At 35.0% G+C, this 133,177-nt stretch overlaps 16 protein-coding genes, 1 long non-coding RNA gene, 2 other non-coding genes and 4 pseudogenes across 24 annotated transcripts; 9 read left to right on the plus strand and 14 right to left on the minus strand.

Annotated features, from left to right (window-relative positions):
- Positions 1–11,544: 11,544 nt before the first annotated feature.
- LOC130511632 (uncharacterized) lies at positions 11,545–12,642 on the minus strand. Its single transcript, XR_008945124.1, has 3 exons — positions 12,187–12,642; positions 12,057–12,119; positions 11,545–11,972 (listed from the first exon to the last, which is right to left on the minus strand). It is a non-coding gene; the product is annotated as an uncharacterized LOC130511632 (long non-coding RNA).
- A 308-nt stretch (positions 12,643–12,950) lies between these two features.
- Positions 12,951–14,875, plus strand: LOC108851931 (protein COLD-REGULATED 15B, chloroplastic). 2 transcript variants are annotated; one of them, XM_018625406.2, is made up of 3 exons: positions 12,974–13,117; positions 13,229–13,459; positions 14,202–14,875. In XM_018625406.2, exons 2-3 carry the CDS (start codon positions 13,251–13,253, stop codon positions 14,596–14,598), a joined length of 606 nt encoding a protein of 201 aa, XP_018480908.1. In that variant the 5' UTR covers positions 12,974–13,117; positions 13,229–13,250; the 3' UTR covers positions 14,599–14,875. The 2 variants fall into 2 exon arrangements, with proteins under 2 accessions (XP_018480909.2, XP_018480908.1); XM_018625407.2 differs by having other exon boundaries at positions 12,951–13,459.
- A 5,417-nt stretch (positions 14,876–20,292) lies between these two features.
- LOC108848447 (ACT domain-containing protein ACR5) lies at positions 20,293–22,795 on the plus strand. The gene is made up of 7 exons (XM_018621813.2): positions 20,293–20,441; positions 20,564–20,643; positions 20,874–20,946; positions 21,038–21,083; positions 21,181–21,363; positions 21,464–22,180; positions 22,272–22,795. Exons 2-7 carry the CDS (start codon positions 20,640–20,642, stop codon positions 22,602–22,604), a joined length of 1,356 nt encoding a protein of 451 aa, XP_018477315.2. The 5' UTR covers positions 20,293–20,441; positions 20,564–20,639; the 3' UTR covers positions 22,605–22,795.
- Positions 22,796–34,691: 11,896 nt separating this feature from the next.
- LOC130512131 (small nucleolar RNA R71) lies at positions 34,692–34,798 on the plus strand. The gene has a single exon (XR_008945692.1). It is a non-coding gene; the product is annotated as a small nucleolar RNA R71 (small nucleolar RNA).
- An 8,980-nt stretch (positions 34,799–43,778) lies between these two features.
- Positions 43,779–46,723, minus strand: LOC130494705 (protein PIGMENT DEFECTIVE 338, chloroplastic-like; annotated as a pseudogene).
- A 4,366-nt stretch (positions 46,724–51,089) lies between these two features.
- LOC108853673 (universal stress protein PHOS32-like) lies at positions 51,090–52,274 on the minus strand. Its single transcript, XM_018627090.1, has 3 exons — positions 51,977–52,274; positions 51,461–51,549; positions 51,090–51,377 (listed from the first exon to the last, which is right to left on the minus strand). Exons 1-3 carry the CDS (start codon positions 52,272–52,274, stop codon positions 51,090–51,092), a joined length of 675 nt encoding a protein of 224 aa, XP_018482592.1.
- A 384-nt stretch (positions 52,275–52,658) lies between these two features.
- Positions 52,659–55,182, minus strand: LOC108852403 (agamous-like MADS-box protein AGL3). Its single transcript, XM_018625903.2, has 8 exons — positions 54,654–55,182; positions 53,810–53,891; positions 53,670–53,731; positions 53,486–53,585; positions 53,344–53,385; positions 53,234–53,275; positions 52,992–53,158; positions 52,659–52,896 (listed from the first exon to the last, which is right to left on the minus strand). Exons 1-8 carry the CDS (start codon positions 54,836–54,838, stop codon positions 52,809–52,811), a joined length of 768 nt encoding a protein of 255 aa, XP_018481405.2. The 5' UTR covers positions 54,839–55,182; the 3' UTR covers positions 52,659–52,808.
- A 7,619-nt stretch (positions 55,183–62,801) lies between these two features.
- Positions 62,802–63,950, plus strand: LOC108848282 (ubiquinone biosynthesis protein COQ4 homolog, mitochondrial). The gene is made up of 2 exons (XM_018621603.2): positions 62,802–63,093; positions 63,281–63,950. The coding sequence occupies exons 1-2, from the start codon at positions 62,908–62,910 to the stop codon at positions 63,773–63,775; spliced, it is 681 nt and encodes a 226-aa protein (XP_018477105.1). The 5' UTR covers positions 62,802–62,907; the 3' UTR covers positions 63,776–63,950.
- Positions 63,899–64,902, minus strand: LOC108848283 (protein SPIRAL1). Its single transcript, XM_018621604.2, has 3 exons — positions 64,756–64,902; positions 64,242–64,533; positions 63,899–64,153 (listed from the first exon to the last, which is right to left on the minus strand). The coding sequence occupies exons 2-3, from the start codon at positions 64,500–64,502 to the stop codon at positions 64,076–64,078; spliced, it is 339 nt and encodes a 112-aa protein (XP_018477106.1). The 5' UTR covers positions 64,503–64,533; positions 64,756–64,902; the 3' UTR covers positions 63,899–64,075.
- Positions 64,903–66,479: 1,577 nt separating this feature from the next.
- LOC108849272 (uncharacterized) lies at positions 66,480–69,752 on the minus strand. The gene is made up of 14 exons (XM_018622821.2): positions 69,592–69,752; positions 69,070–69,349; positions 68,840–68,979; positions 68,640–68,775; positions 68,321–68,563; positions 68,174–68,247; positions 67,996–68,092; positions 67,815–67,920; positions 67,641–67,734; positions 67,356–67,546; positions 67,186–67,285; positions 66,962–67,078; positions 66,802–66,858; positions 66,480–66,703 (listed from the first exon to the last, which is right to left on the minus strand). Exons 1-14 carry the CDS (start codon positions 69,673–69,675, stop codon positions 66,602–66,604), a joined length of 1,821 nt encoding a protein of 606 aa, XP_018478323.2. The 5' UTR covers positions 69,676–69,752; the 3' UTR covers positions 66,480–66,601.
- Positions 69,753–69,792: 40 nt separating this feature from the next.
- TRNAT-CGU (transfer RNA threonine (anticodon CGU)) lies at positions 69,793–69,864 on the plus strand. Its single transcript has one exon. It is a non-coding gene; the product is annotated as a tRNA-Thr (tRNA).
- Positions 69,865–69,997: 133 nt separating this feature from the next.
- LOC108849005 (nuclear transport factor 2) lies at positions 69,998–72,548 on the plus strand. Of its 2 annotated transcripts, none has more exons than XM_018622493.2 (8): positions 69,998–70,149; positions 70,644–70,828; positions 70,916–71,207; positions 71,296–71,444; positions 71,518–71,805; positions 71,895–71,960; positions 72,048–72,108; positions 72,194–72,548. In XM_018622493.2, the coding sequence occupies exons 2-8, from the start codon at positions 70,646–70,648 to the stop codon at positions 72,400–72,402; spliced, it is 1,248 nt and encodes a 415-aa protein (XP_018477995.1). In that variant the 5' UTR covers positions 69,998–70,149; positions 70,644–70,645; the 3' UTR covers positions 72,403–72,548. The 2 variants fall into 2 exon arrangements, with proteins under 2 accessions (XP_018477995.1, XP_018477997.1); XM_018622495.2 differs by having other exon boundaries at positions 71,299–71,444.
- A 289-nt stretch (positions 72,549–72,837) lies between these two features.
- LOC108849104 (magnesium transporter MRS2-5) lies at positions 72,838–75,175 on the plus strand. The gene is made up of 7 exons (XM_018622608.2): positions 72,838–72,979; positions 73,381–73,853; positions 73,957–74,027; positions 74,101–74,229; positions 74,305–74,649; positions 74,726–74,773; positions 74,861–75,175. Exons 2-7 carry the CDS (start codon positions 73,412–73,414, stop codon positions 75,089–75,091), a joined length of 1,266 nt encoding a protein of 421 aa, XP_018478110.1. The 5' UTR covers positions 72,838–72,979; positions 73,381–73,411; the 3' UTR covers positions 75,092–75,175.
- Positions 75,176–75,259: 84 nt separating this feature from the next.
- On the minus strand, positions 75,260–76,003 carry LOC108850364 (putative F-box/kelch-repeat protein At4g39756). Its single transcript, XM_018623912.1, has 2 exons — positions 75,914–76,003; positions 75,260–75,673 (listed from the first exon to the last, which is right to left on the minus strand). Exons 1-2 carry the CDS (start codon positions 76,001–76,003, stop codon positions 75,260–75,262), a joined length of 504 nt encoding a protein of 167 aa, XP_018479414.1.
- A 759-nt stretch (positions 76,004–76,762) lies between these two features.
- Positions 76,763–79,656, plus strand: LOC108848839 (eukaryotic translation initiation factor 3 subunit B-like). Of its 4 annotated transcripts, XM_057007858.1 has the most exons (9): positions 76,763–76,942; positions 77,080–77,148; positions 77,342–77,483; positions 77,571–77,612; positions 77,696–77,767; positions 77,853–78,104; positions 78,227–78,301; positions 78,385–78,482; positions 78,584–79,656. In XM_057007858.1, exon 9 carries the CDS (start codon positions 79,030–79,032, stop codon positions 79,654–79,656), a length of 627 nt encoding a protein of 208 aa, XP_056863838.1. In that variant the 5' UTR covers positions 76,763–76,942; positions 77,080–77,148; positions 77,342–77,483; positions 77,571–77,612; positions 77,696–77,767; positions 77,853–78,104; positions 78,227–78,301; positions 78,385–78,482; positions 78,584–79,029. The 4 variants fall into 3 exon arrangements, with proteins under 4 accessions (XP_056863838.1, XP_018477792.2, XP_056863839.1 ...); XM_057007859.1 differs by lacking the exon at positions 77,080–77,148 and having other exon boundaries at positions 78,584–79,011; XM_018622290.2 differs by lacking the exon at positions 77,080–77,148.
- A 3,217-nt stretch (positions 79,657–82,873) lies between these two features.
- Positions 82,874–84,144, minus strand: LOC108850365 (putative F-box/kelch-repeat protein At4g39756; annotated as a pseudogene).
- A 153-nt stretch (positions 84,145–84,297) lies between these two features.
- On the minus strand, positions 84,298–85,899 carry LOC108848840 (ureide permease 1-like; annotated as a pseudogene).
- Positions 85,900–87,255: 1,356 nt separating this feature from the next.
- On the minus strand, positions 87,256–88,596 carry LOC108850367 (putative F-box protein At2g04810). The gene has a single exon (XM_057007232.1). It carries the CDS (start codon positions 88,472–88,474, stop codon positions 87,278–87,280), a length of 1,197 nt encoding a protein of 398 aa, XP_056863212.1. The 5' UTR covers positions 88,475–88,596; the 3' UTR covers positions 87,256–87,277.
- A 1,285-nt stretch (positions 88,597–89,881) lies between these two features.
- LOC108850368 (probable carboxylesterase 7) lies at positions 89,882–91,047 on the minus strand. The gene has a single exon (XM_057006866.1). The coding sequence runs from the start codon at positions 90,962–90,964 to the stop codon at positions 89,999–90,001; it is 966 nt and encodes a 321-aa protein (XP_056862846.1). The 5' UTR covers positions 90,965–91,047; the 3' UTR covers positions 89,882–89,998.
- A 2,902-nt stretch (positions 91,048–93,949) lies between these two features.
- On the plus strand, positions 93,950–94,954 carry LOC108849881 (uncharacterized protein At2g29880-like; annotated as a pseudogene).
- Positions 94,955–101,595: 6,641 nt separating this feature from the next.
- On the minus strand, positions 101,596–103,115 carry LOC108851927 (PLASMODESMATA CALLOSE-BINDING PROTEIN 3). Its single transcript, XM_018625403.2, has 4 exons — positions 102,855–103,115; positions 102,400–102,642; positions 102,257–102,293; positions 101,596–101,989 (listed from the first exon to the last, which is right to left on the minus strand). Exons 1-4 carry the CDS (start codon positions 102,904–102,906, stop codon positions 101,833–101,835), a joined length of 489 nt encoding a protein of 162 aa, XP_018480905.1. The 5' UTR covers positions 102,907–103,115; the 3' UTR covers positions 101,596–101,832.
- Positions 103,116–108,130: 5,015 nt separating this feature from the next.
- On the minus strand, positions 108,131–111,549 carry LOC108849274 (myb family transcription factor EFM). Its single transcript, XM_018622824.2, has 4 exons — positions 111,062–111,549; positions 110,078–110,626; positions 108,981–109,057; positions 108,131–108,850 (listed from the first exon to the last, which is right to left on the minus strand). The coding sequence occupies exons 1-4, from the start codon at positions 111,258–111,260 to the stop codon at positions 108,398–108,400; spliced, it is 1,278 nt and encodes a 425-aa protein (XP_018478326.1). The 5' UTR covers positions 111,261–111,549; the 3' UTR covers positions 108,131–108,397.
- A 12,877-nt stretch (positions 111,550–124,426) lies between these two features.
- On the minus strand, positions 124,427–128,100 carry LOC108834611 (probable methyltransferase PMT5). The gene is made up of 10 exons (XM_057009380.1): positions 127,943–128,100; positions 127,065–127,731; positions 126,846–126,981; positions 126,544–126,784; positions 126,218–126,443; positions 125,723–125,881; positions 125,338–125,640; positions 125,123–125,255; positions 124,817–125,045; positions 124,427–124,739 (listed from the first exon to the last, which is right to left on the minus strand). Exons 2-9 carry the CDS (start codon positions 127,589–127,591, stop codon positions 124,896–124,898), a joined length of 1,875 nt encoding a protein of 624 aa, XP_056865360.1. The 5' UTR covers positions 127,592–127,731; positions 127,943–128,100; the 3' UTR covers positions 124,427–124,739; positions 124,817–124,895.
- Positions 128,101–133,177: the final 5,077 nt, after the last annotated feature.

Consider the following 133,177-nt stretch of genomic DNA (forward strand, 5'->3'; position numbering starts at 1 on the left):
TAGCAATAAGAACACTTGCGGCGCTAGGTAATCATTATGAAACATCATGTGTAGGCACACCCTCCAAAGCTGTCGTGTTGAGTGAAAGCAGTGTCAGGTACTACAAATTGCTCGAGATTTTCAGTTCCAAACAAATATTTCAATTCATTTTTGGAGCAAGAGTGGAACCAAGTATATTGATCCAGACAGTTTCTAAAAGCTCAAAAACCAATGAATCAAGATTAAAGTTAAACCAATCAGATCCATGATCTGCTCGTATGAAATGATCACTGCCAAAATAACCAATTCTGGGGATTGCCTAAACAACTCAGGTCAAATATGGGTTCGCCAAATTGTCTTGTAAAGAATAAGTTTTAAATCAGCGAGAGGCTAATTAAACAACCAGCAATAAGAAGCAAAAATGAATTGAAATATTTGTTGGAAACTGAAATTCTCGAGCAATTTGTAGTATGTGACACTGCTTTCGCTCCACACGACAGTTTTGGTGGGGTGTGCCCACACATGATGTTTCATAATGATTACCTAGCGCCAAAAATACACATCAAGTCTGTTTCAATAGAGAGATTATCAAGTAATTAGGAACCCGTACTTCCAATTTGAGTCTGAATGGAATTTAAGTAATCAATACTATTTATTCATAGATTATGGGTTTTACTCTCAATCTCCACCACCGCAATGTGGAGTATCTGGTTCACTTACACAATTTGGATCACTTGTACCACAAGATTTTTGGTGAAAATTCACTTCAACTCTATGTGTATTAATCATGGAGCTTGTTTCTTAAAACAATGAGGGTTAAGTGGATCACAAGGTCCTACGTGATGATTCACTTCAACTCTGTGTGTCTCCATAGAGCCTTGTTTCTTTAAGCAATGTGGGTTCAGTGCATCACAAGGTCTTTTGTGATGATTGACTTCAAGTCTATTTGTATTCATGGAGCCTTGTTTCTTTAAGCATTGTGGGTTCGGTGGATCACAAGGTCCTTTGTGATGATTCACTTCAATGCTATTTATATCCACGGAACCTTGTTCTTTAAGCAGTGTGGGTCCGGTGGATCACAAGGTTTTTTGTGTTGTCATGTTAACCCATGACACATTAAATTGTGTTGATTTGACAATATAAGCGATGATTTTTAATAAAAATATCTCTTTGTTTTAAAGTATATACATATTTTTATTTTATTTATTTTGTTTTTTTTTTTGAGGGGGAGGGGGGGGGGGGGGGAGATTTAAATGTTATATTTTATACCAAATTATTTATTTTTGACAGAAGTTACATAAGTATATACATATTCATAACCTCGTTTTTTTCAAAAATACATATTTACAACCTTAACTATAGATTTTCAAAGATTATACACGGATGAAAGAGTTGAAACCCATCAGTTTCTGTAATGTAGGATATAAGATTATATCAAAAGTGCTTTGTGAAAGGTTGAAAATATGTCTTCCAAGACTTATTTCGGAAATACAATCGGCCTTTGTACCAGAAATTTAGATAATATTCTGATTGCTCAAGAGATGTTTCATGGGTTAAGGATAAATAAGTCTTGTCAAAATAAGTATATGGCGATAAAAATGGATATGATTAAAGCATATGATAGGGTGGAATGGGATTTTATCCAAGCATTACTCAATAAACTAGGATTTGATCCACATTGGACGAAATTAATGATGGAATGTATTTCATCTGTTCAGTATCGGGTTTTACTAAATGGTCAACCAAAGGGACTTATAACCCCACAAAGGGGTCTTAGACAGGGGGATCCACTATCTCCATATCTTTTTATCTTGTGTACTGAGGCTCTGATTGCAAATATTAAGAAAACGGAACAAGGAAAACAATTGACGGGAATGAAAGTAGCGAGAGCTTGCCCATCAATATCTCACCTACTGTTTGCAGATGATAGTATGTTCTTTTGTAAAGCACAGAAGGAGGAATGTGAGACTATTCTCAGGATCTTAAAGGAGTACGAGGTGGTATCGGGCCAACTGATAAATTTTCAAAAATCGTCTATTCAATTTGGGCATAAGATTGAAGAATCTAGGAGGCAAGAGATGAGAGATATATTGGGGATTCAGAATATAGGATGAATGGGGTCATATCTGGGATTACCAGAAAATATAAGTGGATCTAAGGTACAAGTATTTGGGTTTGTCCAAGATCGGTTAGATACAAGAATTAATGGGTGGACATTTCGATAATTTAGTAAAGGAGGGAAGGAAGTGGTCATTAAGTCGGTGGTTACGGCTTTTCCTAATCATGTAATGTCCTGTTATAGACTACCACAGACTATTACAAAGAAGCTTACGGGCACGGTCACAAAGTTTTGGTGGAGTACTAAAGGCATGCACTGACAATCATGGGATAAAGTGTGTCTTCCTAAGGAAGAAGGTGGATTGGGTTTTAAAGATATTATGAACTTTAACACGGCGATGCTCGGAAAGCAACTTTGGCGTCTAATAAATAAACCGAACACTCTATTTTTCGAGTGTTTAAGGTTCGGTATTTCAGGAACGCTTCACCCCTGGAACCAATCCGTTCTTACTCCCCATCATATGGCTGGAGGAGTATTGTATCAGCTAGATCTCTGGTTAGCAAAGCACTAATTAAAAGGGTGGGAACAGGTTCATCTATCTCAGTATGGAATGACCCTTGGCTCCCAACCACTCGCCCGAGACCAGCAAACAAAAATCAACACAATTTGTTTCTGGAACTTACCGTGGACTCTTTTATTTCCCCAGGTTCTAGGACGTGGAATTCACAAGCCATTCAGGCTTTGGTGGATCCAGTGGATGCGAAGATTATAGAAAGTATACCTCTCAGTAGATTTTGTATGGAAGACAAGGATGGCTGGCATTTTACTAACAATGAAAAATATACGGTCAAATCAGGATATGAGGTGGAAAGAGTTTACTCAGATAAAGAAAAACAACCAGCTTGCTATGGTCCGACAGTAGATGTTTTGAAAGCTTTTTGTTGGAAAGTGAAGTGTCCACCAAAGATGAAGCAATTTCTCTGGCAGATTGTATCAGGGTGTATTGCGGTAAAAAAAAATTTAAAAACACGAGGGATGCAAGGGGAAATTAGTTGTGATCGTTGTGGGAACGTTGAAGAATCTTTGAATCATGTATTCTTTGAATGTCCTCCAGTGCGGTAAGTATGGGCATTATCAAAGAAACCAACAAATCCATATGTTTTTCCTTCGGGATCATTGTTCACTAATATGGATCACTTATTTTGGAGAGTTTTACCTCAGATGAACGATCATCAGTTTGTATGGATATTATGGTATATTTGGAAAGTAAGGAACTGCAAGGTCTTTAGCAATCTGGATATTGATGTAAGGGATACACTAAAGTTGGCTGAAACGGAATCTACTATGTGGGCGGCGGCACATGATTTGAATATAAAGCACTCTACACCACCGCAAGTACATACACTTCCCACAATTCTAGGGAGATGGTGTTTCATAGATGGTTCGTGGAAGGATAAGGATTCTTTCTCGGGACAAGGATGGTTCAGTACTCTGGAAGGTTTCGAGGGCCTAATGGGGGCGCGAAATGTTCGGACAAGTATGTCCCCTCTTCACTCAGAGGTGGAGGCATTGATTTGGGCAATGGAATGTATGAGAAATTTACGACAATTTCAGGTTACGTTTTGCAACGGATTGTTCTCAGTTGGTGAAGATGGTTTCGGAACCAGAAGAGTGGCCAGCATTTGCAAGTTACCTGGAAGATATCAAGAGTCTACAAGGCAGTTTCCATAGTTCACAGCTCATTCATGTACCACGGACGGCAAATTCAAGGACAGATCGTTTAGCACGCAGTGCCAAATAACAATCGTCTTTTGTCATTCACATAGATGCAGAGCTACCAGTTTGGTGTGCAGAGTCTATATGAATCGATGGAAAAAAAACTATAGATTTTCAAACAACACAATACATCCTATTTATATTGTGTTAGTATTTTTTTTTAGTAGGAAATTTCAAAATTTGTAAGTGGAATAGGCCTATATTTTCACACATTATATCGAAAACCATATTGTGATTTAAATATTATTGATTCATTTAGATTTTGTTTTGTTTCAAATTAGTGCAATCAAATTCAATCTTATAAAACTAAAATCATGATGCACAAGCCACTACCTAACAAGTATAAGGGTACAAAAACAGTTTAATGAAGACTTGACAAGTATTAGTGTATTACTACTACTTGATGCATATATAAACACAAACGGATCTATATACATACTCAGTTTAATTTATATATGAAAATTTTGGATACTGTTAAATATATAACCATATTGTGATTTAAATATTATCGATTCATTTAGATTTTGTTTTGTTTCAAATTAGTGCAATCAAATTCAATCTTATAAAACTAAAATCATGATGCACAAGCCACTACCTAACAAGTATAAGGGTACAAAAACAGTTTAATGAAGACTTGACAAGTATTAGTGTATTACTACTACTTGATGCATATATAAACAAAAACGGATCTATATACATACTCAGTTTAGTTTATATATGAAAATTTTGGATACTGTTAAATATATATATATATATAGATATATATTTGTTAGTTGATATATGGTATTTTTAACACATTGTACATAAGTTTTATGATTTTTTTAGAGTCTTAATCGATTCTTTCTAATCCTTTCTAAATCACTAGATGTTTTTTTGATCCATGCGCAAAAATAATAATTTTAAATATAATATGTTTTATTTCAGAAGAAAAAAGTGATTTATATTTCAATCTTATTTTTTATATTTTAATTTCAATAGTCTCTTCTACTTTTGTTTTTCTGAAAATGATTTGTTTTATTAGTTTCAGGTTAAAAATTTTCAAACATGATTTGTTTGTGTGATGTTGCCGAAGGTGTCGATATTGAAATTGAAATTATACTCTGTGATATTTATAATCCCTTATAATTTTCATATTATAGAAAATAGGTAATATTTCTATAAGTTTTGATGTTGAATACTAATCCTGGAACCACTTTCTTCCGCTTTTGGTTCATGATTGTCATTTTAAATCTATGTGCAAACACTTTTGCTCCTCTGATTAAATGTGTACATGTGTGTGCTTAGGTTTGCAGAAAATGGGAAGGAACTGCTCTAAAAGCCAATAAGGATGTAAGAGTTGTCCTCAGCCGCATTGGTGTTGTTCTTGGTAAAGATGATGGGGCTTTAGGTGTGTGCTCTGTATCTCTCTCTCTAATGAAACTTGTTCGTGATTGTGTGTGCTGATGATGTTTCATTCGTATTAGCCAGATGATCCCTTTTTCCAAATGTTTGCTGGAGGTCCTCTCGCTTCAGGACAACAATGGTAAAGTCCAACAAAATTTCTTGCCGCCACTCTGCGAATCTAACGACCATTTTTTGGCATAGTTTACTATGTTGTTACCTTGGTAGGATGGTTTAGTGAGGACCTCGTAGATTATATTCACCAAGTCATCCCCGTGAATCCAGGAGAACCTACATAGTATTGGCTAATGTATTTTTTTAGAAATTAGACTTTGTAGAGTATTACAATAATATCGTTACTTTTGGTTTGGTAGTATTGGCTTTTATTTAGTTATCTTTGGTAGTGACGTACTTACTACAAAATTAAATAAAGATTTTATTTTTATAATGCTTTATAAAATAAAATATATCCATGCATAGGAATAATATATGTTGACTTGCGTTTAGATTTTGAAGATTGACGAGGTTGGTGGTAAAAGGGAAAATGGTAACAAACAAAGTGTAATTGTGAAATTTCTCCTTAATTGATTCTATTTACTTTTAGTATACCCTAAATTAAAATCCTAAGATTTTTTACACTACACCATGATCTCTATTTTTTAAAACAGTTAATCTTTTCTAATAAATGGTTTGACTCAATGTTCTATAAATTCAAGTTCAATGGCTTCAGTGATTCTCTCTCTTTCTGAAAATCAATTCAAAATTCAAAAGAAAAAAAATAGTCGATTCTATATCTTGCTAAACATTTGCACAGCAATAGTATCTGAGAGATAAAAAGAAAAACGTAAACTTTCTATGGAACTTCATGCAAAGTGGAAAATCATGGTTAGTGAGATGAAAAACATTCTGACTCTCTATGACTCAAATCGTAGCTTGGTTTATGTTTTATTTGAACTTTTCCCCTTTAACATTTTCATAGTTTTCTCTTCTTTTTTTTTGTTCTTTTAGGTATTGGTAAAATTTACCTACTTCTGTGCCAGTAAAAGGTAAACGGTAAACCTAATGAATTATATCAATTCTGTTTTTAAATGGACTAAACTAATTTTCAGTTTTCTGAAACATAACTATTTGTTGTGGACCTTGTGGTGGTAATAGTTAAGGAAGGAAAGTAATTAAGAAGCTCACCTTGATATTTAAAAGCACCAGGTGAAAAATGAAAACATGGTGATAACAAGAAGGTAAACAATGGGGATAAAGTGTTAGATGAAACGAGAAGGACTCATCACTCATGCCTACTTCTAGATTTAGACATCGTAACCTTAGGTTAGTCTTTCTTGTTTTTGTATTATGATTTTATTTTCTGGATTAAAATATGTTTTTGTAAAGTTTCCCAGAAATAAAAGTTTGGTATATATATATATACAGGCCCGGCTTAAAAAGTACGAGAGCCTTGTGCTAAACTAATTTTTTTACCTATGTTAACGAAAGATCTTAAAAATTAGACCCTTAGTTTAGACTAATTTCAAAAATAAAGACCCTAAAATAGTAAAAAAATATTGATAAAAATATGAGGACCCAGTGCTCTTGCACCTCCAACACTATTCCAAAGCCGGCACTATATATATATATCTAAACTATTAAAGCTAGAGTACATATTTGAAATACCCCAGAATTTTCCTAAATATTTACCATTAATTGCCACTCCCTTAAGCACAGCCGTTTCTTTTAATTACCAAATCAATAAATTACTAAACATTAACAATACTAAATCATCTATATTAAACGCTTGCCACTTCTCTTATGGGCTTAGATTATTTTTTCCGTGTGGACTTCAGTTATTGTTTAATGGACTTCTAATAAAATTGCCAAAATATCTAATCTATTAAAACTGAAGTACAAATAAGATTTAACCCTGAGTTTTCCTCAATAATTACAACCTTATGCCACTGATCAAACCAAAATAATTTAATCTAATTTTGCTAACCAATTACTTCGCTAGACCATCCTAATTAAATTAACACAATTAACATTTATGAGATTTCCAAAACAATTTATTTCATTTAATTTACGGTTTTGTAGTAAATTCTCTGAATATACCATATATACTGACAATAAAATATTTTGGTAACTTTATATCACGTTAGCCTCTCAAGATCACATCGAGAATCACACATATACTAGCTTTAATATTGTTTTCCTAAAATCATGTGATATATATCCTTCACATATCTTAACTACAATCTAATATTTAATTTGGTTATAAAAAATAAAGGTTTACGGGATGAAAAACCCTACTATCTTATCATGTTTCTATAAATAATTATTTAGCTTGATTTCTGCACTTCTAAACAGACTCAAAATGTCTTCAAATATGAGTGTCTCATTATTCAAAATAATTATGCAATATGACATATTTAATATAGTTACCAAAAATTGCATTAAATTAAACTAACTTTAAACATAATATAATGAAAAAATACACAAATATAAAAATTAAATTTTCAAAAAATTAAAAATAAAAAGTATACCCGTCCTTTAAAGGGCGGGTCAGAATCTAGTTAATATTATAAGTGCATGTAGTTTTGGTTACTTTATTCATTATTTTCTCATGCTACTAATTATATAATGTATTTGTTTATAAAAATTGTAATTTGATCATAATTAAAATATACTTTCGATTTTAACATTTATATTATATTTAATAAAACACATACAATTATACTTAATAGTCTAATATTTTAGAATTTAATGATTTTCTTACCAAGTAGAATGACTAAAAGTATAAAAAAAGAATACAACTTCATAGTTTATAAATGGAGGTTAAACAACCTGAACAAGATACACAAATGCCAAAACTCAATAACCAATTAATCAGTAATATGAATAAGTTTATAGATAAAAAATAAATAATCACGACGAATAAACACCCGCCCGGACGGACGGGTCAAAAGCTAGTATATATAATTAAAGTTGAAGTACACAATCATAGTATTTGGAAATTTGAATAGTAGACCTAATAAAAAACTGTTTGGAAACAATGATAGCATTATTACATTAATTGTATTTTTATATTTTATTTAGTTTAACAATTTTATTAATTATATTACCTTAACAATAATTCATCATAATTATATTGTCATAGTAATGATAGTGTAATTTTTATTTGTTAACTAATCGAATAAAATTTTGCTAATTATAAAATCAAAAATGTAAATAACTAGGTTTTATATACGGTTAAACATCTGTTTCATTAAAACATTTTTTTTTATTTTAGTTTCAATCGGTTGGAAAATTATGTAGTTAAAAACATAATTCAAAAACGTGTTTTTGTCAATAAAACAATAACTTATATTAAAATAATAAAATATGTTACTTTTACTGTCACTTAATTGTCCACTCCATATAATTATTTTTACTAAATAAGAAAACTCTTTTTATTTCACTTAATTTAGTCAAACACATAGAAATAATCCGTTTATTAGATTATAAAATCAGTTAGGCATGAACATTGGCTATTTGTTTAGGTACACATTGTTTCTTTCGGGTATCATTTTTCTGTGAAATTAGGTCTGCTTCAATATTATAAATTTATGTATGGGTTTTGAGTTGGATTATTTCAGGCCTGGATGAGTTCGGTTTTGATGTATAAAAACCTAAAATATCTAAATAACTAATGTGTCTAAAACGGGTTAGGATAGTGTACCAAAATAAGCATATTATCCAATTTAATCGAAGTCTTTTGAATATAATTAGTTATAACACAACACATCTAAAATATATAATATTAATTATGAAAAATTAATATCGATGTATAAAAATAAAGTTAATACCCACATGTGTGTGCGGATCAATCTCTATTATACTATTAAAGCATAATACTTCTTATGAATATGTCCTTAACTTTTTCCAATTAATTATAAAAATTGCAACTACTTTTTTGCCCGGTATTTTTGTAATCAATCAAAAGTCATTATTTTGCAATTACATTAAAGATCATTTAATATAATTCAATTCTTAACTTTTTGAAAAAAAAAATTTCTAAATTTTTGCACCATATCTTTTCAAAAGATCTTTCACGTTATTAATTATTTGAAATCATTTATTAAATGAAACCTCAAAATAAATTCAAGTTGAAATAACAAATGATTAAATCAACAAAATCATAACACGAGTCTGAATTATCTCAACTTTTTAAAAAATAGTTTCATTTAAAATAAAAACTAAATTTTTGCACTATATCTTTCCAAAATATTTTTCATGTTATTAATTATTTGAAAGCATCTATTAAATGAAACCTTAAAATAAAATCAAGTTGAAATAACAAATGATTAAATCAACAAATCATAATAAATTTGAAACGCATAATATGGGTCTGAATTATCTCAACTTGTTAAAAATAGTTTCATTAAAATAAAAACTAAATAACATAAACTAAATTTAATAAAGTTATAAAAAATTTGAAACGCATAAATAAATTTTATTTAAATTTTTAAAAAAATCAGTATAAAATAAATTTAACTTCGGGTAAATAAATAAAATCATATTACGGGTTAGAATTATTTAGAGCTTTCAAAATTTTAGTCATATTTAAAATAACAAAAATATGTCATATAACTAAATTTAAGATAAATTTCATAAAAATTTAAAATATATAATTTATCTAAAATCATAATTTTTATTACGTAAAATAATTTTTCCAAAAAAAAATATCTACCAAATCTAATTCCATACTTAAATTAAAGTTAAAGGATTTGGAAAATCCTATTCAATTATAACTATTTCAATTATTCACAAAATTAAAGTTAATATTTTAATTTTACTTGTGCTAGATATATGCTTTCCCTCAAATTTCATATTTAATGATTTTGTATTAAACGACTTTTGGGTTCATATTGGACAGTTATAAGATGGAGAAATCAATTTAAAAAGTATTATAATAACTCTAAAATATTTTTTAATAAATTTCTTTAATCAATTTTTGTGATTGAATGTTATATAACTAAAAATATTTTTTTTAAAGAATAAGGCCGGTACATAGCACAGGAGGTAATACTAGTTTAGGAATAAATTTGAAAAAAAAATATATGGCAATATAGTTATTAGCTCAATTAGTGGCTCAGCGGTTTGGTTTTGTTCTGATTTTGTTTATTTAAAAAATGAAAATATTATTCAGTGGTAAAGATTGATAAAATTGTTAAAAATTCAGAGATATTTCAAAATTGTACATTTGTTTTAATAGTTTAGATTTGAGCGCGTAACAAGTCTAACTAAACGTTGTAGTTAAACAAATTTGAAAGTTGGCACTTGACTTATTTGCAAATTTTCAATTTAAGATAATTGGTATTCGGTTTGCTTGTTTTCGAATAAATCACCAATTGGTACCTGGCTTGCTTGTTTTCGAATAAGTCAAGATAATTGATAATTGGTACTTGGCTTGATTTTCGACGGGCATGGATCACAAACCGACTTATTTTGCAAGTTTTCAATTTAAGATAACTGGACAAATACAAAATGACTACGTGTATAAGCGAGTATCAAGTATCAGTGCTAATAGCGCTATTTACTTGTAGAGCAAACTTCTCATTCAACACAACAATATTACTATTAATAGCCACCACAAAGTGTTTTGCTTAACCATACACTAGATTTTGACCCGCGCTTTTGAAGCGCGAGATATTTTACGATGAAAAATTTCACTAATAATTTAACAAATATTTTGATAATTTTTAAAGAGTGTGTATTTAAAATATTTTTGCATTTAAATCAGTATTTTTAAATTCAACCCGATTGTGATTATACCGGTTAATCCGAAGATCTGACAATTCAATTTATGTTTCTAAAATATTCATATTAAAAATTACTAAAACCCGAAACTAACCGATTGAACTGATGGATAACCGATATATAATCTAATTGGATTTAAATTGTAATAGTTTCATAATTTGTAATCTTATAATCGAAATTTTAAAATTTACTATTTTGAAAGTTATGAAATTATGACGTTTCTACAAAAAAATTAAAGAGAAAATGATAGATATAAAATAATTAAGATTAATTATTGTATTATTTGGAAACATTGATAGTAGTATAAAGAAATAAGTATATTGTTTGGAAACGTTGATAGTAGTATAAAGAAATAAGTATATTGTTTGGGAACATGGATAGTAGTATAAAGAAAGGAACATTAGTGATTTAATGTATGTTTAACTATAAAGTATAAAGGTGTATTTAATTTAAAAACTTACAAAATAAATGTTAGGTCCAACAGAATGTTTCTGTTTTAATAAGATAGATTAGCGAACAAAGGTTATTATTACAAACTAGCAAGGTTAGGCCTCAGAATAGCTCCACGATTCTAAGTCACCACCACCACTGTTGAGAACAGCCGTCGTTTAGGTTAGAAGAAGAATAGAGAAGAAAACGTATTGAGGCAAATACCCGTTTAGGGTTTCTTATTAATGATGTGATAATAATTTACAAACCCTTAGACCCATATTTATACAGCCTTAAAAACCCGATTTTCTTTTCCTAATAGAAATAGTAACTTTCCCAAACCAAAAAAGCATACCGTACCGCGGGGGTCTGCGGCCCCCGCACCCCCCAGATGTCAACCTTGATAACGAGTGTCGCCTCCGGACTACGTCCGACCCAATAGTGCTGGGCATTTTACTGGTACAACAGAGATTTAAGACACACAGATGCAACAACCACCATATAGACAAAAAGGTTGGAGTCAAATTACTGCTTGTCTCATTAGCGGTTTACCTTCTTAGGGTACCTGCACTCAAAACAACAGAGAATGGTTGTATAAAATTCATATATTTGATCATCCATGTAAGAGTAGCGAAGCTTGTGAACAAACCTCTTGATATGATCAAGTACCAAAAGCCTTGGCCCTGGTGGAATGTTCACTTCTTGAAGCTCCCTAGATTCAGAATACATCAGAAAGAGGATAATTAGTTTTAATTAGGGTTTATGAAGCTGAATAAAACCTGAGCTTGGCTCTGTGAGTTTATGGCCAGCTGTCCGCCGATAACCATTCCTGCTATACCGGCGAGAACAGCTCCGAAGACACCGCCATATGCGGTCACGAAAACGAGATCTATCAGCTTGTACAGTGTCGGAGTCTTTTCCTTCGGCGACGAACGCACCATCACCTGTTTCTTTTTTCTTTTTCTCTTTGCTTCTGCTTATGTTTCACTTCAGTTGGGCTATACGACTTGTTGGGCCTGGCAGTCTAGGCCCACTTATCAATCTTTCAATTAGATGTCATATGTGACACATGTTAAAGTCAAATACTACATATCTAGTTTTTTTCCTGAATTAACACTATCAATCTTCTTACTATATAATATAATTGAAGATTGTTTATATAGCATTAGCAAATCCAAACTAACATTACAGAATTACCCACAGCTTAAAAAGATATATACAATCTCTACGTTTAGATTTTTGTCTACATATATATATAGTCCGTTTAAAGATTGTCTAACCATACATAAACATGCAACCGGCATGTACGCACTTATGTCCCCCTTCTACCACAAACACGTATACCCAATTCTAATTTCTAAACACCATTCTCTATTTTCTTCTGTTACTTTACAATATGTTTTTTAAATCATATTTAACATTCGCACCAAAAAAAAAATGTTTTTTAAATCATATATATTCTAGGTAGTTAAGATATGAGGAGTAACATGCGACCAGCATGACATGTATTTCTACCCTCTATCCTAAACATTCGACCTTTCTAAACACCCTATGCTTTATCCAAGTATATATTGAACGGGTGAGTCTAGGATATACTGTTTATTCATGCAAGCATCTCATAGTCTGTTTATGTTGCTACTTCTCCTGCGTATCTGAGTACACTTGGCAAACCAGGAACGAAACAAATTGGATGTCATTACATTCTAACTGGTTAGAAACTATTCCACGCCAGCCTCTGTGGTTCTTTATAAAGATTCTCACTCTCTCCCTCTACTTATATAAAATCCTCACTTTCGATTATTCGTTTCCTCACATCTTAAGAGAGAAGGCAAGAGGTGGCCTCATGGCAACTTTGATCTCCGGAGCTATGCTTAGTGGATTGGGTTCTACTGTCTCGATCAAAAGGAGAAGCAGCGTCGGCCGTATAGATATGAGAGTTGGCTGGAAGAATGTGATCATTTCACCTCAGCGCAAGAAGTCGTGGGTCATGGCCGCCGTGAAAGATGATGATGGCAACTCAAAGCTAGATCCAAAATGGCTCGATGATGCCTCGTAAGTCTATGTATTTTAGACATATATATCTGAGATCTACATAGGTAACAAAGATTGACTAATTAATCTCTAGCTAGAATGTAAAGAGAGAAGCAGAACACATTAATCATTATGATCCCATTGCATGATTTCACATCACTTTAACTCTTCTATCTCAAAATTAAATCAAAACTTTTTAAAATTAAATCAATTTTGTGCTCGTTTTTAGAAATCAACAAATTTAATTAAACATTAATATTCAAGAATCTAGTCCTTTTATGTTTTATATTATATCCATCCGGATGAAATCTAATTATGAAATACAAACACATGATATTTTCTCAACAAAATTAATCTGATAAAGATGTGTAAGATGTGTAAGATACATAATCAGTTTGTTAAAAAAATATACATTTAATATTTCCTTTAAATTTCGAGCATTGTCAATTTTGTTATCTATATACTCCCTCCGTTTCATATTATTTGTCGTTCTAAGTCTTTGCACACAGATTAAGAAAACATTTAATTTTATATATTTCCAAAATAAAAATACTATTACCAATACACATCAACCAATATAAGAATATAATAGAAAATATTTTCAATAAATTTTGCATTGAAAACCGAAAACGACATTTATTTTGAAACATAAATTTTGCTCTAGAACGACATATAATTTGAAACGGAGGGAGTAGTATTTATAACCATTTTGTTCACTGAAATAATTTTGTAAAACTGTGTCACACATACGCACAAATGAAAGAGAGAAAGCTTCCGAGTACGTGAAGGAGAAAGGAAGCGAAGTCGGACACTTGACTGCACATGAAGGACAAGAGGTTTTAGATCACATACAAAGAGCAAAACACTACTTTATGGAGAAAGCTGGTGTAGCCATGGACATGGTGACTGAAAATGCTCACACAGCTTCAGATTTTGTGGCGGAAAAAGCCAAAGTGATGGAGGAAGAAGCTGTTTCAATTACAGAAAAAGCCAAAGATTTCGTAGTTGAAAAAACAGGTGAAGCTAAAGATTTCATCATCGAAAAAGCTGGTGAAGCCAAAGAGTTGGCGACGGATATGAGCAAAAAAACGGCTATATACATTGGAGAGAAAGCAGCCGAGGCAAAAGAAGCGATATTGCCTCCAAATTCTGAAGAATAGATTGTATTTGTTTAGAGCCCTAACGTCTAAACAAATACAAGGTGTTGATATACAAAACATACTTTTTATCACGTGAGAATATAAAAAAAACTGTTATAATCAGTGGTTTATCTTTTACTGAAAATTTTAATTCGAATATATTTGCAAAATAAGCCATACACAGTTATTTTCAGTTTTGATATAACTGAAATATGTGTTGGTCGTTCCCGATTCTCAGATGTATATTGGAACCCTATACATATAAATCAATTTGAGGCAGTAATGTATTTTATTTTTATTTTGTGAGAATATATTGATACATAAACTTGGTGGTTAGTACTGAGTCACTGACATACTTGCTGGTTAATCATTCAATTGCAGTTCTTAGAGTATTATATATTTCGTTGAACAAAAAAAAAGAGTATTATATATTCAAAGCATATACCATTTGTTAAGCTAAAGGAACACAATATATAGTTTAAATCGTACTTTTTGTGTCAACATGATTATGATTAAACCAAGATTTGGCTATTGAAAATGTCATTTCGAAGAGCAGTTTTATTTGATTGTGCCTGGTTTACATGAGAAAATACTATGTCTCTCATCCTACCTTCTTTTACTAGTGCATATGCATAAATATTTTTGCTCCTCAAGATATGAATCAAACTTACACTCTCAAATGAGCTTGTAAAAGGCGTGACACTTTTATTTCTGAAGTGAAAGCTGGTCAGTCAATCATATCCACTGAATCTGAACAGTCAGTCTCGACTAGGATCGTAAAAAATCATCCACAATATTAACCAAAGAAATCTTTCCATCTCGTAAAGCTGAAAGATTTCTATAGCAATCATGAAGTCTAAATGATTCAGCAGCCATTTGGTTCTTAATACTCCATCCTAAAACACTAAATACATGAATATCTAACCACTAATGACCAGACGACCATTGAATTAGTTACTAAAACAACTATGTTTTAAAAGAGCCAATTCGACTATTTATACAAATTTTAGTTATTACAAGGTGTAACTCTCGATATGATTGTTTGCATTCTGAAAATATATCAAGTTATCAACAATGTCGATAAAACAAACGTTATGTATTAATTATGCATAAAAGGGTAGAATTGAAGAAAGAAGAGAATGAGCAATAGAAATCGTAGTAACATGCGGCCGGCATGGACCCTCCTTCTACGCATTTCCCTTCTACTAAAACATTTGACATTCTAAACAGCATGCTTTCGTCTTCTTTTATATTTCTATTATAACATTTTTTCAATAGAAATAAATATAAACACTAATCAAATTCAACTAGTGTTTTCCTGTTCTTAATTGATTTTTAAATTATGTTTATTGGAGGCATGTCAACGGGATTTGTGTTCGGCGACTTCAGATATATCAGTCATCCTATACAACTTTTCACCTTTATTTACTTGAGCCTCAGTACATTCTATAAGTATCTTACTATTCTGTATCGAATTATAAATTAACTGAAGATTAAAATCAATGTTATGTGTTGTTCAAAAATTTACGCGAATCGATACTTCAAAAACTAAAGACTTCATAATATCCACCAAATTTAATGGGATGTTGAGTGTGTAACATGTGAAACATATTCCCTTAGATTATGGTCCTTGTTAACTGCATTAATGTTCATGTTCTTTGTTTTGCCGCTATGGTTGGATTCCACTCAATCCCAAACATCCAATATCTCTGGAGTGTAGGAAGACATGACATGTTCGGCCAATTCTAGATAACTTAGAAAAGAGTTGATAACAGATCCACTTCTAAAACTAAAAGAAATTATTAGCTTAATATATTTTTATGGTAGTACGTAATAATTATTTTCTTAAATATATTTTGTCTTGTATTTTCTTACAGTTTATTTTCATATTCTTTTAATTTTGATCTATTAACCACATCCACAAGGTTGATTATTTGATTTTTAAGATTAGAAGCCATAACTCAACTAGTTTGTTTTCAGGTACTTTGACATTGGCTTGGCATGACACTAAATTCTAATATGTATTACTAGTTGACAACAAAGAAATATTAGAATCCGAATCAACTGATGCGTATTTAATATTATCTTTTACAAAAAGAGGCTTTGTATTTGTTAATTTCCAATATCATTTGGTCTTATTTTCTATTGTTATTCATTTGTCACCAAAATAATTAGTCTTTGTTCTCATTCGAACACTCTAACTTTTTTTTTTTGAAACACAAATGCATTCATTAATGGCTTCAGCCAGAGTTTGGTGCGGCATGAATGGCAAGCTCAACAGACAAAACCTGTTTGGCCAACCCATATGCCACAAAGTTCCTCTCACGAGGGATCCATACAAAGGAGATTATCTCAAAAGAACTCGCAAGAAACAAAATATCAGAGGCTACACCATACAGTTCCGAATTTGTGGTTTCGGAGTTTAAAATCTTAACCAGAGTTGTCGAGTCCGACTCACATCTGATCCTTGCGATTCTTAAGTCCCTGCATTGGAGGAGGGTTTCACGAGCAGCCAAACCTTCTGCTAGTAGCGGTGATTTTACATGAGAAGCCGGTACAGCAAAAGACTCTGAGCCGGCCCTGTGCTCAATCGTTCCTCCAAGACCTGCCAGTTGACGAGCTTCGTTCCATGCTGCATCTGTTCTTGTGACTGCAACCTGCGATATCTGTGGTGGGCAGTAAATCTTCTTCTTCGGTTTGTCTTCCTTTACTTGGGCTTGAAACCATTCTCGTGCAGCAGCTGTTGCTTTTGAAACCACTTCTATGGCAGAACTTCTCTTGTCACTGAAGACTAAATTATTCCTTTCAATCCAGAGTTGCCATAAAATCCAGGGTGCAAGGGGTCCTTCCGCAACTCCCGTAGGAGGTAGAGCCTTTGTCGAGAGCAAGGCAGTCCAGGCTGACTTCAAATCTAATGATCCTCTGCTATCAAAGGTGGGGGTTACTGGTGTGTTATTCCAGACATGTTGAGCGAAGTTACAGTGAAGAAACAGGTGATCAATAGATTCAGGTTGGCCACAGCTTTTGCATTTTCCGTCCACCGCGATCTGGCGAGCAATCAGCTGGTCTCCCGTTGGTAAGGCATTGTGGAAAGTCTTCCATAAGAAGAGTTTGAGTTTTGGTGCTGTGTGGACCTTCCAGATGTTTTTCTGCCAGTTAAAGTCACCTATTGGAGCGGTGACTGGTAACACTTCAGCTATGCGGTTGCGAGCGGAGGCATAGCCAGACTTAGTGGTGAATTCCCCAGATGGGTCCTTGATCCAAATCAGTTTGTTTGGTGTTCCAGACAGGCTCGGTTTGATAGCTAATATTTCCTGTTCATGGAAAGGAAGATAGGGCTGCACCTTCTCCAAATCCCAGCTGTTGACTCCATCAAGGAAAAGGTCTGCAACAGTTAGGTTCACCAAAGCTTCCGGGGGTGGTCCCATTGGTCTGGTTTGAGAGGATAGACTGAGCCAAGGCGCATCCCAGACATTGAGGTCAACTCCATTACCGACTGCCCATCCTGCATTTTGGAGAATAATGTCTCTTCCGACCATAATCCCTCGCCATCCGTGAGAACAAGACGAGGATACCTGCACCGCAAGGAAAGCATCATGGTTACAGTATTTTCCCATGAGAACTCTAGCGAGAAGGCTCTCCGGATGTCTGATGATACGCCAGCTGAGTTTGGAGAGAAAGGCGTCATTGATGCTCTCGATATCTCTGAATTCGAGACCACCTTCATCTTTTGGGAGGGTCATAGTAGACCAAGATACCCAAGACATCTTGTGGTTACCATCCTTGTCGTCCCACCAGAATCGAGTGAGGGCCGACTGTATCCTTTTGTAGAGGGAGACAGGAAGTTTAAAACAAGTCATCGCATAGGAGGGGATGGGAGAGAGTACACTACGCAGGTACACTACGCAGCATGGTCATTTTTCCCGCAGCTGAGAGATGGCGGTTTTTCCAGCTGCTCGCCTTTTGCTTGATTCGGTCCACTATAGACGAGAACATGTCCCGTTTTTTCCGTCCAAAGTGTTCCGGGAGACCTAAATATTTCCCGACCCCTCCCTCTTTCTGGATTCCCAGCGTGTCCTTCACCGTGGTCTTCAAGTTACTCGGGGTCCATCGTGAGAATGTGATAGCAGATTTATCCGGGTTGATTCGCTGTCCGGACGCTTTCTCGTATTGATTCAGTATCCGTTGCAGAGCCTCGCTACCCTTCTTGCTAGCTTTGATGAAAAACATCGTGTCGTCGGCGAAGAGGAGATGATTGAGCTGAGGACTCCCTCGAGCTACGGAGATTCCTTTGAGGGAACCTTCTTCTTGCGCCTTGTTACATAAACCCGAGAGAACCTCACTACACAAGATGAAAATGTATGGTGAGAGGGGATCTCCTTGGCGGATACCCCGGCTCGGTGTGACTTCTCCTCTAGGTGAACCGTTGAAGAGGAAAGAGTAAGTAACGGTGGACACGCATTGCATTATCCAAGCTATCCAAGTCGGGTGGAAGCCTAATCTTTTGAAGACTTGGTAGATAAATCGCCATTCTAGCCTATCATAGGCTTTGCTCATGTCGGTTTTAACCGCCATGGCACATCTCTGTTCCGCCTTTGAGGTCTTGAGAAAATGGAGAACTTCGTGTGTGATAAGGACATTGTCCGAGATCGCACGTCCCGGAACAAAAGCAGATTGCGTTTCAGAGATGATTCCATCCAGCAGGGGCTTCAGCCGCATCGTCAAGATTTTTGAGATAATCTTGTAATAAACGTTACAAAGCGCAATGGGCCTGTAATCTGCAACAGTCTGTGGGCCTAAGATCTTCGGAATGAGGCGTATGTGCGTCTCGTTTATCCTGTCCGGCAGAATCGCAGTTTCAAAGAAACTCTGTATTTCTCGCACAATATCACCTCCAATCTCTTCCCAATTCGAGTGGAAAAAACCCGCCGAGAAACCATCCGGCCCCGGGGCTTTGTCCGCATGAATGGAAAAGGCTGCATTCCTGATCTCCAACGGGGAAGGCATTTCAATGAGCTTCTGGTTTTGTTCATCAGTCACCATTGGTGATAAAGCATAGTTTACTGTTTCTTCACTACTCCCATCAAGAGAGGTGAACAGTTGCTGGAAATAGTTGACAATAACCGCAGCTATTTGGTCCTCCTGGAAAACGACGTTTCCCTCACCATCTTCAAGCACTGTGAATGCATTGGTGCGCTTCCTATTCTTTGCCGTTGCATGAAAGAAGCCCGTGTTCCTATCTCCGAGGCTGAGCCAGAGCAGGCGACTCCGCTGCTTCCAATAATTTTCCTCCGCAAGGTAAGCGCTACTAAGTTCCTCTGTTATCTTCAGGATTAGCGGAGAGTCGTTTGCAGGGCTGGTTAGCGCTTGCTCAAGTTGCAGTTTCTTTTCTTCGATGATCAGCCTGCTATTTTTCCTCTGTTTCTTCGTCCACTCCACAATAACCCTCCTAGCTATGGCTATCCTATCATTGACAGTTCGAACACTCTAACTAATCTTTCAAAGTTGGAATGTAATTAGTCAAAAAGATTTATCGATTTGTTTCCCAATCAAAAACTCCCAAAAGAATTGTCTATGATTCACTGCCCCAATTAAGAGTAAATGTCCTAAACCGGAATATACTACCCAATCAAGTGGGAACCACTTAACCGTCCGGTTTACATGTCTAATATTATCCTGACAACCAAGGGCGGCTACTAACGTGCGCCAAGTGTATATATGAGTAGACTCCTCCTCATCACAATATCACAATTTAACAAACCAAAAAGAAAAAAAAAGGAAGAAGAGTGTTTCATCTCATCTGTGCAGGTATAGAGGAGAATCGTGTCGGCTGAATCTGTGTCAGAGACAGAGCATAGTGTGAAGTAATTGGATCTCCACTTCCTTTTTTATCCTTTTTAATTTTTTTTTTAATATTTAATTAATTATCTCTTTCTCTGAATATAAATCTAACAAACTTTCTTCTATCCCCTCCTGGCAATTGCAGTTGCAAAAGTCTTCGTCTTCCTTCCAGAGAGAGATATCGAGAAGATATTTTACACAATCACAGATCGAAATCAACAATGGGTTCGTTACTCCTCCCCTCTCTCTCTCTCTCTCTCTCTCTCTCTGTTCTTCGTTGATGATTGATTCTTCAATTTTGAGTCTTTTTCATCATGGGTTTGTTCAATTTCGAGTCTTTTCATTATGGGTTTGTTAAATTTCGAGTCTTTTCATCATGGGCTCGTTTGTAATCGTGTTCTAGGGTTTAGTCTCTGTTTTGGTTTAATTGGAGTTTTTTTTTTGTATTCTTTCAGATGATTGCTTGAGCTATTCATATCATATGGATGATGAGATTGCAAGGTTTATCAGAAGAGTCAATCCTCCAAAGTAATTGCTCCTCAACTTTGATCTTTATTATGTTTTTATTTTTTCAATTTAGACTCTGTTTTTTTAATTTTGATTATTATCATCATTTTAGGGTTGTGATTGATAACGATGTCTACAATAACGTTACTGTCATCAAGGTAAACCTTCTCTGAGATTTCATTTTTTCACATTATTAGGTTTGGTTTTTGTTGAAAAGGTAAAAAAAAGAAAAAAAACAATTTTGATTTTTGTTAGGTGGATAGTGCAAATAAACATGGGATTCTTCTGGAAGTTGTTCAAGTCTTGACTGATCTTAACCTCACCATCAAGAAAGCTTACATCTCCTCTGATGGTGGCTGGTTCATGGATGTCTTCAACGTCACTAACCAAGATGGTAACAAAGTCACCGATGAGATCGTTCTTGACTACATCCGTAAAGTAAGTGATTAACGAACCGAACCTCTTGTTTCTGTTCTGTTTTGTTTTGTTTGATGATGTGATTGTAACAAACTCCCTTTTGTCGTGTGGTTGTTTGCAGTCTCTTGGCCCTGATGAGTCTTCCTGCTTCAGTCCGAGATCAACCATTGGTGTTAAACAATCTGTCGACTTCACCTTCATTGAGCTAACGGGAACGGACAGGCCCGGTTTGTTGTCTGAGCTAACCGCTGTTCTAACCGACCTTCAATGCAATGTTGTCAACGCTGAGATCTGGACGCATAGAGCAAAAGCAGCGGCGGTTTTGCAAGTGACAGACGAGGAAACCTGCTCTGCGGTCACTGATCCAGAGAGGCTGTCCAAGATCAGGAAGCTTCTTGGCTACGTTCTCACAGGTGGAAGCAGGAGCAGGAGATGCCGTGAACCCAAAACCACGGTCTCTTCTTCTCTCAACGCGGATCGTAAGCTTCACCAGCTGATGTTTGCGGATAGAGACTATGACGAATGGGAGAATAACGTTGATGATGAGGATAAGATTGGGAGAGTGGTTCCTGATGTGGATGTCTCCAACTTGCATGATTTGGATTACTCTATTGTGATGATCAAATGCAAAGACAGACCAAAGCTTCTCTTTGATACTGTTTTTACTTTGACGGATATGAAGTACGTGGTCTCGCATGCCAGCATTGATGCTGAAGGCCCTGAAGCTTATCAGGAATACTACATAAGACATACGGATGGATCTCCTGTGAAGTCTGAGGCAGAGAGACAGAGAGTGATCAAGTGTCTTAAAGCAGCTATTCAGAGAAGAGTCTTTGAGGTAAAAAAGCATTGTTCTGATCTTTGCTTGGAGAAGAAGAATCATGAGAATGTGTTGTTGGTTTTAACATTTGTTTTTATGTTCTTATTAGGGTTTGATGCTTGAGCTTTGCACTTCGGATAGGGTTGGATTACTATCAGACGTGACACGGATATTCCGTGAGAACAGTCTAACGGTAACAAGAGCAGAAGTGAAAACAAAAGGAGGCAAAGCGCTCAACACATTCTACGTGAGGGATGCTTCTGGTTATGAAGTTGATGCTAAGACCATAGATTCAATCAGACAGGTGATTGGTCAGAAGATACTTCAAGTGAAAGGGGGAAACACAGAGGTTAAACCGAGTTCTCAAGAATCTCAAACGGGGTTTCTCTTTGGGGTTTTCAAGTCTAGATCTTTCGTCAATTTCGGGTTGATCAGATCTTAAAACATAGTATTACTCTTAAATCTGTAAATGACAGAAGTAAAGTAGTACATTGTGTGAATGTGTAGAAGAAGGAGAAGCTTTTAGAAATGAAAGTTTAGATTCTTACAGGGGGCTTTTTAAGTAATATTCTTGTGTACTTTTACATTGGTGGATGTATATATATAAAATTGGATTACAATCATTTTCCATAAGATTTCCTTTTTGACTGGCTCTGTTGGAACATCCTTTTCAGGCTGCTATAGAATTTTCTAATTAGCAAACAAGTTGGCATTATAACATTATAGTGAATTCTAACTTTAGGCCAATAAGTCAAAAGGATATTGGTTCCATGACCCTCTTTGATTGGTGTGCCACATACCTTTGGCAATGACATTTGCCATGCTCTCCTTCTATCCACAACTTTTAATCGTTTGTCATACTGAAAAATAAAATAAAATTGAGAAAAACTTGGACCTGTTGTGAATATATTATGTGATCGACCCATTTCTGTCCAAACCGGACAGACCGGACCAAACTATTTCAGGACGAACCGGACGGACCGAACCGAACCGGACCGGACCAGACAAGTCTATGTCATACCAGACATGACCAGGCCCAACTCAAGCCCAGTCCAAGAAGACTAGAAGCAGGCGGCCCAAAGGAGTAGAGAGATAGAGACAAGTCCAAGAAGATAAACATCAAGAAGACTCATGTTTATCCATATGTATTTAGTGATTATCATATCATAGATAGATTAGGATTTGTATTCCCTTATGTTATGGGATTTATATTTATCTTCATTTGTAACTTGTATATAAAGGACCTTTAGTCCTTAAGATTAATAACACGAAAATCACTTCCATTTACAACACGTTATCAGCACGAGCTAATCTAAAATCCGAGCTAACCTAAAACCCTAGAAAACTCTAGTTTACCCGCCGACTTCAAACAGCTCGAACTCCCTAACCACGAGGAACCAGAAGACGAGCTACCTACCGATTTGAAGATCTTGGAGAAAAGAATCCAACGCCGAAGACCTTGACGCAATCCGATTTCGGACGAGCCCGCAATCGTCGTTACAAGTCAATCGGACAGGGAAACCCTAATCTGCCCGATTTCTCTCTCTAAAAGACTCAACTTCAAATCAATCGTTCTCCCAAACCATAACGATCCAAACGACGTGCGACATATCCATATGAAGATATTGACGAGGAGAATCCAACGCCGCAGACCTCACCTTAATCCGTGATCAGACGCGTTCTCTACGTCAGCTACAAGCCGCACCGTCAATATCAGAAAAACCTAAGGCTGTCAACTTCTTTTTCTTATTTACTTGATAGCCGATTTGCTTAATTCATCATACTGATTCGTTTTTGATCTTTATGGTCTTTTGTTTGAAGATTGATGTGAAGACACGACCTGATGGAGATCCAAGTCATGAAGCCACAATCTCCTTGCTTGCAAATCAACTCCATTGATTACAACCCAAAGCCGCAAACCCTATTTTTTCCTTGTTATGCGATTTGTGTTTGATTCTTAAACTAACTTGATTTGCGTATTTGTGTTTAAGGTATCTAACCCAAGAGCAACCTTGATTCATGACCTTATCATAATCCAAACCCTAATCCACGAGCTGCTCCCTAACCCAAAGCTAAGATATCATCTCTCTAGCTTAAAGTTTCGTTCAAACGATTTGTATTGATCTCATGCTAACTCGTTTTGACTCTTGTGTTTAAGGTTTAATCAAGATGAACTCTTGATTCGTAAATACCAGTCAACCCAATAGGAGGTTAAGATAACCCTAATCATGAGATCATTATGTTTGATTGAACATCCTGATAGAAACAAATTGCTAGGATATCGGAGTAGAATTCCATGAATTAGGAATCGATTGATAGGATTAGATAATCTTTAGCAAACCCTTGAATCTAGGATTTTATAATCCTTATCCGGTTTTGAAAACCGGACAGTGCTAAACCAACCTTAAAACCGGTTGTGTTCTTGTTCATACTAATCTACAAACATCGACCATACACTTATATTATATCGGTTTTAAAAAAACCGACCAGGTCTTGTTTTGTTTTAACCAAAGCCGTGTGGCTTGAGGTTCATATTGGTATGGAACTGATATTGCTGAACAACAAAGCCGTATGGCTTCTTGTTTTTACTTGATGACCGGATGGTCTTGGCAGCCTAAATGGGCGCATGGCATTGTTCCTTTACATAGCCGACTGGTGATACACTAAAAATGAATCCTTGCTACTGCCAAGTTAACAGTTGCAATTGTAGTACTTGAGATTCAAATCCAGAGGACCAGTCTACACTCTAGTTCTATAAGTTTCAGAATCAAGCTAAGAAGAAGATATGATTTGGTTGAAATAGGCGATAGTAAACAAGCAAAATAAACACGAGATTGATTCAATTAAACAAGAGCTAGCCTAGGGTATTTCATTGGGTGTTGAATTGGAGCCAAACAATTATTCAAGCGCGATGAAGTGCTTTCTAGAACTCGGATCACTAAGCTGGAACACTCCACTGTCGTGGCAGTGATCGCTTTGCAGATCGATCTCACCACCTAACTGTCGTTGGGATGAGGATCGATTGCAAGCTTTAGAGAACAGGTCCGATCAGTTCACTTACCACCCTAATATCTACTTTCGCTGATTAGGGATACTAAGCTCATTCAATACATGTCAAGTTATCATCCTAAGCGGTTAACTAGGTGATGAACTAGTGATCTAACATCAAGTGATCAGTTTAATGAAAGCAGTAAGAACAGTATGAATGAAGAACAGTTATGGATCGCTTATCTATGTTTAGCTCATGTCTCAACACCCTAAAAACCCTAGGCGAGCAAGGTCACTACTCGATCATGATGCACATAGACAAAGACATAAATCCTGAATAAAATTGCATAAGAACAGAGTATGAAACAATAGGGTTCAGATGATCTTCTCTATGAGAGGATTGGTTCTTCTCCCTTACAAGTTGCAGATCGCAAATACTCAGTGTTCTCTTGTAAAAACTAGCGTAAAAAAAATAGAAAATAGATAGGTGGCGTTTTATATGGAGGCGCCAATCAGAAGGAAAGAGATTAGGGCAACAGGGCTTCAATTCCCGAAATAGAAGTTTCCATATTTGTCTGGAACAATCACCGGATCACTCCGTCTGCTTGTTCCGCTTGAGAGAGATCAGTCTCGGGACTGTTCTCTTGAGTGTTCTCCGCAGGAATGCTCCAAAAGGACTTCTTTTCATCAGGCACCTTCTCTTCTTTCTTCTGCTAACTCCAGACCTGTAAAAGGTCAAAAAGGACTAGACTGACACGAATTAGCGACTTGAAACAAATGAAAACGTATGTACAATGATGTGAAAACACCATATATCAATTCCCCCAGACTTAGATCCTTGTTTGTCCTCGAACAAGGCAAGTACCAAGAACAGGGAGAAAGGTTTGAAAGCGTGGGAACTCGCTTATTCTCAGCAACCATACTCTTACCACAAATCTCTGAACCATACAAGCTGTAGATTAGGACCACACACACTTACTGAGAACCCCCTGATCGCTGTTCAAAGATCAGCTCCTTACTCTACATCTTAACCTGAAAAGGCAACACTTTCGAGACAAAACTCCTTATGTTCAATTAAGATCAGCGTGAGCTTCTTGTCACAGGCTCTACTCAGAGAGAACGGGCTAGGTATAGAACAGGCTAACTTTTATGGTGGAGTTCAAGAGTGTTTAGGGTTTACCAAGAGCTGGTGCAGGATATCGCACAAAATGGTCGTGAGAGGACGGCTCCATTGAGGTCCACAGTCCTTACTCATCTCTGCTGATCGGACTGCTCTCCGATAGATCGATCATAAGACTGCTCTGCGCGATTCAACTTCCCCTTCAGATCACTTCACTGAAACCACCGTTACTTTCTCAACTTCCCCAGTGGCATGCATCATAAATTCTTCCCCTTCTCGTCACCAATAAATCAAAGCAAGAAATTTTTTTTTTTTTTTTTTTTTTTTTTTTTTTTTTTTTTTTTAATCCTGAATTACAAAATGCTGGGGTGACGAACAAGGAGGTAACAAGTGATGTACATGATGCCACTGGTGATTCATTCTGATCTGTTCTAGCCACTTACTTCTCGTTGTTCTCCATGGTATCGGAACAGGCACTCCGGTTGTTCTGCCTGGTTCCACTGTGTGAGCATTGATGAGTAAGAACTGCGTCGATCCTTTCCTCTCCGACCTTTTTGCACATATCTGCACATAAAGTACTAAAAAGCAATTGCATGAGGGTGGAATTAAAGGTCAGGGTTCAAGGTGGGAACTAGCTAAAGATGAGCTAGCCACTCAGGAACAGCAAGATGGATATAAAAATTGGATAAGAAGTCCTGAGTGTAGTTCTCATTCTACCCTGATCTAGTGCCCATGTCAAGAAGAATTAGAGTCCAGATTAGGTTCAGATAAAGTGGAGTTAAGTCTGCCCAATGTAACCTGATCGGTATAGAACTTCTGGAGTGTCAAATGAGATAAGTCAGGGTGTTCCAGGTCCATGTGTGGGTCTTTCATCACTGCTAAGGTCACTGAATAAGAAGGTTAAAGCACGAGGTGGTTAAAGAGCATCACAAATAAGGTCCTGATTCCCACAATAGTTTTTGACTGACTCGATCCTAAAAAGAAAACTGACTCGACAGAAACATAAAAATGACACAAGGACTGACTCGAAAAAGCACACAAGCGAATATAGTACATCGCTCCCCCAGACTTAGTTCACACCATCCCTGGTTGTGAAAATAAATCAGAGGAAGCTGAAACAAACCAAACAGAAGCAAATAACATGGAAAAAATAAATAGTTCAGATGGATAAGACAAGGGATAGAAATAGTCCTTTCGGACTCAGTCTGAATCGCCGCTACCGGAGTGACCAGCTGTCCTCCTGTTCCTTGGCAGTCTCACTCCCCCAGTAGATGTGCCTGCTGGTTCCTTGCCTGGGCGCCTTGTTCTCTGCGGTGTACGCTCCTCCTGCGCTCCAATGCAGCCGCCTGTGATTGCCCTGAGTATCCTCTTCATGAGGCTGTTGTTCTTCTTCTGGGACTCAACCATCCAGCGTCTGTAGGCGTGATCATCAGTCACATCGGTGAAGTCCTCCAGGTCATACTCACCATCAGCCGGTGGAGTCACATGCTCCACATCATCCATGTCTTCATCATCGTGCTGAGCCGGTGCCTTTGGATCATCGCAGAGGTGCTCTTCATCGAGTGAGAACACAATGTTCTCCAAGGATAAGAAGTCTGTGAACCCAGGCATAGGGAGCTTGCAGTACAGAGGGTTCCCTTCTTTATCCTGGAACTTGTAGGTGGTCTCGTCGCGCAGGATGTGGCATGCGATCAGGTAAGGAGTATCGATGTACTCCATCTCAGAGACGACCGTGTACGAGCCGAGGTTTATGTTGAAGCGCTGGAACAATGGTGTGAGCAGACTGCCGCAACGATCCTTCTTATCATCAGTCCGAACAAGTGTGTCCTTGCGGTCAGCGATCATGGAGATGAGATGAAACCCCGGGTTGGTCTTGACTTCCTGGATCGGGGTGATGTTCTCTCTGCGCATCTCGTCCTCAAGTCCAGTGTAGAGGACCTGGAGCTCTCCATTTGTGATCTTGGACGTGTACTCCTTCGCGAACAGCACATTGGACACAATTTTGGCGATGATCCGGATAGCAGGATTCCGGATCTGTGACTGATAGGCCTTGCGAGAAGTGAACTTGCCGGCTGCAATGAGATCCCAAAAGGTGTCTGCCGGTTTGAACTTCCTTTCCACTGAAACCCCCTTTGGCGTGTCTGCAATCTCGAATAGCGAGTTCAGGTCGTCGAGAGAGATGGTGCAGAATTTGCCATCAGCCATGAAGGAGAAGAAGCAGTTCTCGTACGTAGGCGCATTGGGGTTCTGGTAAGTGATCTTGCATGTCGCGAGCACTTGCCTGACCAAGTCGGGGTAGAGAACCTGAGCTTGGTAGCAGAGAGGCATGATTCCCATAGCCTGCATTGTGTCGAACACCTCAGTGTCAAGGCCTAGATCGCCTAGTGTTTGCTGGTTCACGAACCGCGTGGGCAAGATCTCGGCTAGGAGGAGCTTGTTGTATATCGCTGCCGACTCCTTGTCCCATCCCTCGACGTTGAAGTCAAGGAGCATCGGATCATTAAGGTCTATGGGCGCTCCCTCAGTCTTGTTCGGCCACGGGTACCCAGGTGGAGCACTCGCGGCTGGAGAAGACGTGCTCTTGGTGGCTCTTGCGTTCCGCATCTTTGGAGGCATCTGCAAGACAAAAACGAAATCCCAATATCAGCACAGTTCGTTGGTTGTTCTAGAAACGATGGAACAATCCAATCTTCTTTTTCTACTCAAGTCCATCGATTACTAGACAACCTACACAAGCCTCAATCTCAACAACAGGAATCGCAAAGGCCAATAAGTACAAGCAACAATCGGTTCTTATTCCATTCATAATCAACCATGAATTCAATCCTAGTAGCAAATATGCTATCAAGAGCTACAATCTAGGAAGAAATCGCAAGCATAAGGGAAAAAGAAGATTCAAGAAATCACTCCCAATTCGCGATTTGCATGCGCAAAGAGGGGGAGAGTTCTTGTCCGATTACCTTGAGTGGAGAGGTGAATCCTGCAGAACAACCCAATCTCAAGAAAATTCCAAGAGGTTAGAACCAAAATCGAAGAGAAAGAGAGATAGATGAGTTCGCGATTTTAGGGTTCTAAGGGGGGGGGTTGTGCGGCGAGAGAGGTGAAGTGGGGAAGTGGAATGTTTGGGCTTTAAAAACCAATTAAAACCGCTTCCCCTTTTTTTTTTTTTTTTATTATTTTTTGTTCGAGAACTTACCTGGAGCAATCGGCGGAACAACCGCTGGAGTGCTCTCCTGGAGTGCTCTCGAATTTTCTTGATTTTTCAACCTGCAAGTTAGTTCCTAGAAAGAAAAAGACAAAGAGAAAACAATATTTACACTCACCAGTGGGTTGCCTCCCACCAAGCGCTTGTTTTCTGTCACTAGCTTGACTTCAATGAGCCGATTAGGCTCGAGGGGGATCGCTCAAGGGTATCTCTACACCTTCAGCGATTGTTGTGTCAGCAAGATATGGCTTGAGACGCTGACCATTGACAACAAATTCTCCTCCTCTTGTGTCCAGCAACACAACAGCTCCATAGGGACGAACCTCCTTAATGGTGAAAGGTCCCGACCATCTAGATTTAAGCTTTCCAGGGAACAGCTTAACCCGTGAATTGAAGAGTAAGACCTGGTCGTTCGGAGCAAAGCTTCTGCTGATGATCCGCTTGTCGTGGAACGCCTTGGTCTTTTCCTTGTAGATCTTGGAACTCTCATAGGCCAGATGCCTGATCTCCTCCAGCTCGTGGATCTGAATGGTTCGCCTCTCCTTGGCAGGTTTGATGTCGAAGTTGAGTAGTTTGACAGCCCAAGCTGCCTTGTACTCTAGCTCAACAGGTAGGTGGCACGCCTTGCCATAGACCAGATGATAGGGAGTAGTCCCTAAAGGGGTCTTGTAGGCTGTTCTGTATGCCCAGAGAGCATCGTCAAGCTTAAGGGACCAATCCTTGCGGGTGGTGTTGACAGTTTTCTGGAGGATGTTCTTGATCTCTCTGTTGGAAACTTCCACTTGACCACTTGTTTGAGGATGATAGGCGGTTGCAACCTTGTGTTTCACACCATTCTTGCTCAACAATCCTTGGAACAACTTGTTGATAAAGTGAGTTCCACCATCGCTTATAACAACTCTAGGCACTCCAAATCTTGGAAAGATGATGGAGGTGAACATCTTGGTCACAACTCGTGCATCATTGGTTGGACTAGCAATTGCTTCCACCCACTTGGAGACATAGTCCACAGCAACTAGGATGTACTCATTCTTGTGAGAGACTGGGAAAGGTCCCATGAAATCGATCCCCCAACAATCGAACACTTCAACCTCCAAGATATAGTTCTGAGGCATCTCGTTTCTCTTGCTTATACTCCCCATCCTTTGGCATGAATTGCATCGAGATATGAAGGCGTGAGCATCTCTGAACATGGTGGGCCACCAGAAACCGGCTTGGAGGATCTTGGAAACAGTCTTGAAGGTGGCAAAGTGACCAGCATAAGAGGAACCATGGCAGTGGTGAAGGATCCCTGGAATATCAGCCTCTGGAACACATCTCCTGAAGATTCCATCCTTGCCTTGCCGATAGAGATACGGCTCATCCCAGAAGTAGTGCCTTGCCTCCCTCAGAAATTTCTTCTTCTCATTCCCAGTGAACCTCAAGGGCTCTTTATCAGCTGCCAAGAAGTTGGCAATCTCAGCAAACCATGGGAGGGTCGGGTACTCCTTCTGGATTACTGCTACGAATGCTCCTTCTACGCGGGAGCAGTCCTTAATGGCAGGGAACGACTGCTCCATGTTGCGCAGACCAATCGCATTGACGTACTCCATCGGTTGTTCCACATCAAGAACTGTCTCATCCGACACTTTCATCCTGGAGAGATGATCTGCCACTCCGTTATCAACCCCCTTCTTGTCTCTTATCTCTAGATCGAACTCTTGGAGCAATAGAATCCATCTTAAGAGCCGTGGTTTAGCATCCTTCTTCGTGAGCAGGTACTTGAGAGCCGCGTGGTCTGTGTGCACAATCACCTTTGATCCAACAAGATAGGATCTGAACTTCTCAAAAGCGAACACGATGGCAAGGAGCTCCTTCTCTGTGGTTGCGTATCGGCATTGAGCTTCATCCAAAGTTCTGCTTGCATAGTAGATCACGTGAAGCTTCTTGTCTTTACGCTGTCCAAGGACTGCTCCCACTGCAAAATCACTTGCATCTGTCATGATCTCAAAAGGGAGATCCCAGTCTGGAGGTTGGACAACTGGTGCACTGACTAGAGCTCCCTTGATTGTGTGGAATGCGGCTAAGCAGTCACTGTCAAAGGCAAACTGAGCTTCCTTGCAGAGCAACCGAGTGAGTGGTCTCGCGATCTTAGAGAAGTCTTGGATGAACCTCCTGTAGAAACCAGCGTGTCCCAAGAAACTCCTGATTCCCTTCACTGAAGTTGGTGGTTGCAGACTCATCATGACCTCGATCTTTGCCTTGTCCACCTCAATGCCTTTCTCGGATATCTTGTGTCCCAGAACAATCCCATCTCTCACCATGAAGTGGCATTTCTCCCAGTTCAGCACCAAATGCTTCTCCTCGCATCGCTTCAGTACCCTGCACAAATTTGACAAACAGACATGAAAGGAGCTTCCATAGACGCTGAAATCGTCCATGAAAACCTCCATTATGTCTTCGATCAGATCAGTAAAAATTGACATCATGCATCGCTGGAAGGTCGCTGGAGCATTGCACAAGCCGAATGGCATCCTCCTGTATGCATATGTTCCATAAGGGCATGTGAACGTCGTCTTCTCCTGATCATCTGGGTGGATGGGAATCTGAAAGAAACCTGAATAACCATCTAAAAAGCAATAGTAAGGGTGGTTAGCCAATCTCTCAAGCATTTGATCAATAAAAGGAAGCGGGAAGTGATCCTTACGAGTCGCAGCATTCAATTTACGAAAATCAATGCACATGCGATGACCAGTAACTGTTCTAGTGGGGATCAATTCATTCTTTTCATTGGTTACAACAGTGATCCCACCTTTCTTAGGTACTACATGCACGGGACTAACCCACTTACTGTCAGAGATCGCATAGATCACACCTGCTTCTAGAAGTTTCATTATCTCTTTCTTTACAACATCTTTTAGATTCGGGTTTAACCTCCTCTGATGTTCTACAGAAGTCATCGATTCATCTTCCAGGTGTATTCTATGCATGCACAGATCAGGTGAAATGCCAGGTATGTCAGCTAGAGAGTAACCTAAAGCCTTACGATATTTCCTCAGCTCACACAAAAGCAGAGCAGTCTCTGCATTGTTCAGGTCAGCATTCACAATGACAGGATATGTGGAGTTGGGTCCAAGAAATGCATACCTGAGTCCCTTGGGAAGGGATTTGAGCTCTACCTTTGGAGCTTTCAGCTCGCTCCATGAGTCATCGGGCTGAGCTGCCGGAACAGTCGGGTTCTGAGGCGTGGTTGTTCCAGTTGATGTGCTGGAGTCACTGTTCTCCCCTAGACTTAGATTCGCCACCATCCTCTCCATACTCCTGGCTGAATCCAGGATCTTGGCATAGGCATCAGCATCAACACTCTCCAAGCTTTGCTCGGCTTCAGCTCTGACTAAGGCGAGTTCAAGTGGATCCTCGGTGAGAATCTCCTCGATCATACCTTCATGCGGCTCTAGGGGATCACCATCTTCTTGGACAGTGAAGGTTTGTCCATCCAGCATCGGCTTCTTGAGCATCTGATCCATCTCAAACTTCATCACAATATCTCCAAGGTGGAGATCGATCTTCCCTTGTCGGACATCAATGATAGCTCCAACGGTGCAGAGGAATGGTCTGCCTAGGATCAGGGGTCATTGGAATCTTCCTCAACTTCCAGAACAACGAAATCGGCAGGAACAAGGGTGTTTCCGACCAGAACTTGAAGATCCTCTAGGATCCCAACTGGAGACTTGACAGATCGATCAGCAAACACTAGGGACATCTTGGTAGGCTTGAAGTCCGAGTATCCAAGGCGCTTAGCCACAGTGTATGGCATGAGGTTTATGCTCGACCCTAGATCGACCAATGAGCATGAGAAAAGTGTTCTCCCAATCTGAACCGAGAGAACAAACTTTCCCGGATCACCCATCTTCTTGATCCTTCTGTTCTGGAGCACCGCGCTGCACTCCTTAGAGACAATCATGAACTCATTGTCATCAGATATCTTCCCAGAGATCAGTCCTTTGACAAAGCTGCGCATGGATGGTATCATCTGGATCGCACTCATCAGAGGGAGCTTGACAGTTAGGTCTTCTAACATCTTCCTGCACTTCATCTCTTCCTTATCCTTGCGTGTAGCCTTAGCTGGAACAGGGTAAGGAACTTTTGGCACATACTGACGAGCAGGAGAAGGCGCTGCAGTCGGTGGAACAACCCCAGCGGGTCGCTCTGCTTCCGTCGGAACAGTCTCAGTAGGTTGTTCTGCATCATCCTCCCCTGTGGGTACAGCTTTAGATGGCTGATCCGACTCCTTCTGCTTTCCTTTCTCAGCCGATGTGAATCTCCTGGGGTCTAGATCAGGCAGTTGCTTTCCACTCCTCAACCCTACTGCATTGCACTCCTTGGGGTTCTTGTCTGTTTTCCCAGGGAGAGTTCCTTGCTGTCTCTTCACGTTCTCAGCAGTCTGAGCAATCTGAATATCCATCTGTCTCATATGGCTTGAGACATTGTCATACTTCACACTCAGGTCATTGAACATATGATTCATCCTGGTGTTGATGTCGTTTGTGACCTGGTTCAGTGCTTTCCCTTGGATCTGCTGTCCTTGGAGCAGCTGGCTCATCATATTGGCGAGACTCTTCATGTCATCATGCGGAGCAGTCTGAGTCGGTTGTGCAGCTTGCTGATTAACCGGCTGTTTCTGGCTGTGGAACTGAGCATTCTGAGCTGGGTTAAGGACAAAGGTTCTTCCCTGATTGCCATAAGGCCTTTGATATCCACTGTTCTGACCTTGGTTCCCTTGAGCTTTATCGTCTGGTTTAGGGGCATTGAACAGGTGGGGATTGTTCCTCACGTTAGGGTTCGGGTGATAGTTCTTGAACTGCCATCCTTGCCCATTCACATAACTCACTTCATGCTGATCCTCAGCCGACTGATCTGCCTCTGATGTGCCTTCTGCGGTAGCTTTATCCTGTGGGGATTCTTCCATGATGAAGACTTGGTTCTGGTTACTCTTAATCAGCTGGTCGACTTTGGCAGAGAGCTCATCAATCTTGCTGTTGTCGATGCTCTTCACCTTCTGAGTGCGATCAGTCTCGCGGTTATTGTCGGCTGAGCTTGAGGCCATGTTCTCAATCAACTCGAATGCACCTTGAGTGGACTGAGTCATGAAATCTCCTTTACTGGCTGAGTTCAAAGCGTTCCTGTACTCCCAGCCTACTCCATCGTAGAACACTCCCAGCAGATAGTCTTCCTCAAAACCGTGATGTGGGCATTCTCTGCGGTAGACATTGAATCGCTCCCAAGCATCACAGAACGGCTCGTCTACCAGCTGTTTGAAGGTCACGATCTTCTGTCTCAGAGCTGCTGTCTTCGATTTCGTGTAGAAGTGGCTTAAGAAAGCTTCTCGGACTTGTTCCCAAGTGGTGAGTGATCCGGTGGGTAGTGAATCAAGCCAGCGAGCAGCTTTCCCATCAAGAGAGAAAGGGAACAGAGTACACTTGATGTAATCGGGTGGTACTCCATTCGCTTTAGTGAAACCACACATCTTCTCAAAGTGCTCGATGTGGTCCATCGGTATCTCAGCAGGAAGCCCATTGAAGATCTTCCTTTGCACTAGACTTATCAAGGCTGGCTTGATCTCGAAGTCTTGCCTTGTGCACGGTGGAGGGGTTATGGCAGATCGCGTAGCGGGCAGATTACGCAGTAAGTTTCTCTGGCCGATCTGGACCACTCCCTCCTGTTGGTTCGCAGCATTCAGAGCAGCTTGCTCGGCAGCAGCTTGCTGCGCTTGGATCGTCTGCTGCATCTGCTGCATCTGCTGTTGCATGAGTGCAAACGCAGCAGTGAGATCATCTGGATGATCACCCATGTTGGTGTTCGTTGATCTCGGCTGTTGACGGTTCTGTCGTTCCAATCTCGCTAGTTCCTCGTTAGAAAGCTGATGTAATGGTCCTTGTGCGTTGCTCCGAGTATGTCTACTGGTCATGCACCTGGATCATCAGCTGAAACAAAGAAAATAACACGAGTTAGATATCTTAGACTAGATATGAAACCGAAAATTAGAGGTAAAAAATCTGGTCCCCGTCGCAACGGCGCCAAAACTTGATACACTAAAAATGAATCCTTGCTACTGCCAAGTTAACAGTTGCAATTGTAGTACTTGAGATTCAAATCCAGAGGACCAGTCTACACTCTAGTTCTATAAGTTTCAGAATCAAGCTAAGAAGAAGATATGATTTGGTTGAAATAGGCGATAGTAAACAAGCAAAATAAACACGAGATTGATTCAATTAAACAAGAGCTAGCCTAGGGTATTTCATTGGGTGTTGAATTGGAGCCAAACAATTATTCAAGCGCGATGAAGTGCTTTCTAGAACTCGGATCACTAAGCTGGAACACTCCACTGTCGTGGCAGTGATCGCTTTGCAGATCGATCTCACCACCTAACTGTCGTTGGGATGAGGATCGATTGCAAGCTTTAGAGAACAGGTCCGATCAGTTCACTTACCACCCTAATATCTACTTTCGCTGATTAGGGATACTAAGCTCATTCAATTACATGTCAAGTTATCATCCTAAGCGGTTAACTAGGTGATGAACTAGTGATCTAACATCAAGTGATCAGTTTAATGAAAGCAGTAAGAACAGTATGAATGAAGAACAGTTATGGATCGCTTATCTATGTTTAGCTCATGTCTCAACACCCTAAAAACCCTAGGCGAGCAAGGTCACTACTCGATCATGATGCACATAGACAAAGACATAAATCCTGAATAAAATTGCATAAGAACAGAGTATGAAACAATAGGGTTCAGATGATCTTCTCTATGAGAGGATTGGTTCTTCTCCCTTACAAGTTGCAGATCGCAAATACTCAGTGTTCTCTTGTAAAAACTAGCGTAAAAAAAATAGAAAATAGATAGGTGGCGTTTTATATGGAGGCGCCAATCAGAAGGAAAGAGATTAGGGCAACAGGGCTTCAATTCCCGAAATAGAAGTTTCCATATTTGTCTGGAACAATCACCGGATCACTCCGTCTGCTTGTTCCGCTTGAGAGAGATCAGTCTCGGGACTGTTCTCTTGAGTGTTCTCCGCAGGAATGCTCCAAAAGGACTTCTTTTCATCAGGCACCTTCTCTTCTTTCTTCTGCTAACTCCAGACCTGTAAAAGGTCAAAAAGGACTAGACTGACACGAATTAGCGACTTGAAACAAATGAAAACGTATGTACAATGATGTGAAAAACACCATATATCAACTGGCATGAGAAAATGTATGCACTAATACTGACTGATCATTGTTTGATATGATTCAGATGTCGAGATTCCAACACTCGGATTTTGATGCCCTTGATCTCAATGGAGACAATTATCTTGATTGGGCTATGAACACTTCTGCCGACTTAAAGTCTAAAGGACTCGAGAAGTGTATCAAATATGGAAATGACACCCTTGCGTGTGAAAGGCATAGAGCTATTATGATTATGCAAAATCATCTCGTTGAGGATCTAAGAAATGAGTACAGCTACATCAACGATCCTCATGTTCTCTGGTCAAGTTTGAATATCCAATTCTCAGAGCCATTATTATTATATAAGTCCATGAAAGAATGGAACGCTCTGAGGTTCCAGGATTATGAATCCTTAGATAACTATTACTCTGATCTTATGGGAATCACCTATAGTCTTAGACTATGTGGTGAAGTGATAACAAACGAGCATATGTTAAACAAAACTCGTGACACATTCCATTCAAAGGAAGTGTTGTTATCACATAAGGCTAAAGGTTTCACAACCTATTACGACCTTCTCTCATATCTTTTTGCTCAAGAGCTCTTGAGCAAAAGAAGCAGAAAAGGATAGATAACCTCAACAAACTTGATGAAATTATGGAGATATACCATGAGAACCGAGTACTTGAAATATGTTCTGAAACTGATGAAGAATCCGGGTGGACTCACATGAATTGTGAGCTTGGTTTATTCATTGAATGAGAATCAATGTAAGCCATGTCCAAGGTGTTAAATAGGACTGGCCGGTTTTGTTTAAATTGTTTTGACATCCTGAATTTATAAAAGCATTAATAAAAGTTTTATTTTATCTTAATTGATTTGCTTGCAATCTTTGATTGATAAATGACAAGTAAAATTTCGAAAATCAGTGAGTCTAAAAAGAGACCACGCCTATGGCATTACCCTAAAGGGGGACAATTTTATTCACTCAAAATGAAAGCCCCATTAATTTATTTTGAATGGTTTCGAATGGGCTAAGGACAGAAATGTTCTTTCTGTTTATATATATAAAAGAAAAATTTGCCAAAGGTATAAATGATCGAGAATAAATTCTCCATGTTGATCTTGACTATGCCAAATGATCAATATGATAAGGAACAATGGCATTTGGTAACCAGTAAGGTTAGCCACGAAATTATACTTAATGGTATGACCGAATTAGCCATCCGAATTAAATTTTTAAATCTGATGCAAAGATTTAAAGGCACAAAAGAGTTCTCCCATAAATCTCACGTGTGTAGTATGAACACAAGGGAAACTCATGAGGCTTCATTGTCCAAAAGGTATCATGGAAATGGCACAATAATTTTGTGTTCTTACAGAAATGATTTTATAACATGTTCCTGATAACCTGGCTGAATAAATTTCGAATTGTAACCTACAAGGTTTAGACTATAAAATTTATGAAAAGTCATGAGCATCCACAGATTAAAGTATGTTCATGAGGGGGAGAGAGGATAACCCTATTATACATGAACACACCATAATCTTTTGGATATAAGAGCTCAGACACATTGTCCTTTTAAACCACAATAAAAACTCGACAACCATGGAAATGGAAACCACAATAACCGTGGTCGTGGTTCCTACCATGGTAATGGTCGAGACTGGTCGAGACTCAGTCTGCAGTAATATTTCTGGTCGGATACAACACTCGACCAAGTATGAACTTATAAGTTCACTGACTCTCCATACAGAGGTCACAAAGATATCTGGTTAAGGACATGGATTAATTCCCAAGATTTTTAACAGATTATAGTATGTCCATGAAATGGAAGTGAGGACAAATCCGCACATGTCCATACTATAGATCTACTCGGACAGAATTCTTTTATGAATCTAAATGAGCCATTGGCCATAGATCCGAGCCTTGGGAACAGAAGAGAAATTCGAAATTTATAGTCCATAGATCCGAGACTTGGGGACAGAAGAGAAATTCGAAATTATAGTCAAAGGGACAGAGTAAGAATTCGAAATTATATAGTCCAAGACATGGGACATAAAGAAATTATTCATACAAGTTAAAGTATAAGCATCAGGCCATTAAAGTAAAGCATAGATATTCCCATCTCAAAATGATTACGGGTCATGATCCAGACACCATCCTAAGATAAAATAAATAGAACACCACAAACATTTGTGCCATCTAGGATGGAATCTCATAAGGAAATGAGATAAGATTGGGAATATATGTTGGATAAGTACTATGTTTTTCTCAGACGATTTTTAATAAACCATAAGCCAAACATGAGTGACTAGATTGTGGCTAAGGTACATTGATTTATACAAGATAAATCTGTCTATCCAACATTCATTAAAATGAGAAAACAATAAGCTGGAAAGAATAAGAGAAATGGATTGGTATGAACCACCATTGTCTTGGCAAGATCCTCGGACCATAGAATATAATCTTGGACGTCCATACAAAGAAAGAAATCATACAAGATGATAGCCAGACATAATAGACCCGATGACTAATGTCATAACCAGCTTAGCACCACGAAATAAGTATTCAAGTTGCTATAAGAGAGTCTATAAAATAGACCTGTATGTTCCATATACATAAGGAATCTCGGAAATGAAAATAAAGGTGCATAGAAATGACATATCCGAGTTCACTAAAGAAACCAGACTAGACATAGAGAAAAATGCTGGCCAGCTGAACATCTAAGGTACCAAACCATGTAGCTTGGGACGCCAAGATACAAGGTAGCAAAGGTCCTGGATAATAAAATCTCTAAATCGATTTAAACACGTCTGGAACGCGATAGATCGCGATGGAACAGTATATAAGTGTCGACACATACACATACACATACATAAGTGAAAAGAAATGCATAAGAGAAAGCACTTGAGAATAAGAAATAAAAGAGGATCTCGAACCCACACATGAGAGTACTCGTAAAATAAATAAAAGAAATGAATGTGGGGTTCCAAGTAAAGAATAAGAGATGCGGAGACCATCTAACCAAGGGAAATAAGAGTCTTGTGATGAATAAAACCGTGAGAAAGGACATGACCATGTTGAGGTCGTCCATATCCAAGTATACAGCATTCTACGAATGGCTTTACTACACAAGGTTATCCACAGAGACTAAGGAACAAATTAGAAGGAAATAAATTCCTATGTGGTGAATGCTACTGCACAATATAATTAATGTCTGGAAACACATAAGAAAATCACAGTAAGCAGTACAATAAAATCCCTGGATATATAAAGGTACATATGACCTGAGATTTAAGAGATTAAGAGATCTAAAAGATGAGAAGTATGAATCTCATAGAACAACATCGTTCCTGCGTTGTTCATGGACTATCGTAGATGCAGCTGCCTGCGTGTATACACATATAATAAAACTAAGAAATGCTTAGTGAGAAAGTTCTATAAGAACATTTCAGATTAGTCCATAAAATATGAAATAAATCCTTGTGTTTATTACCTAAAGAAAGGATGATTAAGTCCAACTGATTCTTGGACAGGCTGTAATGGAAATAAAATGATCTAGAATGAAGATCACAGCCATATAAATATGTATTGAGATCTATGATCTTATATACCAAGAACTGGATATGATATGTTCAAAGCAATAAAGTGAGGAATCCATCAGATTCACGACCATAAGGATCCATATCCTAGTCTGACCTTAAACCACCTTGGTCCTAGGCAATTCCGACCCGTTCCATAGGTCATGATCCGACCATGAGACATTAAGTAAAATGGAACGGCCTGATTGACCCTAAGGAAGGCTTCCAGCCGGTCATGAAAGACTATTGGCGTGTGCCATATACATATAAATTTCATGAAGAACTTTGGTTAACCTCTAAGGACGGAATATGCAATAGTATGATCCAAAAAATCGTGGATATACTAATGATACTCATTGTCGAATTTTATAAATTCGTATAGAACAAGGATGTACAGAAAATATTTAAAGTCAAGATCCATTTCAAGATGGATGAATACTCCCATAGAAAGTCCATATGTTCTGGTCAAGAACCATAGAACATATCTGATTATATTTAAGAAATGGACGAAGTACTAATAAGTACATATACCTCATGATCACTGAAACAAGTTCAGATGAATTATACAGCAATTGAAAGACATTGCACGGAGGTACAATTCAGGGGGAGTGGTACATGTTGTACTCTTTTCCCTTCACCTGGTTTTTGTCCTAATTGGGTTTTACCAGTAAGGTTTTAATGAGGCAACACCAAAACTCTAAGTTTGGTAAAATGTATTCACAAGGTCCGCATGTTTATGACATCTATTCATAAGTTCATGCGTTGTACTCTTTTTCCTTATCTATGGTTTTATCCCACTGGGTTTTCCTAGAAAGGTTTTAACGAGGCAACTTAAGAGCATGTTACTGACCCTGAAACGTATGTGTCGATCAAGGAGGAGTGTTGTGAATATATTATGTGATCGACCCATTTCTGTCCAAACCGGACAGACCGGACCAAACCATTTCTGGACGAACCGGACGGACCGAACCGAACCGGACCGGACCAGACAAGTCTATGTCATACCAGACATGACCAGGCCCAACTCAAGCCCAGCCCAAGAAAACTAGAAGCAGGCGGCCCAAAGGAGTAGAGAGATAGAGACAAGTCCAAGAAGATAAACATCAAGAAGACTCATGTTTATCCATATGTATTTAGTGATTATCATATCATAGATAGATTAGGATTTGTATTCCCTTATGTTATGGGATTTATATTTATCTTCATTTGTAACTTGTATATAAAGGATCTTTAGTCCTTAAGATTAATAACACGAAAATCACTTCCATTTACAACAGGACCCATTAACTTGTGAAAATGTATATTTGCCTTTACGATCATTTTCATATATTTTTGGACGGCGATATATTTATGTACTTTTATTTTTGGATTTTCTCTGAAATAATGTCATTGGTGCCAACAAATACCAAAAGCGACACAAAATCTGAGAGGGCTCTACAAAACTGTGACAGACAACAAAACACCAACTAAAGCTAAACCAGAGAAAGAACTATACCAACTAAAATGAGTAAGAAACCAGAAGAGACAAAATGATTCAAATTACATGATGGTGCCAATAAGTGAATAAGTGATACATCATATATCTATCTATCTATGTCAATTAGAATCGTCGATTCTCTACATTTATAATTTATCTACATGTATTCGTGTATTTATAGAAAAGCATAAACAGGTATAATACTTTCAAGTGCAAAAAACATATCTCAGGTTCCATTCATGAAATCTTGGTAGATTTCAAATCGCTTAGATGTTCCTTCTCTCCCATTACGTCACGTCACATGAAACAAATCGAAAAAGAAACATTCACTTATTTTGTCTTTTTATTATCACATTCAAATATACTAGATTCTTTCTCCGCGCTACGCGCGGAAAAGTGTGTTGATCGTTTATTTTTCGATAATATGTGTCAATGTTTGTGTTTGGAATGAGGATGTTGTATTTGTCAAAGCAATGAGAAAGTCGATGAATTATTTAAGGATGCTCAACCCGGTAAATCTTTTCAATTTAACACTGGAGGTAACAATTTAAAAAAAAAATCTTTGTAATGTAATTTTTATATTCAAAAGTTTCTTATCTATTGATTTTTTAAAAATAATTGTTACAAATTTTTATTGGCAAATCTCTAAAATAGCACTTTTTAAGTTTTTCACAAAAATAGCACTCAAAAAATAAAATGACCAAAATAGCACCTTTTTGTTTTGAAAATTTTCATTTTTCATTTTTCATTTTAAAAAATTTGAATACATTAATAAAACTCCACCCCTTAACTCTAAACCCTAAGTCTTAGATTAATTAACCCAAGGGTTATAAATGCATATTTACCTTTCAATAAAACTTATTTTGGTCATTTTCTTCATTGTGATGCTATTTTTGTGACAAAAACTTGATTTGGTGCTATTTTTGTCTTTTTCTCATTTTTTATTTTAATATTTAGCCAAATTTCTAATTCGATATTAATAAGTTAGTTAAATAATTTTTTTCTTCGGGTAAGTAAAAACTGATATTGAAAATCATTCAATTATATTTTTAAATTAAAAAATTATTTTGATATTATTATATTTTAGAAGATTAATAATATTATATTTATATATAAATATCAAAATAATTTTATTAAATTATTAATCTATAGTTTAGCAACAGTCGATACCAATGATCTCGGGACTCTTGAAATAATCTGGTTCAGTGTCCAAGTCGAGTTTAAAATGTTGACAGTGCGTAAATGGTTTTACTATTTTCTTTATTTTATTAGTGTTTTGCTTTCTTATATTTATTAATTCTTATATATATATATATTTAGCAATATTTTACATGATTTGCTGCAGCGTTTGATTTTGTGATTTCTAGGTTTGTTCTTTGAGCGAGGAGAAAAACTTGGGTTGTTATGGCTTGTAAACGAATAAACCAGAACATTAAAAACCTATTCTAATATTTACAAATTATTCAAAATATTTTTTATTGATGGATCATATAAACAACCAATTTCTAAGTCTTGTTTATTTCTTTAAGTTCAGAGGTGTTTATTGGTATCATATAAACAACCACATTTTTTTGGTCTTTTTATTTTTAGCTTAATCTGAAAATTCCAGACTCTGTCAATGATTTGTTGTTTTTATTTTGTGGTTATTTGGAATTGATTAGTTAATAAAGATTTCAGGTTACACAGAGAATGAGGATCCCATAGATTAGTGTTAAATCAAGGTGATATTATCCTTATCCTAAACACAAATCTTTTCACCAAAATAGAAAGCTCGAAGGCATATATGTTTGCAGCCGACCCTGATTATAAACAAAGTGATATATTTCCAGTTTCCTCATAACACTGGCATATTTACTAAGGAATAGTAATGTGACTACATGAATGATCATTCACGTATGCTTTGACTCAACTATTTTTGCATTATCTTCTAGTCCTTTGACACTCATATCTGCCAATTTAGGTGTTAGGAAAAAAATTATGATATTCCTGAAAGTCAAAGCATCATTCACGTATGCTTTGAAAGGTTATTATGTGCATATATCCGCCCCCGACTGTGTAAAACGATGTTAACACAACTAATCCCTCATGTTGAAGGATAAATCATGAAAAGGAGTCCAAGTGAAATCCCTTATGACCTCAAGCTTTATTCTTTTGTACTTCTCTACTGCTATCACACACAATCATCAACTTCCCTCATTTCCATCTGTCTTTCCATCATCATTTAGCATCCAAAATTTTTATGAGTTGTCTTGTCATAGCTTACTACTACCCAGATTTTAACACATCCTTGCAACATGTAGCTATGCCCGGCTTGTACCCACACAACCTTGAAAACAATTCATTGTTATCTCTGAAACTCTTCAATTGAGGGACGTTTTGCTTTATCATGTTTCCATCCTAGAAACAGTGAAACCAAAAAGTTTACTCCAAGTCAGCAAAAAAAGAAACTCCTGCTTTATTTTTTCTTTCAAACTATATAGAACCTCTCAAGCCCTGAGATTAAACAAAAAAGTAACTATTAAATCCACTAAAATGCATGAACTCTAAGCAAACATGTGAAGCCTACCTCAATTCTGGTGAGAGATATTCCACTCAGTTATCTTAACGTCAGTGGGCTCAGTAAGCTGATTGATCTGCCACATAACAACCTACTTTCCATTAGGATCTTCTTGATACATCAACCAATAACAGTTATTGAAATCAAGGAACAAAAAGAGACCTACCTCACTTGGTGCCAAGCTATTCTCCTAAAGTAACGTCTAGAAGAAAACAAAGGCCTTCCCCTCAACGTCCTCCCTAAAACATCTGCAAAGATCATTGTCCTATCTCCACCACAGGCATGCCTTGCCTTGCAAACTACACAACTTAAGCACCATCTTCATCATCATCCTTAACAATCTCCATTTTACCATGAACCAAGAATTCTTCAGCATCGTACTTTAAATCACAGAGCAAGTAATCAAATTTTTGCTCGTACAATGGAACTTTCTCATTCGTCATCATGATCCCTAACATATCCGCAATTATACTCACATTGAGTCTGTTCTCGTTACCAGAAACCACAGGTCCACAACACCAACCACAAATTCACCTGGTTTGGGATCGTAATACTCCATGGCGAGTCTCTCCGTCTCCTGGGAAACCTCTGATTCATCTCCTTCTTCATGCTTTAAGAATTTCAGAAAGGGCTCATGCAGGACCTGGCCATAGCCTGCTTTCCCATACTCATCTCCTCTGGTGTCGATACATGATTAGGCTCGTACAATAGCTGAAGCTCTTCCTCCGCCGCGATTCCCCCACTTTGTACATCGGCAACGAAGTCATGTGAGCAAAATCTACAAACAGAAAAATTGCTAGATTTTTTAAGAAGTAACAGAGTTAGTAGTCACTTACCAACCAATATTTCATCATAACATAATCAAAACCAATATGTTTACACAATTATATGGATTAAGAGCTTACCATAAAGGTCTCCTTTACGGTCACAAGCCTCATCAAATTCCTTATGCCCATAGAATTGGAATCGATCCTCGGGAAACCCAACCGTACTGTCCGCTGAAACAGAGAGGACGGAGTTCCAAGAGAAAGTCACGGTCACATTTGGCTCAGCAACACGGTACACAATCTTGCTCTTAGACCCGTAGAAGTTGGTGAGTCTGTATATGGAACCAGCAACCGTTCACTCGTTAGGTCAGACTTCAGCCTATGCGGGTCTTCTTAGCGGAGTGACAATGGACCAGCTGTTCTATGCGGTTCTTCCTCCAGTGTTTCTGGAATCAACAGGGGGTCAGTTGGTGCATCTGTCTTAGCTGTTCCCTTTCGACCACACCATCAACAGCCTTTTGTGTTTGTTGTCACAACTCTGTTCACAACAGGACAGAGGCTTGTCTTCTCAGCTCCAGCCCCAGGAAAGTCATTAGGTCCCTGTCCATGAACAATAACAAACAATCGTTAGTGCTCTCAGTTGTTAAACAATTCAGTTAAGAGGGTTAACAAACCAAAAATACGATGGAGGCCTTACTTTTTAGGTAACTTTGTCTTGCATCACATTCATGGGCAAAAAAAAAAATGTGTTCCAGAGGTTGCATTTACGAAAAGCCGACCTAGAATTACACAGAGTAAAACAATGAATATATATTCAACTAAGATACAAAAAAAAATATTCAACTGAGATACAAAAAAAAAAAATCAACTGAGATACAAACTTACTAATATCCATTTTTTTTTGGCAAATTTTAAAACAATAGGAATAGCAAACAGGGTGACAAAATGAATGGTTGCCAGTGTTATGTACCTCTCAATCCTAATATCGCCATGATGCGTTTACTGGTTTGGGTTTCCTCGATAAAAATCAAGCCATATATTCATTGTGGCAGGGGTTACGGCCTGGGTTTTCAACTCATGGTTCCTGCAAGATATAGACATTCAGTATTCAGTGGAATGGTGCACAAAAAAATGTATTCAGTGGAACAGAGTGAGAAGCACCATAATTAGATTAAGCTTCAGAGAATACTGCTTCGCCTCCCATCGTGGAACTGAGCACAAACACTGGAAAGGGTTTTGGCATAATTAATCTAAAATATCGCGAAGGAAGCGTTGGTCTTGTGGTCGCTGGAGATTGGAAGCTTGGCTCTGGATTCCATCGGAGTGAAAGGTAGAATCTCACCAGTTTTAATTGAGGCTGGAAGCTTGGCTCTGGATTCCATCGGCCTTTCCTTGGCGTTTCTTGTACCTAGCTTCACCGGCGACAGCTTTGGCGGAGGAGTCACCAGTTATGCCTCTTTTATTCCAAATCGGCGGTTTCAGAGGAACGGTTCACAGGCTCACCGACGGAGTTGATCACCTTCACGGAGGTAAGATCGCCGGAAACAGAGGTCTTGCTGTTGGAATTCATCGTTCTTGAGATTTTTGAGAGTATTGAATCCTTTCTGAAATGACCCGATATAAATAGGAGGAGATACAGGAAGGCAAAACGAACCCATTAAAGAAGAATTCATGGCGCAGAGATGGATTAATGGGGGTGGTGGCTATGAAACGATTTCCGTTCAGAAATCCATTTCTCCTCTCTCGTCGAAGAAAACCAGGAAGCCAAAGTGACGTGTCAAAACATTCTAACCTGATTGGTTGATTTAAATCGATGACGTGGACATGCTATCTGTGGATCTTATTCACCTTTTAATATAGTATTGATTTCCAGTGCCAAATGAAAATTGAATTTATATGGTTCGATCAATTTATCTTTTTAAAAAGCATTGTAGACTACTAACTGCATACTCTTCCCGTTGACCAAAGAAAAAAAAAGAAAAGAAAAAAAGACTCATACTCTTCCCTAGTCGTCTCAAGTTCCTAAACGGTACCATTAAGTACAACTCGTAGTTAAGGCGTTTTCCTAGTAAATTGAAATGAGATTTACTTCCATCTAATAAATCGTTTGGTATCTAGTCTCTACAACTATAAATCACATGCATCACTTCAATTTCAAAGATAAAAAAATTAGTAAACCTTGAAACTGTATCATCTTATCAAAAATGAGTGACAACGAGAACAGAGATACTTCAACCTTTGAAATCGCCATGGCGGTCATAGGTGTCGTGGGAGCTATTGCGGGCTTATTCTCCAGCATGGGATCAGGACCTGAAATGAAGACGATGAAGGCCCCTGGTAAGGATGGTCGGATTTTCAGGAAATCGTTCGAGAGCGACCCAAAATGGTATTTCCAGAACCTGCGTAAGAAATGAATGTTTGATGATGTATGTCGGACTAGTACTTCCGATTTCTATTATATGATGAAATAATAAGAATAATGACAATAAAAGCTAGGGTGCTCATGATATCATACTGTCATATGAGCCATGTTATGATCGTTATGTAATGATGAAATTTATCTATCTTCTCTCTTTCTCTCCGCTTATCATCAACATCCATCGATAATATGTTAAAATACGAACGGCATATAAAAGCTTGTCATGATTTTTTTTCTGCTTCAATATATAATGAGCAATCAATCAAAACAAGATCTATAAGAAACAAAGATGTTTACTTTGTTTAGGACATTTTGAGTGCCGAAGTATACACTCATCCCCCGCGCGTTTACTAAAAAAAAGAGCTGATGATCGTTCTTCAAACTTAACCTTTTAGAAATTTTACTAAAGTATATTATTATATTTAAAGTCTTTGTTTGTTGAAAAGAAACCAAATATTAAGTCAATTGTGTAATCACATATTTTGATTTCAAAGAAACTTTAAATATAAACGTTAAAAATCAAAAATTAAATTTAAGAAAAAGGGGCGGAGCCACATTAACACATGTGGGGTTAGATGCCCCCATTAATGGAACTGCAAAGAATGCCTCCATAGTTTTTTTGAAATTACATGTTTGATGACCCCGTTGATGCTGTTGTTCTTTTTAACATTTTTAATGTGGAGTGGATCCAATGTTTCCATTTATTCATTTACTAAAAGAGTATTGAATTAGTAGATACCGTAATTAGGATTCGGACGGATCCGAGTTGAATTCTACATTTCTACTTTCCTCTTATTTTGTAATGTCTTAACTTTTTCTGTTCAATTGTATTTATCTAATCTATCTTCAAAACTTTTAATCAATTGCTTTTATCTTTTACTAGTGATTTTCCCACCGGGTTCGTATGTTATACTTTACATAAATTTATAAATTATTATATGGTCTTAACAAATAAAATATGTTAAATATGAAAATAAAAATATATTAAAAATTATATTTTCTGATCTTTTTTGATAGTGGTTAGTGATTGTAGTGCATTACTTTGTTTGAAGTTGTTTAGTTCAAAGTATAACAGCACAAGTGGTTGTTACTAATCGATTTAATAAAAATAGAATAAAAAGCCGATAGTCATAACAAAATTAATTTAGTTGAAATTTAAACATAAAACAAAGTTGATGTTTTATATAGAGAACATAACTATATATAAACTATAAAACTTTTACTAATATATTAGTTCAAATAATAGAAAGATAGAATACGTTTCAAATTTTATAAATTTATAAAAAATAAGGGTGAAGTGTCAATTTTTGGTAAAATAATTGGTGAGTATCTAATATATATTTTTAAAATTACCATGTTGACTTTTAAAATATAGAGGTGCGAGTTGTATGTGTTACTTTAGTTTCAAGGTCTCTCAAAAAGATGTATATTAAAATAAGAAACATATAATTATTTTCTATATTAGTTTTGTTATAATGAAAGATTTTGTGTATTCATAACGAAATTCTTGTTTGTCCACCCTTATTTAGAATATCAACGAATCTTAATATGTCTAAATATATTTTTTATCTAAAAACTATAAATGGTTCCTAAATTCCTTTATTTAATGGACAACTTCTATTTTAACCGGAATGGAACAATTTCACCAAATCTTCCTAGTAAAAAGTCAATTTGTTAATTAGTAAATGAGATGTTAGCATTTATAACGATCATGAGAAAGACAATTTCTAACTATCTGTGACATTCGGGCTTGCTGACTTGTTGCATTTAGTAACAATAAATGGTTAGTGTGGTGCAAATGATTAATGTGGTTTACATCAATTTTAAATAACTTTAGCAAACATGCAACATTTTAAAATTTCTCTCAGATTGGAAGTAATGATTCTTTTTTTAGTTAAGTTTTAAGAGTATATTAATCATGTTCATGGTTTTTAAAATGTAAACACGGACAGCATGCATCAGGGAAGTTATTGGTTTCCTTGCACAGTGTAACATGGAAAGATACCATAGAGTTTATGTGTCAATACCAATAGACCGAATGTTAGTCTTTTGGACTTGAATCGACATCAATTACTAAACATTATTAGAGTGGGATGAGTGGAATTTCTAGATTGATTATATGATGGTTACTTCAATTGCGTTAAAGAAGGAGAATCATAGAGGATCCATTATCCATCGTCAACATCAAATACAAAGAAACTCTATAAACCAGTATTTTGATACCCGACCCGGACATTGAACAGGACGATTTACCGGGTCTCTAGATCATTGGATCAACCGTGGATGAACCACGATTTAGTAAATGAATTAGTTTTATTATATAATAATATATTAGCTATGAAAATAAACATATAAAAACTAAAGTTAATATCTTAAATGTTTTCAAGCATAAAGTAATAGTTTGGATATGTATCTATTTTATGTTTAAAAAAAATTTAAAATACTTAACTTTAGTTTCCATTTTTGTATTTATATTTGACATACAAAATATTAAAAAATAGTTTAAAGTGTTTAATAAAAATATGTAACATAAGAGTTATGAAATCTAAAAAAATAAAGACATAAAATTCATAATAAATTAAACTTCCAATCCAAAATTAAAACATCATTGTAATAAATTGTCAATAACAAAAATAAATTAACACCTAATCACAATTAACACCAAAACACATTAAATAAAGTTGAGAAAAAATTTTAATTATTAAAAGGAGAATGCCACATGGCATTCCCCCCCCCCCCCCCCAAAAAAAAAGAGATAAAAAACTCAACTTTATTAGTATAAAAAAATTTGAAAATACTTAACTTTAGTTTTCATTTCTGTATGTATATTTGACATACAAAATATTAAGAAATAGTTTAAAGTATTTAATAAAAATATGTAACATAAGAGTTATGAAATCTAAAAAAAAATCAAGACATAAAATTCATAATAAATTAAACTTCCAATCCAAAATTAAAACATCATTGTAATAAATTGTCAATAACAAAAATAAAATAACACCTAATCACAATTAACACTAAAACACATTAAATAAAGTTGAGAAAAAATTTTAATTATTAAAAGGATAATGTCACATGACATTTTTCCCCTAAGGAGATAAAAAAACTCAACTTTATTAGTATAGATTACAACTTGTATGCAACAATTTTCATATTAATTACATAATTTAAATTTAGATAAAATATTGCTAGAACTTTTGTGTAAGACAGAGAATCTTATAATAAGGAATGGAGTATTTTCCTCAATGAAAATTGAAATGTTAGGATAAATATTAAATTGACAGTTGAAATGATCAAATATTTTCCAAATGGTCCCGAACAATTTTTTTTACAATTTTTTTTGTTTGCTTAGCTACAGGTTGTGTATGCAGAATTCGTCTTCTTCTTTTTGCAGAATGCATCTTAGCTTAAAATATAATTAGCTTTTTGAAGTTCCACACGATAACAAATATAAAGAAAAACTAAAGTCTTTACACTCTTGTTCTTTTTCTTTAGAGCAGTCGTACATGATAGAACAATCATACCCATGAACACATATCAAAATAAAACAATAAAAATCATTTCAATTAACAAAAGACAGTTTTTTTTTATATTAAGATGTGTGATAGCAATAATAAAAACTAGGCCAAGAGCCAGAAATCTTTGTGACGTTTCGTGGTGATCAAGTAACCGCCGTTGTTACTTTTCTTCCTTACGGCAATAGCCATACACTCGGAGTTATGAATACAATACTCAACCACTCCTCCTCCCATTCCTCTCTTTGCTCGCCACTTCCAAATCACACGCCACTTCGAAGTTCGTTTTCTCTGACCTAAAACCAAAACTCCTGCTCCTTGTTTCTTTGCTTCCTCCACTATCGTCTTCCCTTTCTCCTCCGCCGTTTCAACCACCACTATCTCCGTCTTCACCTGAAAAATAAGAAAAGAAACCACTGATGTCAAAATGTGCTTTGAATCGATCATTTTCTCTGATTTGTTATTAAAGGCGTTACATTAGGTTTCTTGAGCTGACACAAGTTCTTCAGTGGATGAACTTGTTCATGAGCCCTTGAGTTTCTCTGCCCTTGTGTCTCATCTGTAGCTATTTAACATAATAAACTTACGGTTAATAGAGAATAAGCACTTATCATAAAATAAAAATCTTTAAACACCACTTTAAACGATAGAGTGAGTATATTTTCTTTGTAAATTTGACAATTGGAAAGCTTCTGATTATATAATTCATTTCAAAATAAACATAAAATTAAGAAAATGTTATTATTTATAAAAAGAAACAAAAATATTATTGTGAAAGTAAACGGGGCATCAATTAGTCAAACAAAAAAGTTTTAATCACACAAATAATAATGTTGGGCCGAATTCAAGCCCAATTACCCTAGAAACCCAAAAGGTTGCTCTTTCTTGTTGTTCATTGATGACGGATCTACTGGGAATGGGATACCTTCTAAGCTATAATTAAATGTTAAATGCAAATTTGTGTGCACACAATATATAAATTATGCTATTACCTTGTGCTACAGGTGTTTTTGTGACATGGAGGAGAGTGATATTATCTTCATCTTGAACACATTGTGTTAATGCCCATTGAAGAGCATTCTTTGACTGTGAAGTTGTGTCCACAACAACCATCACTTTCCTCCCACTCTCAGCTTCACCCTTCTTATTGCCTTCCTCTGTTTTCTGATTCTTACTACCGTTCTTTCTAGAACCCGAAGCACTTCCTTCATCTAGTGATTTGCTCGAAGATGATCCTCCTTTGAAGGATGTCCTAATCTTATTCACCCAATACCCTGCTGGTTTCCCCATTTTGATAATCCTTCTCTCTATTGTTCTTTTCGTTTTCTGCTTTGTGTTTTTGGTTGTGTTTTAAATAGTGTTTTTTTTGTTTGTATGTTTTGGTTGGAGCCATTTCTTGAACGTGCTTACCATGAAAATAAACAACTACAACCATTTGGACCTGTTCTCGTAATCATTTTTAATAAAATTAATTAGTCGATTTAATAATCCAGATCACAAATCTTGAAACAAATGCAGAGCACTACTTGTTTCAGAATCCAATTGTAATCCAGAGAATTTAATCATAGTTCGACTAAGTTTCTATGATATTTAAAAAAAAAACTAAAAGAATGCCCCCACAGACTTTGTATTTTGAAAAGTTCAAAAGTATTTAAATATTTTAGGAGCAAAAAGTAATAATGTGGAGTATCACATTACAGCTCTTGATTATATAACAGTGTTTGTAATCATGAACTATTGTTCTCTTGCAAAAACTCAAAATGGTACAAGCAATGATATGTGATCTATAAAAAACACATACGTATACATTAATATGTATTTTTTTCAGACCATCCATCCAGGGAAGAATCCATTGATAACATTCTGTGATGTTGCAGAGTTGCTTGCATTTGCCACACCAGGATTGTAATGACTGTTCCATAATAACAAACAAAAATCAATTATAAATCTTGCTGATCAGAAAAGGTCAATTAATTAGGTCTTCACTATTCTTTCGATGATGAATACCTTATCTGCAATGCTACATTGCCTTGTAAAGGCCTAAAGAATCCCACTTCTTGACTAGGAGGGTTTTCATGAAACGAAGCCATGCCTAGTTGTTGTTGTTGGGAATGTTCTGCAGAAGAAGAAGCTCCCCATAGTGTTTGATTAAGCGCTGCATCACTTTCCTCCAACTGAGATAGATAGAGTGATGTGAAAAATCTCAAATGAATTCAATTTCTTGCGCTATAATATTCTGATGGCACTACCTTTCTCTTAAGATCTCTGTTGGTTTCCAGTAACATTTCCTCCTGTAAAATAATGAATATGAGAATGTGCTACATTGAGATTCTTGGATACTGTGTTACGCATTATGTACCTTTGTTTTGAGGTCAGATAGTTGATCAAGCATCGACCGGGCCTGGCAATGAGAACAAAGACAAAGATTTTGTATTTTTCTAAATATTCTTTTGACCAGATAATCTAATATAAACTTGTCAATTTCTAGAGATTATGTATACCTTTGTGGATCTTATTTGCCTTAGTGATGTATCTACTTGACGTTCTAGCTGCTCAAGCTCATCCACTCCCATACTGGCTATCTCTTCACCTAGCAAATGCCTAAAAAGAAACAAATTTCAGAAGAGTTAAGTAGTAGGAGTAAGCATTTACTTTTCAAGATGTCATATGAATCACGCTATGTACCTTTGTGAATGTTGAAGGACCTCAACTCTTGATTTAAGATTCAAGTAGTCTTGGTACTTCTCCTGCCATTTAAGAAAAAATTAACCAAGGACAGTTTGATGTCGGTCTTTAGATAATTCATATGGAAAGAGAAGATATACCTCCAAGTCTTTAGCTGATTGATTTGGATCCATTGTTGCGTAACTATGTTTTCTATACTTCTCAACCGTCTTGGTCATACCGCTAGTTCATATAAACAAATGATCACTTAATATTTAACATTTATTGACCAATATAACTTTGAATTTCATCTGAGACATAATTCAAAGGAGTAAACAAAAACCCTTTAGAGCATTGTAAATCTCCATGTTAAATAAATACAAGAACATCAATATCAATATCAATCTCATGATGGGTTTTCAAAAACAAAAAGCTGTTTATTCCAAAAAGAAAAGATATTTTTTATGCACAAAAGAAACATATGAAATCGAGAACCATCACAGTTGTCTCTTTTAACTTTAACAGGATTATGAGTACTTGAGAGATGCTAACTTAAAGAAGTAGTGAAAGTATTTTGGTGTGTTCTTTACAGCTTTGTTGTATATCCAGAGGTCAATCCTTTGTCTCTCTTGGAAATTTGGATAAATCAACCCCTTCAAGACTCAATCTAATGTGTAAAAACTTTCACTATAGATTTATATTCGTAGATATAGCTTCTATATATAAATCTTATGTACTTTTCTTTTCAAAGTCTCCACCTCATTATCTAGACCATCTAAGATCCACCCTGGGAATATGATAATCTTTTTGTTAATTTAATCTCACTCTAGAAGTCAGATTTGTACACTAAACCCTAATCAACCGATCCTAACAAAATTAGAAAGGTCCAAGCTTTTAATATTCTCCCACAATCCTTAGAGAATCAAAAACCTAAAAATCTGAAAAAGAGAGAAATAAAAACATAAAGAGGGTGAGATGAGAGTCAAAGGTTAAAGATTTTGGTACCTAGGGCTGCTGCAGAATTCGTAGAGCTTGCCACGGTTGGAGAAAATGAGAAGAGCAATCTCAGCATCACAAAGTACAGAAAGCTCATAAGCCTTCTTAAGCAAACCATTCCTTCTCTTTGCAAAAGTAACTTGCCTGTTAATCTTGTTCTCTATCCTCTTCAACTCAACTTTCCCTCTTCCCATCCTTAAGTTTTCTCTCTCACCAAGAAACAAAAGAAAACCCAACAGAAAAGTTTATTTCTTTTCAGTTCTAAACGCACAAGTAATGATTTACAGATGGTTGATACACACACCTATATATATAGAAGTGTATGTATAAGTGAGATGTGAAGAGTGTAGATCTTGTTACAAAAGGATTCTAAATGTAGGGCATGAATTGGTTTCCTCTCTTGTCCGGTTACTGGTGGTGGAGGAGATGGTAGTGGTGGCTGAGATAGTGGTGCTGGTGGGCCACGGTGTTCAGGTTCTTCTTTTGTTAGAGTGTTATAAGAGAATAGCTTTGTGTTTGATTTTTGCAGATGCTAAGCCATTCTTGGCCAAATAAAAGCTTACAGTCTTATATCACAAACTTTCCTTTTTTAAAAGAGAAAATATCATAATTTCGTTTATATGTCAAATATGATAGATGATATACAAAAAAAAAAGATATACACATTGTTTTATTCTTACTTCATCAGGGAATAATTTTTTTTCACTTTTCTTCTATATATTTTTTTTTGTCTTTTTGCAAAAAAATATTTGATTCCTAGTACTTTTCCAAGGAGAGTTATGATATCTCTCTCCCTAGTCCAACCAAAATGCTCCAACTTTTCTTTATCACCCTCCTCCATTAGATTTTAAGATCGATAGATTTCTGCCATATATAGATTGCTTTCTTGCATCAGATCTAGTCCCTAGTTTATCAATATGCTCAAAACAGAAATAAGAAAAAGATTATATATACAACCTGTAAAATATGCCTTAAATAGAGCATATTCACAGGTCTAACTCCTATCTATTTGTATTTCATGATCTGGTTACATTTTTTTTTTCATGAAATGAAAGAGAAATAAATTAACGTTTTTCAGGTATTGACACGTTTAGATATATATATATATACTGCGTGTGTTTGTGAATAAAAGTAAGAAAATGATAGGCTTGTAAAGATTTTTTTGTTTGATTTGCCGACAGGTTCTTTCGTATGACAGCTACTTCACGATCGTTTAAATGCATAAAACAGTTCTACACTTACCGACAAATTGTGTTAAAAATTGAAATGGATAATCTGATATATACACATATATAGTACAATCATTGATAAAAAGAAAATGATATAGTACATACTATTTAGTATTTACTATAAAGTTTTGTTAATCTATTTTCTTAAATACTACTGTAGAATCCAAGATAGATTTAAAGATAAAACTAGTATTACCTTCTACATGCTCCTATGTATATAAACATATATAACAATGACTCGTAGATGCTTGCAAGAACTGGATACCACTTATTCTGATTTATCTTGGCAAGATAAACGAAACAAAAGAGAATACCGCATGAACAGTTTAGCTCTCAAATCCTAAGATTTTTCAACTTTTTCGTAGGATGCTTCTTGTCGGATTAACAAAAAATATTTCACTTAAAGGAAAAGCTAGGTCCTGTGATTACTTGACATGGCTATCTTGTTTGTTCTCACTTCTTCTCTTGGCATCTTATATTACATTCATGATGATGATGGTTGTTAATTTACTCATGCGATATGTGACATATGTCTTACACAACCTTTTTTTATCTTTGCTTGCTGACTCATGTTTCACTTGGCACCTTAGTTATTTTGTTCAACCGATACATCACTAAAAATTTTGTAAAAAAATGTCCTTTTGTGCTAGCTAATGATCTATTTATTTTATCTATATTAATTTTCTTGATGGAAATGCATGTCTTATCCCTATCATCATGTATAAATTAGATATTTATCTTCTACCTTTTTTTTTTGTCAAACCAATGATTTTCATTCATAACTTAAAACCTTACATGGATTAAAGCAACATCAAAACAGTGATGAGCAGTCTTTTTAGGAAAATCAAGAGTAAAACAAAGTAAAGATAGAGACATAAACTTAGATAAGTTTGATAAGATGCCGAAGGTTACAAAGGTGCCACTAGCGAATAATTAACCACATAATGAAGTTACTGCATCCTTTGAATTTTCCAGACTTGAAAATAGTCACCGTATGTCGTGACGTTGAATACTCTTTGGTCTTGGTGCCAAGAGAGAGGTACTTCTCAACAAGAAGAGTTTTGGTGAAAAGATTTACTTCTACAAGGAGAAGAGATGGCGAAAATGATCTCTCATGGTTCCGGTATGAGGAAATTTGATTAGCGTTTTCTGTGAAAGCTATGGGACTGCAATCTTCAAGCATTAAAAAACTCAGAACTACACTTTGAATTTGTCTAGCAGTTTTACTTGTCGGATTTTCTGGTTGATGATGAATCTTGCTTGACCTTGGTGCCCTATCACCACTGACTGCACCAAAAACATAAAACAATCCATCTATACCCACAACATAAGTTTTTTCCGATGAGATTTCTATCTTTGAGTCGGCTGCAACATTTGACATTTTATCTTCTACCTATACTCTCTATTCTCCACCATTCTTTTATATATGGTACCAGGTGATCACCTTACAATATGTAACATATAGAGATATATGCTCTAGTTTACATCTAAAAGGAATAAATACCAAAGAATACTGCAATGTGATATTTCATCTTTTATATGGATAATTTATAAGGTGGATACGTCAGACAGAAAATGATCTCTAATAAAAATGCTCATCATCAATAATAATTTTTCTAGTAAATATCCACAAACTAAATATGCTGCAAAAAATATATTTCTGCTTGTATTAGAATATAGTAACTTCTGATATATTGTCAACTACCACTTACCAAAAATAAATAGAAGAATGAATAATTCCGTACGAACTGTTGAATAATATTCATAGTCAATATTTTTTTTTTTTAAACACGATCATTGTTTCTGATAATTTATGTATATATGTTTGGGGTAGTAGCAATTCTCTACTTTTTAGGAAAATAAGAAGATTGTCCCTTGGATATACCATTTTATTATTTTGTAGACTAATATAACAAAAACTGTAGGTCTAAATATATATATACTCAAAATAGAGGGGATACACTAAATATTTCCAACACATTGTAATAATGTAATGTAGGTACCTGATGCTTGCAGACGTCTTTTGTATCTTTAGACTAACAAATTGGAACTATATTAGACCACATGATGGGCTAAAACCCTAGTTAATTACTCCATGGACCACATACATTTGAAGTTCTTTGTTAACTATATAGAAATTTTGCAGTATCAGTGATCAGCTCCATCTCACATGAATAACTATATTTATGATTGGTTGACAAAAAAAAACTATATTTATGATTGGATTCGATCCAAAATTTTGGATATCCAGAGTTTTTTTAAATATCCGCGGATTATACGATTTGATCAGCTAATTATATTAAAAATAAAAAATAATATATAACATTAAATTAAAATTAAATATTTTTAGAAAAAGAATATAAATTAAAAATTAAAATAATAATATCATACTAACAACTAACATTTTAAACAGAAATTTAAAGCGAATTTTAATGTTAACAAGCCTAATAAAAAATCATATATTAACATTTGACTGAATATAAAAGTCAAATTGGGTATGCAATAAACAAAACGAAAATTTGAAAAACAACTTAAAATAAAAATTAACTAAATTATATCATATATATATATATAATAGTTTGTATATACAATTACATTACATATCTGTAAATATACGGATTAGATATGATATATCACTTTTCATAAAATAATATTTGCGATTTGATTTTATTTTTATGGATATCACATTTTACTATTTTCATTGATTCGAAGCTGTCAGATCAAATTTAACAGATAATTTGCCCAATCCTAATTTGACCTATGATTATAAAAATTCTATTTATTCTGCGCATAAAGTAGTTAATGATGTATTAGTTGAAATCTAATTTAATATAGTTCTTCTTAGATTTTCGTAATAACCTATTATTAAAGAACAATACTTAGATTCACCCCTGAGGTGAATTTAAGAATTCACCTCTTTCCTTATTCTAATCAAGTTACCATATATAGATTAATGACACATAAATAAATTAATAAATAATAAATTTTTAAAATACTAAAATAGTTAAAAAATAATAACAAAAATTTTAACCTTAAACTTTAAATCATAAATTTTAAACCCTAAATCTAAACACAAACTCTAAACTCAAATTTTAAATTCTAAATTTTAAACTCAAACCCTAAACCCTAAACCATAAACTCAAACCTAAATTATATATCCTAAATCCTAAACCCTAAAACCAAACCGTAAACCCTAAACCTAAAGCGTAAACTCTAAATCCAAACTCTAAACCTAAACCCTAAACTTTAATCTCAAACTGTGAACCACAAATCCAAACTCTATACCCTAAAAGTTTGGGTTTAGAGTCTAGATTTAGGTCTAGGGTATAGGTTTGGGTTTAGGGTTTAGGATTTAGGGTATATAATTTAAATCTAGGGTATAGGTTTGGGTTTAGGTTTAGGGTTAGGGTATATAATTTAAATCTAGGGTATAGGTTTGGATTTATGGTTTAGGGTTTAGAGTTTGAGTTTAAAATTTGGGTTTAGGGTTTGTGTTTAGATTTAAGGTTTAAAATTTATGATCTAAAGTTTGATTAAAATTTTTGTTATTATTTTTTTAACTATTTTAGTATTTTAAAAGTTTATTATTTATTTATTTATTTATTTATGTGTCATTAATCTATATATAGTAACTTGATTAAAATAAGGAAAAAGGTGAATTCTTAAGTTCACCCTAGGGATGAACTTAAGTATTGTTCATTATTAAACTAGCTTCGATATGAAAATTAACAGGAAGAGAGTTGGCCAAGAAGTCGTAAACATTCAATATCAATATAGTTTCTGACTAAACATCTTTACCAGTTAGTAACATTTATAATTGTCCTTTGGGAACGACTTTCGTACTTGGTTTACCTTTAACAATCAAAACGTAAGACGAGGGAAGCATTTGCATGTTGGGCTTAGGGACAGGACCTCGAAGGGTACGTGTCGAACTCTTTATGGGTCAAGAAATCAATTTTCCCTATCATACACTCTTCGGACCGATGTGTTCGACTGAACGAAACAGTCATACGTACATCACGTGCCTGAAAAGACACGTGTCCACATATCACTGCCTATAGACTAGTCTGCATTAAGACGTCTCGGTCATTCTCGCATGGAGTTATAGACTCATTGCCAAATATGTGATGCGACGCTAATCTACTTAATAGTGACACCAGTATAATATAATGATGGCTGCATATATTATTATAACTGCATCGAAAGGAATGAACGAAATAAAAGATGAACTTAGATAAATGGAGATGAAAAGATGATCAGGGAGACGTTTTTTCCAGTTTATTCCACTTTGGATGCAAACCTTATTTGTCTGTCACCAATACCATTGGCACAACTGCATATTCTAATGTTTCAAACATCATAATTAGTTATATAGCACCAAAGATGGCAGATGATATGTTAGGGAAGCATTGTACCATTTCGGGTTGAAGTTGCACCATATATTATAATTATTTTCTTGTTGCCAAGAGTTACATGGTATTATTATTTCATGTACAACTTTTTTAAACAGATAACTTTTTTTACGTTGTAACCCATAATCTTTTTAATTTTTGGAACATTTTTTTTTGTGCACCGAACCAACCCTTTGATAATGCTATATTTAAACGTAAGTCGCATATTCTTAATATGATCAAACTAGCAAACCCTGAGAACTTTAAAAACCACCACATCACAATTATTTAGACAGATAATTATTTTTATATATTTTTTTCTGTAATATTTTGGTTGCAGTTATTAATTTTTTAATCCATATATATAATCTTACAGTGACAAAGCAGTGTTTATTTTGTTAATTTTGGATTAAATCATAGTTGATCATAAACATTTGATTATTGAGAAATTGCCAAAAATACCATTTTCATAGTACCACTTTTCATGTTTACACTAACCACTTTTACCACTACTTTTAATGAAGGGTTTAGATTTGAACGTTTAGGATTTAGGGTTTAGATTTTATGTTTTAGGGTTTAGATTTGATGTTTTAGGGTTTAGGGTATAAAGTTTAGGGTTTAGAGTTGAGGATTTAGGGTTTATAGTTGAGGTTTCAGGGTTTAGGGTTTAGAATATTGAATTTAGGGTATATAGTTTAGGGTTTAGGGTTTAGAGTTGAAGATTTAGGGTTTAGGGTTTAGAATTGGGGGTTTAGGATTTAGAATTTTGGATTAAAATTTTGAAAAGCATATAAAAACAAAGATATAAGAGTCTTTAACATTTTAATAAATAATGTATTTTTGAAAATGTGTATTTAGTGGTGGTAAAGATGAATAATGATACCTTCAAAGTGGTATTTTTGAAAATTCCCCCTGATTATTAGACTATTTCCAATGGTTTCTCTCATTTTCATCTCAAATAATAAATTCAAAATGAGTTTTAATTTTCCTCTAATAGTTTTTCTCATTTTTCTCCTTAATTCTTAATATTTATATATAGAAGAGCAGCTTCTCTTCTCCTAGGCTACCACCTCATCATTTTAATCTTGGAGAGAGCTGAAAATAGCCATCTGCAATGTCCCAACGATCCCAAAGATTAAACACAAGATGAATGAATTTGGACATGCTTTGCGAGCTTTACAGGAATGGAACAGAGTTGATCAAACATGTGGTTTTTGAATGCCAGATTGCAAAGGAGATCTGGTCCTTGGCAGGTTTTCAACATGATCCTATGATCCTTGATACCAGCAGACATGTAATGACGCTAGAATCTGGAACGAGCTAAACACGAGTCAACGGTGTACGGAGCCTGTGAATGGAATGCTAAATAAAAACAAGAAATGGGATCCTCTTTTAGCAGGTTATGAGAAGTGCAACATACAGTCAAACTGAAGGTACGCTAAACTACATTGCAGGGGCTTTTGTTATACGAGATCACCGAGGTGATGTGCTCCATTACGCGAGAAAAACGTTTTACCTTCTCCCCTAACAGGTTAACAGCTGAACTGTGTTGTTTGGAATGGGCGCTGCAAAGCATGGAAGATTTCGGTGATTGGGTCTGATCTTCACGATCTCACTGAACCTATAATGAGACAACCAAATTGGCCAAGGTTTCGGGCAATCCTGTCAAGACTAAGTGAACTATGTTTGGCTTTTGCATCAGTGGTTTTTGAAAGAGAGTCTTTATCATTAAATAGTATTGCACGAAAATTGCTAAGAGCGTGTTGGGGGATGATCACTTTCAATTTTGTTGGGCGCTAGGCGGACGAGCTTTGCTACACCAGCAGATTTTCAGAGAAGCAACTCTTATTTATTTGGTTAAATTTGTGTTCTCTGGTTTTATTTGGATTTAAATTTTCTATGGGGTTATTCAATAACACTTTGCCGTCTTTTTTTTTTTTTTTTTGACAGCAAACACAGACTCATGTAGACTCTGTAAACCAAACTGGTAGCTCCGAATCCATATGGACGACAAAAGACGATTGCTTCCTTGCACTGCGTGCTAAGCTGTCCGCCTTTTAATTTTGTGTCCGTAGTATATAAAGGAGCTCTGATCTTGTGAAACTTCTTTTCAAAGAGATAATGTCTTCTAAGTAACTTGCAAAGGCTGGCCACTCTTCTGGTTCCGAAACCATCTTCACTAACTGAGAACAATTCGTTACAAAAGTAACTGAGAATTATCGTAAATTCTTCATACATTTCATAGCCCAAATAAGAGCCTCCATTTCTGAGTGTAATGGTGAACTACTCGCTCTCTATTCCTAGCTCCCTCAAATCCTTCCAAATCCTTTGCCGTCTTTGAAAAAAAGGTAAGATGAGGATGAAACAAAAATGAGACAAAACCCAATAACCCACGGAGTTTAATTAGTAAACATCAAATGCTAATAAGAAGTTTAATTGATGGGCCGTATTAACAACAAAGTTATAAACCCTTGATGACACAATTAAAAGCCCAATGTCGAATCGTAAGAATAGAAAGTCCACGCTGAGACGTAAGCGCGTGTCGTCTAAATTCCTCGTCACCGTCGTCTATACATTTTGATCTGAGAGTATTAAAGAGGTTTCACAGTTCGTTAACCGGAGGAGGGTTCTCCACGACGAACGATGACGATCGAAAGAGCTCGAGTCCCGTTGAGCCGGTGGCAACAAGCAGCCGTAGCGGTTGGTTCTGCCGTCGGTGCGTTGGTTAATCCTCGTAGGGCGGATCTGATCGCCGCACTCGGTGAAACCACCGGAAAACCAGCTTTCGAAATGGTTCTTGAGAGGATGAAGAAGAGTCCTGAAGGAAGAGTGAGTCCTTTTCTAAGCTGTTCTCCTCTTCTTCTCTTATTACCGTTACTGTTTCATTAGTTACAGAGTAGTTCATTGTTGATGTCTTTGAGACAAGAGACTTTGCTTATTGCTGCTTCCTGTTGAACAATAAAGTTGAAGTCTTTTTGGTTTGAATCTTTGTCTCTGGCTCTTTTATCTCTGCAAGGCTATCTTGCTGGACCGTCCTCGTGTTGTGTCGGAGCAAGTAGGTCACGCTTGGGATCTACCAGACAACACATTCGGAGCTGCATATGCCAAGTTCATGGGATCTAGAAACTTCTCTCCAGACGACCGTCCTCCTGTGAGGTTCATGGAGACGGACGAGCTGGCGTACGTAGCCACGCGGGCACGTGAAGTTCACGACTTGTGGCACACGCTCTTCGGCCTCCCTACGAATCTGATTGGCGAGTCGGCGCTGAAAGTGATAGAGTTTGAGCAGATGTATCTTCCGATGTGCATGCTCTCTGTGGTTGGAGGAACCGTGAGGTTTAATGAGAAGCAGAGGTCGATGTTCTTTAGGCATTACTTTCCTTGGGCTGTGAGAGCTGGGAGACAGTGTACAGACCTAATGTGTGTTTACTATGAGCGTCATTTTGATGAAGACTTGGAGCAAGTGAGGAGAAAATGGGGGATCATCACTGCTCCTCAACATCCTAAGTGAGTGAGTGATGGGTTTTAGAACCTTTTGAGAAAAGACTTGTACTTGGTTTTACAATGTAATTTGTTTTTTTAGACTTTTAGTATCTGTTTGATTCAGTGAGAACTTTGGGAAATAAGAGAGAACTTGAATGAAGTGTCTTTGATTCAAATGCTATGAACATTTTTTCAGCAGAATATTACAAAGATAAACGAGGGTTGACAAGAAACCATCATGATATGAAACAGTTTAAAAATTGAGAAACAGAAAGAAAATGGATACGAATTTGCATTACTAGACACACACAATGTATGTATGTTGGTTTTACTTGCCAGCAGTGAAGAGATAATCAAGAGATGATCCACCTCCAGGAGCTGCATGAACCTTGGTGGAAGGACGGTCCTGCACAGAGAGCGTTACAATGTTGTTTTTAAGGAGGGAACATTTCATTTACGAGTAATGGACACAGAGAAAAAAAAACAGAACATACAGTGAGGAAGTTTCCGGTGTTTTGTCCTTCAGCTCGGGCGTAGTTGTTGACAGGAGTTTTGATACCAGCAGGGATCTCCTTGTTGATCTGTACTGCTGGTTCAACAGTAGTAGTTGTAGTAGCTGTTGTCACAGCTGCTGGTGCTGGTGCAGGCGCAGCAGTGGGAGCTGGAGCGGCCTTAGGAGGAGGAGCATCACCGCCACCGCCAAAGAGATAATTAAGTGAGCTTTGACCTCCACCACAGCTGTTCCCACGACCCATTTTGTATAATAAAGTGACTGGCTTTATAAACCTATCAACAAAAACACACACAATCAGATCGAAAACCTAGCAGCGAAATGTAATCACCATTGCTACACTCTTGAATCTACGAAACACATAGAGAGAACTAATTTTTAAAAAAATTTGAGAGTAAAGAAACAGTATGAGCAGGGATCAAAACAGAGGAATCTACGATTGAAACTAAGAAAGTTGAACCGATCTGGAGAAGAAAGGAGGAGTCTAAGAAACAAACCTTGGCGATCAGATCTAACGGAAGCAAACGGAAGGAGAAGTGTGTGACTACTGAGTCCTAACAAGCAAAACCAGTCTATTATAACAAGCTCAAACCGGTTTTGCCCTTTCTCATTCTTCCGGTTCAATTGGCCGTTTTTTTCTTTCTTTTTTTTTGGTTACTCACCAATTTTTCAAATGCTGATAAACAAAATATTAACAGCTTTCATCGAAATTATCTGATTTCAAAAGAATGGTTTTCTAAAACCGGCAACATTGTAGGAGGTTTAAGAAGTTTCAGATGGTTATTTCGGTATTTGGAGCTAAACATGATCCAATCAGTAGTAGTAACACAAAACCAGAGTTAATTATTATTCATGCTTTTCACGAATGTTCGACGACGGTAACCGATGAATCCAATAGTGAGGTTTGTGGGTTGACGAAAAAAAAGAAAAAGAAAAGTTTGTGGGCCATTATCATGTAATGGCCGGTCTTTGTCATTTGTCCGTATCTCATTATTATTAGCCCGTTTTAACCATTTGAAATTTTGAACTTTGTAACAAAAACACATTTTCAGAATAATAAAAGAAGAGACACTGGCCTGACCAAAAAAAAAAAAAGAAGAGACACTTTTCATGTAGCAGCAGCAAGGAGGAGCGGAGGCTAATAGTAGTTCATCATGTTTTCTCTGGTTAAAAGTAATAGTTTCCACCGGTAGCAAGCAACATTAAGCTCAATACACTAAACTTCCACGACCCCAAAACATTGGAGGACGCCACCTTCTTCTCAACCGGAAACGTTTTCAGATCCGATCTTTACAACTTCCCGAATGATGACAATGCCGGCTTAAGCGACTTCTTTTCGGTTAAGAAATGGCGGTTGAACAAAGACGTTGCTGCAATGTTTCCACTAAGGCGACACTGTTCCACTTTTCCTCCAGCTCTCTGTTTCCTCAGCGATCTTCCTGAGATCAACGTCCTCTCCTAGTCTCATGTCGGGTGTATATCTAACCTAGCTTCTACATCAGGCGGTGGCACGTACATCACCTAAAACAAAGACATTTCAACGATAAAGGTTAGCAAGTCCAGTCTGATAAGTGAAACAACATGAGTACTTACGAGGTCAAAAACGACATCAGAGCTGCATCAATTGCATACGGGCGGTTCGTGGCAGCCAAGACAAGAATTCCCTTAAAGCAAACACCATTCATTACCATTTGATTGAATCAAGCTTATCTACAAAAGAACCAAAATTGCAAATAAAGAGATGTTTTAAAAAAGATATGCCGCCACTGAAAAAGCCTAGCCAGCTTAAGCTTATAGTTGAGCTCATCTAACACCAGTATACAAGTTCATAACTTTGATGAACCCAACACACTTTGGTCTAATAATATTCAAGCAGTAAACACACTTTGACTTCATCTTACACTACTATACAAAAAGTCCATAACTTTGATGAACCCGACACACTTCTGTTTTATAAAAATGCAAGCTTGTAATGGAGTTTACCTTTCAGGTTCCAGGAGAACAGTATAGGAGCCAATGATGCTGTCGCTTTCCATCAATTAAACGCAAGAAAGAACTAGACTTTGGGATTGATACGTTAGTGTGGATGGGTTTTGCAGAGGTTTAACAACGCTAGTTTTTTTTTGGGTGTTCTTGTGGTTTTTCGATTTTAACCCTATATTCTTTAACAAATGTTTGTTAAACTTCAGTGATGATGATGTCACATGCACACATCAGCATCAATAGCAAAATCAAGTTTTTAAACGGGAAACTCATCAAAGACTAGTCCTTTGTATACAGTACAACACAAAATTGTGATCTGACAACAGTTGTCTATCGATAAAATAAGCCTTTCTTTCATTCTCACGGTGCGTTGAATCTTACGCTCCCAGCAGAGGCCTGGTTAGCCGCTCGGTTACTTCCAAAATTCTTCCTATTTGATTCACGAGCTATTCTCGAACCAAACTGAAAGAAACCACACAACCAAATCCTAGTAAGACACTGCATTAAAGAAAAATACAACACAAAGCTTTCAGCTTTACTATCTTCAACCCTCTTCATACCTGTATTGCTCTCTTGGGCATCTTTGCTACTTCACGTAAACTAAGCAACTTTGCAACCTTCAAAATTTTAAAGTTAACATTTCGTGTTTATCAAGTTTCTAAATACGTTCTTGAGGGTTTTTTTTCCTAAAAGTAAAAAAATTGAAATAAGCATATTCACCTGTCTAAGAATCTTCTTATCTCCCTTTCCACTTGGTTGCTCAAGATCAGCTATTTCCCACAAGGGAATGTCAAGGAGAGTCTTTATCACATCCTCATCTAAGAAAGGGAAACGCGCCTGGAAAAAATGTATATTATAATAATAAACTATTTGACAACAGAGCACAAAGAGAAAGCGATTTTGAGTTTATTATATCCAGGCAGGGCTCTGACATATATACATACCTCTTTACCATTATCTGCAATGCATCGATCATCTCGACCCAAATTTCTTTTCCATATCCTCTGCATATCCAATTTCATTTCTCGATCCAAGGCAGCCCAGCTAAAACAATTTCCCAAAGATTAGTTTATGAAATTAGTTTCCATCCATAGAGAAAATATCATGCATATACCTCCCATTTCGATATTTTGTTCTATGTCTACCATAACCAGCACATTGTTCATCAGCTCCAGCGCCAACAAGCAATATTCTAGCATCAGACTTATATCTAAATCGTCGGCTATCTCCTTGATTGTCACTTTCTTGGTGAATCCAACCATCACCACGCGCAGCAAGCCATAGTGCTGTTCCTATGTTAAGGTCCTAGAAACATTGCAATTTTCAAAGAAATGCAATGAGAAACTCTTCAAGTTTGGAAGAATGTAATGAAGTAACTCTCAAGGCTTTTGAAGTTTACCATGTAAGTATCTGCGGGATTTATGAGTGACATAACACGCTTTGTCTCCAAGGTTAACTTTGGCAGATCAGCATCAATCTCGACAAGCTTCCACCTGAAATTTCCAAGTACATTTGCAGCAAATTTAAAAGAAAAAAAAAGGTGCATCTATAAAATGTATCTAAAGTTAAAAACCTTCTCAAGGGTGCAATCTTTTTAAGTTCCTTTATTCCAGCCTTGGCCGAGATCCTATCAGGAGCACTAGGACCATCAAAGCTCACATTAAGGAGATCAACTTCATCTGAAAGAAAGAGAAAAACAGTTTTGAGAATCTAAAAATCAATTTCAGAATTGAAAGACAGAAAAAAATATTTACATTTTGGATCAAGGCACTGATCCAACAGTGCAGCAAGAATCATGGAATCTAATCCACCAGAGAAAAGAACAGCTACTGGAACAACTTCTTTTTCTCCCTATTCATATGCCAATAAGAAGGTGTTTCTGAGGTTAAATATATTCAGTATTTCATAAAGCATTCATTAGAAAGCTCATACCTGAAAAATGCTATGTAGTGAAGTTCGCCGCCTCACTGATTCCTTTAGAACAACCAAAACTTTCTGCGCGAATCCTAAATCTAAAACTTGTCAGGCATATGAAAATTCGGGACAGGGAGGAGGAGTCTGAAGAACTTTAAGCAGTACCTGAAAGAGCATTGTCTTTCTCTTCTTGAATTGAAGAGATTGATAGATCTTCAGGTCTTGGTACGACTAAACTCCTTTCCCATTCAATCAACTCTTTCCACATATTATTTCTCCATTCGTGCTTTGTGATTTCCCCACGTATACATAAACCGGATTCTGAAACCCCGAAAGAAATGCTGTACACTCCACATGGAAGCTCTTCCCAAAACCTATGAATGCTATCACCATTTTCAGAATCCAATCCTGACAAAGAATAGATGTTACTTGGGGGGGCTTGAAGTGTAGACAGGCTTATTCAATTCAATTAAGCAATACAAACCAGATCCGTTAGCAACAGAAGAAGCTGGTGAAACGGAGGAGAGAAGAAAACGAGGGTCTTCCACGGTTGGCCAGTGAACAAGGAGGCTCCTCCGACCAAAAGCATCTTTACCAAACCACAACGTTCTTGAGCTTTCCTGATAGAGAAGAAGTTTTGTAAAATGATACGAGAAAATTAGGGAAAAAAATACAAAAAGTTACCTGCCAGTAGATAAGGGCCCAGGGGCCTTTAATCATAGAAAGAACATGTGGAACTAAAGCGTTTGTTTTCTCTAAAGACTTGAAAAGAACTTGAGTATCATTATCATAGCTACTGAGTTCAATTCCTCCAAATACTTCTCCTGCAGGGGGTAAACATACCCAAAAGGAAAAAAACTATTCAAAGAATTCAAAAACAAAAATAGAGGGGAGGTTAAGAAGAAAAACCAGACCATTGTATGTAAGAATGTTTCGAGAAGAATCAACCAATGGCTGGATAATAGGATTAGTTCCTCTAAGCTGCAATGTGGAACCTATAAAATGCAATTCAGCGGATGCAGTAGTAGTAGTATTCTCAAGGTTATTAGAAGTAGCTTCAGTAGCTTCAGAAACAGAGAGAGTAGTAAGAGGTTCTTGAGCACAAGTTGGTTGAAGAAGAATCTTATATTGGCCGACACTATCAGGACCTCTTTGGCTTAGCGCAGATTTCACATCTTCAACAGAGAATTGTAACTGTTTTAACCAAGAAAACACCAAATCAGCTCACGTAAGAGCTCATCTATGAACAATCAATTCACTCATCACAATGCTTTATTTTTATCCATCAATAAATAAATAAATAAAAAAGGACTCAAAAAGAGTTGTGAGATTCATCCAACAAACAGTAACATAAGAGGAATGGGGACTCAAACTTTTGATCGTCAATAATATAATACAGTAAGAGATCAAAAGAGAGGTGGGAGAAGAGATCTTACTCGTTCGAAAGGAGGCTCAGAGGGAGAAGAAAGCGTCGGCAGTTCGATACGAACGCCGCACACTATAACTGCAATCCCGCACATAATCTCCCGCGGCGGCGTCTCTCTCTGCTCTGGTCTCCTTCTCGTCAAACACTAGTAGAGACGAAGTTGCTTTAGTCTGTGAGAAAATACATCGAATTTTTAGATGTTGAACAAAGCGCCTCCGTAGCATAGTGGTATTGCGTTCGCTTCGTAAGCGAAAGGTCGTGAGTTCGATCCTCGCCGGGGGCTTTTTTTTTTATTTATTTCGTATTTTCAGCATGATTAACACGAAAAGAGATAAAACATTCCATTACTCGGCTATGATTGATTACGTGGCGTAATATTAATGGAAAATATCCAAAAGTGAAAAAGGAATAAAATCAAAAAGTAATCGGCCCAAATCTCTCTCTAGGAGAAGGATTTATTCAGAGTAAAACCCTAGAAGGTATATATATACATCACTAGAACGAACAAAAATCTTCTTCTGCTTCCTCCTCCTTCCCTCTAATCTCTAAACTTCACAGATTATCAGAGGTATAATTTCTTCTCATTAATTAACTTTTTTATGATATGTGTATTAAGCTTTTGCTGTTTCTACCACAAAGGTCTCCTCCCCTTGTTTTTTGAGGGTTCAACTGCAGCAAAGCAAAGTTCATAGATCTATGGAAGTTATGCTGCTTATATGCTTACTTTTAGTTTCAGTAAGCCGGTAGTTTTTTAGTACAACCGTACTTTGCAGTTAACAGTTTGTTCTTTTGTTTATTGTAAAACCGCAAGATTCACTGTAGATACTTTAATTGCAGATTAGAGTTTTTTTTCTTTCTGAATGGGGAATCTAGTGTATTGTTTCATTAATGTTATATACTCTGTTTGAATTGGAGTGTTTTGATTACGGCTTATCTTGTTTTGCGGATAAAGAAACCCTTTTTTGTTTTTTGTGTGGTTGTTGCTGCATATGGCTCTGTTTCTGTTCTGTACACTTTACTTTAGATTGACTTAGAGAGTAGTTTCTGATTTGGATTATGCAGAGATGACATCTGTATCAAACGCTCCATCAGTGGATCCACACATGGTTGGCAATGCCTTTGTTCAGAAATACTACACCCACCTTTATGAAAAGCCCGCCGAAGTTTACAGATTCTATCTCGAGGAAAGTGTGCTTGGAAGGCCTGGTCTTGATGGTGGTGATATGGTTTCTGTCAAATCATTGAAAGTAAAGTTTCTTCCTTCTAAACCCATATGCCAATACTAGTAGTATGTCTTTGTTGGCTTCTTTTATTTATTAGACAAGATCTTGCAGGCTATTAATGATCAGATAATGTCTGTGGACTACCAAAACTCGAAGATCCAGATCCTGACTGCTGATTCCCAAGCGTCTTTGAAGAACGCTGTGGTGACTCTGGTCGCCGGTTTGGTGACTGACAAAGACGGAGAAAGAAAGAGTTTTACTCAGTCTTTCTTCCTCGTGCCGCAGAATGGAAGCTACTTTGTTCTCAACGATGTCTTTAGGTACGTTTCCGACGTGTTTGCTGAACCAGAAGCTACCAAGGAGGTCGAGGAGGTCGAGGATAGTCCAAAAGAAACTGTCGTTGGTAAGTGTTTTCAACAAATCAAGAACTTGGAAATATATATATTCTTGAACATTGTTTGGATTCACATGTTTATTGCTCTTTTGACCAGCAGAGCCTATTGCAAATGAAGTGGTGGAGCCGGCTGCTAAAGCTACAAATGAGGAGAAGGTTGTGAATGGACACAGCAACTTGCCTAAAGCTGCTGAAGCAAAACCTCAAGAGGACGCTGGTGGTCCCAAGAAGTCCTTTGCAGTAATTGTGAGTCTTCGTTGTCTTTCTGTTTTGTTTGTTATATCTTTACAGTTAAAAGTCTAATCTCTAGTTCCAACAGGCTGCTCAAAATGGTGCTCAGATCAATGCTAAAGCTTCACCAGCAAAGCCTAAACCTGTTGAAAAGCCGAGAGTTGCTCCTCAGACCAAAGCTCCTGCACCAGTAGCTGCTCCTCAGACCAAAGCTCCTGAACAACCTTCTGCTGGATCCACCGCTCAACAACCAGCTCGAGGTGGTTCCATATTTGTTGCAAACTTGCCTATGGATGCGACTCCGGAGCAACTGTTTGAAACATTTAAAGACTTTGGAGCTATTAGAAGAGGTGGCATCCAAGTCAGAAGCTACACGGTCAGTTTCTTTTTAAAAAGATCTTAACTATGAGAAACCTTAAGCACTGACTGGTTCACTCACACGCTTAAAAAAAATTGTTTTTTCAGGAACAAAGGAACTGTTTTGGGTTTGTGGCCTTTGAAAATAGTGAATCGATCAAAAATGTCTTCAAGGTAATGATTTTTGCTCATCAAATTCTTAGACTTCAATATACTTTGTATCCTTTTATTTTCTGATATTGGAGTGTGTAACAACTCTAGGCTCACAAGGAATCTCCAATTTATGTCGGAAACAGAAGAGCATCTATAGAAGAAAAACGAGGCAAGTTTCTTAATGTCAATGTTGTTGTCTCGTAGATGATAAAGGAACAAAATATCTTATATTGTTTATTTGAATTCTTGTGCAGCCAACAACAATGATAATGGTGGGAGAGCCTATGCGCGGAACAATGGCAACAATAGGAACGAGAATGGTTACAGAAAGGACGGGTACAGACCTCGGGTCAATGGTGTGAATGGAGGAAGAGGCTCCGGGAGAAACGGGCCTGATAGAGGAGGGAGCGGTGATGCTAAAGCTTCTCAGAACGGTCATGGCAATGCTCAAGCCAAAAACTAGACTTTTTGATTGAAAGAACAGAGACTTTTTCTAGCTATGATTCTTTTAGTGGATTATGTCATTTTTTGGATTGTAATTGGGTTTTTGAACCCTTGTTCTTTGACCAACTTGAAATCAATTTGATTAAAGTGGTTAAAATGTTGGTATTGTTGGATGCTTCTGCTTTCTTTACTCAGAACCACTGATACAGAATCCAAGATGAAAGGACTCTAGAAAAACATGACTACTTTTCATAGAAAGCTAACAGGAAAATCAAATATCAGAAAAGATGAAGAACACTCAAAAATAACCTACTCTGTTTTTATACAACAACTATGTTTCACATTTTCATATGATGATGACGTGGCTAGTGCTTGCATTTCCTGTATCACACTATTGAAACCAATCTCCTATGGGTCGGTCTAAGTTAGAAAGCGTATACCATCCCGCAGATAGTCTCCACGTGGCTCGTTATGCGTTTGTCATGTCTCTGGTTGAAAAGAAAGGAAGCGTTGTTACTGTGTAAAACAAAGGAAGTAATTGTTCTTCATCTGCTGCTGCTGCTGCTTGCGAAACTAAAATAAATTGTAATCGAAAGGTAAAGCTTTCGTTTGGAATCTTAGGGTTTGTAATCTCGCTTTACAATTATCACGATCTGCTTCGGTTTCATACTTTCATGAATCGTCGTTACTTTGTTTGATCGTATGGGTTTGGGAATCGACCTAATTGATCGCCGGCGATTTAAGGACCGGTCTCTTCGAATTTGAGATATTGTCTACTGAATTTGATCTTCCTTTACTGTAAATTATCTCCATTAGGAACTTAATTATTCAAAATCTATATCGATTTAGGAGTTTTGAGGGTTCTCAAAGGTAGATTCGTGATGATCAAACGCAGTTTCTAGTAGAAATGTTCACTACTACGACGACGTTTTACAAGGCTTTTTGTTGCAGATGGTTGCTTAATAGTTTCGCTTCTGATACATCAAACCTTTTGCAGTAAACCTGTAAGCACGAACTGATATAGAAGCATGGGAGAACAACCTGATCCGTTCTCCGCTTCTACTCTACCGGATTTCATATCTTCCCAAAAGATTGGTAGACCGGTTAATCTCGAAGGACAAAGCAACCGTGGGCACCCTTACTCTGGCCTCAAGAAGAGAGGCCAGTCTAGTCGTTCGTGGGTCAAGATCGACGAGAATGGGAACTCGACGGTTCTGGAGCTCGACAAGGCTACTATCATGAAGCGCTGTTCCTTACCATCGAGGGATTTGAGGCTTCTTGACCCTTTGTTTATTTACCCCTCCAGTATCTTGGGGCGTGAGAGAGCGATAGTGGTTAGCCTTGAGAAGATCAGGTGTATAATCACTGCTGAAGAGGTTATTCTCATGAATGCTAGGGATGCGTCTGTTGTTCACTATCAGTCTGAACTCTGTAAACGCCTCCAGTCTAACCATAACTTGAATCTCAAAGGTCAGCTCATTTCTATATTAGCTTTTTGGTGGCTTTGGAGTTATGATACTGGTTAGATAGATTGCTGATAACATCAAAGAACTGTTGTCTGTTTTGGTTTCAGATGATTTGCCGTTTGAATTTAAAGCCTTGGAGCTGGTTTTGGAATTATCTTGCTTGTCTTTAGATGCACAGGTATTCTTCTTAAGATCATTCTTCAAGAAAGTTGATGTGTAACTAAGCTTTTGGTGGATTTGATTTTAAACAGGTGAATGAGCTAGAGATGGAGGTGTATCCTGTTCTTGATGAACTAGCCACAAACATTAGCACACTTAATCTAGAACATGTACGAAGATTAAAAGGTCGCCTCCTTGCCTTAACACAGAAAGTTCAGAAGGTGAACAGACAAAAGAACTCTTCAAATTTTAGAAAAATTGGGGTCCCATACATTGTGATTTTGAGGGTTTTGCAGGTTTGTGATGAAATAGAACATTTAATGGATGATGATGATGACATGGCTGAGATGTATTTGACTGAGAAGAAAGAAAGATCAGAGGCTCATGCTTCAGTGGAGTTGGAAGACAACCTCGATGAGCACTTTGGATCTTCAGGAATAGTTTCCAAGTCTGCGCCGGTTTCACCTGTTGGTTCAATTAGTGGAAACCTTGGGAAGCTTCAAAGAGCCTTTAGTAGCGTCGTTGGCTCACACAGAAGCTTGTTAAGCTCATCTAGCAGCGGGGAGAACATCGACCAGTTAGAGATGTTGCTAGAGGCCTACTTCGTGGTTGTTGATAACACACTCAGCAAACTATCATCGGTTAGATTCTTAAACTTTGTTACAACGACATGTCTTTTCTATTCAATATTTTTGATTTATGAGCTTGTGTTTGCAGCTAAAAGAGTATATTGATGATACAGAGGATCTGATCAACATTAAGCTGGTAACAACATACAAAACCAAGCTTTGCCTATCTTGTTCTTGTTTCATCCCTAGTCTCTAACCTTGTTGACCATGTTTCTTTTCTTAGGGGAATGTACAGAATCAGTTGATTCAGTTTCAACTGCTTCTCACCGCAGCAACCTTTGTGGCGGCCATTTTCGCAGCTGTAACCGCGGTTTTCGGGATGAACCTTCAAGACTCTGTTTTCAAGGATCCGACCATGTTCCAATGGGTTTTGCTTGTAACAGGTATTGCATGTGGACTTTTGTATTTTGGTTTTGTGTTATACTTCAAGCACAAGAAAGTATTCCCTCTCTAAAACTTTTGATTGTTTGTGAGATCCTTGAGTTACTCTTTTAGTCTTTTGTGAAGATGAAGAGCTAATAATTTTCAGTGTCAAACTCAGTTTAGGTATTTAAAAGTGTGACAAAATCCAAGGAATTTACATATGAAATTGAATCAACGAAAGAAGATAAGTTTGTAACTTTTAAGCCAAAAAGGCATTGTCAATGGCCAGAACCAAAGCATGTTCAACCCCATACCTGTTGACAGCGCAAGAAAACGTATGAACTGGGAACGGCACTAGCCCACTCAACGTTTCCATAAAATCTTCATCACCATTGCATCTTTCAAGCGCAATCACCGCGCACCAAATGTTCTTGTTTTCACCCTGACCAGGCTTGTCCCACAAGATTAAGAGTTTCCCATAGTAGTTAACTACTGCAAGAGCACCAGCACAACAATTCCTATTCAATACCTCCAAACTTTTAACCACTCTCCCTTTTTGAAGCTTTGTGTCAAACCACGAGCAATATTCTTCACCACAATAGTACCAAACGTTCTCTATTAGACAGTGCCGGCTCTGAGGGTGTGCGGACGGTGCATTTGCACCGGGTCCTACCTTTTAAATCAATTTTTCTTATAAGAAAAGGGTCCAAAATTTAGAATTTGGGTGAAGAAAGTAGTTTAGTATTTTTAGTAATGCATGTGAGACTGGTTATATAAAGGGCCCTTCATTAAACAAGAATCAAAATGGGCCTAAAATATTTAGTATTTTTTTCGTTTTAGCACAGAGTTTGTTGAAAGTTTGAGCCGGGCCTGCTATTAGACACTTTCTCTCAAACTGCAGTGCATCAGTTACAACTCCCCATCTACCTTCTTTTGGATCATAATAACAATACTCATTCTTGGCACAGCTCCTAACGTAAACTTTTCCATCGACCATATCCATTGATTTAAGTAAAGACGAGCGGAGCTCATCACCAGGTCAGGTAAAGAGTTAAGTAGAGTTAAGTCTTGAATCACCATTTAGCCTTTAGGATTTAAACATTTGAGTGACCATCAAGTTAACATCTCCTACAAAAAAAATCAAGTTAAACAAATGCTTTTTACTTAGGCTATGATTGTTCTGGATGAATTTTATTTGTAGCTTTAGAATTTAATTTTACATGATGTACAAATTTTTTTTTGTTGATTCTTAGTAATTTGGAATAGTTACTATTTTTTCTTAGTGATTCGTACTATTATTCGGAATAGTTACTATATTCTCACTAATATTTTTTTATTTATCTATACTATATGAAAGCATAAATCTAGATATATTAATATTTCAGCAAAAAGAAAAATAAAAATTGAAAAAGTCACGTACACTCCTGGTGGATCCAAGAAAATGTGGGTTTTTAGTTTTTGCTAAGAAATAGGTAGTTATTTCAAAATTTAGTTTTCCTAAATTTTAGGAAATCTATTTTTCAAAAAAAAAATTTGATTGGTAAAATCAAAAACCAAAAATCATTTTAGAAACTGTAAACAATCAATCTCAAAATCAGTTTTATTGAGCGATTTTAATCGGTTTTTTGAATCATCTCCCGCCAAAAAGTGATAAATGGCCTCCTAAGCTAAAAGCCCTTTAAAAAAAAACCCCGGCGCAAATCATCGCGCTATAAAAATCCATCGTCCGCGAACGAAAGGACCAAAAAAAAAAGAGAATTGACAGTCTCTCTGGCCTTTACTTTTTTATCCGCTAGGGTTTTAATTTGTAGAAGAGGGACTCGCTTTTGCTGGATCTATCGCCTATGGCGAAACCAAGCCGTGTCCGTCCTTCTCCGTCCATCTCTGGATCCGCATCTCCTTCCAGTTCAGGGAGTCGCAGCCCTCCTCCTCGGGGAAAAAGGTTAGTTAGGGTTTCTTTCTTACCTTTGGATTGGTAATGTTGCTCGTTTATGAAGTGGATTGAGTCCAAATCTGGTTCGTCGTGTGAATATGTTTGTACATGATAGATAGGGTAGTAAGTTCTGTTATATCTTACAGTTCTGCTGGGCCTGCTTGGCAAGGTCGCTCTCCATATTCGTAACTCGCATACATTCTCTAGTTTACAATGTTGGTAACATCCTTCTTTCTCTCACTCGCCCTGTATATATACATGAGAGTTGAGGCTTAGTTGGAAAAAAATGTAACTACATTAGAGAATATATAGTGGTAACGTATAAAGTGATTTGTAGTTTTATCGTGTTGGTATCTCTGCTTGAATGTCTCATATTTTGCTGACTTTTACAATGAATTATGATTTCAGGAGAGCTACACGTATTCATGAATCACTTGTTCTCCGCCTTGATTCTCCTAACTCTGTGTCTAGTGCACCAAAAAGAGAGTCTCCAAAATCTGATAATACCAGTGGTCACGTTCTGAAAGCTGGGCCCAAGCGCCCAGAGAGAGTACGTCTATGTTCTTGTTTTTTTCTTTCATTTTTGTTATCGGTGTAGATATGCTTCAATATGGTGTTAATGATTATTACCATTCAGAAGGAGCGCTCTTACTTGCAGTTTATCAAGATCGAAACCAAAGTAGGCACAAGATCTTTGTTTCTAACTCGTTCAATTATGTGTGGAGTAAGAAACAATTTTCTTTTTGTTGTGTTCCTGTGCAGAAAACTCCCATTTCTACTCCAAACTCTTCTTCTCTGACCAGGTCGTATTTTGACGCTCCCTTGGACTCCAAGGTGCGTCACTGTCTTCTTTTTTTTCATCTGCATATCATGGCTAGGTTAGGATGCTAAGTTAACCAAAGTATATTTGTCTTTGCAGTGCTTTTACGTAGGAGCCTTGGATGAATTATTTGTCCGTGTTGGCACACGTAACAAGCTTATATATAATGCTGATTGGTCTGGTGCTGATGATGCCAACCATTATTTCAGTTGGCCTGCTGATAAGAGGTGGCTTTCACGGTGGTCTCCACGAGGTTCTTTCTTTGTCACATGTTACTACTAAATGGTCATTATGTGGGGCTCAAGATATCATAACGACCATACCCCCCTCAGGCGTTTTAATCATTATCAGGTTTTCTTCGTATTTAATTATTTTGAAACCATACCCGCCTACTCATGCTTTCTCTCTTTTTGTTAAATTTTTTTTTTTTTTTGACTCTTTCTCCTGTTCTTTCCTTTTCTTTGTTATTGAAGGTTGAGCAGTTTGATTTATCTCCTGGGGAGAAGTATTTGGTAACCTATAGCACACCAAACCCGAGTGACTCAAATGTGAGTGCATATTTGATTCATAATTTCTTCCCACAGCTCCTCTTGTTGCAAAATTGTTCAAACTTGTGCTCCCTGATCTGCAGGGACTCTGGCTAAAGATTTTCGATGTGAGAACTGGGACAGGAATCGTTGGACTAAATAATGCTGGTGTTGCTGACTCTCCCCAATGGCCTGTGATTAGGTATTTTCCTTAACTGCATTTCGATTTTCTATTTTTATTTTTATTTTTATTATTATTATACAAGTTTATTGATATGGTTAACTTTTTTAAATTCCATGCAGATGGGCTGGGGGTGAAGATGATGAATACTTTGCCACGTTTAACAAAAACAACACTGCATCTGTCTACGAGACCAAGAATCTCAACCTGCTACTGGACGTTGATGATGTTATAGATATATCTTGGTCTCCTACCGAACCTGTACTGGCAATACTGTTGAAAGCCGGTGGCAAGCAGCCTGTCAAGGCTCTTCTTCTGCGAATCCCCGGCATGCAGAGGCGGACCCAGTAAAGCCCAAGTGGGGTCACTTGACACCACAAATATGGTCAAATAAATAAAATTGTATGAAAATACCAAAAGAATCTGCAGCAGAGTTGGTTAATCTGAACCTTTTGACACCCCAAAAACCAGGGTTCAAACCCATTGACACCTCTTTTCCTTAATATTTTGAAAGTCATATATATATGTGAACCCACTAAAATTAATCTCTGGGTCCGCCACTGCCGGCATGGTGAAGCTGGCAGAGAAGGATCTTACCGCCGTTGTTGGCAGCGACTGCAAGATGCACTGGCAGAGCAATGGTGAGTATCTCGCTGTCAATACTTACGGGGGATTTGAGTTTTTCCGCATCAAAGAGGAGGAAGGCACACCCACAGATTTTCTCAAGGTGGACAAGGAGATCCTGGCTTTTGCATGGGAGCCTAGCGGTCACAGATTTGCTGTGATTTACGACGAACCAAATCTATTATCAGCTGTCAGTTTCTACTCGATGAAGAAACCTGGAAAGGTCACAGAGCTTACTAGTTTAAGCAACAAGCAAGCAGATGCCCTCTTTTGGTCGCCCAAAGGCAATCTCATTGTTCTTGCTGGATTGAAAGCGGGCAAGCTTGAGTTTTATGACGTGGATCGGCTTGTTGCAATTTCCTCAGTTGAAACCGTGAATGCGAACAAGGTTGTTTGGAATCCAAGTGGAAGTTATATAGCAACGGTGTCTACAATGCCAGAAGAGGATTATAATAGACATTGTGACTGTGAACAAAATGATCCTCTTAATGGGTTCAATATCTGGTCCTCCCAAGGAAAACTTCTTTGTAAACATCAGTTTGATTCTCCTCTACTGCAGCCTGCAGTATGATCATATGGCTGATAGAGAGAAGATGTCTGAGGTTATTATATATCATGACTTACCTTTTAAGTATGTTGAATATGAAAAAGTGAGAGAGAGAGATAGATTTCTTAACCCTGATGTTCAGCCTATCAGTAGACAAACTGCTGCATCAGATGTCTACAAGACATATGAGATAGAAAAAGCTAAGTTGATAGATGTTTTAGTGAAACACAAGGGTCGAGTGTGTTTTACAGCAGATTTGTGGACAGCCCGAAGTGTAGTGATGGGGTATATATGTATTACTGCGCATTACATAGATGAGAATTGGAGGTTGAATAATAAGATCTTAGCATTTTGTAGTATTAAACCTCCTCATACTGGTGAAGTGATTGCTAGGGCAGTTTATGATTGCTTAAAGGAATGGGGACTGGAGAGGAAAGTATTTACTATCACACTAGATAATGCTAAAGCTAATGATAGTATGCTAAATATTCTTAAGCATCGTCTTCTAAGTAGCAATGGGGGTAGCAACGGGCTGTTGTGTAAAGGAAAGTTCATGCATGTTAGATGCTCTGCCCATATTCTGAATCTGATTGTGAAAGCAGGATTAGAATTAGCCACAAGTCTAATAGAGAACATAAGAGAGACTGTAAAGTTTATCAAAGCATCCGAGTCAAGGAAAGACTCGTTTGCTATCTGCGTTGAGAGTGCTCGGGTCACAAGTTCTGCGGGTTTGTCTTTAGATGTCTCTACCAGGTGGAATTCAACATATGAAATGTTGGTTAGAGCTTTAAAATTCAGAAAGGCATTTGCTATTCTGAATCTGTATGAAAGAGGTTACAAATGGCTGCCTTCAGAAGCTGAGTGGGAACGTGGAGTCAAGATATGTAACTTGCTGAAGCCCTTTAATACCATCACTACTTACTTTTCAGGAGTAAAATATCCAACCGCCAGTGTCTACTTCATTCAGGTGTGGAAGATCGAAAAGGTGTTGATGAAGTATTCTGATTGTGATGATGTTGACCTGAGTACAATGGTTAGGGCGATGCGAAAGAAGTTTGCAAAGTATTGGAATCAGTACAGTGTGGTTCTAGCTATGGCGGGTGCTTTAGATCCTAGGTTGAAACTGGATATAGTTCGATCAGCTTATGAAAGCATTGATCCAAGGACTTCTGAGGCAAAGGTTCAAGTTGTTAGGGACAATCTGGTTTTACTCTATGAAGAATATCATAAATCAGCAAATCCTTCAAGGTTTTCTGCATCATTAACTCCTCATGAGCTTCTCACGGAGTCACCCCTCGAAGATGATATGGATGATGTAAGTTCTTAAAACTCCTCTCATTAGTTCTCTGTAAAAAAATATAAAGTTCTTAGTGGTTTACTGGTTTGTGTAACAGGATCTCTTTGAGCTTGAAAATAGCCTCAAATCTAGTTCAAGAAATGCCAAGTCAAATCTGGAAACCTATTTGGATGTTGAACCAAGACTAGAGATGAAGACTTTTGAAGACATAGAAGTTCTAAGCTTTTGGAAAGAAAATCAGCATCGATATGGTGATCTAGCTTCAATGGCATCTGATTTACTCAGCATACCCATCACTACAGTAGCAGCTGAATCAGCTTTCAGTGTTGGAGGAAGAGTTTTAACTCCTTTCAGAAACAGACTCCTGCCCAAAAATGTGCAAGCACTAATTGCTACTCGAAACTGGCTAAGAGGATTCGCTGATTTTGAAGGTAAAAGTTCCATTATTAACTTACAGAAACTGATTTTTTTATGTGGTTTAACTAACTTATATTCCTTAACTTGCAGGAGATATTGAAGAATTTTTTGATGATGAAGATGATGATGATGCTGCAAAAAGTAACTCTGAAGTTGGAGATTCTAGCGCATGAAGGTAAATCTTATGAGCTCAAGTCTTGACTATTGTTTTAAAAGATATTCGTTTTTGACTATTTTTAGAATTCTTTAGTCGCTTATGGGTTTCATGAAAGACAATAGCTTTGTTCATATCTTCAGTAAAGTTTTAATCTTTCTTGGTGTCTTTGTTGATGGTTCAGTAAAGACAATAGCTTTGTTCATAGTTCTTAGGTTCAATTTTCAGGAAAGTTATAGTTTTGTTGTGTCTTCAGTTCATTGAAGTTTTAATTTGTTCTGTCTTGTAACTTTTGGTGGGTTTTAAGTTGAATTTGTTATTGTGAATTTCAGGAGATTAGCTTCCACAGAAGGAAGTGTTGGTTATTCGACGACCTCCACAGTTTGTCATGGGTTCCAAAACCCGGTTCATCAACGGCCATCTTCTCTACATGCTCTGGAAGGTAGAGAGCAACACTGGTTGCTGTCTTGATATCATGATATGTGAAAGACCATCTTGTTTATTTTGCACTTGTTTATTTCAATCAGAAACTATAGTACTTTGATATGAAGGTAGAGAGCAACTTGTTTATTTCAATCAGAAACTATGTGTTTACATAAGAAAAAAAATATAAAGGGTATAAAGGGTTTAAAGGGTTCAGCCCTATTTTACATAGTTTTAATGGGTTTAAAAGGGTTAGGGTCACTTAGGGTTGGGTTTAAGCTAAATAGGGTTGGGTTGGGTTGGGTTACCCTATACAACATCCCTAACTGCAGGTAATGTACAACTATGACTTGTTAGAATACAGAACTCAGCTTACTCATAATTCTTTATTTTCTCTGATTGCTTGCAGCTGGATTGGCGCCCCTACGGAAGAACCACAGATGAATACATGCAGACCATAGATGATGACACCACAGATGATGACACCACAGATGAGGACATGCCGACGCAGTGAAGAAGAATGCTTTTTACTGTTTATATAAATTTATGCAAGTACTTAGACTTTGTACGTTATTTGGCAAACTTCTCTGCTATGTTGGTTTTGGGCTTTCGTTTCTGATATCTCCAGTAACTTCTTTTTATTTTATTTTTGTCATCACTCCAGTAACTTGTTATAAAGCTACTATTTGGTCCAATGGAGTTAGGAAGATTATACCTTTGAATGTTTAGCAGATGTACGCTGCTTTTTTTTTGTATTTCGGCCTCGAAGCATGTAATGAGCTAGTCAACACGTAGATACAAAAAAGGCGCTGAAGGTGTGATCGGGTTATGTTCATTTTAGCTTATGGATCATATAGTTTGTCTAGGCTCTTGCATTTCGTAATGAATCTGGCTGTATTTGATTATTGTCTTCTCTGTGGATGATTGGGTTTTTTTCAAAAGAAAAGTTACTATATTTGATTGATTATCTTCTGGCTGGGCAAATAAACCGATTTCACTTGACAACGCAAGAAAGCGTATGAACGAGGAACCGTAAGCACAACACTAGCCCACTCAAGAGTTCCCCAAACTTCATGACCACCACTACTGTCTTTCAAGCGCAATAACCGAACACCAAATCTCCTTGTAATTTTTGACATTGATCAAACTTGTCCCACAAGACTAAGAGTTTAATTTCCCACCGTAAGTTAGCTATTGCAATAACACCACCACTACAATAATACTTGTTCAAGAGCACCAAACCTTTGACCGTTCTCCAACTTTTAAGCATTGCGTCGTACCAACGGAAACCTCTTTTACCACAAGAGTACCTAACATGACCTATCTCACACTTTCTCCCAAACTTGTGTGCTTTTGATGAAACTCTCCATCTACCTTCTTTTGGATCATAGTAATGATCAGTCTTCTCGTTGCTCTCAACGTAGACCCTTCTCCTGGTCACGTTCATTGTCTTAATCAAAGAGGAGCGGAGCTCAGGGCCAGGGTCAGGTAAAGATTCCCAAGTTTGAGTCTTTGTATCTAAAACCTCAGCCCAACTCGTGGATTCATCTGCATTGCAACCTCCCATTACATATATTTTCCCATCAAGAGCCCTCGCGATGGCATTCTCTCTAGTCACTTTCATTCTAGGGGCTTTACGCCATGGGAAATGTTTGCTTTTACCCCATGGAGTGAGAACACCCATATTACGGACCAAGAGTAGGGATGAGATGGGAGAGTTATTGCATTGTTTGAGTCTATACTGTTTTGAACCAAACATACCGAAATGCGGTGTTGGTGCACTAGGAGAATATGAAGAAGGTATTATTCTCCTCCTTCAACTCATTTGTTAGGGTTTGACTAGGCTTTATCCACATGCTGTACCACGAAGGAAGACGGTGATCTGGTAGCTGTAAGCAGAAGTGAAGGACGTTTTCACGTGTTTTGGAGTGAGATCGCGCAAGGTATAGCTCATTGGAAAGGATGAGAGAGTGGAAGGTCTTGGACACTAGGGAGAGTTTAGGGTAGTGCGACTTTGATATGTGTGCTAAACAGGTTACAACGATCTCATCTGGAAGCGAAGAAAACGACGGAGACGGCGGAGCGGTGGTGGTCGGATTCCTAGCAAAAGTAGATATCAATTTGTTGATGAGGGTGATTACTTTTAGCGAATTTTTATATAAGTAACTTTTTGCATGCAGCGGCCTCCTCGAGACAGAGACTTTGTTTGTCGAGCAACCATCTTTGTATAGTTTGAGAACACAAACGCAGGTTAAGTCTTTATGGAGTTATCATGTAAAAAACCTTTTGCTTTTCTTTTAAACATTTTTTTAACACATTTCTTTAATATCGACTCGACCCTTGTTTAGAAAAATAGTAATCAAATCAACTCTCTTTGGTTGTTTCGCAATGTATGTGTGTGTTTTAATGACTTGCCTTTTCAAATCATTTTCTATGTCCTGAAGAGGCAATAAGAACCGCGACTGCAACGGTGAACATGAAGAGCATGCTGGTAAGAAGTATATATGTTCTTCTAGATGATCTCCTGTACTCTCCAAACAGCATTATCCCCCAAAAAGTGCTCACAAGTGGAAGTGCCTGATTGAAGCACAACAAAACCAAAGTATAAAGATATGTATTTTTTTTTTAATTTCACTCTAGAGAATATGTTACTAGTCAAAAAAAAAAACCTGAACAGCGCCTGCAGCTGCATAACCGGCCGTTTGACCTCCCATAAACTGAAGACCATTACCAAAACCACAGAGAAGTCCAGCAAGTAATGACCATCCTCTACCGTTCCAGTCATTGAGGTAAGCCTTGAAAGAAGATCTTGGGAGACCAAGTATAGGCCAATAGAGAAACTTGATGTTTAGTATCAGAGCACTCACAAATGAAGAGACTAAAAAGTAGAAGAACGCAGTGTACACATTGAGTTTTGAAACTCCATGTTTCAAAGTGTGCCATTGATCGTTTGTCGCTAAGTTAAATGCAGGTGAGAACAGAGAGAAACAGATACCGGCAAAGAAAGTTATCGCCAGTCCTATTATTGTGCTTTTCCCAGTAACCTATACACACAACTCTTGAGCTTTAAGAGATGATATATTAGCTGTGTAATGGAAAAAATAAAAGTTACTTCCAACCTTTATAGCTCTCTGTTTCTCAAGCTCTATAAGAAAAGCTGCACTCCCTTTCTCATTCGCTAACCCATTGGCAGGATTTGCCTCCATTTGGAAGGATGAAACATTCTCTAAACTGAAACAAGAATCAAGATTAGGGCCAAACCAGACCAAAGTAAGCCAGCCCAAAGAACTAGTAATGAAAAATTTCTTTTAAACCTTTTAAATTCTTGGACTTTGGTTTTGGTTATCAGCTGCATTGGATTTATAAACAGCTGATCCTAAGCAAACAGCTACCAAGAAACAAGCGATGCCCGGGAAAAGGACTTCAGCTCTGTTGATCCTATCATCCAAGAAGTAGTTCAACGTTGTGCCTACAAAAAGGTAATGAAAGAACCAAAATGTATATGATCAGAAGAATGAAATAGTACCAGTTAAAACTAGTTAAAGAAAGAAGAGTTTACCGATAATAACGGCGATACTAGCAGTGATGACTTCAGTGACAGATAAACCAACAAAAGCCCAAGCATATTGTGTTGCTAAGGTTCCAAGGTTAAGAACTATTCCTCCAGCCATCGCAAACATCACAGACTGCTTGTTATCCTGTGATAAACAAACCGTGTTTTAGAAAATGTATTCGTAACTGACTGACTTGGGAAAGCTGTGCGAGGAAATTAGGTCTGCTTGGACCTATTTGGCCTAGTGTAAACGATATGGTAACTGCAGCTAACAGATTTGTGAGTGTGTAGTCAAGATAAATGTGCTGAGGAAGTCGACCGCGTCTTTCGGTTAGAGTCATGATTGCTGGCCACGTCCCTAAGAAGAGCAGAGCCAAAAGCATACAAGTGATTGCTCCTTCTTTGCTCTCTATCATATACATATCTTTCACTCTCTAATGTAGTATATCACAGAGAAAAACTCTGCATCAAACAAAAAGATGTGAGACACTTCGGTCATCTAATATTCGATGTCTCAAAAGTGAAACTAGCTTTGTGTTCACGTGAAGTGTAAAGAACATAACACAAAACTCGAGCTGATACACCATGAAACTCAAACCTCTGTTTCAGTAAAGAAATTCCTGGTCTGAATGCACATTAAAGATCGATATCAATCTCAAATGAAAAGTGTTAGTTCTGTCAGATATCTATTAATTAAGAAGTCAGGAAAAATTAATATATAAAACTAAAACGCAACACGAGAGAAAATCTTTTGGGTTTCTTAGAAGCCATAAGAACATAGACTAAAATGGTAAGAGATCTTTGACTAGTACGTGGGTTTCTTGAAAGAGAGTACCTTTTAAAAGCTTTTGCAGATAACCAGAAAAGAGAGACAGTACAAGAAGGAATTTATCTCCTCACTTGATTGGTAGATCCAGATTTAGAAAGAACTTAGCTTCCCATTTTCTATAAAATAAATCTCAAGTTGCGTTATGATTAGTTTCCCTAATTATTGCCAAATCTCTTTCAAAATCTTACAGCTATATCCTATATGCCTATATATATATAAAGTATTATAGCTGTCCGTAAAAGAAATACATTCATACATCCTTGTCAAAATCTTACGGCTATATATGTTTGCAAGATATTGGAAGAGATGTATGAAACTATGTGTGACTGACTTGAGAAAGCTGCTAGGTAAAATTTGTTTCTGCTTGGACCTATTTGAACAGATTTGTGATTGTGTAGTCAAGATAAATGTGTTGAGGAGACCAACCTCGTCTTTCTATTAGAGTCATGACTGCTGGCCATGTCCCTAAGAAAAGCAGAGCCAAGAGGATACAAGATATTGCTCCTTCTTTGCTCGCTATAGTATACACAAAAAGAAACAGCTGCATAAAAGAAAATTGAGATGGAAGAATCTTAGGCTAATTGAGTTCGAGTAAGGTTACAAGAACAGAACACTAGACACATCTTTGTAAAATCTACAGAAAACTCAAACCTCTGTTTCACTACATTTCATTACTTCCCTCGATCTAAATCTAACACTATTGGTCGTTGGTTCTGGTGAGATCATAAACATAAAAGAACGACCATCACTTTGCTTTTTTTTTATCTTTCTAGGAATTGTTACGTTTTTGAATGTTTCTAAACAAACAATAAACATATATAAACTCTATCAACGAGTTTTCTTGGGATAAATCATACTTATTACTAAAATTTTCAAACATCAAATATGTAAAGAGAAAGGTTCTGGGATAAAACAAAAAAAATCTTGATTGAAATTAAAGAAGACTCTCTGACAGCTAGAAACACACAAAGACTAAGCAAACCATGGTACAAACCATTGAGATTCATTTATATAAAAACATGGCTTCCTATGCCATTCGATTTCGCTCGTGGCGATATTGAAGACACCGCAGTTCGAACCACGATGATCATGATCTGGCCAAACGTCATCATCAACGAAACAGATTGACCCACTCTTGACTCCATAACCAACATCTTCAACAGGTGCTTTTACTGTAACCCCATGACCAAAAATCAACATCTCATGATCTCCAATAGATTCTACTCTTTCCCAGTTGCTACTCTCAAAATTCATCTTAAAGACGTAAAACATTATCTTTCCTTTCAAGCTCAAGATGATCAGAACCTCTCCTGATTCTTGAATCGCTATCTTCTTCTTCAAGCTGTTATTCCATTGTTGCTCATCGAATTGAAACCGTTGATTCAGATTCGGGTTCTCGTTATTGTCGTTACAGTCTCTGGAGAGATAGAAAACATTGATGCGATGATCAGTTGTTAAAAGATAAAGCTTACTGTTTCTATAAGCCATGTCCAGAAAACGCGAGCCTTTTCTACTGTTGCTCAGATTTAACCACATTTCATCTCCTTTCTTGTACGAGAACAAGTAAGCATGTCTGAAAGTCCATGCAACGAAATAATCACCCGTTTTCTCGTTTATCCAAAGAACAGCTGAACTTTGCCATTCAAGAACGTCTTTCGACACGTAAATCTTCTTACCACAAGGTTCCACCAAGTATCCACATAAGTCGGAGCATTCCAAATCATCATCGTTATCGAAAATAATTCCCCAACCATCAAGATGCGAACTCATTGATGGAAGATTAATTCTTTTACACGTCAAAAGGTTAAAAATATGGAATTCCAGACGAGAATCAACCATGAGGAGCCAGTTTTCGAAGCTGGCCATGCAATATCTTCTGTTGGAGCGTCCGACAAGTTTTCTAGTGCAAATCTTGTCTTCTTCGGGATCGAACAACCTCGAAGAATCGCCTTGGTGTATGATATGTAATGAATTACAAGGAGGTCTAAGGCATGTTTTCCAAACGGAATACCAATCTGAGCAAACGGTTTTTGCTCGGTTGGATGCAAGAGGGTTCAAGGTTTCGAGGATCTTTCGTAAAACATCGGGACAGAGCTTGGACCAATCACGAGTTCTAGACGCGTTCCCTCTCTTATTCATCTTTCTCATTAGTTCCTTATGCGTATCCATGTCTGCGCCTTAATTACCTGCCGAGGCCGAGCACAGCGATGAAACTATGGTTTTAGTTTTGAGTTAATTGTAGCACGAAAGAAAACCCTAGCGGTAGTTTTAAAATATATATATTATATCAGATACTATTAAAACATGAAAATGTCCTGTTGATAATAGTTGGGTCCAATTTATATATAAAACTTAATTTTCGCATAAACTTATTAAGTAGCTAAAGATTGTGTTTCTTCAAAATTGTGACATTTGTTATATAATTTTACTTAATACTAATATTTTTCTAAACAAGAAAAAACTACACAAATAGTTAAATAAATTATGAAAACAAAAGTGAGTCTGGGAATCAATTAGAACTCTTAAAAGATTATTTAATTAAAAATATAGTAGGTTTTAGGTTCGAAATCTAGTAGAACAAGTACTCTTTGCTGAGGCTCGGCTTGAAAGTACGACCTCCACACTTACTCTCCTACACTGCTGCTTACGCTTTTATGTCAGGAACACTGTATACGGTGATTTGATATTTTGATTGTTCATGAATCAATCAATACAAAAGAGTATATATATATATATATATATATATATATATATATATATATATCTTCTTACTTACTTAACACTGTTTTGTTTTTCCCCCTTCAGATGAATCAAATCATCGAAGCACGAAAGGAAGAATCCAACAGGGTCAAGGCTTTTGATCCTTGATTCATATCAACAGGTTTGTATACAAGCTTCTTTTCTCTCTCTCACATGGATCAAGTATAGGAATTGAATCCAATCATTCATTCATTCTCTGTTAATGTTTTGAGTGCAGGTGCATGCAGTAAGATGGTAAACCGCAAGTGAGGAAAAATCAGTTATTTTGGCTCCCAACCCTTTTGTCTTATATGGTGGTGGTGTGTAATCACTTTGAATCTTGGACGTGTAGTTTGTAATAATTAATAACCTTGCTAGTTTTTGTAATAATAACCTCAAGACCTATGAAATTTTGTGTCTACTTTATTGAAATATATCAATCAAACTCGAACCTCATAGTCTCTAAACATCCAACGATCTCTTAAATCGAGTTCGCCATTTGAGGAGTGAGATAAATTCTTCCAGTCACCAACCTTCACACCTTTCCTAAACAACACATTAATTAGTATCTGCACCAACTCTTTTCGTCCCATTCTCTTTAATCTCCAAGCTGCTCAAAAAAATGTATAGTAAGATCGTTAATGAGCCTTGTAAGAGTCCAACCATGTTGTAGCAATGAATTATCTCGCTTCTGGTTGGTAGATCTTGACGCGTTTGATCATTAGCTCGCCCTCGCTCGCAGTGGTTAACACCTCTGTGTCTTTTGTTTACATAACAACATATATATGTTTCAAGTTTCAACTCTATATAAATTAACTAGCAGACAACTGTAAGCCCTTGTGTTGTTCAACTGTCTCTTCTCTTGTGTTGAACTTAACATAAGTTTAATACTAACTGAGAATAAGCATCAAATTTAATTCGTTATCATCATATAAAATCAATACCACGATAATCTTACTTTCTAATAAACTCTGCAACTTTGTTCACCACTTTACGAGCATTATAAGAATCAGGATCCTTCAAATGATGAACATGACCTTCGTCTTTAATCTCCATCACCTCAACCTCTCCTTCCCACCCACTCCTCTCCAGCTTCGCCACGTAACCCAAACCTTGTCTCGCAAACGTGTCATCCCCCGCGACCACCACCAGAACCCGCCCGCAACCCAACCCGGATATATCAACCGACTCGGATCCGACCACGTTAAAAAACGGATCATCCACTCCATCTTCACTATTCGGACTCGCGACTCTCCAACGCGCTTCAACGTTTCTCCTCTTGGCCTCGTCTCTCGTCTCCAACTCGTCCACCGGAGCTTTCCCCCAGAAGTACGGGTGGATCAAGATAACACCGGAGATGAGCGAGTCTACACCCTCTCTCTTCGCTCGCATCGCTAGGTGGTGAGAGATGTTCCCGCCGGCGCTGTCTCCGGCGAGGAACACTCTCCCGAAGTCGGCGTGTTCGTTTATCCACCGCGCCGGTCCGGCTCCGGAGATATGAGAGAGCACCCATCTGAGAGCGTCCCACGAGTCTTCGTACGGGATCGGAATCGGAAACTCCGGCGCACGGCGGTAGTCGACGGAGACGGCTAAGCAGCCGGCGGCGGCGACGGTTGAAACGAGGAAGGCGTGGTAAGTCGGAGAAAACGCGGTTTCGATGACGAAGCCGCCGCCGTGGAAGTAGACGAGGAGCGGTAGCTTTTCGCCGTCGGTGGCGGCGGCGGAGTCTTTCTTCTCCGGGAGGAATATGCGGACGGAGAGGTTGTGCTCCGGGGAATAGAGTGTGTCTTTGGAAACGACGCCGTTTTCGGGGGTTAGAGAGGAGGGTGGTTTGAATGTTTCTCCTAGGAGACGCTCGATGCGGCCACTCTTGTAGACTCGATAAGCTGGAGAGTTGTCGACAGCTATCTCGTTATCCATTATTGCTTTTTTTGGACTAAGTTAGATTGGAGGAATGTTTTTTCAAAAAAAAAGATTGGAGGAATGTTCAAAGATAATGCTGAGAATTTTGTTTTTGTCTAAACTCTTATAGTAATGACTAATGAGACATTCGGTTTGTAAAAAAAAAAAATCGGTTTGTTCGGTTTAAATTTGTTTGGTTTTTTGAGAAGGGTATACCTTGGATTCAATTTGGCAACTTTTTTTACGGTCTACCTTGGATTCAAATTTGATTTGGTTTTGGAAATAAATATATTTTAGTAGTGTGTAAATACTGGTTTTTAAGAGAGGAAAAAAGCGAACTAATTGGTTTGCTTGGTATAAAAAAATGTTAACAATCGGATTCAAGATTATTTTTAATTTGATTTTCATTTTGGTTTGGTTTGGTTTGGTTTTATTCACTCTTAGTAGGTTTGGTCGAAACTTGAAACCACGTGATTGTTGTCGATGTAGTGAATGGAAAGCTTATCGGATATGAGAGATGAAAATCAGAAAATGGTTGGACTCTAATAGACGTGCCCGTGACTTGTGTGAGAAAGTCAGAAACCGACACTTCCTCAATGATATATGTGTGGATGCAACTATAAATGTCTAAATCACGGGCTCAAATGAATCTTGTAAAATTTCCAAAATAATAACGTACATATTGTGTTACTTTGTTGGACCAATTTCAGTTTGTTATCACCGCTACAACAAAATAAAGCTATTAGCTTCACTTATTGTATTTGTTTGAATCAATTATTATTGACACAAACAAAATTTAATATTCTCTCTATTTCAGTTTAATTATCGTTGTAGAGTAAAATTATTATTTTAAAATAAATATCGTTTATAAGTCAATGCAATTTATTAACATATTTTAAAAATATACAAAATTAAATATTTTTTTAAATATGTATGCATAAACTTAAAAGAATAATTAAAATATAATGGATGGAATATTCTTTTACAAACTCTCATGCCCTATCTAAAAGTTTGAATGGGTCCTGAGCAATAACAAGGTGCAACATTAACCTTTAGCTTTGACTCCTCAAACTTTTCAGAGTTAATTATATAATCATACATGTTTAAATTGTTATATTTTAAATACTAAATTATCTTTGGCTATAAAATCATAGGGTTGACCATGCTAAGAACATCTAAATTGGTAATTTCTCATCAAAATATTATATTAACATTTAATCTTTCAAATAGAAACAAAAAATTAATAATATTTTTCTCAAAAATTGAACCTCATATCAAAATATTTTTGTACACATCTAAAACTATGATAATAATTTTATGATGAAAAATCCTCAAAAACTAAATAATAGTGTTCTAAAAATTCTAAAGAATAAAAATACAATGTTTTGGATCCATGCAATAGTTTCATAGATTTTTTTAAATGAGAAACTATTACATGGATCTCTCAAGTTTTTAAATATCTATTCAGCATTTTATTATATATTTCAAATAATAGTTTACATATTATGATGTATGATTTTTTCTAATTAATTTTGTTAACAATGCATGAAGTTATTACTCGATTCAATATGAGTAAAAGAATTTTACTTCAAAAAAATATTTAGTCAAAAATATGTGTAAAAATATTTTACCTCAACCCCATCAAAGGTGCGATTAGTAGTTTAAAAAAACATGTTGAGTCATACTAAACAACTAGGTTAAGACAGCTGCTTTGCGCATGATAAATATTATGTATACAAAATATTTTGACATATATTATATATTTTATATCCATGGTCATATTATAAAATAATGAATATATTGAATAATTTGAATCAGTAATTATTATGTATATAACTTAATTGGAGTAAGCACATAATCAAAATAATAATTCTTGTTTATTTACATTAAATTGTATTGCTAAATAAATAAAAACAATTATTTTTATTTATTTTATATGGTATATAATAATTTTAGATGATATTGACATAGAAATATAGTATATTTAATATTAATATTAATTATTGAGGCTTTTACTCATATGATTTCATTAACATTTGTATATTTGTTGTAATAAAAAAATTAAAACATTAATTACAAATTTCCAACGTGAGATTTTTAATAGTTTTAGTAATTTGTAATCGTTTAAAAAATTTAATGAAAATTTTGAGATTAAAATATTAAGGTCTCAATACTTTTTCAATGCAAATTTCTATATTAACATATTTATGTATTTTATATGGTATATAGTTTAATTTATCTATATATAATCTGAATATCTATTAAGCGAGGTTTCATATTCATATGATTTTATGATCATTTGTAACTTCTAATAACAAAAAATATGTTTAAGCATTCTCACAAAATTTTCAATATGGTAATTTATAGTCATTTTTAAAAAATCTAATTTTTTTATTATATGGTTACTGTGAGTTTTTAATTTCCTTTAATAGTATTAGAAAGTAAACAAAATGATACAAAATTGTTATCAAATATTTATACTTCAAAATCATTAATTATAATATATATTTTAATCGTATTAGGTAATTTCGTAAGTTTTAATTAGTGAAAGTTAATAGGATTTTAATTCTCTAAAGATTTTCATTGATTCTAACAATATGGCTTCCTATATTTATAGAATCCATATATCCTTTTGGCTTGATTGGCGATGATTTATTGGGATTATGTTAAATTTTTTCTACTACAATTTATTTGTTTTCCATATAATATATGCAAAATATGTACGATGAATTGTGTAAAAAGAAAAAGATGTCAAGGACTCAAGGTAATACAATTCTTTGGTTCACCCTTTTTATCTCTCTCTTTCTATTTCTCTGTTTTTAATTATATCACATCTTAAAATAGTTTGATTGTTATTTGTGTTGTTTACAAGTTATGTTTTGTTTCATTATTTTATTTGTTTAGACTAGTAGCGAAAAGCTTTGATGTTTAACTGTTTGTTTGTGATAAATATTTTTATGTGTATGAACTTACTAATAATGATTAACTCCACATAAGATTGCAATGGGTGATAAAAAAAATCAGTATAGCTTATGAAATTCAGAGAAAACCAAGGTTTTGATATAACTACTTGTGGAAGGGATTCAATTTGGATGGCGGGACAGTAATAGTATAATGAACAAAGCAACGGTGGAACATAAAATACTACCAGTCCTGAATGAAAGACTTGGATGCCAAAAAATCCACAAGCATTACCTAAGCAGAATCAAGTTCTTGAAGGATCAATATTAACGCTATGTTGATCTTTTAAATAACGGTTCAGGCCTTGGATGGGATCCTATTATGAAAAGATTTGTGGCTTCTAAAGAAGTATGAAATGACTATTTAAAGGTATGTATTTAATTTGCATCATTGTTATTCTTTTATTCATGTTGTATTTTAACTATATTTTTTTTTGTAGGGGCATTCAAAACACAAGTTCTTACGCTATGACTTTAGTGAACAGTTTGATTATTCGAAAATCATATTTGATTGTGGAACTGCTAATGGTAGTTCTTCAATTGGCTTGGATGATACCACGGATGCTCGCATCTTCACGGTTGGTGACAGTCAAGTACAAGAAAACTTGAATTTTGAGGACATCAGTGATGATTTTTATGCTCAGCAACCATCCCCAGAAAATGTTATCAAAAGGCGTGTGGAAAAATTTGTCTCGAGAAAGCGATCTCGAACAGACGCATCTAGCAGTTCAATTGAGATAAACAGTGATCAAAGTGATGCTATGGTAATGATGACCAGCAAGATCCTTACTTTCATACAGCAGAGAAAAAAAAAGACAACAAAAAGAAGTTGAGAAAAGAGAAGTTGAAAAGAAGAAAAATAGTGTTCAGGATGCTATGAAAGAGGTTTCTAATTTGGATGATCGTATCAAATTTAAAGTGGTGATGACCCTTATCTACTCCTTAGGAATGAAAGATGTCTTCACTGATATGTCCATAGAAGAACGCTATGGTTGGATCCAAAGCAATGTCAAATAAGAATGATCATCCAAAGCAATGTCAACTACGATTGATCTTTGTTTTATTATCTCTGTTTTAGACTATTTTGTTATTTCTTTACAATCATTCTAGACTGCTTTTTATTATTTATAGATACCAAACTGGTTTTAGTTTAATATATACTAGATCATGACCCGCTCGACCGAGCGGAAGTAAATTTTTTTTTATATTTGTTTTTACTAAATGTTATACATGATCGCAATGTGTATTAATATAAAATTTTGATAAATAACAATGTGTACTAATGTGTTTAAATAAGCAATGTGTTTAATTACTAAATTTGATTTTTAAATTTTATGATAACGTAAAGTATTTTTTTCTATATTATTTTAAATATATAGTGCTATATATTTTGTATTTTCAACATTTATCATATAAAACTTACATTGGGATATTATTTATATGAAAATATGTATAACATAATATATTTATATATTATATAAACATATGCACACCCGCAGATGTTTTATTTTTAAAATGTATTCTATATTATTTAGTTTTATGTAGTATCGAGTTTGTATATTCAATTTTGTGTTTAAAGAACAATATCAAAACTGTCTTTCGTATGTAAAAATAACATTTTGCAATCGCGAGTTGTGTCTTTTTATTGTAAACAAAATTTTTATAAAACTTATGTTTTTTTGTACATTACGAAATTTAATTTTTTAAATAATTATTACGTAATTTCAAAATGAATTTGATCTCTGAGGTCTAATATATTTTGTGTGTAATGGTTCAAAGCATTTTTGATATATATTATATTTCAGTTTGGTTTGTTTTTAGTATTACTGTATAAATATAATACTATACAATATTACTATATTCTATACAATATATGAAGCTATGTGTTATTTGTTTTAGAAAGTAGATTAGGCCCAACATAGTTATAAGAATAGTCATATATTTATGTATGTGTCTATGACTTATCTACCTAATGTTATTCGTACTAATAAAATTAATGTGGCCAATGAAAGTATACTGATCAATTTAAAATGAATTGTATAGGGTAATTATAGAACGATTAATATTTTTAGTATTCTTAGTATATATCTTATTTAAATCGACATGTAATAAATGTAAAAATCATATATGGAATATGGACAAAAAGAAGAACTGTATTTAGGAAATACATCAATGCAAAATTAGAGTATAGTACGTATTATATATAAAGAATGAGACATTTAATTTAAATATATGAGGTCCATCTTTAAAAATCCACCTAAAAGAAGTTGTAATGTTCTTGTTTTAATAAGATAGATGATGGGTTTTAAAATTTTTTTGTTGCTTTGCAAAATGTCATGCTGTTGTTATACCATATAGCTTATTTTATTGTTAGTGTCGGTAACCCCACCTAAGTAATTTTATTGTTAGTGTCTTGGTTATTTTACTAAGTAATATATAAAAGAAATTATGTCATTTCAGTTATCAACAATCTATACTATTAAAGCAGGATCCTATTGGTCTTTTTACTAAAAATACCATTTTCTTTACTAACATTTCATATTTCATTAAGGGCAATCAAATAATATTAATGACACATTTATATTGGATCTTTTTTTTGATCCAGCCCACTGCCCACATCATATCTCTCTTGGACCGTTTGGATCTGAAGAAAATAAAATTTAATTTTCTAAACATAAATACTCATTAGACCTGGATTTTCGGGTACCTATTCGGGTACGGGTTGGTTCTTTTGGATATCAGGTTTTTCGGGTTTTGAAATTAAACCCCATTCGGGTATTATAAAATTTTGGGTCAGGTTCGAGTCGGGTTCCGGGTTCGGGTGGGTTCGGTTCTCATGCATAAGAACCTAAAAAATAACCAAATAACCAAAATATCTAAAACGGATTCGGTTATTTGTACTCAAAGTAACCAAAGTATTTGATCCGATTCAAATTTTTGTATCCAAATTACTCAAAAATAACCAAAAGTGACCAAAAATATTTATTCTATACAGTTTTTTTTGGGTAGACTTTTATCCAAACTATCATATTTTATCCAAAAATACTCAAAAGTATCGAAAATAACTATTATAGTTGACTTATAATATTAGTTTAAAATATTAAAATAATTATAAATATAATTATAACATATATTTTTAGATATATATATTCACATTTCAGATATCTTCGGGTACTTATTCGGTTCTCGGTTCGGGACCGGTTCTTTGGATATAGTAATTTAGAACTCATTCGAATATTTATTCCGGGTCTGATCGGATTTGGAACCCTGATTTTCGGATCGATTTCGGGTTGGTTCTTCGGGTCCGAATATTGTGATCATGCCTATTCTACTTTAAAATGAAACACGATAAAGAAAGATAAAAAGTTTAAGTTTTTTATAAAAAAACAAATATATGAAAATATGATATTTACTAAATATTTATCAATTTAAAAAGAAAATAAAGGAAGATAAATCCGCGCTTTGAAAGCACGGATCAAAATCTAGTTGATTTTAAATTAGAAACTCAATATAAGTCTGATTATTTTTACATAATAGCAAAACCAAAAGAAAATATATCAAAAAAAATCCTATCTTCCCTCTGTCTCTCTCTCCTCGTCGCAAGTCGCAACATAATCTTTGCGTCCCAAAGATGGAGAACATTAGGTTTTCAGTAACCATGAAAGGAAAACATTGTTGGAGATATCAAAAAGAGGATGTTGAGAAAAGAAAGTTTTGAGAAAAGATCTCACGTTAAAAATATATAAAAGACATAAGTGATATATAAAAAAATTATGTCATTTCAGTTATCACTAATTGATTTTAAATTTGAAACTCATTATAAATCTGAATTTAATATGTTCTGTTTTCACAGTGTTGATCTCACTCATGATCTTCCTTTTCGTCTGCTTGAACCAAATCTCATGCCAGCTCCAGCTCGATCTGTCTGGTCACTAAGTAGGAACCGAAGATCAACACGGTCGGAAATATTCTAAACTGCAATGATTCAATGAGGAAGATTGGAAGTAAAGTTGCTGTGGTCGAGCAGTGACGCTGCTTCTAAGGTAATGAGATGGAGAAGATGGTACATAGTTCTTTGGAATAAGTATATGAATAAGCAGGTTGTTCCTCCTTCTCTTATATATAATTTAGGCTTCATAATCACCAAGAATTAATTAGAGATTTTATGAAATTAAGATGTCTTATAGATTGTCAATTACACCAACTAATTCTTTTGACATAAACTACGCATTATTATTTATTTTATTTGAGTATAGAATTTTAATTTTCATTTATTCGTTTCAGAAAAATTACAAAAATTATAGTTGCGATTGCTAAGTTCAAGGGATTGCCGTGCACAAAAAGTATGTCATTACTAATATATCAAAGTTGCTTTATTAAAATATATTGGAAATAAAAACCAAATTAATTATATGCATTACGCCTATATTAAGGATAGATTCACAAATTAAAGTATTTAAAATCAACATTATTAATATAAATTCACTACAAGAAAATAGCTCTATTGCAATAATGATATTTTGTTGCATTATGTTATTATTTTGTTGCCAATACAAAATTGCAATAAAAATGCGATAAATTTTAACTTCTTGCTGTTTGGATGTTGCAAATTCATGTTTGTTGCATATTTGTAGCAAAATTAGCAACAAATTGAGTTGTTGCTATATACGTCGTATTATTGCAACAATTTTTTTGTAACAATTTTGTTGTACATTTACAACGTATTGTTGCAATATCAATAGTGGCAAATCATTGCTACGAAAAATATATAGCAAAGAACATAGCAAATTTGCAATACCATTTTATTGCTATTTTATAGTGGCAAATCATTTATCATTTATTAAATTTTAAAATACTGTTATTATTTGTATGTAACTGAAGTTAATTAAAAAAACCAGTAAATGAATTTATATCAATAATTAAATTAATCAAAATATTTTCTTATTAACTCTTTACATTAAAATACAATATGACGAGGAAAGAAATATAGATCCAAGCTTTTAACAACAGTAATAAAAAAGATAAACAAATAAATAGATTTGGCTATGAAGTTTCTTGAGTTGTGATTCTTCTTCCTCTTCTTCTTCTTCTCTTCATGTTTATTTCAATCATCAATCTTTATTGGTAGCATGAATTTTCCGGTGGATTTTCCTTAAGACATCTACTTTCCAAAATATTAGTAGACTTTGTCTTTTATACTTCCGGATGTTGCTGATCCTAACAACGGAAGATTATTTAGTCACACACGAAGGTTATAAATATAGTTAAGTTTAAAGTTGAGAACAAGAAGAAGAGAAACAAATAATACCTTTTCATAAAAATTCTATCACATTTGTGTGTTTAGTAAATCATAGTTTCCTTTTAAATCCTGCATAATAAGAAACAGAACCCATCATTAAGATTCATATAAGGACAAAAAACATGTTAAATCGTTAATGGAAATTTGCTTTGAATCAAATAGCTTTTAAACTCATAAAAGGACATATTAATAAAAATCAAGGAGAGAGAGAGAGCTAAGATGAGAACCACGATAGAAAAGAAGATGGATTTATTGATGTCAAAGAGTTATAACTATAGGAAAAAGATCCAATTAAATTTAAGTCACATTAAAAAGAAAAGAAATCAAAGCCTAAGAATCGTAACTTCTTTGTAAATTGTAATCTCTATTTTTTGAAGCTTGGAATATTTTGTGTAACTGATTAGTTTAAGTGTGTTGTTTCATTTATCATCAGTTTAACCGATTGATTATTATTTATTAGCATTGATTTTTATTGATGGTAATTTTGTATCATTCTAATAGTCGACGTCAACAAATTAATATATACATCATTTATATAATTGATATAACTTTATGTGATAGTATCATTTTTTGTTAAATTGATACAAATTACCCAAAAATATATCATTTAAAATAAACTGATGTCAAATAAATTTATTAAAACATCACTTATCACAACTGATGTTAGATTATATATATTTGCTTCATTTATAAATAAGTAATTTAAAATAGAATCATTTAGTTGTGATACAATTTAAGTGATACAATTCAACTCTTTTTTTGTAGTGATAGTTGGTGCAAATATATTGTTGCAGTTTTTTGTTATAATAATATTAGATTCATTATTTATTTGTACAGTAAATATATTTATATAATAAAACAAAATAAAATATAAAAGCCAAATCAACAACTTTATTAAATAAAATATAACTCCTACTCCATAAGATATCTCTAGGTATTCTTGATAATGTGAGACACAAAGAATAGTTAGAGTTTCTGATTGGCGAAGTCGACTGGCTCAAGGAAAGTAGCTTAATCATCGTAACAACGAGTGACAGGTCGGTAATCGAAGGGAAGATCGATGACATATATGAGGTTCTGAGGTTGAGTGGCAAAGACAGCTTGCAGTGCTTTAGCCATTATGCCTTGCCTGGTAATCCAGTGGGAAATTTTGTACTCAACATACAATTTTTTTTAATTTTTTCTATAAAAGAACATATAATAAGAGAATATAATCAGTCACATTTTTGCCACATGTTTTTTAATATATTTTTTGCTAATTAGCAATGATTTAAAAGTGTTGAAAGTTTCTTGCAAAACTTGCAAGATATTTGTTTATGTTGCAATAGGTTGCAGTTTAGTAACGAAAACATGCAACACTGTTATAGTTGTTATTTTGCAATAAATTTGTAATGAAATTGTAACAAATATTCATTATTGCAAAAATATTGCAATTATCATAGCAAATTAATAACGAAAATGAATGTTGTAATTTTTCTGTTGCAATAGAGCTATTTTCTTGTAGTTTTAATATTCAAATTCATTTTTTTTTTCAAATTCCCTACAAAACAGAACTTGAGATCACGTTACTATATTAAAACTCATACATAATACCAAATGTAAAAACACATCAAAGAATATATGTTGTACGCATTAGAAGAATATATGAACCTAATTGTTATAGAATAAATATATACAATAATAAATATATGCAATAATAAATATAAGAATATACTATGTATAATGGAAAATGTATACAATATGACTATGTGAAAATGTATACAAAAAAAATGACTATGTGACGATGAAGAAGTCTATTCTTTTGCTAGGGTGGTTTCAATCGTAAAACATCTCATAGTACACTTTATAATGGGAAGCTTTGCTGGAGAAAACCGGTTACAAAGCATGACAATTTAAACTGGTAATTGTTTACTCTATGTGTTGTGTCACTTATGTGTTAATGTTATATCATACTAAGAATTTACCATATAAATAAGTATCAATGGCAATTATTGTAAAATTTCTAGTAACTAAAAGTCTTTTAGTTAAGATGGTTGAGAAGAATTGTGGGTTTATCACATCATCAAAAATGGCAAAATTGTTACTAAAATACCAAAACAAAGTTACTCATAAAAAATCCTTCTCCTTTAATAATAAAGAGATTTTTTATTGGCTTGAAAACCAGATGAGTTATAGTATTTCGGTATGATTTTGGTTCGGTATAATGAAGCTTCCCAATTGCTAGAATCAATTTGTTTGTAAACATGTTATATTTGGTTTTGAAGTTACGTTTTCTTTGTCCAATCATAGATCTCATCTTAACCCATTCACCACGTCCACAAAATCTTTAAGCCAGAATAACTTTACAATATATTCTCATTATGTTGAGTGTTATCTTCAGTAAGCGCATATAACACTTAAAAAGAAAGATTCCATCAACTCTTACTTACATTGCATTGCATACATGAAAGAAAGAAAGAAACAAACAGAAATAAGAAAAGCCTAACTTCAAGAAAAGCAACCTAAGTGGATGTCTGCCTCAAAGAACTTGCATTGATATGTGGCAAAACTTCATCCTTCGATCTAAATCCTTAACCCCACTTGCTAGTCATACTAATATTTTTTTTTTTGGTAAAAGACTAGTCATACTAATATAGAAACACAATGACGGAGAAACCAAGTGTGAGTGCTATTGCAGTGATCAAACTCAAAGCATCATTCCCTGAAGGATCAAAAATTCCGGTCGGACCAAACGCAGGAGGTCCTGGAAAGGTCGGTGTCCCTGGAGCTCCTGTCCCAGCATTTCTGTAAGACAAAGTAGGTAAAAACAAACAGAACTTTCAAGTCACGTTATCATAAATAAGTTTAAACCAAACACAATGTCTCGTACCAAATCTTGAAAATAAAGAAACAAAAAGGAACTTTTATTTTCAATGCAGCTGTAGAAAGTGGTTGGTGGCTAGTGTCTTCATGGTATGGAAGGAAAAAAAAAATCAAAAATGAAATTAAAAATTGCTTGCCCATTCTGGGAGAATCCAACGAGTTTATTGGAAGTTAATTGAGTAAACATACCCAGGACTTGAAGGATAGATGCAACCAGTAACCACAGCTACAAAACAGAGAAAATTATCAAAAAAGATTGCAGCTTTTAGTTCATCAACCCAACAAATTTAGATCTCAAAGGTTTAGTTTAATTAATTTATTTAAGGAGTTACTTGAAGGAGGATTTGGACTGGTAGTAGCAGTTCCTGAGAAATTACAGCTTCCAGGAACTTGACGGGCTCTTTGGAAATAGCTATTCACTGCCCAATCACAATGGCCCTTGACATTGTTGGGTTGGTAACAAGGACCTTTCTCATGGATTTGATTACAATCTCCTAAAACTCCACATGCATAGTCTATCGACGTTTGAAGATCTTTCTCTGCAACTCCATCTCTACATAGACAGTAAGTTGCACCTACAAAAGAGAGAGAGAGATATAAAAAACAGTTTGGAGCTTGAAACTTCGAGAACAGTACAGTTTAAAAAAAACTTCAAGAACAGTATATGATTTGGATTAAATAGGTTCTTTTGAGAAGATCATTGTGATTAGACCATATTGAAAATGATATTTTCCTTTACTAAAGAAATAGAGAGAAGGTGGCAAAAGAAACCAGAAGAAAAACTTACTTGAGTAGCTGGTTAAGGCCAATAGAAACACGAGACCAAGAAGCATTCTCATGATGAATTACTAAAGATAAAGATACAACCCAATGTTGGAGAGAAGGAGAGATTTAAGACTATGATGAGATGAGAGAAAGAAGAGCTTATAAATAAAAGTGACTTCATATTATAGACCATACCGTGTCTCTAGTTCCGAGGTTTAACCAGAGACAAGATTTTGAAATTTCAATGTCTCCAAACTCTCAAGAAATATGTATATGGTCCATGCTAAATTCTGAATTAATATATGTTTATTTTAATGCGAAAGTTGTAACTATATTTATCGATTGATGCGATTTAATTATTCCTTTGGTCAAAATATAGTAACAGCATAAACAAAGTAATCGTGACTCGATCGTGAGACCATAAAGGTATTATGAAAAATTAAAATTCTTAATTATTTGATTAATGTTCCATCTAAGCAAGGTACAATGGACAAAGAAAGTTGAGAACTGACACATTTTTGAAATTTTTTTGCATACTGCGTTAATGACCTTGGCCAGTTGGCCATCTAGTCATGTATGGTTGGTGCACGCTGCATTCCATGTTTGGTAATTAATAAATACTTTCCTTTCGTATTACTATTCAATGTATTCATAATTATTATTTCACCGGTCGTAATATTTTTAGTTTTATACCTAAAAACGGTAAATGTTAACCCAGGTGTCGGGTCAAAAGTTAACCCAACATCGGTTTGATGGTTTCTGCAGCCTGCAGGTTCTGTTTTCTCGGTATGATCGTAAATTTTTGTTTCTTTGCAACTTTTAAAAAAATAAAATTATATTGGATTAGTCCGCCATTTAACCGGGTAAAGTTTAATAATTTATAGCTATTAGAACATTTACAGTGGCATGACTGTTAAATCAATGTATTGGCATGTTGAATAAATTGAAAAGATGAGGTGAATTAAAATTTGTTGAATATTATCAACATGTTGAAAGGGTAAAAAAAGGGGAGACAACAAATACACATGTGATCATCATTTTATTAAAAACAATTATTCATATTTCACCCAGATTATATGACATCAAACATTTTATAGTAGATTGTATTTTTATATCTAATTTTATGTCAAAATTTATCATTTTCATATTTTATAAATATATATTTTTCATTCGATTTGAACATATAAAAATTATTTGTGAAATGACTCCTATAAGTGTTTTTACTATTTGACAAACAATTAATTAAGGATATTAAATTTTAAAATTTATGTAGCTTTTCTTTATTTTAATTTTAATTTCAATAAAAATTGTTAGTAATGTGCATTTACAAATTTATTAAAAATAAAAAATAAAAAATGATAGGGTAAAGTATTGAATTTTCTTAAATAAAACTATTGTAACAAAAGTAAAATGAAAAGGGTGTTGAATAATTAGGTGGAAAAAAAGAAAATAAAATGTGATATGAAAAGTAAAAAGTAAAAAATTGGTGTTGAATAAATGAACCACACTATAGCTATGATTTACAACTTTTATGGTTCAGTTTCATTATTTTTATTTTTTGGTTAAAGGGCTGTCTTGTTTAGTTTTGTTATTAAATATTACCTTTCATACGTATATTATACTATCATTAACAAGTTACAAAATACAGAGTACTTTTAAATGGTAAATTCACAAGATAATTTAACTCTAGAGGTAATAATATCATCAAATTTTGTATAGTAAGTCACACAAAATGATATAATATAAATAGTTACTGAATAAATAGAGTATTTTTAGTCAAATGACAATATTTAATAAAATGCTAAAATTTTCCAAATTACTACACTTTTTCATACTTTTAAAAGTTAATAAAAATAAAAATAAGAATCAGATCATATCTATGATTTATCTTCTGAATGATATTCATTTCCATTTAATGTAAGAATTAAACTAGGACATTAAAATTGATGCAAGTTTTTTTTTATCTAAGTACTCCTATAAAAATGTTAATATAATTCATTTTAATTAAATTTAAAATATAAATAAAATTGAACTGGTAAAAATACAAGTAGCATGTGAGTCTCATGAATTTCTTAGAATATTTCCATTTTAAAACCGGTTTTCTACTGTTTTGCTTTTTATTTTTGTTAGTTATTATTTTATTTGAAAGCCTTTTCATATATTTTCAATCTCTTACTGGCTTGAAAAATATAAGGTTTTGATTTCTTTGTGGCCTTTTTAAAAATATTTAGTAAAATTCTAACTTTACCTCAAATTTGACATCATTTTCTAAAAAAATTACTTTTAAATGATAATTATTTTCATAAATACTTTAAGAATATTATGAAAAACCCCAAAACTACACTCTTTTAAATCATTTATATAATTTTAATAGTTATTTATAAAATTTTGTAAACCAATCATATCCTCTAAATTTTAAACTTTAAATAATAATCATTTAAAAACTCAAATATTAAATATTTAGGCAATTTTCTTTTAAAATATACTGAATATGTTTATATTTATTCATAACATATTGTGTAATGAGAAGGTGACACTTTATGTCATTAATTGTCGTTGTCTAGTTCAAAGTTAAATTTTGGTGTAAGAGAAAACAAAACCACTATGTACCTTTAAGACTTAGACCATCTCCAACTCATCTCTATTTTCATCTTTATATTTTTCTCTTAAATAGAGAAATATTTTTATGAAAGTATATTTTCTCTAGTGTATGTCTATATAATAGAATTCTTCTTATATGGAAAAATATAGAGAATTGTTATTTTCATTTCTAAACATAGAGATAAAAAGTAAGATTCCTTTACACTAGAATAAGTTCACCTCTATAATAAAAAAAATATTTTAGAGGAAACTATAAAGGTGTACATCGAAAATGCTCTTAGATTTATTACCTCCCAACAAAAATGCTTTCTCATAGTCATAACCCAAATGATTTTAACACCTTCCAAAGTTTGAGCTTAATTTTCTTCATAATTATTGTATTTTGCCATCAAACAATACTTGTCCTAGGCAGCAAAATACTAGTGTAATATGATAATATGAATATTGAGAAAATTAATTGATACAGGTTGAGTAGTGCTTACACTTGTTTACTATTTTACATAGAAACGAAAGCGGGTAAGTGGAAACGGAGACGTATAGAAGCATAGAAACAAAGTTTTAAAAAACTTTAGGAAACGGATATATGTTAGAATTGTATATCCATGTATACATATATATTAAAATATAAGAAATTTTTATATAATTTAGGACTAAAAATCATATGATTTAAATTTAAAACAAAGAATTTATTAATTTATAATAATTTTGAAATGATTCCATATTAAAACTATAATAATACGCATAAGTTAAGTTTAAAATAAATTATTATTTTAATTATTTTTAAAACTTCATAAATTTATTGACATAATATATTTGAATATGTGCTATATTTTTAATAAAAACTTCAATGCATAAGGATAATTTATAGTATTAGTTTTATATTTGTAAATTTCTATTCTCTTTAATTCATTACTATTAAAATTTGGATTTTATATGATTTAAAAATTATGATTTTATATTTTATGAATTATGATAATGAATTTTTAAAAAGCAGGAAGCGTGATTCCAAAATGGAATCGTAAGCATCCAACTTGTTTTTAAAGAAAATATTTTGGAAACGTTTTGGAAGCGAGATTCTGTAAGCTTTCAAAAAATTCTGATTTCGATTCCGGTTCTGAAGCGAGAAGCGGACATCCGATGAAACTTCTGTGCAACCTACCTTATTTATGACATTAAATAATGAAAAATCAAAGAATTCTGCTGACTTTTAGTGCATAATTGATCGTTCTAGGTCCGCTCCATGTCTACTCCCGCTAGAGAACACATGAAAACGGTTACTTATATAGGATATGTGACTGATGACAACAAATATATATATATATACAACAAATATATATATATATATATATATATATATATATATATATATATATATATAGAATGTGACTTGTGTTTACAGTGCAGCATATAAGAATTAATTAACAAGATTTTTTTAAGTATGTTAGTGATATTGAAGAAAAGGAATTTTGAAAATGCCAACTGTTAGAAACTGTAAATAATTATTTGATATTAATTTTATTTTTCTAAATCCTAAACAAAGTATAATTATAAAAGATTATATAATTTTAATTTCCTTTTTTAAAATCATAAATAGTTGTTTTCCTTTCAAAAAACAAAATGCTGAGCAAAAGAGATTTGTATCATATCTTTTAAGTCATAACCAAAAGAGAATTGTAACTAAGAATTATTTAATTAGCAAAATAAGTGTAAAAGTAGTATTGATACAAACTGTAGAAATAGTAATTCAAATTATTTATTAGTAACCAAAAATATTTATTTTATAGCAATTTATTTTTTTCTAAAATTCTAAAAAGAAGATAAATGTAAAAGATTATATGACAGCAATTTTCCTTTTCTAAAATCGTAAACAAAAATATAAAATAACATTTAATAGTATTTTTACTTTCTTAATTGTAAATAAAAAGAAGATTTATAAAACTAAATGTTCTCATTTTAAAAGAATCCTAAAAAATTAAAAAACTTATTGCATACAATATTAAGTTACTACCTAAGAAATTGTATAATGTTGTCATTGACTTGAATTACTTTATTTAACTTTCAATTTTTTATTTCATTTTATTGTTATTTCAGGTTGGTTTTAATTTAAACTTTTAAGTATAGTATTTTCTGTAGCCTTAAATACAAAGTTAATAATAATTCATCTATGCATCATGATTATAAAATACATAAATTAACCTGAATTTATGTTTGAAAAGTGAAAATGAGTTTTTAGTTATAAAATAAACCTCATACAATATATGCAAAAAAATCATAAGACTATAATAAAACAACTTATTATTTTATGTTTTTATTAAATTAAAATATCAAACAAAACCCGTTAAACAAAACCCGTTGCAATACACATATTCATATATCCAGTAGTTGTATAAACTTCCATTATATTTAATCATGTAATCACGTGGATATTGGTGTTGAGCTAACTATAGTACTAATGTATTGTTTAGAGTTCATTTAAATACCTAGACAAATTGTTTATTCCTGAGCTACACTTTTCTTGGAAATTAAAATTAGTTATCCATGGATACGAAATATCCCAAGTTAATCAAAAATTGATACAGTAAAAAATGAACATTGACGATAGATTAATTAATTTAGGCATGAGTAACGCCTATACAAAAATTCATAATGCTATCCGGTTATTAAATGTAGGAGCATGAGCTACCAACTAAAGTAAAAGAAGACAAAACAGTACACATCTTATTTAGCTAGTAAATGTCATACAATGATTTTCTAATTAAGTGACACAATATTCAACAAGATCAACTGATCAACTATGATAATTAATCATAAATTCGATAAAACACTCACTACCTCCTACCGTCCTACGGTTATGCTACGAAGTACATAGCGAGATGCAAGCAATAAATTTAGTCAAATTCACATTGCCACCCATCCCTAACCCTAGAATCTCTCCCTCTAATTAATCAAGAAGAAAAAAAAAATTCAGAATTTGAGAGTTATTTCACTTCCATTAATATTACTCTGATCTTCACCTTCCTCCCTCAGAGCAGCCAAACCTTTTCCCTCTCCACTAGCACTCTCGAGAGACCTCCCTTCATCGGTGGCACTGTCCGTTAACTGATGATGAGCTGAATCATTGGACGTGGCGCCACCGCCGGATGAGCCGTTAAATGTTTGGAAGTGTTGGTGATGGAGCGGCTGCGGTGTAGGCGGAGTTGTATAGAATTCTTGAGAGGAGCAAAAGTGTTGTGGAGGCTGCGTAGCGGCGTTGCCATGGTGGTGGTGAACTTGGTGGTGGTAGAGAGTTGGAGTGCCTCCGTGTGCAGTGGTGTACTCTGGTGGAACCCATATGCCACCAAGGACCACTAAATGAGGACCTTGTCCACCTGATGTTTGTGGGCTTGGGCTTGGTCTTCTTGTGTGAAGCCGGTATTTCTGTTTGAAAGTAACATAAAGTACTAAATTATTAGTTGATGAACAAAAAAAAGGTACTAAATTATTAGTTAAAAAGCAAAAAAACAAAAAAACAAGTAAGCATATTGTGGTGGCTTGTGATGGAGGTTACCTGGAGATGACTTTTGACTTCATCGTTGGTCAAACCATCAACTTTCATAAGCTCCCTTATCTGTTTCGGTGTAGCCACTGCAAATAATGCCCGAAACACCATACATATAGTTATGGATTTAATTCAGAATATATCAAGTCATTTCAATTCAAACATGCAGATTTTATTGAATTTGATCTAATATGGGGTTATAATTATGGTTACGTGTTTTTCTTTCTAGCAAACGGATTCATATGTTAATTTTTAATATATTCAATCCAAATCTGAATCGAAAATACAAATATTAAATTTGTAATGTTCAAGAATTTAACACCAATTTTCAAGAATCAGTATTAAATTTACCATGTTCAAGAATTTGCAAATGTTCAAGAATTTGCAAATGTTCAAGAATCGGTAGGTTTAGACTTTATAAAGGATTAGAAACCGACAGATTATTCGGATCATATATGTGAGATTCAGGCGTTAACAAATTATTAATTTCTTATATATTATATGTTTACATTAGATATTTTGATAAATTATAAAAGTTACCTATACAAAAAAAAAATTAAAGTAGATATATTTGTGGGTTTTGCATGAATATTACTATTTAATTTAACAGATAAATCGATTTAGATTAATTTAGACCAATTTAAAAAATAGTTTCAGCTAAGAGCTATTTACCACCTGCCTAAGCAGCATGGTCGTCTACACCAATTTTTATAACCTTGTTATTTTTCTGAGACTTGATTATGAATCTTAATTTTGTCGTCTCAAGTCGATCCATGGTATATTCTAGTTACTATATCTTTTATCAACTGAAAAGCTATCAAAATCCATCTAAAACTTAATTTGTGTCAAACTAAAATCAAGGCAAATCGATCCATACTTGTATATTTGCTTACTTCAAAATCAGAGCAAAACACTAACTGAAATTTAGACTTATAAGAGATTCCTAAAGATAAATTCAGAATTGTATCTATACAGGTTCGGTAATGATGCGTTTAGTGAATTAAATATGGTTTTATTCTAATTTGTTAATAATTATGTGGAACTACCCATGTTAAACCTACAGCAAACTAAAACATAATTATGATAAGTAGTGTACTAATTTGTACCTTGAGAACCACCAAGCATTTGGAGAGCCTGGACAAATCTCCTGTGCAAATCCGGCGACCAGCAACGCCGTGCCTTTCTATTACTTTGACTTGTTGTAGAAGAAATTCCATTGCTATTCGAATTGTTATTATTATTGTTCTTGTTATTACCACTATTTATCATGCTCTCATCGTTACCGTGGTCATTAGTATGTTCAATGGTCGGAGAGAACCTTTTGACCTCCGTAGATAGAGCTAATTCAGGCAAATGTTGTTCCTTAGTGAAAGGATGAAAAGCGCCACCGCCATTTCTTTGTTTCGCATCAACATGTCCGAGTTTTGGACTACTAGCAAGCTCGTCTTTGGGAGTATCTGTACTTGAATCATTGTTTTTTGGTTTGGTTTCAGGTTGGCTCCAAAGCTGAGCAGTCGTCATCCAATTATTCGCCTTTTCGGGTTGGTTTCTTAAGGGTATAAACTCTTCAAGAACCGGTCTTGTGACAACACTTTGGTTGTTGTTATTACCATTTGCTCGATATGCTTCTAGCTGCTGTTTGTAAACTTCCACAGCTGAAAAGATATTAAAGTAATTTGAGAAAATGAAAGTTTTTTTTTTTTTAACACAGAAAATGAAAGTTAAAATGAACCTTATATAACCTTTAAAATCACTTTAGTTAAATTTGTTGATTTCAGTGATGGGATGGGAGGAATTAACAAAAGTTTTTTTTATTCAAAGAATTCAAAAGCAAGCTCTGATTTTCATGAATGAAATTCTTAAATTAATAAATAAAGATCTTTTGAAAAAGTAAAGAAATTCAAAAACTCTTCTAGCTAGGCATATGTAATAGTATTTTAATAATTAGGTTTCTGTTCTTTTTTTTTGTAAACTAGGTTTCTGTTCTTGTTTTAAGTATTTATTATCTTGGCAAAGGAAAGATTTCAGTTCATATTATACAATACTATATAGATGTATATGTTAATATCTGTAACTGTATATGTATGTACCATTGTTAAGGAGCTGCATGCAAAGGGGGAGCTCGCGTTTGAAGGCATCGATCTTGAGACGTTCCTGTTCGAGGCGAGAAAGCAGATCTTCAAGCTTTTGTGTGGTTTGATCGCTCTGAAAATTTTCTCCAAAGGATTTCAAAAGCATAGAGTAGCTTTGTGGCTTGCAGTCCAAGCTTAGTTCTGATGAGGATGCCATTAATATTGCCTATACACTCTCTATATGTAATAAGAATATTTATTAATGTTTTTGGCTATAGATAGATGATCAAGGAACCAAGAAGAATATGTAGTGGCTTCAAGTTTCAGATGATATGTATATGCTGATGATTCTTAAAATATATATTCAATGATTTTGAGGGTTTGTAAAAAACTAGGGTTTGGAGAAGAAGAGAGGATGAAGAGGAAGACAGAGGAAAAAGGGAATAAAATGTTGGGTTGTGGACACAAGGAGGATCACGAGGAGGTTCCTGTCCTTTTTAGAAGGCTCAATTTAAAGGGCAGGATGGAATAAAGTGATCTGTCACCATACACATATATAATATATATATAGAGAGAGAGAGCCAGGAGATGTTCTAGTGAGAGGAAACGTCTCCCGTATTAAAAATCGTTACTCTTCTCTAATGAGTCAATGGCTATGAGTGTAGTTCTCAGAAAAGCCTAAGGCTTTCGATGCTACCATGCATATATGTTTCATATTATTTAGCATATATACTGGCTTTTAACTTCATATTTTGGACATAAATTGAAAATTTGATTAGTGAACAAATTTCATAGCCCCGCAGTAAGGAAAATAAAACGTTGCGGTTAGGAACATATACGTGTTTTAAAAATATATTTATTAAAAGTAAATATGCTTGACGCGGAAAATAAGCAGACTTAACTATCCAAAATTACAAGCAACAAATTTATCAATGAGTTTTTTTTTCTCTTCATCTCTCCCCCACTAAAACTTTGCCGAATGTTTGATTGGCGGGTAGGACATAGACGAGATGACTTTTGCTGTCAACTATATGGTCTAACCCCATTTTGAATATCATATACTTAGCAAAAAAAAAAAAGAATTTATGGCTCAACTTAAATCATCAAACTACAACCACTTGATGTGTTATTTCTAGTTTTTTCTTAGTTTGTAGGGTGAATTTGCTCTATATTCATAGCAGGGAGAAAAACTAAGAATATACTATTGCTACAGTTAAAAGCAACAGATAGGACAATTTACACACAAACTTGACCAAACTTTCCTTTATGGCGCGTGAACGTGATATTGATATTCTAATACTAAAATTGTGATACTATACTATACACGATGTAATATAGTCAGTCTCGCAAAAAAAAATTAAGTAGTTATGAGATTGAGTTTCATCCATTACGTGACTATACTATATAGATTATGGTATAGAATACTCGACAGATCCAAACTCTAAACCCAAGTCTTAGTTCCCTAAACCCAAACCCTAAACCCTAAACACAAATCATATACCCTAAACTCAAACTCTAAACCCAAAATCCTAGTTCCTTAAACCCAAATCATACATCCTAAACAAAAAGTCATTATATCCTAAACTAAATATCATATAGTATAGGCAAAAACAAACAAATAAATACAAATCTATATACCCTAAACCCAAACCATATACCCTAAACCCAAACTATAAACCCTAAACCCAAACTCTAAACCCAAATCCTAAATCCTAAACCCAAACCTTAAACCCTAAACCCAAACCATATAAAATAAACTCAAATCCTAAACCCTAAACCCAAACCATATACTCTAAACCCTAAAATCAAACTCTAAACCCAAATCCTAAATCCTAAACCCAAACCTTAAACCCTAAACCCAAACCATATACAATAAACCCAAATCCTAAACCCTAAACCCAAATTCTAAACCCAAAACCCAAACCATATACTCTAAACCCAAACTCTAAACCCTAAACCCAAACTCTAAACCCAAATCCTAAATCCTAAACCCAAACCTTAAACCCTAAACCCAAACCATATACCATAAACCCAAATTCTAAACCCTAAATTCAATCCACTGCGAATTGAAATAGTTATTTATACTATACTATATATAGTAAATAATTAGTATAGACAACTTAATACATAGAAACATCACGATGTAAATTGGTTATAGATTAAGAAAAAATGACTGTGATGTCCTGCCACGACAAATGAGAAAGAGGGGGGGAGGAGCGCTGCAAAAGAGGGGAAGTAGGAGAAAACATTAAGAAATTGTTTCTATTCTATGTTATCAAATAGAATAGTATAACACAATCTATTTATACTAATAATACATCACAAGGAAGAAAAATAAAAGAAAGAGAAAGAAGAGAGAGATTAAAAAGAAGATGAAGAGAAGAAAAAGGATGAACCAAACACAAGATATATAAAGTACACATGCATCTTTCCTATCTACTAAACATAATTTTTATGTATTTAATGTATTATGCATAACTAACATATTATACTATACTATATCTATAAATAATATAGAGAACTTGATACATAGAAACATCACAATGCAAAATCATTTATTGGTTAAGAAAGTGTGATAGTGATGCTTTTTCCGCGATAAAGGAAGAGGACAGGAGGGGAGGAGGAGGGGTAGGGGAGAGGAGGAGAGGTAGGGGAAGGGGATGGGGAAGAGGAAGAGGATGACTACACCATTCTTAGATAATAAAATAGATAGTATAGTATTCACAAGCAGTGTTGCAAAATTTTGTGTATATTCTTCATTAAAATATAATGTTCATGAAAAAAGTGTTTACATTAGATATAAAGTTTTAACACATAAAACTTTATACTGAAGCACCATCAAATTCATATTTTCTTGAAACAGTAAAAACCATGTCTATTCTATGTTTATAAAATAGAATAGTACAAAGTACCTTACACTGTTTATCTTCTCTAACAGTTCGACATGTTCTCTGAATCGTAATTCACATATACCAAAAATTAGAAAAATCATAAAGCCAAAAAAAATATGAATAAAAGTGATAAGCCTATCAGTTATTGGATCTGATGATGGTTATACAGTGTGAAAAAATCATTTTCTAAAAACTTCATAAAACCTGAAAATAATCGTGGAATAAAAAAAAATTGGAAAATAAAAAATAGTCTGAGAAAAAGGAGATCAAAGATGAAAGTGAGAGTGAGAATGAACAGGAAATGGAGGGTAACTTTTGTCATTATACATATTATACAAAGAATATCATAACCAAAATGTTGTTATGGTTATAAACTTGATTTTTGGTGTTCATATGTATATGCAATCCAATTTCCCTAGTTTGTAATCACATTTTTTATCAACTTAAAATATCTATTTTAATATAATTCATTTGAAAGAAAGAGAAAAGAGAGGCTAAAGGAGAAAAGAGGAGGATATAAAGCATTAGGCTCGAGAGAGCAAAAGGGAATATATGGAAACTTGTTATAAAGAACAAAACGGGTAAGAAAAAGCTTTAAATTATTTTTATTAAAGCGATATATTGTTTTAATCCCAGATTCCCTTTTTGTTATTTCCCCACTTCTGAGAGCTTATACTTTTGTGAATTAAGTTAAAAAAATTGTTAATAAATTATGTGCTCCTAGCTGTGCTACTTCTATATTGAATGATTTAAGCTGTTGGCAGGACATAGGTTTAAGCTAACATTCTTGTTCGAACATTTGTTAAAGAAACAAACATTTTCAACTTAATGTATGGAATCACCACTGCCATATATGAAAGGAATCAATGGTAAACGTTTGGAGCATTTACGGTAATCTAGAGTCGTTGCCCAAAAAAACATAATATTCTTCCACCACCTATATGTTTTTAATAAAATTAAAAAAAAAATACTGAGATTCAAAATCAATCAAAGAAGCATATACCAGGCAACAAGATTTTTATATTTATAGTCGCACGAGAGTGAGAGGTAACGATTGATCACTTATTTTCTAAATCGAATTAATATAAAGATGAGTAATTAATTATTCTAAATTTTAGTGGATGCAAAAGAGAGAAAGAATGGGAACATCTGATTTAACTGATTACCATAAACTAGGACAGATATTCACTTAATAAACAATACTGAAAGAGAACTGAGAGTCGCAGAATCTTCCCACCGGGCTTTAGCGAAGTGGCCAGGAAGGTACAAGATTCTTGCTTAGAAATATTTTAAACCATTTCTTTATCACATTTTCTCGCTCGCATTCTTTTATTTCTCATAAACTGCATTGCCTTTCAAATGTTATTCTTATCTACGTTAAGTAAAAAAAAATGAACTAATTTGACACACCTAAAAGAGCTCATAGCAATAGTTTTGAAACAATGGATAACTAGATTTTTGGACGTCTATGAATTAATTACAAGATATAAATTCAAAACGTTTGTTATATACTTTATATGTTATTTCAAGATTTTAATTATGAAAATATCTAAAGTCTTTTGAAATCTCGAATAAAATAAAGGGAGAATTGGAAAAAAGAGACATATTATTTTTTTGTTTGTCACTTTAAGACTTTTCATACTTTTGGCAATTTTGGACTTATTTTACCCTTGGTTGATGAGAAAAATAGTAAACTTAAATAAAAAAATATACAAAAATATGAAAACTATTGGAAACATAAGTATGACAATTTATATATTTAAAGTTTTTTTAAAAAAAAATTGGAATCATATTTTATTTTACTTTCTAACCCAGGTTAGAATACACATTCTGGTGATCTATTTTACCTAGAAATCGAAATATAAGTTTTATACATCGATATATCCTTGGTATAAAACGTTATTTAGGTTTCCTTGTCATATATATCTTAGGTACATTTTGTGACGTTTCAATCTAGCAAGATCTCTTCACTATACCTAAGGTTATATAACGATAAATAACCACAACTCTATGATATACCTTACGTACTTTTTGTGAAATTAAGGTCATGTACCTTTTAACTTATGTGACGTCTTAGATAGAATAGGTCTCCCACATACTGTACAGTGTTAAGGCTTAGGTATGATATGTTTTCTAGGCAAATCCGAAAAATATGGAAACTTCCATATTCGGTTATAGATGTTTTCTAAATCTATCCCCAAATATCTTGGAGAATATTTTCTCCACGATATTCTCCTCCTCCCACGATCTCTTCATCGACTATCCCATATTCTATTCTTCTTCCTCCCTATTCCATTCTCTTCTCTCTTCTCTCTATCATTACAACATGGTTCTAATCTATGTTAAATCTGGTGAATGGATGTGTAGTTGCAGCGACCAGTGGAGTCGTTCTCCATATTTGTCGCCGCTGTATATTACTCTGTCGAATAAGAATGAGGAAGAAAATAGAGTAGGTCAAAAAATTAGACAAAATGGCGCCGTTTCATACACCTATAACGTGTACTATACCTAAGGTATATCAGAAAAAAAAACAAAATTTTCGAGTATATCACACTTCCAGATCGTTTGTAGTTTAACTTTGAATCCTCTAAACAAGTGTTAAAACATAGATCAAAGAAGGAGATAATTTTTGAAAATTATTGATAATTTTATATAATTAATTATTTAAGTGATCAATCTACATAATAAGTGAATAGATCAGGGTATGTTTAGGTTTTATTTTGGCTTTTGTTTGGTGTTTAGGGGTAATGTTTTCAAAACACTTAAGGGTCTGTTTAGGGATAATGGTTTCCAAATAACTTTAGGGTATGTTTAGGGTATTATAAGGGTTACTAAATTTAGGGTATGTTTAGGGATAATGGTTTCCAAATAACTTTAGGGTATGTTTAGGGTATTATAAGGGTTACTAAATTTAGGGTATGTTTAGGGATAATGGTTTCCAAATAACTTTAGGGTATGTTTAGGGTATTATAAGGGTTACTAAATTTAGGGTATGTTTAGGGTAATGGTTTCCAAATAACTTTAGGATATGTTTAGGGTATGTTTAGGGTAATGGTTTCCAAATAACTTTAGGATATGTTTAGGGTATTATAAGGGTTACTAAATTTAGGGTATGTTTAGGGTAATGGTTTCCAAATAACTTTAGGGGTTTGTTTAGGGTATTTTAAGGGCTACCATATTTTTCCAAAAAAAAATACTTCATAGAAAAGCAAAGTTAGAGTTATCAAATGTTTCATAAAAGCATAAAAACCTAGAGTTTTGCCTCATAATTCAAAAAAAAAACAAAGCACTAGTTAGACACTATTAATCTTCTTCCAGATCGAAGACCTGAGACCTCTCCCATGGTGAAGGCACATAGGTTTTCATAACCTCAGCATAAACAGGATCGTGTGTAGCCTCCCATAATTCCACGCCAATCTTCTGTCTGCAACCTTGAATTATTTCGTCTTTCACTAAGTTGATGTCGAGACCAAGCAGATGGCATTCCAAGTATTTGAGTGCGTACGCACCGCAATCACAACAAGACTTGTTCAATCTCTTTTGCACAGGCACATCGACGATAGTGTATGGTGACAGGTGTACTTCTTAATTGTACACACCAGATCTTTCTTCACAACATCCAGCTCCTTTGGCATCCACGCTTTGAACTTCTTAATTATGTAGTCGATCCCTGCAGTTGTTATTGATTTGAGACACCTGAGGCTCCTCGCCCTCCTTAAAAAGCCTCTTTGGTAACTCCCCCGACATATATACAAGCCATGAGATCATCTTTAGTTCAATTTGTTAAATATCAATACCATTCACAAAATAATGACACAAACTAAAGCTATTTTTACTTTCATATTGTCCTGATCCTAGAATATGTATTCCAATAGTTTAAAATTTTAAAAGAACCAACAATTTAATAAGAGAAAAATCGATCTTGAATATTAACAACAAGCATGTCTAGATTGAAAGAGAAAATTGTGGGCTATGAGAGCATAAACAAAGGAAGAACATATTCTACAACCATTGTTTCAATCAGACAAGAACTAACTAAGAATGCAAACACAATAGAAGGAACAACTACTCTACATTTGAAGACCAATTTTTTCAACTACTCTACATCCAATCGGACACCATTGTTTCAATTGGACCAAATGTTCTCCCTTTCTATAACCTTAAACGATAACAAAAAAAGAAAATCAAAATTATCTACATGATGTGTACTTAATCGTGGTTTGTAAGATGATTAACCAACCCACAAAACAAATTTGCCTTAAGAAACATTATAAATCGGTTTACACAAAAACTAGGTTAAATGGAACAGCACATCGATTTCATGTTAGATGAGAGAATATAGAAGAAATTGATTACCTTGTGTGAAGAGATGTGACTGTCTCGTCGGCATTAATGAAAGAAGTCTTCGATTTCACCCATCCGACGGAGAGGAAGAACAGAGAGAAAGCTCAACGACGACGAGAAGGCTATGAGATCGTAAGAGGAAGATGACGAAACGAGAGTAGAGACTTCTAGATGAATCTCCGACGACGAACAAGGCTTCTCTCTGTCGATTTCTAGATCGCCATGGAAAGGGGAGAAAAGCTTACGGCGGAGAAGGAGAAGGAGAAAGAAGATCGTGAAAAGAGAGATTAGGGATTTCCCAATTTTATTTTACCTTTTAACTTTTTTATTCTTTTTTTTACTTTTCCAATTTTACTTTTTAGTTTATTAAATTAATTACGAAAATCTTAATAATATATTATAAATCTACTTAATCAATAATTAAAGGGCATTAGGGTATTTACAAGGTTTCAAAATCCTATTTTCCTAAACAATCTAACTAAAATCCTAATGTGACAAATGGGAGAAAAAAATGGATCTATTTTCCAATTTTCTCTAAAATAAAACACAATACTCAGTTTCCATTAGTGTATACTTATACTATTTTTGTTGGTGTCAGTGTCACGTTTAAACTTCAATAATTAAGTTAATGGTTTGCTCTATCTGGAGAAATTAGTTTGCAAAATTTGCATCAGGAAACAAAGTTCTTTACCAAACAATTCGTGTGAGAATTCAAGTATACGTACATGGAATTGAAGGTAATGAAAAAGTTTATAAACCTATATATCCAGGATTAAACCTGATTCATCCGATATATTAATTGGAGAAGGCTGGATACTCGAAATATAAGGGCTGACTCTGCGACATCTTGAATCTAGACTAATGTACTGCATACTAATAATTTTTATTTGCTTGATATAGATTCTAAACTTTCGGTCTAAACTTTTTTTATAATGTTGACAAAAAATATTATTTATTTCATTTTTAATATTTGTTTATTATTTAATGTTTAAGTAGCCCATTGGCATATAATCCCACATCAAATCTTCGAGCAGCCGACATGCATATCCTAAAATTTGGATATCCATTTCATACATTTCATGTCTTTCTTCAAGTTTCTTAAACAATAGTTATATGGTATATTAGTCTATTAATGTATATGCCTATTTTCCTATCATTATCTTTTGTTTATCTATTTATAATTTACCAAACTTCGAAACCTGTAATTTGGCTTTTATCCAGAACTGTTTAATTCTTTATATCATGATATTATTCTTGCCCTAGGAGGCTAGGACTTAAGCAGTGAATCGAAGTTAGATTGGAAATATCTCCTCTTACGAGAATCTCATTAATAATTAGTAAAACAAAACTCCGCAGACTGAACCGATCCGGTTTATCCGATACTGGAGAACTTCTGTCTAGAATTTGTAATCGCGTTTTTACAAGCAAACCTTAATCCTGAAACATCGAACTCTAGATTAGTTCCGGTCGGGAAATCACACGTAGTATATAATCCCAGATCTCTAGTTGTGTAACCAAACAAATTGTGATATGAAAAGAACGGAACGTAACTTGGACTACTCGTATCTTTATCCTCTTTTGGACGCCATAAAAGTAGAAAAATGAACTCTTTTGCAAGCCGACAAAGAAAAAGAGTCTTTTGAAAAATGTATAGTTTTTGACATAATTTTTTAGTGACTTTGGTATATTCTTGTATTTCTCTATTATTAGATAGCTTTTTGTAAAAAATATATTGTCAATTTTACAAGTCACCATATATCTTATTTACTAGTAACGGATCAAGTAAACTGAACAAAATCAAATGGAGAAGAAGAAAAATTCATGAACCAACTGCGTTGGAATAAGAAATAATACAACAAAAACCTAATTTAGAGTTGTATTTAACAAAAGAAAACACAAATTATATTTTTGGTTAAAAATTAAATTTTTAATTTATGTTTTAAAGAATATTACAGAGATTTAAGCTATTACAATTTTGTAATCTCAATTTGTGTATATGTTAATAACTTAAAATTGATTTAGTTATTTATGTTATCAAATTGTATTATATTCGATGATATATCATGAAAAATTATAAAGTTAAATGTGTTTAATCTAGAGAAGTGGAATGATATGTTACTTATAATAAAGTGGTTTGAGATATTGTGCAAGTGAAACCAAAATTTGAAAAAGTTACATGGTAATTACATGATCAGTAAATATTTTCGAATCCTCAAAAAGTTAATGCAAAATGAGGCCTACAAACCGGATAAACAGGTATAAAATGTATTAGTTGTGAGTAGTCGAAACATCCATTAGTTGTGAGTAGTTGGATGTTACAAATTTAAAAAATAAATTTCTAACCTGTAGCACTAAATTAGTAGTGTAGCAAATAGTATTTGACCACGATTGAGACAACCATTTAAAAAAAATCTCATTTGATAGCAAAATTAATGATAAACGCAAAAAAAATATTTTAGCTGCCACAAACAACATGACCCATGGTTTACCCTTGAAACCATAAAATAGGTGTTTACTATTAGATTGTTCGTTTGTCCATATAAATGGATCATTAGATGGAAATGGAAATTGATGATTGTTTTGTGTTAAAATAGGCACTATCCAAATGATCCATTAAGTTTTAAAATTTTAACAAAATGAGACTCATTCAAAAGAGTTTAACTGGTATATCAGCATGCATATGAATCTGGCTAAAAAATATAAAAGATAAATTTACATCGATCCAAATAAAATAATTTGAGCCAAATTTAGACAAACAAATAATTATGATATATTTTCAAAACTTCAAATTCACTTTCCCATGAAAACAACAAATTACACTTTCTCGCGAAAACTGTAAAATTTATATTTTCTCATAAAAACCATAAGATAAATAATAAAATTAATATAGTTAAACATAAAAGTAAATCAAAACCAATATATATATAACTCATTTAACTCATTTAGATAGAAATAAAAATAAGAAAGACACATAATTTATTTTGATGATCTATCTAAATGCACAATCTGAATAGAAAACAAATAGTTCCGGTAACATCCAATGAATCATTTGGTTGAATCATCTGGATGAAAATGACAACTAGACAAACGAGCAGTACATAGATTTTCTCTGAGACACTTACAAGTGTCCGGAATCTTATGGTCAAGTAGTAAGGAGAAAGGTTTGATACGCTAACACGTTTCAGGTTCGTTTTATCTGTTATGCGAAACTAAATCACATTATTCATGAACACCAACACGGATATACTTACGGCCTATTTGCATACTCGGAAATAGGGTTTATCTATGAATTTCACTTTTCCTTGAGAATTAATCTGAGCCATTCAATAGGTCCGGAATATCCCCGAACTAAACAAAAAAAACACTTAGGCTCTAACTGGTGACATAGGGAACCAAAGAGAATGATCAATTCCCACTCATTCCTTAAAAATTACACCATTTATAGGGAATTTTTGTTCCGTCTGATTCCTTGTCATTCCTTAAATTTTAAAGAACCATAGAACAAAAGTATTTCTTATCAAAATTGATATGGAACAAAAATAATAAATATTCTTTTTAATTCCATTGATTTTATTCCTATTCATTCCTTTCCTACTCATTCCTATTCCTAATTTAATTGTCACCAGTTAGAACCTTACAACTGTGCTGAAATGATCAGAAACCTAAACACACACAAAACAAACCACGGCAACACTAATGGTTCAAGAAAAGAACCAGAAGAATACGTTGTATTTTTACTTATTTACATACTATACAATGTAAATTAAAGTTGTATCCGAAGCAAGAAAAATGTCTTCTAATTGAATTTTAAACGTTCAAAACTTCAAACCAAAAGTATATAATTTGACTTGGTTATAGCGAAGTCTATAGGTTTTTCTACTGTTTTCTGAATTTACGTAGGTCGAGAAAATTTCAGTTTTAGGAATATAACCAGATCAGATTAGTATGGGCTGGAGACGTTGATTTATCGGTCTGCCAAACGAGTCCGATTCAGTCTAGACTTCGAAAGACTGGTGATACAAAAAAAATGTAAAAGAAAAGAATATAAGATAAAGGAGAGTGAGAACTATTCGGGGGTCCGTATTTTATACAGACAAAGGGGATATTCAGACAGATATCAAAGTTAAGAAGTAAGTCGAAACGTGTCCACCAGAGAATCTCTTTTGTGCGTGCTTTGCATGGGATGCTAAAAAAGAAACAACTCTTTACTTTTCGTCAAAAAAAATTTCAAAATGAAATTCATTCCCGAAATAAAAGAAAAGAAAAGAAAAAGAGGTAACTAAAGTTAGATTCTTAAGAAGAATCTTTAGAAAAGTTAAGGGTTGGAGTCTTGCAGATGAAGATTTAATTGGTTTGAACAAATGCGACCAACCAATCAATATTTTCCAAAGTTTATTGTTATTTTTTTAAATTTTTTATAGTTTTTTGTTATTTTATTTCTTATGTACGTTGTAATATGATTAATTTATTTTGTTTTCAGAAATAAAAAGGTTATTTTCTCGTGTTATCATTTTAGAAGGTAATTTATTAGTTTTTATTCATTAAAAAGGTTATTCAAAGAAGATAGATGATGGAATTTGAGACTAATAATACAAAAGGGAATTTCAAAATGACTGGTTAATGTGTAGAGGGAATGAGGTACCTTCTGTTTTTTTTAAGAACATCCTTTTTATGTTCATATTTTTAATTTCGCCAGCTTTAACTTTTCATGCAAAGTCCTGTATTGCTATTATCCTATTATATCATCTGCATATTCTAACATGATAGATTTTTACAGAGCACATGAGCGAACAATCCAACATAGATATACGTGTATATTCGTGGCTATATATATATGAATTGTGTGTATAGTTATATAGTTTATACTCTAAGATTTAATATATAAATTCAAAGAAGTCTAGCGATTAATTATGTAATCCACATGAATTACCATAGTAAAGATGCAGGCTAATGTTAAAACTCAACTGATAATGAATGCATTGACTGATGATATATATTTTATTTAGATCATATTGTAGTTCTTAACGTGCAGTTGGTTACATGTTTTTTTTCTTTTGAAGATAATTGTTGGTTACATGTTCTTTTGAGATGTTCTTCATTTCCTCTAATAAGTATGTTATTTTCGAAAAAGGTATGTTATTTTCGACTCTAGTAACATAATTTCTAAGGCGAAAATAAACTGACATAATTGTGAATATATATTTAATCACTGGGGGATGTAGCTCAGATGATAAAGCGCTTGCTTTGCATGATGCGAGAGACATGGCCAAAATCATAATCTTTCAAAATCATCCGGTCCAAGTTACCATCGGCCACACGGATATGGATCAATTGCTTTCGGTTCATTTGAATGCTCAGAAAAAAATCTATATGTGGGCTGTACCTCCACCCGAAGGTTAGGTATGTGTCATTATTGACCCGTGTTTAACCCTTTTAAGTTAAAAAAAAAAAGTCACCATTATCATTTTCATATTTGGTTTTATGGTTTTTATTATTTTCTTAAGATAATAATTTAAGAATCTATATTTACAAAACTATCTTGTTATGCGACCAAAATCATAATCTTTCAAAATCACTCTGTCCAAATCACCATTATCATTTTCATATTTGTTTGGTTTTTATTTTAGTAATATAGATTTTGTAATACCAAATGGTTAAATCTAGTAAAAATTATTATTTACTAAATAATATACATTTCAATATAATATATTTCTTATGAAGAATTTATGATACAAAGGCTAATTAGAAACATAAAATTATATGATCACATTTATATTGTACAATATATTTTTGTAAATATAATAATATTCAATTAACCATACGGTGACAATCTACAATATATAACACTTAAAATCAAATAAAATTTATAAATTTATAAAATAAAAATCAACACAGTTAGTTCATCAATAAAACTCTATAAACTTTTAAATTTCCAATTTCTCTCTTTCTGAGTTCGAGCATTGCTGGGAAGTGATTATCTTGAGAAACCTTCGGACCTAATATGGAGAAGTCTACTAATGTATGACAACTGATAAGATTTAAATGCGGTGATCACCAATTTTCCTAAATGCTTCGGGAGGCTCCTTAGTTAAACTCCGGTAGTCAGATCTTCTCGAGACTCCGGATACCAGGGTTAGCAAAAAAAAAGTTGAACAGAAACTTAGTAATAGTTTAAATACATTTTTTTCCAAAATAATAAAATTCAAAGAAGTAATCTCGTTTACAAAAACTAAACAGCAAACAAAAAAAATGGATGAATGAAAATATATAGCTACAGTGTTGTTCAAGAAGCAAAAAAAAAATGAAAAATGAAAGAATATAGAATCTAAATTCTTTCTTCTACTCATAGCTACAGCTTCCACTCTAACAAAACCTTCTTCACGTGACTTCTTCTTCTTCTGTCCGAGAAAAAAATAATAATCTCTCTCAAGAATTTGCAGGAGGCATCATCATATCTCGATCTGTTTATTAGAACGAATACAAAATATCAGATTGATTCATTATTAGCTCAACTAACAACAAGTAAGAGGGAACTCACCAGTGAAACAAGTGTGTAGTAGTTGACTAGTGAGTTTTTGTTTATGTGTAAGTGAAAGAAGAATCTCTTTTTTTTTTAGTTATTTTTTGAGAAAAGGTTTTTGACAGACAAGAAGTCTTTGGTCGCTACCGTCTTGAAGATCAATGACTCGTGCTTCCCAACGCACTCTACTTGCCATCGCACGTGCCATCTCTATTACTCCCAACTTGTCGCTTATTACAACCCATCCCTATATATTGAATCCAATCACACAATGGTCAACTTCTTTAGAATCTTCTTGTGAGAAAAAAACAAGAAAATGTGTACCTCAGGGCGAAGAATCCGATCCATCTCCAAGAACAAGTCCATTAGACTACACCGTTCTGAGCTAAGATGTGTGAGTAGCTCATTAGCATGAAGCATGTCATACGTTCGTGGATACGTTGGGAATGGTTCACACCTGCAGCGCAGTGAAGAAAGAAGATAATTCAAGAATCTTGATAAAGAAGGGGGGGGGGGGGGGGCAATCTACGGGCACTCACCAGTCATGTAGAACACCGGCAAAGCCACGATCAAGTACGATAGGGAGAGTGTTACGTGCATTGAGTGGGACAACGTTCATCACCCAAGCAGACTTGCCTTGTTCGAGTAAAGCAGAGTTTAAATTCCCAAAACGAGCATGCATGTCCATGACATTGCGTATCATGTTAAAAGGAGGGAGAGGATCTTCATCGCCGGGTCTCTTTGGGTGGTCAGAGAATATCAAAGGTGTAAGCAAGGACCAATAGTTTTTAAGTGCTGATCTCCATACTTGTGTATCCTCATAGAACTCTTCAGGTTTTATACCTGAAACATATCCAAAACTAACTATTTTCTAAATTTTGAAAGTAGTAAGTGATCACTGAACACATGAAAGAGAAACACTTTCCATGGATTTCAAGCTCAGCGGAGGTAGTTCCTGCAACAGCAGACCTGTTCTGGATAGGGATCCACCGTTTACTCGTTGTTCCGCTTATACATGGAACCAGTGGGTGGTAATAAGGAACGCTATCTCCATCTTTGCAAACTGGTATAGAATCTTGAGAACTATGCACAAAAACCAAGACAGCATCATTAGAGGAAAGACATAGATATACACTTTTAATGACAAGAAAATTCAAAACCGAAACAAACTAACCAAAACCGGCTTAAACCAGAACGGTTCCTATATTTCTATATCAAAAATAATCGAACCAGAACCGAATCTGAAACTACACAAACTGATCCAAACCAAAAATTAATTCATAAATGGATCCTCTAACCTCTATTCGAACTACCTGATACCTGGAATACCTGATCCGAACCTTACTCAAAATACCAGACCCGAACCGATACCCGAAATGCCTAGGCATAGACAACACCATGCCTGAGGATCATACTTACCGAGAGGAATAGCAGTTTGAATCTGCAGTTTTCTGCCAAAGAAACGACTCATCCTGCTGCGCTGTTAGACTCCAGCATATCTTCTTAGACAAATCATTCAAACGTGTTGAGATGCTCGTTTTCTTAGTATCTGGCAAGTTCCCCTGCGCTTTGTTCGTAGGAGAAGTTAAAACAAAGTACCCTCCCGGTTTCAGAACACGATCCACTTCCAAAAGTAGCATTGCATCTGCTCTCAAGGGAACAAACATAAAACATCATCATGCCTCAAAGAAAAAATTCAAAGAAAAGAAACCAAACATACATGTCTGATGTAATAATAATCACACCTTTGATATCCCAAGTAATGCCACATTGAGCACAATGGACCATATCAAAAGACAAGGCTGGATAAGGAAGCTGTTTTGAGAAAAAATTGCCAATCATTGCAGGAAGGCCTCTCTCTAGAGCTAACTGGACTTGGCTCCCTGTAGCTTCATACTTTGCTATACATATAGGCATCAGCTTTAATGACACTAGATGCGCACCAAAGCTTCCGAAGCCACAACCTATATCTAACACAGTCCGTACCTGCAAACACAAATCATCAATAAATCTCATCAACAGTCATAATAATCTCAAGAAGACTTACACCCGCTTGAGCAAACTCTGTATCGCTTCCTAAGCCTATCATCTCAGCAATTTGACGAGCATAGTCTTTGACCCCATCAAAGACCAAGCCGTCTTCCGAGTGAAAAGTAATCTGATTCTCTTCAAGCAACATCAACCTAACAACAATGATAACAAAAAAAAAAACAAAATTGTGAGACTGAATTTGAAGAAACTGTTATGTAACAAAAGCAAGAGAGACCTTGTTGTAACGGTTCCAGACGAAAGAAACTGGTCTTTAGTTATCTTCACGTTCCCACTCCAAATGATATCTCTACCAAGAGGCCACCTAAGTGGTATCTTATAGTCTCTTGGAGGACGAACCACACATCTCTCCTTCTCTCTCTCAAACTCAAACTCGCAGTGACGATCCAACTCATCACCCTCTTGAAGCCCAGCAAGCAAATTCCCTGTGACGTTATAACAAGGCACATAGCTCTCTTTTTCTTTACCGCAGAGAGGAAACTCTCTCAGGCTGGTACCTAGCGAGAGAGACCTCAGATCAAGATAATCAACCGCGGCTTGCTCCTTTATCCTCCTATAGTTACTATAAATGTTGGGGACGAGTGTTGAAGAGCCAGTAGAAGCCTCGTAGGGAGTGGACGTCAAGGGTGATAAAATGGTGAGCAGAGCCACAACGCCGAGGATGAAGAAGAGCAAGCCTTTGATCCGTGGTCTGAGACCAAACACAGAGGAAACACTCTTGTACCAAGGATGACTTGTCATCATAGTGTAAGAAGATTCTCTAACAAAGTCCCAATCTTGAAGCCATTTTGTGGAACAAAGGCTAAGTCTTTTTTTTTGTGTACACTGTTATGATCCAAATCAAGAAATGGGCACTGATAGAGACATGTACCTTGCAGACAAATCTGGCAGATCAAACATCCCCAAAAAGGAAACATTACTTTAATTAGCTAGTTAAGAGAATTTTGCTTTATAAGAAAAAAGCTTTCAGTGGGAAAAACTCAAATTTTGAAGCTTTTCATGATGAGATCTCGAGAATGGAGATCAGATCAGACAGAACAATGATTCATGACAGAGACGGTAATTAAAGTAGGGTTTTTGGAGAAGCGTAGTTACCTGGCTGTAATAGATTGCTGCAAAAGGATTTAGATTTCGACCAAACAATGGCCAAAGATTGAAGACAAAAGAGGATTGAGAGATTCCAATTATATGGGCGCTCTGTAATCTGTGTAGAGTTCGTTTATAAAATTTTGTTTTATTTTTTAATCGTTTTATTTCTGAATATATATATAGATATGTAAATTATTACCATTATTAAATGAATGAGATGATTAACGAGATTAAATAAAGTGATTAAGTTCTAATTAGATCTGGAAAAGTGTGTTAGTAACTTTTTTAAACAAAAAAAGAATTCATTTTGTGAATTTTATTCCAGCAAAGAAAAAACAGTCATGGAAGAAGCATAGGAGGGGAATAATTGCAATTCGTGGTTCACTTTTCTTTTTGTCGTCATTTAATAAATTGGTCTCTTTGTCCCCTTTTTATTTTATTATTATTATTTTGAAATTTACAAGAAAAAACATTTTTATTAATTATTATAATGCTGTTGTTGGGGACCAATAATAATCCACTACAAGAAATTCTTGTTTTTAGGTTCAAGCTTGTGTGTGTTACAAAAAAAAAAAAAGGTTCAAGCTTGTGTTGTTGTTCAAAAAAAAGCGGTTCAAGGTTGTGTTAAGTTGTTCTTGTTAACTAGAAGAAATTTAGGCCCTGGACTCTAACGATTTAACGAGTTCAAGTTTGTATATATATGTTATATGGGAATAATGATTTAACGAGTTCATCATCGGCTTACACTTAGGTGATGATTATTTGCTAGCTTTTAGTTTTAGTTTTTGCTTTTTAGATTGGGAATTTGCATCTTATAACTATCAAACAAATTATAATTCATTTGATATCTAAAAACCTAATTTTTATCTACAGTATTTATATATGATTATGTAATAATGTTATATTATCCTTCAATTCAACTAATGTGATCTGCTGAAAATAGCGAAATACACCTCTCTATTCAGCAACATTTTAGTCAAATAGTCTGCCGTCATTAATCCATGAAAAACTGAGCCGAGTTCGCCCTAATATTTTCTCTCAGACCCGCATCCCGAGGTGCGCCGCTTTGGATGGATCTCTTCCGCTCCAGCTCCGCCTCTCATTCAGACTCCCTTTGAAGCAGCTCTGTTCCTCCTCCATGGCCCCGATGGTGATTGCTCCTCTTCCGTCGTTATCCAGACCCTCTCCAAATCCGCCGCCGTACGTGTATCCTCAAGCTCTTTCTCACGTTGCTCCACCGGAACCTCCAGACCCTCCCGACGATCTTCCTTATTTAACGATGGCGACAAAGCTCTGTGGTGGTGGCGTCCATTTTGTGTTTCCTGTTGTGTGCAGGTCATCTCCCTGTCGGCTCGTGGAAGGGTCTATTCCCAGATCTTGTCCCGACCTTTCTTCCCACCCTCCTGGTACAATCCTCCAGGTTCATCATAACTCCTCTCTCTCCGTTTACCTTTATTCTGTTGAATGGGTTGAAACGCGAGTTGTATGGGTGACTTTGAACTTGTGGATGTGGTCAATGGTTTTAGTTATTAATGTTCCGATGGACAGAGTTTCATTCGGTTCTACTTCGGTCGTTATGGTGCGATCTCTTCCTACAGTGTGTAGGTCCTATATTGTGTTCAGTCTGGTTTCTGGTACTGTTATCTTGTGTTTCTCTTCTATGTGGCAGCTGGAAGGAAAACTTGTTGACATATGTTACCTGTTGAATATGATTTTGACGGGTATTGTTCTCCCGGTTGTCTCCTATTTGGAGTGGTGTCTCTTCCCAACGTTTCCTCTTGTATGGAGTGAACTGGAAGCTCAAGCGTTACTGGTACGGAAAGGATCTTTCTCCCAGCTAATGCTCTCCTCTGCTGTTTATGCAGTGTCTGTGGTCCTTTGGATTACACTTGGTACGATTATTCAAGAAGCTTATGAAGTAGTTGTCATGCGTTTCTTATGGTTTCTTTGTGTGATTTGTATCAATTATATCTTATGTTTTATCAATTTATTTTTTTTTGAATTATGCAGAGGTATCCTGGCCCCACATAAGTGGTCCAGACTAGTCACGTGTTGCCACATGTCGGTCCTCTGTCCCTGGCGATGCCGAAATATTAATTCCCCAGTGGCCGGGATTCGAACCCAGGTGGCGGAACTCACAGCTGTGAACCCTTTACCAACTGAGCTAGAAGCCCCGGTTTGTTTTATCAATTTTATCACTTTGGTTGGCTCTTTGTAGCCTTGTTGTGTTCTCCTTTAGTGGAGTTTAAACTCTTTTAAGATAAATGCAAGTTGGTTTGATCAAAAAAAAAAGATCTGCTGAAAATTATTTCATGAAATAAATAATAAATTATAGCTATTACTGATATACATATTTTTTTTTATCAAATCTTTGCTTCTTCTTTAAATATAAGAACATACACCACTCCATCTCAAAACAAAGAAAAAACAAAGATTCTGAATTTGCAAAATTGAGTTCGGAATAAAAGATGGCATCGTAAAAAAACAAGGTGACGTCGTGCTTTCTGTTTATAGTTTTTTAGTGTCGTCTGTCTTAAATTTTTTCATTTATATCTATTTTAATTGTTACTAGATCTTGACCCGTGCGACCGCACGGGTATTAATTTTCTGTTTTATTTTTCTTTATTTATACTAAATGATGTATTTGTAATACTTGATCGTTTTACATTGACTACGTTAGGGATGTGTATTTGGATACCCACTGATTCGGTTAAAATCTATTTGGGTTTGAGGTTTCCGAGTTTAAAGATTTCAGCAACATTCAAATATTTATAAATTTTGGTTTTGGTTTGATTCGGGTATTTGTGGGTTCGGTTCGGATACGGATAACCCGTTTGAATTATTTTAAAATTTTCAAAATTTATATATACTTTAAATTTCTCAAAACATATAAATTTGAGTAATGTAAGCCAAAATAACAAAATTTAAAAATTTAAAAACATGTTGAACTTCAATATTTGGATGGATAATAAATATTTATTTAAATATTTTTGGTGTTTGATTATCGTTTATCTACTTTATATGTTTACTTTTGACTATTTTTTATATTTTCAAATAGTTTAGACAAATTTAAGTTGACAAAAAGACAACTTTAAAATATCATTAATTCTTGAAAAATAAAAAACAAAATATATTAATCTAACTAAAAAGACAAACATTAAATTAGGAAAGAAAAAAACACATTAATCTAACTGAAAAAGACAAGCATTAAAATAGGAAAAAAAAAGAAACACATTAATATAACTGAAAAAAACAAACATTAAATAAGGTAGTTTAATTTAATTCTCAGTGGCATGGTAATGTAAATAACTTTGAAATCTTAGGAGCAATTTATATGGGTACTTCTCTTTTAATAATATATATAGATGGTATGTTTCACACTACAAGAAAACAGCGTGATTCTGACGGAATTTCTCGTCGGTATCTCCTCAGAATAACGGTATTCCGAAGACATACCGACAAAAAACGTCCTCGGAAAAATCTCGTCGGAAAGTCCAGTTTCCTCGGAAATCCCTCGAATATTTCCGAGGAAATTCTGAGGAAACTAGTTTCCGACGAAATTCCGAAAAACGGTTTCCTAGAACCATTTTGTCAGTATTTCCTTGGAGATTTCCGATGGAACATTTCTCGGAAACAGCCTCGGTAACATTCCGAGGACAATTCGAGGACAATGGCCCTCGGAAATTTCCGAGGATAGATCCGAGAACTTTGTCCCTCGGAATATTCCGAGGCTGTTACCGAAGAAAATTCCATCGGAAAAATCCGAGGATATTTTCCGAGGAAGTTGTCGTCGGAATATTCCGAGGGATACACTTCTTCGGAATATTCCCAAAATTATTATTTGTTATAAAATTATAAATTAATTTGTTTTTAATTGAAATTAGAAAATATAAAATTAAAATTGAAATTTAAAACATACTCCCTCTGTTCCATATTATATGATGTTTTAGGTTATTACACATAGATTAAGAAAACACATATTTTTATGTAGTTTATCTTGGTAACATAAAAATATATTAAATAAAAATAGTTTAACCAATAATAAAAAAGTATAGTATTTTATAATTGGTCATAAAATTCAAATCATATTAAATTCTATCTAGATTACTGAGAACATCACTTAAAATGGGACAAAATAAAAATCCTAAAACACCACTTAAAATGGGACGGAGGAAGTATTAGATAATATTCAAAGTTGTACAAATCAAAATAAAACATTCAGAGTTTTTGAAAAAAAAAAAGAAACTACGAGGACTGCTCGTCCGGGTACATCCTCTTCATCATCTCTATCATTTTCTCGTTCTGCTTCCTCGTTTCCTCCCATCCCGCCTGTTGATCCGCCATCCTGGCCTCCAACGCAGCTATGCGGTCATCCCTGTCCTTCAACTGATCCATAAGTACTGGATCAACTGAGGGCGGTGGTGTACAAGGAGGAACCGACTGGGATCGACGACCCAAACTGATCAGTGTTATGGTATGGTACAAAATAATGAATCCATCCCAGTGAATGCGTATATGACCATGTCAGAAAAAGAGGAAGATGTGCAGAAGATGAACCCGTCGACTATATATTATATTCGGTGAAAAAAAGTTATAGTATAGTATGTATTTTTTAGTGGTGCTATTTATATAAAGTTATTATACTATTTTAGAAATAGTCTTTACTCACTCTTGTATTTTTAAACTATTTATATGAAAATGAACAATCTGTGTGATCTTAAATTTTGACATTTTTCTTTTTCGTCGTGTTCATTAATAAATAATAAGATATTTTCATATTCTATTCTATTTAATGATCGTATATTAGTAATTTTTATTTATCAGTGGTAGAACACATCACATTACCAAACTAAATAGTATACAACGGTTCTTGTATTTATGTACCATTCACAAAAAATAGAATAACACTTACATCTCTAATTTTCATTGATATTGACAAACATATATACTTCATGTTATTTCGACTCAGTCATTTACACATGTATGATCAGTACTACTATCGCCATTAATTGTTAGCCAAATTCATTGTTTACCAGTTTCTATGTTACAAGTCTAAATCTATTTTATAATTCATATTTACATAAAGTAGTTTATTATTACATAATATTATACACTATTTTCAGATTTTGATAATTGGGCTTAGATTTATATTTAGATTTAGAATTCACTAATTAGGATTTAGGATTTATATTTGGATTTAGGGTTCATCAATTATGGTTTATGCTTTAATATTTAGGGTTT

This window comes from Raphanus sativus, chromosome 4, assembly GCF_000801105.2.
Source record: "Raphanus sativus cultivar WK10039 chromosome 4, ASM80110v3, whole genome shotgun sequence".
Lineage (NCBI taxonomy): Eukaryota > Viridiplantae > Streptophyta > Magnoliopsida > Brassicales > Brassicaceae > Raphanus > Raphanus sativus.

Bases quoted from the DNA above. Each gene is read 5' to 3' on its own strand.
- LOC108852403 (XM_018625903.2), bottom strand. From the start codon at position 54,838: ATGGGAAGAGGGAAAGTTGAGTTGAAGAGGATAGAGAACAAGATTAAC. The intron at 53,892-54,653 runs GTACCAAAATCT...TATATGAACTAG, and splicing joins GAATTCTGCAGCAGCCCTAG to CGGTATGACCAAGACGGTTG. The intron at 52,897-52,991 runs GTATTCATCATC...ATTATGGAACAG, and splicing joins AATGTAGCATTGCAGATAAG to TCATTACAATCCTGGTGTGG.
- LOC108850368 (XM_057006866.1), bottom strand. From the start codon at position 90,964: ATGGATAACGAGATAGCTGTCGACAACTCTCCAGCTTATCGAGTCTAC.
- LOC108849104 (XM_018622608.2), top strand. From the start codon at position 73,412: ATGGGAGAACAACCTGATCCGTTCTCCGCTTCTACTCTACCGGATTTC. The intron at 73,854-73,956 runs GTCAGCTCATTT...TTTTGGTTTCAG, and splicing joins CCATAACTTGAATCTCAAAG to ATGATTTGCCGTTTGAATTT. The intron at 74,774-74,860 runs GTAACAACATAC...TTCTTTTCTTAG, and splicing joins ATCTGATCAACATTAAGCTG to GGGAATGTACAGAATCAGTT.
- LOC108834611 (XM_057009380.1), bottom strand. From the start codon at position 127,591: ATGATGACAAGTCATCCTTGGTACAAGAGTGTTTCCTCTGTGTTTGGT. The intron at 125,641-125,722 runs AAAGTGTTTCTC...ATATGTTTCAGG, and splicing joins GCTGAGCTTGAAATCCATGG to TATAAAACCTGAAGAGTTCT. The intron at 125,046-125,122 runs GTACACATTTTC...TTCAATATATAG, and splicing joins ATCGGATTCTTCGCCCTGAG to GGATGGGTTGTAATAAGCGA.
- LOC108849274 (XM_018622824.2), bottom strand. From the start codon at position 111,260: ATGGCATCCTCATCAGAACTAAGCTTGGACTGCAAGCCACAAAGCTAC. The intron at 109,058-110,077 runs GTACAAATTAGT...CATTATTTGCAG, and splicing joins AATGCTTGGTGGTTCTCAAG to TGGCTACACCGAAACAGATA. The intron at 108,851-108,980 runs GTAACCTCCATC...ACTTTCAAACAG, and splicing joins AAGTCAAAAGTCATCTCCAG to AAATACCGGCTTCACACAAG.
- LOC108848447 (XM_018621813.2), top strand. The intron at 21,084-21,180 runs GTAAACCTTCTC...GATTTTTGTTAG, and splicing joins ATAACGTTACTGTCATCAAG to GTGGATAGTGCAAATAAACA. The intron at 22,181-22,271 runs GTAAAAAAGCAT...TGTTCTTATTAG, and splicing joins TTCAGAGAAGAGTCTTTGAG to GGTTTGATGCTTGAGCTTTG.
- LOC108849272 (XM_018622821.2), bottom strand. From the start codon at position 69,675: ATGTGCGGGATTGCAGTTATAGTGTGCGGCGTTCGTATCGAACTGCCG. The intron at 69,350-69,591 runs GTAAGATCTCTT...TGGTTAAAACAG, and splicing joins CTGAGCCTCCTTTCGAACGA to TTACAATTCTCTGTTGAAGA. The intron at 66,704-66,801 runs GTATGAAGAGGG...GGTTTCTTTCAG, and splicing joins TGCCCAAGAGAGCAATACAG to TTTGGTTCGAGAATAGCTCG.
- LOC108850364 (XM_018623912.1), bottom strand. From the start codon at position 76,003: ATGGATATGGTCGATGGAAAAGTTTACGTTAGGAGCTGTGCCAAGAAT. The intron at 75,674-75,913 runs GTAACTGATGCA...TTGATTTAAAAG, and splicing joins AAGAAGGTAGATGGGGAGTT to GTAGGACCCGGTGCAAATGC.
- LOC108848282 (XM_018621603.2), top strand. From the start codon at position 62,908: ATGACGATCGAAAGAGCTCGAGTCCCGTTGAGCCGGTGGCAACAAGCA. The intron at 63,094-63,280 runs GTGAGTCCTTTT...TATCTCTGCAAG, and splicing joins AGAAGAGTCCTGAAGGAAGA to GCTATCTTGCTGGACCGTCC.
- LOC108848283 (XM_018621604.2), bottom strand. From the start codon at position 64,502: ATGGGTCGTGGGAACAGCTGTGGTGGAGGTCAAAGCTCACTTAATTAT. The intron at 64,154-64,241 runs GTATGTTCTGTT...CTCTCTGTGCAG, and splicing joins ACACCGGAAACTTCCTCACT to GACCGTCCTTCCACCAAGGT.
- LOC108849005 (XM_018622493.2), top strand. From the start codon at position 70,646: ATGACATCTGTATCAAACGCTCCATCAGTGGATCCACACATGGTTGGC. The intron at 71,445-71,517 runs GTGAGTCTTCGT...TAGTTCCAACAG, and splicing joins AGAAGTCCTTTGCAGTAATT to GCTGCTCAAAATGGTGCTCA. The intron at 72,109-72,193 runs GCAAGTTTCTTA...ATTCTTGTGCAG, and splicing joins ATCTATAGAAGAAAAACGAG to CCAACAACAATGATAATGGT.
- LOC108853673 (XM_018627090.1), bottom strand. From the start codon at position 52,274: ATGGGGAAACCAGCAGGGTATTGGGTGAATAAGATTAGGACATCCTTC. The intron at 51,550-51,976 runs GTAATAGCATAA...TATGTTAAATAG, and splicing joins AAAAACACCTGTAGCACAAG to CTACAGATGAGACACAAGGG. The intron at 51,378-51,460 runs GTAACGCCTTTA...CTTATTTTTCAG, and splicing joins GTCAGCTCAAGAAACCTAAT to GTGAAGACGGAGATAGTGGT.
- LOC108851931 (XM_018625407.2), top strand. From the start codon at position 13,098: ATGTCATTACATTCTAACTGGTTAGAAACTATTCCACGCCAGCCTCTG. The intron at 13,460-14,201 runs GTAAGTCTATGT...CACAAATGAAAG, and splicing joins AAATGGCTCGATGATGCCTC to AGAGAAAGCTTCCGAGTACG.
- LOC108851927 (XM_018625403.2), bottom strand. From the start codon at position 102,906: ATGAGAATGCTTCTTGGTCTCGTGTTTCTATTGGCCTTAACCAGCTAC. The intron at 102,643-102,854 runs GTAAGTTTTTCT...TCTCTTTTGTAG, and splicing joins GGCCTTAACCAGCTACTCAA to GTGCAACTTACTGTCTATGT. The intron at 102,294-102,399 runs GTAACTCCTTAA...TCTGTTTTGTAG, and splicing joins CAGTCCAAATCCTCCTTCAA to CTGTGGTTACTGGTTGCATC.
- LOC108850367 (XM_057007232.1), bottom strand. From the start codon at position 88,474: ATGGATACGCATAAGGAACTAATGAGAAAGATGAATAAGAGAGGGAAC.
- LOC108848839 (XM_057007858.1), top strand. From the start codon at position 79,030: ATGGTGAAGCTGGCAGAGAAGGATCTTACCGCCGTTGTTGGCAGCGAC.